Here is a 144,179-nt window from a genome sequence, read left to right on the forward strand (position 1 = left end):
AAGGATGGAAACAGAATTTCAGTTAAGCCAATACAAACACATCTACTGTAACATTCATGATACCAGTCACAACTGAGGAAGTGTGCATACATCTGACTAGAGAGCTCTATTTAAAACAAAGTTAAAAATCAACAACACCAGGTTATAGTCTAACAGGTTTAATTGGAACCACTAACTTTCAGAGCATCGCTCCTTCATCAGGTAGTCACAATCAGGACTATTACCTGGTGTTGTGTGATTTTTAACTTTGTACACCCTAGTCCAACACCGGCATCTCCAAATCATGGCTATTTAAAACAGATAGTGTTTTCTTGTTATTTTCTTTACTTGGAAGAATATGCAAAGAACTGTTTTCACTATGCAAAAATCTGTTTATCCTGTTACTGCATATGACACGGAAACCAATTTGAAAATCTTGCACTAGTTTTAATAATTTAACCTATTTGACTTCCATAACAGCAGGGAGAAAATATTTTGGAATGGGCGGGTTCAGAAAAGTTCTGTTAGGAGGAATCTTAGTCTAATACCATTGCATGTTATTCTCATAGTTGGTATTGATTTGAAAAGAAAAATTATGTTCATTTCTCATTAGCAGCCCATTCAATGTCAAAAACACATTTTTCTATTAGAGCATTTATCCTTGAATTATGTTCACCATCTTTTGGGCATTGTGCTGCTACAATTTGGCCACAGATGAGAGGATGGCTACAACAGTAGTACTTTAGATTATAGAATCCCTACAATGTGGAAGCAGGCCATTCTGCCCATTCAGTCCATACCATCCCTCTGAAGAGCATCCTATCCAAACCCACGCCCTGCATTTCCCATGGCTAACCTACCAAGCCTGCACATCCCTGGACAATTTAGCATGACCAGTCCACCTAACCTGCACATCTTTGGACTGTGGGAGGAAACCCACACAGGCACAGGCACAGGGACAATAGGCAAACATCACATAAACAGTCACCTGAGGGTGGAATTGAACCCAAGCTCCTGGTGCTCTGAGGCAGCAGTGCTAAGCAATGCTACTGTGCTGCCCTGACTTGATGATACCACCATTCTTCCCACTGCAGATTGAACAGATTACTCACTAATTTGTCCATATTTTTCCTCCTTCAAAAGTTGACAATTCCTTTCTGGAATTTTGCACACTGATAGTCTCCCTTTGACAATTCCCCAAGTGGCCATTCTTCATCTCTGCACCTTTTGTATTAGAGCATCACATCTAAAATTGAGGCTGGCCTTGCCCAATGCTTAATATAATTCCAACAGGAATCATTGTATCTCAATAAATTTCAGTGGTAAGCCTCCTATACCTGAGAGCATTTCAGTCCCATCAACATTCAATCTATCATGTATCATCTGACTCAGCTCAGAATAAGGATACAAGTTAATACCTTGCTGGTCTGCATGGCACAACAACTCCCAAGATTAGACACTGATGGTGGCAGCAGGAATGCCAATGCCAACCGTATGCTTCCTCTAAATGAGAGAAACAGTTTACTTCAGAAACTAGTTAGCCACAGCCAACGTGCTATACACATGTAAATAAGACTATAAGGCATAGGAGCAGAAATTAGGCCATTCAGCCCATTGAGTCTGCTCTGCCATTCAATCATGACTGATAAGTTTCTCAACCCCTTTCTTCTGCTTTCTCCCATAACCTTTGATCCTCTTGATATTCAAGAACCTATCCATCTCAGTCTTAAATATATGCAATGATCTGGCCTCCACAGCCTTCTGTAGCAATGAATCACATAGATTCACCACTCTCTGGCTGAAGAAGTTTCTCCTCATCTCCATTTTAAAGGGTCTTCCCTTTACTCTATGGCAATGACCTTGGGTCCTAGTCTCTCCTACCAATGGAAACAGCTTCCCAACATCTACTCTGTCCAGGCCATTCAGTATTCTGTATGTTCCAATTAGACCCCCCCTCATCCTTCTAAACTCAACTGAGTGTAAACCCAGAGTCTTCAAACATTCCTCATATGTTAAGCTTTTCATTCCTGGGACCATTCTCATGAACCTCCTCTGAACACTCAAGGGCCAGTACATCCTCAAGGGCACAGTGGTTAGCACTGCTGCCTCACAACACCAGAGGCCCGGTTCAATTCCTGCCTCAGGCAACTGACTGTGTGGAGTTTGCACTTTCTCCCCATGTCTGCGTGGGTTTCCTTCGGGTGCTCCGGTTTCCTCCCACAGTCCAAAAAGGTGCAGGTTAGGTGAATTGGCCATGCTAAATTGCCCGTAGTGTTAGGTGAAGGGGTAAACGTAGGGGAATAGGTCTGGGTGGGTTGCTGTTCGGAGGGTCAATGTGGACTTGTTGGACTGAAGGGTCTGTTTCCACACTGTAAGTAATCTCATCTAATTTAATCTAATCTAAACCTTCCTGTGATATGGGGCCCAAAACTGCGCATAATACTCCAAATGTGGTCTGACCAGACCCTCAGAAATTCACCCCTGCTTTTATATTCAAGTCCTCTCAAAATGTGCAAAATGGTTTCCAGGCAAATTACGTTAAGGCAGCTGAAAAGTACTAAGTAATCCTTCTCACTACCTGCAGTCCTGCAGCATTTTCAGGTATAAGGGGCATAATTTTACCAGAGGGACTAGACACCATAACCTTCCAAGAATTGGTTAAGGAATATTACAACCCCAAGCCTCGTCTAATTCTGAGACTCTATCGGTTTTTTCAGCTGTTGACAAGGTTACAATGAATAGCAGAGGTGTGTGATTTTGGGTTAACCCTGAACGAGATGCTGAAAAACTGTTTGGTATATGGGATTAATGATGAAACTACAAAAGTGACCACTAGCTGAAGCCCAACTGGGCTTCAAACAAGCACTACAACTGGCTTTGTCATTAGAAAATGCAGCAAGTCAAACAGAGTTAAGGAGAATCCAAAGGGTTTTTACAAATACATTAAGGACAAAAGGGTAACCAGGCAGAGAATAGGGCGCCTCAAAGATCAGCAAGGCAGCTTTTATGTGAAGCTGCAGGAGATGGGGGAGATACTAAATGAATATTTTACATCAGTGTTTATTGTGGACATGGAAGATATAGAATGGAGGGAAATAGATGGCGACATCTTTAAAAATGTACATTTTATGGAGGAGGAAATATTGGATGTCTTGATACGCATAAAAGTGGATAAATCCCAGGACCTGATCAGCTGTACCCTAGAACTCTATGGGAAGCTAAGGACGTGATTGCTGGGCCTCTTGCTAAGATATTTGTATCATCGATAGTCACAAGTGAGGTGCCGGAAGACTGGAGGTTGGCTAACATGGTGCCACAGTTTAAAAAGGGTGATAAGGACAAGCCAGGGAACTATAGACCAGTGAGCCTGACGTCAGTGATGGGCAAGTCGTTGGAGAGAATCCTGAGGGACAGGATGTACATGTATTTGGGAAGGCAAGGTCTGATTTGGGTAGTAAACCTGGCTTTGTGCATGGGAAATCATGTCTCACAAACTTGATTGAGTTTTTTGAAGAAGTAACAAAGAAGATTGATGAGGGCAGAGCAGTAGATGTGATCTATATGGACTTCAGTAAGGCGTTCAACAAGATTTGCCATGGGAGACTGGTGAGCAAGATTAGATCTCATGGAATACAGGGAGAACTAGCCATTTGGATACCGAACTGGCTCAAAAGTAGAAAACAGAGGGTGGTGATGGAGGGTTGTTATCAGACTGGAGGCCTGTGACCAGTGGAGTGTCACAAGGATCGGTGCTGGGTCCACTGCTTTTCATCATTTATAGAAATGATTTGGAGTGAGCATAAGAGGCATAGTTAGTAAATTTGCAGATGACACCAAAATTGGGATTGTAGTGGACAGCGAAGAAGGTTATCTGGGATTACAACAGGATCTTGATCAGATGAGCCAATGGGCTGACAAGTGGCTGTTGGAGTTTAATTCAGAAAAATGCAAGGTGTTACATTTTGGGAAAGCAGATCTTAGCAGGACTTATACACTTAAAGGGAAGGTCCTTGGGAGTGTTGCTAAGCAAAGAAACTTGGAGTGCTGGTTCATAGTTCCTTGAAAGTAGAGTCGTAGGTCGATAGGATAGTGAAGAAGATGTTGGTCTGCTTTCCTTTATTGTTCAGAGTATTGAGTACAGGAATTGGGAAGTCATGTTGTGGCTGTACAGGACATTGATTTAGCCACTTTTGGAATATTGCATGCAATTCTGGTCTCCTTCCTATCGGAAGGATGCTGTGAAACTTGAAAGGGTTCAGAAAAGATTTATAAGGATGTTGCCAGGGATGGAGAGTTTGAAATATGCTGTCAGAGGAAGTGGTGGAGGCAGGTACAATTGCAAAATTTAAAATGCATTTGGATGGGTATATGAATAGGAAAGATTGGAGGGATATGAACTGAGTGCTGGCAGGTGCGACTAGATTGGGTTAAGATATCTGGTCGGCATGGACAAGTTTGACTGAAGGATCTGTTTCCGTGCTTTACATCTCTATGACTCTATAACTGGAGCATGGGAACTACCTAACTGTTCCAACCCACATGCAGATGCACTTTCCTGGATACCAACCTACGAGCTTTCTTACTTTAGTCAGGCCTTGTCACTTCCATCCCAAAGGAAGTGGATGCCCTTACCTGTCCGACAGAGCTTGGGGACCATCACTTGGGGAACACAGCCCTCATGACCTGTCCTAACCATCCATTTTGCTTCCCACCTATCCACTCCACCCTCCTCTCTGACCTATCACCATTACCCCCATCTTCATCTGCCTATTGCACTCTCAGCTACCTTCCACTCCCATTTATCTCTTCACCCCCTTGGCTCACAAGCCTCATTCATGATGAAGGGCTTTTGCCCAAAATGTTGATTCTCCTGTTCCTTGGATGCTGCCTGACCTGCTGCACTTTTCCAACACCGACTCTGATCTCCAGCATCTGCAGTCCTCACTTCCTCCAACCATTTGAATGTAGGCAAACACAGAACCTCATTCAGGGCACGAATGAGCAGAGGGACTCTAGGTCAACCACAGAACCCCACAACAAAGCCAAGCCTCAGCTAAAAGCCTCAAACATTCTTCTGCACCTAGGCTGGCAATCTCTTGCAGTTGCTGCCAGTATATGGATTTGAGACAGGAAATGAGTCTTACAAGGCCTGACTTGAGTAAGAAAGCTCACAGGCCGGTACCCAGGAAAGTTCACACTCTGGAAAGCCCACCTGCACATGAATTGGAACAGTTAAGTTGCTTAACAACATCCAAATCAGAACCAATTAAAATTAATGTTCAGTTAAATGGTCATTTGATTTGGGTGGAGGTCAATACTGCCACAACTGAATCTGTGGTTGCAGAACCAGTCATGTTTTTTCTATATATATTTATTAGCAAATTTTTTTAAACTTTACACACATATAAAATTATTGAAAAATACAATCAATAACAAATATCTGTATAACAAAAAGAAAACAAAACCCAAATTACAATGCACTACTGTCTACTAACTACTAACCTACCCTACAATCCAAAACAAACACTAACACTGTGCAAAGCAACACCACAAATAAGTAAATAACTAATAGATCAAAAAATAGAAAGAAAAGCAAAAAAAAAAACACAAAATACAAAACAGCTATGCTCGGCTCAAAACTCCTAAACAAAGGAACGGGAGCATTGTATATATACCCGTATTAACTCAGGAGACCCCCTCCAGGGCCCAGGGTTTGACAAACCTAACCATCCTTGTTAAACAAACGCCCTAGTTAAGATAGCTGGCAAATCTATATCCAAATAACTCAAGTAGGGCTGCCATGTCTTATAAAAATGGTCTGTTGTGTGGTGCACCATGTTTGTAAAAAAGTCCAAGAGAATGTGCTCCATAATTAATTTCTGCCATCCCAGCAAACCCGGCAGGTTCTCAGACACGCAGTTCATCAGAATATTCTTCCGTGCACAGTATGCAAGAACATTAAACAGTTACTTCACACATGCCTGTCTAGTGATGGTAAATTCAGTAGACCTAAGAGGAGAGATATTGGGTCCACTTTGACTTCAGTCCTCAATACCCTCCCAATCTCTCCTGCCACAGCGCTCCAATAAACATGAAGCATGTCCAGAAGCAATGGGTAAGAGTACCTACACTTATTTTACATTTGGGACATACTGAAGATGCCCCTTTTTTAAACTTTTAACTGCATAGCACATGTCCTATTACAGATTGAGACCTTGCGAGCATTATCCCACATTTTCTCCCATGTTTCAGAAGAGATCTCCACCCCTTGCTCTTGCTCCCAGACCTCACATAACCAGTTAATATCCTGGCAGGCCCTGTCCCCCAGCAGGTGATAGAGGGCACTAACCAAAAGGGTGCTTGTGGAACATAGCAACAACCTCTCTGTACCGGACTTACAGGGCTTAGTGAGAAGGGTAGTCTTCTTCTGGATGAAATCCCTAACCTGAAAAAAGCGGAAAAGGTCTCTGCTGGGCAACCCGTATTCACAGCTCAGTTGCTCAAAGGACACCATAACCTCCCCCTCAAACAAGTCTCCCAAACTAGAAACTCGTCTCACTGCCCTGGTCGGAAACCTGGCATGCCAAATATAGGCATAAGTGGTGAAGTCTTGGATAAGCAACCCTCACTCTGGAACATTGTCCTCCATGCCTTGACTGCACTAATGACAATGGGGCTCCAGCAGTGGTCCATAACTGTCCTTATCTTATCCATGAGCAACAGATTAATAAGAGGGCACTTTGCCTGGGACACCTCAATATCCAGCCATATTGAGTTTGGATCATTACCTCCCAATCACAGTGAAAGGACAGCAGGGAACTCAAATGATACTTCCTGATGTCTGGGAAATCAACACTTCCTCCTCTTTGAGGCAACTGCAATTTACTAAGTTTGATGAGGGGCTGCCCATGATGCCAGACAAAGGAACCAACTCACCCCATAAGCTTCCGCAGGGTTGACCTGGGAAACATTATAGGGAGCATACGCATGGGATAAAGCAAACAAGGAAGAATATTCATCTTAATGAGAGATATTCGGCCCAGCCATGAAATTGGAAGAGCCTCCCATCTCTGGAGAGCTCCCATAATATTGTTGAGCAAGTGAGCAAAGTTAGTCCGAAATAACAGATCAAACTTGGGGGTAATAAAAATGCCTAGGTATCGGAACTCTGCCCCTGACCACTTAAAAGGGAACTTAGGGCCACCTTCAACTTCTGGCCCATCCTTAGGTTTCCCCAAAGGCATAGCCTCCGATTCTGCAAAGTTAATGTTATATCCTGAAATAGCCCCAAATGAATTGATACATTGTATCAAATGGGATACAGAGGACATCAGGTTTAATAAAAACAGAAGGACATCATCTACATACAGTGTAATCTTGTGTCCCCTCGATCCCACTTCCGGAGCGGTTATGTGGACGTCCTGACGAATGACCTCTGCCAGCGGCTCTATCACCAACATAAACAACGATGGTGAGAGGGGACAGCCTTGCCGACTAACCCTACCAATCCTAAAATTCACAGACTTCACCCCGTTGGTGATGACCGCCGCCAGAGGGTGGCGATATAAAACCTCACCCACCGAGCAAGGACCCCATCCAACCCAAACTGTTCTAAGATACGGCCATTCCACCCGGTCAAATGCTGTCTCCACATTGAAGGAAATCACCGAACCCTGAATCGATCGTTGCTGACAAATTTGGACCATATCCAGCCACCTTCTAATATTATTAGAGGACCGACGGCCCCTTATAAAGCCTGTCTGGTCCTCTTTAACAATATGTGGCAACATCTTTTCCGATCTCAATGCCATGATCTTGGACAGAATCTTGAAATCTAAATTTAATAGAGAGCTGGGCCTATATGAGGTACAATCCTCGGGAACCTTCCTTTTCTTAAGAATTAAGGAAATATTAGCTTCTCAAAAGATATTGGTCGGCATTCCTGCATATAGGAGTGATTGTACATCTCCAACATTGACTCCATATAAAACTCACCCAGGAGACCATTAGGGCCAGGTGTTTTCCAACTCTGAAATTGCCTAGCTGCCTCCTGTATTTCCTGAACTGTCAAAGGAGCATTAAGGAGAGAGGCCTGTTCCAATGTTACCCCTGGGACGTCCAGGTTCTTAAAAAGGCCTCCATTTTAGCCCTTCTGTCCTCACAATCTTCAGAGTAAAAGCTCTGAAAAGCCTCATTAATCTTTTTAGCATCGTATGTAAGGACCCTGGCACTGTCTCTGATTGCAGTAACAGATTGGGGAGCACGCTTTTTCCTAGTCAGGTACCCGGAATACTTGGTAAAAACAATGACTGCAGATGCTGGAAACCAGATTCTGGATTAGTGGTGCTGGAAGAGCACAGCAGTTCAGGCAGCATCCGAGGAGCAGTAAAATCAACGTTTCCAGCAAAAGCCCTTCATCAGGAATAAAGGCAGAGAGCCTGAAGGGTGGAGAGATAAGCTAGAGGAGGGTGGGGGTGGGGAGAAAGTAGCATAGAGTACAATAGGTGAGTGGGGGAGGGGATGAAGGTGATAGGTCAGGGAGGAAGGTGGAGTGGATAGGTGGAAAAGAAGATAGGCAGGTAGGACAAGTCATGGGGACAGTGCTGAGCTGGAAGTTTGGAACTAGGGTGAGGTGGGGGAAGGGGAAATGAGGAAACTGTCGAAGTCTACATTGATACCCTAGGGTTGAAGTGTTCCAAGGCGGAAGATGCGAGTTTGTTTCAGGACATGGTTGAAGAGCTTCAGGGCAGAGGAAATGACCTGGGAGTTGCAGTGGGAGAGGGACTCTCTGAGATTCTTATAGAGAGAGGAGGAAAACTTCTTCAAGGCAGGCATCCTTGCAAGAGGATTCGCAGTAGGGTTAAAATCAACTAGGTAAAAACAACGACTGCAGAGGCTGGAAACCAGATTCTGGATTAGTAGAATACTTCCCTGGCCTATCCTCATGTGTGAACAGCCTTTGTCTAGCAAAAGCAAGTACTTCCTTTGCATTTTATATCTGTATTGAATTCAAGGCAGCCTGGAGGGCCGTGATCCGCTGTAGCTTAGTCACCGAAGGCCCTGCAAAATGTGGCACCTCGGCGGCTTTCAATCACGTCTCAAGTAGACGCTGCTGTTCCTCCTTCTGTCGTTTCCGGCTAGCCGAGTAGGAAATAGCTAATCCCCCAGCAAAGGCCTTAATGGTCTCCCATAGCATAGATGGACTACTAGCTGTGCCTGAGTTGATCGTCAAGAATTCCTGAAACTCCTTTAAAAAGTATTCCACAAAGTTGGAATCCTGAAGGAGAAAAGGGCCCAAATGCCAGTGCCGCAAACCTAGCCCTTCACTCTTGGCCTTAATCTCCAAATATACCGCCGCGTGATCAGAGATAGCTATATTCCCAACTTTACAACCCATAATCAAATATAGAAGAGCCAAGGGAGCCAGAAAGAGGTCAATCCTCGTGTGACATTTATGTGGGTTTGAAAGAAAGGTGAAGTCCCTGACAGTTGGGTGAAGACATCTCCAAATATCCACCAGCCCCATTCCTCACATAAGTCAACCACCTGCTTGGCCTGCAAAGAAATAGTTGGGAGCCCACAAGGCATCCTATCCACTGTTGGATTCAAAAGACAATTAAAATCCCCGCTATAATAATGTGCCATGTTCCAAAAGCACTCAGCTTAGAGAAAACACTAATCAAAAATTTGAGGAGATGTGCCAGAGGACAGTAGACGTTTAAAATGCCATATTCTTGTCCATGTATCAGGTTTTTAAGTATCACAAACCACCCCTGCTCATCTTTCACCTACTCTAGTAATATGAACGGAAGATTTTTCTGGATACGTTCCGCCACTCCACTACTTTTAGTAGTAAAGGATGAAAAGAATACCCGGTCATAACCCCCTGTTGTAATTTCAGATGTTCCCATCATTAAGATGGATTTCCTGCAACTTTTTTTCTTTTAACAGGTGAATGACTTCCCTTAATGTTCCAGGTGCACCATTTAATAAGTCACTTAGCCATATCCCCTTTCAGACACCCCTGAACCCCTCGGAGGGAGAACTCTGCTCACAAAGCGCCGAGCACAAGTAATTAAAGACTCATAGCATCGAAAAGCTATATGTACAAAAACTACTCTATCATAACTATAAACAACTATTACTCCCAAAAAACTACAAAGAAAACCAACTATAAAACCTTGAATGGAAGACTCTTCCCTTTGCCCATAGGGGGCCCTCACTCTACCCATCCCCTCCTTCACAGCTCCTTCAAACCCAGACTGAGCCCCAGCCTTCGGCCAAACAAAAAACAAGGAGATGATCCTGAAATCAACAGAAAAAAAGACAAAGTCAGGATGAGCACTCCACCCATCCCGGGCTTCATGTCACCCCTACTTGTGACTAAAAGAGAAACATAACAAACAAAAAATAAGGTGAGACCACAAAAAAATCCCAACAGAAAATCCAGTTATTAAAAAAAAGAAACAACTTATTCCAAGCTTTTTCTCCCCCTTTCCAGAAATTATTAGGGAGAAAGAAAGGAATAAAAAAAGGAAGGGAAAACATGGGGAGAGAAGGAAAAGAGAACAAACATTAACCGTATTCTTCAGGCCAGTCCATCTATTTTAAAGTGTCTACAAAGCTTTTAGCTTTATCCACTGAGTCAAATGTATAAACTGAGTCCTCGTGGCTGAAATGAAGCACTGCAGGGTATCTCATGGAGGACTGGATACTCAGGTTCCTCAGCCTCTTCTGAACTTCATCGAAGGACTTTCTCTTTCAAATTAAAGCTGCCGAGAAATCCTGGAAAAATCCTAGCACGGATAGAAAATTGGCTGTCTGGCAGAAAGCAGAGAGTGTGGATAAAAGGGTCCTTCTCAAGGTGGCACCCGATGACTAGTGATGTTCCACAAGGGTCAATGTTGGAATCACAACTTTTCACTGTATATGTTAATGTTCTAGATGAAGGAACTGAGGGTGATTCTGGCTAAGTTTGCAGATAATGCAAAGATAGGTAGAGGGACGGGTAATATTGAGAAGTTAGGTAGGCTGCAGTAGGATTTGGACAGGTGAGGAGAGTGGGCAGCGAAGTGGCAGATGGAGTACAATGTGGGAAAGTGTGAGGTCATGCACCTTGGTCAGAAGAATAGGCGCATGGACTATTTTCTAAATGGGGAGAAAACTCAGAAGCCTGAAGTGCAAAGAGACTCAGGAATCCTTGTCCAGGTGTCTCTGAAGGATAACTTGCGGGTTGAGTCAGTAGTTAGAAAGGCAGCTACAGTACAATGTTGTCATTTATTTCAAGAGAACTAGAAGATAAAAGCAGAGATGAACTTCTGTGGCTTTACAAGGCTCTGGTCTGACCACATTTAGAGTACTGTGTGCAACGTTTGTGCACCATACCTCAAGAAGGATGTATTGGCCCTGGAGCGGGACTAGAGAAGGTTCATGAGAATGATCCCAGGAATTAAAGGCTTAACATATGAGGAACGTTTGAGGACTCTGGGTCTATACACGATGGAGTTTAGAATGATGAGGGGGAATCCAATTGAAACTTACAGAACACTGAAAAGCCAGGATAGAGTAGATGTTGGGAAGCTGTTTCCATTGGTAGGGGAGACTAGGACCCAAGGGCACAGCCTAAGAGCAAAGAGAAGACCCTTTAGAATGGAGATGAGAAGAAACTTCTTCAGCCAGAGAGTGGTGAATCTATGGGATTCATTGCCATTGAAGACTGTGGAGGCCAGGTCATTGAGTATATTTAAGACTGAGATAGATAGGTTCTTGGCTGTTAAGGGGATCATAGGTTATGGGGAGAAGGTGGAAGAACAGGATTGAGAATCCCATCAACCATGACTGAATGGCGAAGCAGACCTGATGGGCCAAATGGCCTAATTTCTATTCCTATATCTTATGGTTTATGGTTGGATGAACAGAGTTCATTTGGCAAACTCAGAGATTACAATTGAGAAGCTGTAAGCATCGTTTGCAATACACAGACTCCTGGAAGTATTGGTCATGGACAATGGGACATCATTTACCAGCAGGGAATTTTAACATTTCCTCAAGTCCCATAGTATTCAGCATGTTTGGATGATCCAAACCATCTATTGTCCAATGGTCTAGCCAAAGAAAGCAGCCCAAATGTCGAAGGCAGGCTTAAAAAAAAGCCTACAGCTTCACTTGATACCAAACTGTCCTGGTTCCTGCTCGATTATAGGGCACCCCTCACACAACTACAGGGATAGCTCCAGCAAGTGTTAAACCTAATATTCTCAAACCTGGGAGGGGGAGGATGAAACAGCAGCAGTAAAGCCAGTGCCTGCCTCACACTTGCTCTAAGCAAGAGAGACAGTTTACTTCAGGGACTGATTCTGAGCTGACTGGCCACAGCAGTGTACTGTGCACATGTCAATAAAGGGTGACTTGGTGAAGGGATACTGTGCATATATTTCAGATACCAATATTTTAAAAAATTAGACATTACAGTAATTACTTTAGTTGGAATAAAATTGTCATATGTAGCATTCAACAGCGTAGGGAACAGAGAAAGCGATAATCCAACAACAATTCAACTGAAAGAGGTGGATGTCCTGCACTCTACCACAACAGATACCTTCATCTTGGGTGTGTTTGCCTTTTAGATATAACAAGACGGAGTCAAGATAATATTTGTAAGAGACTCTTTAAGAGACAATAAGGACAGACGGAACAGAATGAAACAAGTTATTTGAAGGAAGTTACCTTGGAGGATATGAAGGAGTTCAGATAATGATGCAATGTTATAATTGTATTCCAGAAATAGAAAGGAATTGCTCAGGAAGCTGTCAAAGATTATGACTGATGAAGTGAACGAATAGCCTCAAAGAGATTGTCAACAAGCTGATCCCATTCAGTATTGGTAAGAACATCGAAAACATTCATCAGTCCATTTACTCTCTTCATGACATTTATGTTTAAGAAGTCAAGATGTTAAAGAAGCCCAACTTTAAACAGATGGAATGTCATGGTGAAGAAGGAAGTGGCTCTAACAAACCATCAGCTCAAGAAGCTGGGGCTAAAATGAATCAAGCTGATGGATATGAACCTCCATCCAATAAACTATCTAAATGTGTATATTTAACATCTCTCTATTGTTATTAAAGATCTTATTATTAAAGTAGCACATAGACCACTCACTTGATACTCTTGAGCATGAATCCATTGCCAGATACAGTGAGTGGGAAAGGTTTCGGGGTTAAGAGGGTACCAACACTACCACTGCACCACACAAATCCATGGACAGCTTAACTCTAGTATTTTAGATCACTCAGCTTATTTTTCCTCGGGTGGGTGTCACTATCATTTCTATTCATTTTACTCATTCATTTACATTGCATTTTCTACTTAAGCACAATCATTTCCATAGTCTCATACTTGTTCCCTATAATTGCAATGTGCAAAGGTTGTTTCTCACAATTCGCAATTAGGTGCAAGTATGACACACAAGAAAGAAACCATTTCACTGAGACCGGTTATCTGTGAACCTGGTATTTTCATTTGTCAGCCCCTGATTGGATCTTTGTCATGGTGAGCACTGAATCCAATATAAAAACCAAAACAAATTGCTGAAAAGGTTCAGCAGGTCTGGCAGCAGCTGTTAACGTCTCTGACTTGGACCTGTAACATTGATTCTGCTTTGTCTCTGCAGATGCTGCCAGAATTACTGAGCTTTTCCAGCATTTTCTGTTTTTGTTTCAGGTTTCCAGCATCCACAGTTTTTTGTTTTTAAATGTTTTTGGTGGTGAAGGAGGAATTTCCAAGAGACTTGACAGTAAATAGCATTGTGACAGTAACAATGAGAGATTTCGAACAATGAAGGAACCAAGAATTTAAAAATAATCGTACAGAAGTATGACAACTCTGAACCTCAGACCGTGCTCCAATGAAAGAAGTTCCAGCTATCCAGCCTCTCTTTATAACTCAAACCTTCCAGTCCCGGCAATATCCTGATATATCTTTTCTGAGCCCTCTCTGATTTGATAACATCCTTCCTACAACAGGGTGACCTGAACTGTACACAGTACTCCAGAAGAGGCCTCACCAACATCCTGTACAATCGCAACATGACATCCTGACTCCTGTGTTCAGTGGTCTGAGCATTAAGGCTAGCATGCCGAATGCATTCTTAACCACCCTGTCTACCTGTGACACAAGTTCTCAACTTTCCAAACCATGACCTCAGTCAGGAGTGAGGAGCACGTGGTAATGATTCCAGAATTGTGGTCTTGCAGAGGAGTAGAGTAGAGGTGCATTGGCTCTGTGCATACAACTCGTCCTATCTACTCCAAGAGCCATGGCACGCCTGCTGTTCTTGAGTTAATCACTAATCTGACACAATGGGGAGAAATTCCTGCATATGACGGTCTCACTATTAGATTCCACTGAGGAAGCTGCCTCTTGTACATCACTACAGCACATTGGACCAGTGTAGCTTGGACCGCAGCCACTCCCAGCTGCAAATAAAAGCAACAGCTTTTGAAACTCTGGATTGATTCCAAGCTAGGAAAGCATTGAGGTTGCAATGGAAGCCAGCGGTTGAGTGAAGCACAATTCAATCTATTTGATTCACTGAACAATTACCTTGAAATGGGCAAAGAGTTTACAGCTGCAGGAGTCATTGTTTCTCTGAAAGATTCATCAAAATAGAGGAATAAAGTGAAGACATGTTAGAACAACAGAGTCCCAAAGTTATGTACATAGTGCAGTCTATGTTCTGCATCAACTCACAGGTTTAAAGGGCAGTGGAATGTTTGATGATTTGTAAGACACTGTATCTGCAGAGCATCACCAAGAGAATCATAGAATTATCTGTAACATTTAAATAAATGCTGAACAGTGAGCTTGTTTTCTTCATCTTTGAGAATATTTTAAACCGTTTTAAGATATTGCCAGGCATCCACCATTGCTGTAAGATACTGGACAAACTTTATGCCAATTTAATCTCTCATGGATCATACCTTAGGGGTGGCACAGTGTCCAGTGGTTAGTACTGCCGCCTCAGAGCACTAGGACCTGGGTTCAATTCCAGCTTCAGGTGACTGCCAGTATGGAGTTTGCACATTCTCCCTGTATCTGTGTGAGTTTCCTCCCACAGTCCAAAGATGTGCAGGTTAGGTGAATTGGCCATGCTCCACAGTGTTCAGTGATGTGCAGGTTGGGTGCATTAGGGAGTTAAACGTAAATGGGTCTGGGTGGGCTACTCTTCGGAGGGTCAGTGTAGACTTAGAGTCATAAAGATGTACAGCATGGAAAACAGACCATTCAGTCCAATTTGTCCATGCCAACCAGTTATCCAACTCAATCTAATCCCACCTGCCAGCACCAGGTCATATCCCTCCAAACCCTTCCTATTCATATACCCATCCAAATGCCTTTTAAATGTTGCAATTGTACCAGCCTCCGCCACTTCCTCTGGCAGCTCATTCCATACACGTGCCACCCTCTGTGTGAAAAAGTTGCCCCTTAGATCTATTTTATACCTTTTCCCTCTCACCCTAAACCTATGTCCTCTAGTTCTGGACTCCCCACCCAAGGAAACAACTTTGCTTATTTACCCTATCCATGTCCCTCATAATTTTGTAAACCTCTATAAGGTCTCCCCTCAGCCTCCAACACTCCAGGGAAAACAGCCCCAGCCCATTCAACCTCTCCCTATAGTTCAAGTCCTCCAACCTTGGCAACATCCTTGTAAATCTTTTCTGAACCCTTTCAACTTTCACAACATCTTTCTGATAGGAAGGAGACCAGAATTCCATGCACTATTCCAAAAGTGGCCTAACCAATGTCCTGTACAGCCGCAACATGACCTCCCAACTCTTGTACTCAATACTCTGACCAATAAAGGAAAGCATACCAAACGCTTTCTTCACTAACCTATCTACCTGCGACTCCACTTTCAAGGAGCTATGAACCTGCACTCCAAGGTCTCTTTGTTCAGCAACACTCCCTCGGATCTTACCATTAAGTGTCTAAGTCCTGCTAAGATTTGCTTTCCCAAAATGCATCACCTCACATTTATCTGAATTAAATTCCATCTGCTACTTCTCAGCCCATTGGCCCATCTGATCAAGATCCTGAAGGGTCTGTTTCCACACTGCAGGAATTCTAATTCTAGTCAACTGTCTTTTTTTTTGCCTTATAGAAATTCCTGATATATTATTGGCATGTAAGCTGTATATCAGCAGGGGACACATCTTAGAAGTACGTTCCACGGAAGAGTCATATCAGATTCAAATTGTTAACTCTGTTTCTCTCTCCACAGCTAATGCCAGACCTGGTGAGTATCTCTGTGCTTGATTCCAATTTCCAGCATTGGCAATGTTTTGCTCTCATTATAGCCAGCAGCCATGCAGATGTCTATAGCAACATAGTTCATTTGGAGGCAGTGAGCGGAAAGAGAACAAGTTCAGCTGGGGCAGAGGAGGGTGATGGCGATGGAGAGAGATGAGTTGATGTCCAGACAGGGAAGAATTGGAGATTTCACACTGTCCTAGTAGACAAATGGAGGTGCAGAACAATCATATTTCAAGTCATAGATTAGAGATGAATGGGCATCTCGTCAGAACAGCTTGAAATCAGCTGAGTGCAGGAAGTTTTTTTTTAAAATTGCTAATTACAGAATTGTCAAATGTTGGAATTTACATGCAGAAAGCCAAAGAAGGGAACAAAATTGCAGAATTTTAAAATGGTTCCACAGCATCACCTTGTGGCCATAATCTGAAACTGCATACAGACGCAATGATCCCTTTTATTCTTCGTGAAAATGCCTTCTTGAATGCAAGATGCTGTGGAAGGGCTCTGGCCCGAAACGTCGAATTTCCTGTTCCTTGGATGCTGCCTGACCTGCTGTACTTTAACCAGCAACACATTTTCAGCTCATGCTGGAAATCTGAAATAAAAGAGAATATTGGAAACATATAAGAGCTCGGCATCATCTGTGATTGAGAGAGAAACAGTTCATGATCCAGGTCAGTGACTTTTCATCAGAACTGCAAAAACATTAGAGATATTTTAAGGAAATTGTGCTTGACTAATTTGCTGTAGTTTTTGAGGAGCTGACACAGGGCTTGATGTGGCTAATGATGTTGATGTGGTGTACATGGACTTGCAGAAGGTGTCTGATACAATGTCACACAACAGAGTTCTGAGGAGAGGTATAGGTCACAAAAAAGTAGGGGCTTGCCAAATGTGGATATAAAATTGGCTGAGTGATAGTGATATTTCAGACTGAAGGAATGTTTGTAATGGATTTTCCGCAGGGATTGGTATTGGAACCCTTGCTTTTCCTGATATATATTGATGATTTAGATCTTGGAATGCAGGGGACAATTTTCAAAGTTTGCAGTTGAGAAGAAACTTACAAAACTTGTCAATTGTGTAGTCAATGGCACAGAAAAGAACATTGAACTATTGATGGAATGGGCAGATAAGTAACTGCTCCCTCGACCATGACCCCACTCCCCATCACCAAACCACCATCTCCCAGACCATACAGAACCACAACACCTCAGGAGATTTCCCACCCACAGCTTCCAACCTCATAGTCCGGGAACCCCGCACTGCCCGGTTCTACCTCCATCCCAAGATCCACAAGCCTGACCATCCTGGCCGACCCATTGTCTCAGCATGCTCCTGCCCCACTGAACTCATCTCTACCTACCTCGACACTGTCCTATCCCCCCTAGTCCTGGAACTCCCCACATACGTTCGAGACACCACCCACAAGCTCCACCTCCTCCAAGACTTCCGTTTCCCCGGCCCCCAACGCCTCATCTTCACCATGGATATCCAATCCCTCTACAACTCCATCCGCCATGACCGGGGCCTCCAAGCCCTCCGTTTTTTCCTCTCCAGACGTCCCCAACAGTACCCTTCCACCAACACTCTCATTCGTTTGGCCGAACTGGTCCTCACACTTAACAATTTCTCCTTTGAATCCTCCCACTTCCTCCAGACCAAAGCGGTAGCCATGGGCACACGTATGGGCCCCAGCTATGCCTGTCTCTTTGTTGGCTACGTAGAACAGTTGATCTTCCATAATTACACCGGCACCACTCCCCACCTCTTCCTCCGCTACATTGAAGACTGCATTGGCGCCACCTCGTGCTCCCGCGAGGAGGTTGAGCAATTCACCAACACATTCCACCCTGACCTTAAATTTACCTGGACCATCTCTGACACCTCCCTCCCCTTCCTGGACCTCTCCATCTCCATTAATGACAACCGACTTGACACTGACATTTTTTACAAACCCACCGACTCCCACAGCTACCTGGATTACACCTCTTCCCACCCTATCTCTTGCAAAAATGCCATCCCATATTCCCAATTCCTCCGCCTCCGCCGTATCTGCTCCTAGGAGGACCAGTTCCACCACAGAACACACCAGATGGCCTCCTTCTTTAGAGACCGCAATTTCCCTTCCCACGTGGTTAAAGATGCCCGCCAACGCATCTCATCCACATCCCGCACCTCCGCCCTCAGACCTCACCCCGCCAATCGGAACAAGGACAAAATGCCCCTGGTGTTCACCTTCCACCTGACAAACCTTCGTATAAACCAAATCATCCGCCGACATTTCCGCCACCTCCAAAAAGACCGCACCACCAGGGATATATTTCCCTCCCCACCCCTTTCCGCCTTCCGCAAAGACCATTCCCTCTGTGACTACCTGGTCAGGTCCACGCCCCCCTACAACCCACCATCCCATCCTGGCACTTTCTCCTGCCACCGCAGGAACTGTAAAACCTGTGCCCACACCTCCTCCCTCACCTCCATCCAAGGCCCTAAAGGAGCCTTCCACATCCATCAAAGTTTTACCTGCACATCCACCAATATCATTTATTGTATCCGCTGCTCCCGATGCGGTCTCCTCTACATTGGGGAGACTGGGCGCCTCCTAGCGCTTTAGGGAACATCTCCGGGACACCCGCACCAATCAACCACACCGCCCCGTGGCCCAACATTTCAACTCCCCCTCCCACTCTGCTGAGGACATAGAGGTCCTGGGCCTCCTTCACCGCCACTCCCTCACCACCAGACGCCTGGAGGAAGAACGCCTCATCTTCCGCCTCAGAACACTTCAACCCCAGGGCATCAATGTGGACTTCAACAGTTTCCTCATTTCCCCTTCCCCCACCTCACCTAAGTTCCAAACTTCCAGCTCAGCACTGTCGCCATGACTTGTCCGGACTTGTCCTACCTGCCTATCTCCTTTCCCACCTATCCACTCCACCCTGTCCTCCCTGAGCTATCACCTTCATTCCCTCCCCCACTCACCCATTGTACTCTATACTACTTTCTCCTCACCCCCACCCTCTCCACGCTTATCTCTTCATGCTTCAGGCTCACTGCCTTTATTCCTGATGAAGGGCTTTTGCCCGAAACGTTGATTTCGCTGCACTTTGGATGCTGCCTGAACTGCTGTGCTCTTCCAGCACCACTAATCCAGATAAGTAACAGACAAGTTTTAATGCAGAGAAGTGTGAAGTAATGCATTTTGGCAGGGTAAACATTGAAAAATAATATAAAATAAGGAGTACAGGTCCAAAAGAAGTGCAGAAGTTGTAGGGCTGGTGGAGAGAGCAGTTAATAAAGCCTGCAGTATCCTGGGCTCTATTGACTGGAATGTAATGCACAAGAGCAAAGAGGTGATGTTGGACTTGTATAAGATACTTGTTAAACCTCAGCTGAAGTATTGAGTACAGTTGTAGCCACCACATTATTAGATTAAAGGGAAGCGATTTACAAGAATGGTTTCAAGGATGAGGAAGTTAAGTTATGAGGATACACGGAAGAGGTTGGGACTGTTCTCTTTAGAGAGATGAAGGCTGACATGAGGTTTGATAAAGGTTTACAATATCATGAGCAGACTCAATAGAGTGGATAGGAAGAAACTGTTCCCACTTGTAAAAGGAACAAAAATGAGAAAGCGTCTATTTAAATTGATTTTTGAAAGGTGCAAATGTGATGTGAGACAAAACATTTTGACATGGGGCAGCAGGGGTGGAGGTTCAGTGGTTAGCTACCTCACAGCGCCAGGGACCCGGGTTTGATTTCAGCCTCAGCGACTGGAAGTGTGGAGTTTGCATATTCTCCCAGTGTCTGTGCGGGCTTCCTCCGGATGCTCCGGTTTCCTCCCATAGTCCAAAGATGTGCAGGTTAGGTGGATTGGTCAGGCTAAATTGCCCATAGTGTTCAGGGATGTGTTAATTAGGGATAAATTTAGAGTAATAGTGTAGGAGAATAGGTTTGGGTGGGATACTCTTCAGAGGATCGATGAGGACTTGTTGGTCTGTTCCCACACTGTAGGGATTCTATTCTTGTAAATGATTCTATGGTGAGTAGTTAGGTTTGGAATGCACTACCTGGAATTGTGGGGGAGGCAAGAAGGGATTGGATGAAATAATAAGCCAGGGAATGGAGAAAAAGCAGGAGACTGGCGTTAGGTGATGATGCTCATTGGAAGAATTGGTGCAGACATGGTGGACTGAATGGCCTCCTCCTGCACCATATCGAATTCTAGGAATTTGTGATATGACAGATTTTAATCCAGTACAGAGGCAGAGATGGAGGCAGGAAGTGAGAGAAAAGAATGAAGTGCAAGATCTGTAAATGGACAACGGCAGGAACGAGATTATAAGAATGTTAATGGACAATGGCAGAATGAGATTATGGGAATGTTAATAGGACAAGTGAGGAATGACAGCTTAAAAAGCAACATCAAGCGAGCATGTCCAAGTTTGATGACAATGTAAAGATCCTTTATGAGAAGGAATTGTTTGACCGGAAAACAGAAGGGTCACAAGATACTTTGGATAGTTTCTCCACAGGCCAACACCAGACTTTGCTGCATCCTCCCTTCAGAGATCAGGTGGTGCAGTGGCCACATGCAGTTTGGAGGCAATTTAGTGTGACCCATGTTTTAGGCAGCAGGCTAGTTGCGTACTGACAACATGGGAGACGACCATCCAGAAATGTTTTGCCTTGAGTTGGGTGATGGGATCCCGGCCCCAACCCCACCATTACCACCAGTCTTGTATTTCACCAATTCAGGTAGTCTATCAGAATGTGTTCTCTTTGGATTTCAAAGACAGCTAAATCATTTACGTTTCATTCTGATCTTGACAGTGTTAGGCCTATCCTTTTGTTATTATGTTCCTTATTCAGTTTGCCATATTCAAGCTATGGTGGACAATTAATTGTCATTTATTGTCATTTGCATTTTACAGTGAATAAGACAGTAACGTACAGTGAAAAACTTCAACTGTCACCACAACCTGGTGCCATTTTGAATATTTAAGAATAAAAAGAGTGCAAGGATATAACTGAAAAAGAGTCTATCTTTGTTCTGCCATCCCCACCATGATCCCTGAACCATTTCACCTCCACACTTCACCACTGCCCGTGCTAGGGCCCACCCATTTAGAAGTTGCTGCTCTTTAGATGCCAATGCTAATGCCGGAGCCCGTGTTGAAACCTACAACCATCAATCTCCAGCCCCGCCACCAATGCGCCAATACAAGGAGTCCCTTTTCTGAGCCTACTGCAACTGGGAGTCCCTGCTCTGGGCCTAGTGTAACCGGGAATCCCTGCTCTGGGCCTAATGCAACCTGGAGTCCCTGCTCTGGGCCTGATGCAATTGGGAGCCGCTGCTCTGGGCCTACTGCAACTGGGAGTCCCTGGTCTGTTGCCAGGCCAGGCCACCTCTGCCGCTGACTTGCCAAGAGTCACGCTCCAGCCGCCCTCCACCGAGGTGTCACCTTGCTGCTGCTGCCTACAACCACTGGAGGAGCTTTCCTGCTGGTGCTACCCTGACCGCCAGGAGGACCTCCCTGCTACTGCTGCTGCTGCCTCCAATCGCCAGGGGGCTACTGCCCTCCGAGGATGGCCTGGTCTCACTGCCTTGCCGATCGACCCGATTAACCTGCCGCAAAAAGCTTTAAGGAAAAGAAAAACGGAAGAAGAAACCAAAGAAAAAAGAGCAGAAAAAACATAAAAGCAAGAAAGTACACAGACAGGAGCAGATGAACATGAATTCACATGCTTCATTCATGCAAATCTTTGACATGTTTAAATAATAAAAGGATCACTGTTAGTCTGAAGCTTCTTGAATGATCATACCGTCCCTGATAAAGTGCTGTATCCACTAATTGGACAATATCTGTGTCAACCAGCTTGCAGGATGGTGCCTAATATATCGAGGTTTGTTACTCATGGTAACACTCATATCTTCCGACATGCATCTTTGTAGTCCCATGGAGGTAAGCATAGAGTTCAATGCCTTTGATAGGATAGGGAGCTGAGTCTTCAACCTTCTGCCCAGCAGTAACTCTGATCATGTTGGATCATACTGGAGTTGGATGTGGAGGTTGATAATTTGCAATGCAGTGTGAAAGTCAATATTTGTCATCAAGCCTGACTGTCTGGACCCCATGCTCGGTGTTCCCATTTGATTGTGGCTGTCTTGGTGATCCTGTGATAAGATGAAATCCAGGACTGACTAGCTCAAGACTTAGTAAGAAAGTAGAGCATCATCTGAAATAATCACATCAGGGATGCTATGAGTTGCAAATACTTCCTGCCAGGTTCTGCATCAATAGCTATAACAGCATATAATCATGACTCCACCTATTATGATGGTATGTAATTTCTTCATCTCTATCCACTTTGAAAAGTATTCGTTGATGATAAAGATTTCTCTTTCAAATTGAGTAGGTCTGTGCCCTTTTGTTTCTAGTGTGGAATGTGGTAGGTGTCAGTGGCTCTCATTGCCCTGGTCTGTGAGTAGCACAGCTTTCACAACTGGCAATGGGATCCTCAATCCCCTTGGAGATCCCAGGCCTCCACATTATGGTCCTATACTTGGTGATCCTTAAATGATCCATGTATGACATCCCTGGAATATCACCCCAAAGTTAGACCAGAGCAACAAGCCATTCTTCAAAAAACAGAAAAACATCAAGACCATGAAATGCTGCCATTGTTTAATATATGTTTTCATGGCCAATGGACTGGCCTTTGGTCTGGCCAATTTTCAATACAATATGGCTGGATGGTAACACACCTCTCCTGTGGCCTCTCTTCCTATTGTATTGGTTGAACTGATTGTGGCTCATTGGCCATATTTGACTACCTGGAGGAACTGGATGGTAGGTCTTACTCCTTTGACACACTTTCGCCACTAATTTCATATGACATCATCGTAGTGGGTGGTGCTTAATGTACTCTTCAATAGTAACCCTTGACTATTGTACAACAGTGAGAGTATGGAACAGAAGCCAGAAACACTAAGGCTGGGGAGCAAAGACAGCCAGAGCCCAGTAACTACCTAATGCATGCCCCAGGATCATCCCACAGAATCAAACCACTGACTGATCAGAAATTATAGACAATGAACATAATTGTGATTATTAGAACAGATGCTTTGTAACAATCTGCTTTCTTGCCACCAGGTGGCAATATTGCACCAAGAATCTGTTCTGTCTTTATTTATCCATTTCAATGGAAATAATTAATGTCAGCCACTGCCCACATTTTGTCAACCACGCATTTCCACTTGTCCCTAGGGAATCTGTTGCTTGTTTGAAATGTGAACGTTGCAATAAAACCACACTGCTCAAAAATCCAAAAGCAATATTGTACTTGCCTTCATTCCTACCCCTCAATCGGTGGTGCACTCCACTGTCTAGCTCTTACAGAACCAGAGATTCGCAGAGTACAGAAGAGGCACTTGGGCCCATCAAGTCTGTATTGCCAAAGTTACATTAAATCTGCACTTGGCCAATAGCCTTGAATGTTACGGCCCTTCAAGTGCTCACCCAGGTACTTTTTAAAGGTTGTAAGGTTTTCTGCCTCAATTATCCTCCCCAGCAATGCATTCCAGACCCCTACCACACTCTGAGTGAAAATAAAACCTCCTCAAGTCCCTTCTAAACTTTCTGCCTTTCACTTTAAATGTGTCTCTCCCCCACCCCAGCCTCCTGTTCTCGACCCCTCACCTCAGGGGAACAGCTGCTTTCTACCAATCCTGTCCATGTCCCTTATAATCCTATAAACCTCAGCCTTCTCTGCTCTAAAAAAAAACTACCATAATTATCTTCACTTGGGCATCATTTTTCTCCTTTAGGCAGTCTCAATAATGCAGGAAAAAAACAAAGAACTGCAGATGTTGCAAGTTCGAGAAAACAGAATTTGCCAGAGAAATTCTACAGGTCTGGAAGCCTTATCTGAGAATGTTGCTATTTTTCATCCTGACCCTGCCATCAGTGTCCCAGAGATCATTATCACCCATTGTTATGCAGCCCTTCAAATCAGTTTGTGAGCAACAAAACAAGTTGTTTTCAAATCCTCTTAAAGTACATGATCCTACTCCCTTCACCAGGAAAGATACACTCAAACCAACAACGGTAAAGGATAGTGTAGGGAACTTGTGCGTGAAGTCTGGAACAGATAAGGGAAGCCCTAAATAAATTTTTTTGCTTCAGTTTTCACTAAGGACAGGGTCCTTGTGAATGAGAACTTTGAGGAGCTGGGATACAGGCTTGAACAGATCAAGATTGATTCAGTTGATGTGCTGGAAATTTTGGCGAACATTAAGATTGTTAAGTCCCCAGGGCCAGATTAGATGTATCCTAGGCTGCTCCGGGAAGTGAGAAAGGAGGTTGCTAAGCTGCTGGTGAAGGTCTTTGCTTCCTCACTCTCCACGAGAGTCGTACCGGAGGATCGGAGGGAGGCGAATGTTGTTCCTCTTTTCAAGAAGGGTAATAGGGAAATCCCTGGCAATTACAGACCAGTCAGTCTTACGTCTGTGGTCAGCAAGAAAGAATTCTGAGGGATAGGATTTATGACTGTTTGGAAAAGCATAGCATGATTAAAGGCAATCAGCATTGTTTTGTGAGGGGCGGGACACCAGAGGTAATGTTATGGGAGCAGGAAGAGAAACTTTTGCCAGAGATTCTTTGGCTATGATTAGATTGATAAGAGTGGAACTAGGTTAAGAGCAGTACCTCCCAGCTAGTCCACAGTGGAGAGGAGTCCGAGGAAGACAGTCTCGTCGATTGTTTCAATGGCTACAGACAGGTCAAGAAGGATGACCAAGGAAGATTGCCAATGTCTCAATCACATTCGATGTCATTTGTCACTTGGTAAGAGTTACTTCAGTTACAGTACAGTGAAAGGGTCAGAAATCTGACAAAAGGAATTCAAATATGAAATTCCAGAAAAGATGCAAACAAGATTTGGAAGACAACATTTTCAAGAACTTTGGAGGCGAGAGGGAGGCGAGAGGGAGGCGAGAGGGAGGCTGATGTCTTGATGGGGATGGGGGTGCATTAAAGATTGATTGTTTTGAGGAAAATGGTCATTGCAATGGATTTAGTGGAGAAGGGGACAATAGCAGCAGAGAGAGGATCAGTAACTAACTTTCCCGGGGTCACAGCAGAAGTCACAGTTGGCTGGTCAGCAGTTTAGTGAGAATAGGATCATTGGAGTAGGATCCCTGGAGTAGGAGATAGAGCACACTGACAGAATGAACTCGGAGAGTACATGAGAGGTGAAAAGAAGAGAATAACTGGAGAAAGATGTGAGTTCAGGATCTAGATGGGATGGAACATTCTGGAGCCTTTGGCCTTATGGTACATTGGGAGCTAAGGATACCGCCGAGCCTGTGAACTGGATAGTCTCAATCTTACTGACAAAGAAATCTGGACGATCCTTATACACTTACTGTTGGGAGCGGAGATGGGGAGAAAGATGCAGGAGATGGTTTAAAGCTGAGAAAATAATCCAGAGGTTATCTTTGCATTCCTGGATAGTACAAGAGGGAATGGTTTTAGTGACATGAGCAAGACCTGATAGGTGTTCACATCAGATGGGCTGGCCAATGATTGAGACAATTCTTCACCATATCATTTCTGTGTTATTAAGGGACTGGAGATGGGGTCAATGCATGTGCCAGTGGTCAGGATGAATGGATTAATGTAAGTGTGGTTGATCGGATCAGTAATTGCAGACATTTTGGATTGAGCAGAAGGCTAAAGACTCGACAGTGGGATTTGGAAATGTTGTTGCAAATTAATAGAAGTATGATTTATTGCATGGTCAGATACGGGAGATAGGGTTGGGATTTGGAAGGGAGTTATGGGTGGTGAATGGTGAATCACCAATAAACATTGACCTGATCAACAATGCCCTTATTGAATACTTTTTAAAACATCTTAAATTTTGTTTTTAAAAAGAATACTTGTTTTAAAAATATAGTTTTACCTGATCTTTGACATTAGATGTCACCAAAACAATATAAGAAAAAAATGAAGTGTTAACCTTTTAATATCATTACAAGGTCAAATATTTAAATGATTGTTGGTTTTGAACATTTGTTGTAGGGTACATAAATACTTAGCTTAAACAGTAGCATTGGTGCAGCCTGCTGTGATATCAGCTCTCATTTGCCATTGATGAAGATGTAACGCACACACAGAACAAACTCTCTGAACAATGGAGAATCCACTTCTCAGCAGGGCCATGCACCAGCATCTCAACACTCACAACTGCTCATGAATAATGGAAATCAGACTAACGGAGTCCATCAGAATTCTGTTGACTGTTAGGATTTTTTGCTCTCACTGGGCCAGAGGATCAGATGAAATTGTGGCATCATTTTAGACACAACCATGAGTATTTCTAATTTGACTTTGATTGTAATTTCATCCGCACGGTTGGCACAGGAAATCGAAAATACACCTCATCGGTACATCAAAGACTGCTTTCCTCATGTTAATACTGGGACCTGCTTTTGGGCAGAGTAGTGGGAGCCCTACTCTATCAGACCCTGGAAAGTTTGGCACTGGTGCTCGGAACCAAAAGTGAAAGAGTTCAAATTCTCCATAAGTGACATCCACCCTTCTGGCCTATCTGTGAGACCAAAAGGAAGGTAGAGCTACAATTTTGAAAATTGTTTGGATGTCCTTTATTTGAAACAGTTATACGACAGCCAGTGTGGAGTAGAAATGATGTGAGATTATTTAACCAATTCGGTCTCATAACCCCAGACATCATTTTATTTCAGCAACCTTCTGTTACATTGCTTTGCAACAAAGCTAAAATCACTTTGTCTCAATATCAACTGCATAGCTACTACATCCAGGATCAGTGGTGCTGGAAGAGCACAGCAGTTCAGGCAGCATCCAAAGTACAGCGAAATCGACGTTTCGGGCAAAAGCCCTTCATCAGGAATGCCGAAACGTCGAATTCGCTGCTCCTTGGATGCTGCCTGAACTGCTGTGCTCATCCAGCACCACTGATCCAGAATCTGGTTTCCAGCATCTGCAGTCGTTGTTTTTACCTAGTTACTACATCTAGTCAGGTTTGAAGCTTTTGTTGAGCAAAGGGTTCTTATTTCTTCAGCTTCAGCATACAGCAATTTGACATAAAATGTGGCATGATTCCACAGCCAAAATGTAGTAATCCAGTCAAGCCTGAGTTACTTGCAATGTCAGATCTATATTTACCTACAGCATCTAAAGATTAAAGCATACATTTTAAATAAGGGAATTATTTTAAAACTTGTTTTCATGACGATGTTAGCAGGGTCATATTTACTGTCTAATCATAGTTGTCCTGAAGAAGTAGTAATGTTCTGCACTTTTGTTTCTTACTATTTATTGTTACAATGAGGTCATCTGGTAGACCACCTCAAAGAACCCAGTGTTATGGCAGCATGGGACAGAGTCGATCCGATCAGACCTGACAGGCACAACAGGTTCTCCTCCCCAAACAGCGTTAATGCATCAGTTGGACTTTGACAACAATCTTTCACAGTCATTTTTCCAAGAGCACTAATGGTCATATTCTTATATTTATAGTCTTTGGATTGCTTGAATGTTGTCATAACCACAGCACTACCATGCATCACATCTTTACAGAAATGAGAAAGGTGCAGTACTGTTTTTCCCAGGCTAGTTCCGTAGTTTGGACACACATTAGTTCCAGAAAACTCTTGTTTAATGCGGTCCTGGAGCAGCGTGACCCTCTTTCTATAATCACATGACTCCCACTCCTCGATCACCTACCGCATCTGGTTTCAAAGAGCTGTGTGACTGGTTATTTAAGGATACACTTCCCCTACATGGGTCAAATTAAAGTTAATAATGAACTGAGAATTTCAAAACGAGGAGTACTCAGTGAAAAAGGGTGAGCATAAACCAATTCAAGGTGGACTGCCTTCACATTGCACAAACATCTCCGTTCTTTCAATGTCAAACCCACAATCTGCCGGCATAAATACTGTCCAGATGGATCGTTACAACATATTTATTACACAAGATAATGTGATTACAGTGCACATGTTATGTGACTCACTTTTTCCAGACAGTCCCCACTTACAGCTCTATGCACAGATTACAACTGTTCGAAGCTGGAATAGTTAACTCATCATCCTGCTCTCAAGATCATTTGTAAGATTCAGTTAAAAGATTGTGACTAGACAAATGTTGAAATGGAAAACAGACATGCAAACTGAGAAAACTACCAAAGTTGGAAGTTCAAAATAAGAAAAAGTAGTGAAAAGAACAAATAAGAAAAGTACACATGAAACAGTCAACACCTGGGAAAAAAAGAATAAAGCTTTTGGTGCATAAATATGAAGCATTTGTAATTATGTCCTCTTTATAACTTGGAGAGGTTAGGACAGTTTTCTATAGAGAAGAGAAAGCTGCGACGAGACTTGATATAGATTTTCAAAATCATGTGGGAACTGGACCAGATAAATTGGGAGATATTGATTACAGGAAAAAGTGAGGTCTGCAGATGCTGGAGATTAGAGCTGAAAATGTGTTGCTGAAAAAGTGCAGCAAGTCAGGCAGCATCCAAGGAACAGAAGATTCAACGTTTCGGGCATAAGCCATTCCTGAAGAAGGGCTTATGCCCGAAACGTCGAATCTCCTGTTCCCTGGATGCTGCCTGACCTGCTACGCTTTTTCAGCAACACATTTTCAGCTCAGATATTGATTACAATCATGAAAGGATCAAGAATGAAAGGGCACAGATTTAAAGTAAGTGCAAAGAAAGCAAAGTGAAATTAAAAAAGTTTTTCACCCAGTGAGTGGTTAGGGTTTGGAATTCACTGCTGAGGACTGTGGTGGTTCAATTTGATGCATCCATAGTCATAGAGTCAATACTTTAAGGGGAAAAATGCACAGGATTCAAAGGATTTTGCAGTAGATTGACTTTCATTGTAAGCACTCAATTGGCAGGTCAGTGAGGACATAATGGGCCAAATGGCCTCCATCTGCATTATAATACTTATGTGATTCAATGATTTAACGATGAGCATGCTGATTTGAATGTTTAGTGAAGTCACTACAAGTTTTTGTATGTGAGTATTTCTGAAAAGAGAGAGAGCCTGCCAAAGTCTTTTATCTTGAACTCAACCAAACACATGAATGTCAAAATTCTGCAGAAAATTAAACACCCTCCTCTACTCCCTATCCAAGAGCAATGCCCAAGCCCTGTCTAGCATTCCTGTTTCCAAAACAGCAATCACACAATCTCCTGGGAGGTGGAAAGTACCTTCAATCAATTTAGAAAAGAACTTCAGTTAATGAGGTTCCTGTTGACCACAATTAAGTCACTTTTCCCAATATCACCTCACATTATGGATAACATCTAGAGATTTGTCCTTTTTCAGGACAAGAAGCAATTCCACACTTATTGCAAACAGCAGCACGTTGTACTAGAGTTCAGGGACTCTCTGCGAATTGCAGTAATTTGTAACATTTAACCTAGTTCTCTGTTCACATGACCCAACTCATCACCCCTAATGCTAACCCAGCAATATGAATCAAGCCTAATCCCTTGATTGGATCTAGAAAGCGAAAATACTAAAAATAACCAGCAAGTCAGACAGCATCTGCGGAAAGAAGAACAAAGTTAACATTTTAGACTGATGACTTTTCATCAGAATTGGATAATGTTGGAACAGTTCTTAAGTACAGAGGCAGGGAAAGGAGAAGAGAGGAGAAAAAAGGGGACAATTTAAGATAATACAGACAGCAGACAAGACTAAAGAGGCAGTTCTAATGAGCAAGGGGAGGTGCACTTGAATCCTGAAAGGAGCTAAACCCCCTAAAAGTGATGTTGGGTTAGTATCCTGGCACCATCAGGTTTCACCAGGGCAAATTTGCAATCCATTTGGAGGTGTCAGATATATCATTGTGAAATGCAAATAGAGCAATAACTTCTGTTTAAATCAACAATTCTGATTTAATAGGATGACAAGCTTATTTCCTGAATAATTAGCAAAGTCATTGAAGTGAGAATACTGTTGGGAGCTGACAGGCTGCGAAGATTTTGGAGACAAAGAGAGACTGCAGAGCTCTGGCCATGGCCAAGTGAGAAGCTGCTGTTCAAAGCATTTGTCCTCAGAGAATGCTATTGTTGCTTGACGAGTAATTTTGAAATCCTTGAACGCCAATTCATCTATTGTGTACTTCAATTACATTGGAATACAGGACTTACAGAGTGAGAGGTGAGGCCTATCCTTCAATGGCAAGATTGGAGTGGTGCTGGAAAAGCACAGCAGGTCAGGCAGCATCCGAGAAGCAGGAGAATTGACGTTTCAGGCTGGATTCCTTTATCAGGAAAAAGGCAGGGAGCCTCTGGGGTGGAGAGATAAATGGGAGGGGGTGGGGCTGGGGAGAACTCTTTGTAAAGAGAGGAGGAGAACTTCTTCAAGATATGATTGGGAGATGCTGGTGTTGGACTGGGGTGTACAAAGTTAAAATCACACAACACCAGATTATAGTCCAACAGGCTTAATTGGAAGCACACTAGCTTTTGGGAGCGTCGCTCCAAAAGGTTGAAATCAATGCTATCAGCATTTCACTGTACTGTAGGAGTAGCGTAGGCAGTGAGTGAGTGCCACCTTCCAGAACTGCTGAACAGTAAGAGGAGCAATACCATTCACGTTCACAGCATGAGCAACAATTGTAGTGAAAATGGACTTTCAATATTCAACTTTCATCTTTTGATTTTAATACCTATGACTTCCATGAAATTAAACTGGTCAGCCTTGGATTAGTTACAGGGTGTATACCTAATTTCTGAGTGGTTTATTTCACATTAATGGTCATCCACTGATATCATTTCCCATGACCTACTAATTTGTCTTTCAAGATGTAATTCACTGGTGAGGTCACCCTGCTCCTTATACCTTTACCCACTGTCTCGTTGAATTTTACAGCCTAACAAACAGATAACAAAATGTTTCATTTTTTAGGGGCCATGTGTTTAAAATAGGGGTTGTATGCAGTTTTGTCCTCATGAATAATACTTGAGCTCATCATTTCCAGATTTTGCTTATTTGACACAAACGCCTCATTAAAACAAAAACCTATCAATAGCTGTCTGGTTTATAGGTCATCAGCTCAATATGTTTTTCTCTCTCAAACTGGCAGTGTTCGGAATCATTTTCTTTTAAAATAATGAATGGAGTGGCAAAGTTGCTTAAAACTTTTAGTGTCAATCTAACAATAAAAATCATAAAGTACTCAGATGAAATCAGAGAGTAGGTTACAAAGTTATACAAGTTATGCAAAGACTGTACAAAAAATAAACAATGTAAAAATGTGTCATCCTTCTATATTCAATCAATACGATTTCAATGACAAAAGTCAAGAAGAAAAACACTGCTTACCAAAACCAACCATACATTGTTACAAAAGATAAGTCTTGAAGTATTTAGCAAAAATGTGACTGTTTTTCCAAGTAAAACGCTATGAATTAAAAATATAGAATGCAGCTGTTGTCTTCCTTTCATCTGTTTGGTTCTCAATAATGACTTAACGATGTGAAAAATGTAGCTTCAACATTAACAGTTTGTCACTTTTATTCCGTTTGAAACACTGTCACTCCTCTGTCAAGTGAAACTAAGCAGCCACATTATTAAGGTCCTGCATTGGTTGTAATTTAAAGAGTCACATGATATTAAATTAATTGATCAATATACTCTGAACTAAACTAATCATGAAACATTAATTTCCTTAAGTTTTTTTTATTCTCACAGTCCAAGGAACTCTCAAGATCTGTAACTGGATTTGGCTTTACCTTCTTGTCTGGCCACCTTCTTTGTAACTCGGAGAAAGTGAGGACTACAGACGCTGGAGAGTCAGAGTCATAAAGTGTGGTGCTGGAGAAGACAGCAGGTCAGGCAGCATCCGAGGAGCAGGAGAAAAAAAAGAGTTTATGCCCAAAATGTTGACTCTCCTGCTGCCGAACCTGCTGCGTTTTTCCGGGGACCCTCTTTTTGACCTGCCCACCTTCTTTGTAAGCCAGTTGCCCGTTTTTAGTAGCGGTTTTGTTGTCATATTTGATTTTTTTCAAGGTGGGTGGAATATTCTCTTCCATCAGGCAGAAGATACTGAAGCTTAAACACACGTATCAACAGCTTTTTCCCTGTTGTTAATCGGCTGCTGAATTGACCTCTCTCATCTCAAATCTATTGTTGCTCTTGCTTTTGTGCACCTCCTGTGCAGCTGTAACCCTATATGTCTCATTCTATGATCTGTATATCTTTGCTGGCTGTAACCTGCCTGTACTGCCCACAAACCAAAACTTTTCACTGCACTTAGGTATATGTGATAACAATAAATCAAATCAAATCAACTTCATCCTCTTACTTCCAAGAAAACCTTGGAATTGGCTTGACTTCATTTTGATGTGATCAACTAAGATTACTTGAACTGTGGCAGCTGATGTTCAGAGAAAAAAATTCTTTGTCGAATATAATCCCAAAATTAGACTAGTATGACCTGCCCATGCTGGGCCCATTTCCCTCCAAGCATTTTATATTCATTTACTTATCTAAATGTCTTTTAAAATGTGTAACTGTACTCATATCCACCACTTCCTCTGGAAGTTCATTCCATACAAGAACCACTCTCTGTAAAAAAAAATTGCCTATTGTCTTTTTTAAATCTTTCTCCTCTCATCCTAAAAGTGTGCCCCTTAGTATTGAAATCCCCAACCCAAGAGAAATGACCCTAGTCATCCATCTTATCTACACCCACCATGATTTTATAAACCTCTATAAGGTCACCCCTCAACCTCCTATGCTCCAGTAAAAAAAACCAATCTAAACAGCCCCTCCTTATAATTCAAACCCTCCATTCCCAGCAAGATCCTGGTAAATCTCTCCGTAACTCTCTCCAGCTTAATAATATCATTCCTATAACATGACAACCAGAACTGGATTCCAGAAGAGGGCTCACCAATGTCTTCTACAGCCTCAACATTTGTTCCAACTGCTTTAGTCAGAGGTTTGACCAATGAAGGCAAGCATGCTAAATGCCTTCTTAGCCACCCTGTCAAATGTGATGTAAACTTCAAAGAGTTATGTACCTGAACTGTGGACTTTGTCTGGTCTCTGGGATGTGCAACATTGATATGGGGTGATGAACAGCGATTGAGTAATGCTCCAGAAAGTGATGAGCATCCTGCTTGCCTTTTAAGGTTGGAGCCTAATTGCTAAAGGCGGGGAAGGCTTTAGAACTCCCTCCCCATTAGATCCGGTGTTTATCTGGAAATGCATATACAGTGTAATAGGCTGAGGAGAATGTAATTGTGAAAAAACCCACCCACTCCCTTAGTGAAGTCCCTCATACTGATAAACTACTTCCATACTCAGTCTGAGAGGAAGTACTGCCAAATGCTTCACAGTTTAACAGTATTAGAACTGTACCAGCTGCTTTAAGCAGTCTGCGAAAAGTGCCTTCAGAGTCTGTTGTGAACTTTGGAGACAGTGCAGCTTTTCTCATATGGATGCCATCTGATAAGTTCCCAGCATTATTTAATCAGTTAGTACAATAAAGAAGCTAGTGGGAAAACATCGCCTAATGAGACATAATTTATCAGTTAGGGGAACAGGATGAGATAAAGCAGGAGCCAGTGGTCTGTGTGAAAATGAACAGATGTAGAAGAAGATACCATAACTCAATCCCATTTGTATCTGCCATTGTTTGAAGTGTAAGTCTCCAAATGAAAACCCAATTAAAGGTAAACTCACATTTGTGGACAACATCTACTGAAGGATCAGTTAACTCTTTTCACATTCTGCAATGTTTGTTCGGGGGAATTGAGTAGACTATGAATCGTTGATGCACAGAAAAGCTGTGAGAGCAAAATGTTTGTAGGAGCAAATGATGTTTGTTTAGTTTCTGCAGCAACCAAATAACTTGAGCAATTTAGATGTCAAAAATCTGAACGCTGAAACTTCAAAATTTTGTATCTAAAACCATAGAATTTTACAGCACAGAAGGACGTCATTCCACACATTATACTCCTATTGGTTCTTAGAATATTCATTCCTCTGAACTTTCTCCATTGTCCTGCAAATTTGACTTTTTAAGTTATAGTTAATTCCCTTTGGATTTTAATTTAATCTGGTCCTACTGTGTTTACAGTCAGCATATAATAGGTTGAAATATCCTGGGATATTAAAAAGACTCTCATTGCTCCACATCTTTCTTTTGTCAATTATATTATACTGTCATTTAAATCCTGAAGTAAGATTAGAGCATTTAAATCATTTTTCACATTGAAATCAAAGCAATAATATTTACCAGAATGCCTTACTCCATTTTATCTGTTCCAGCAGTATAAGAGGTGGTCACTGAGCTTCCTAACAGTAACCATAATAAAGTCATCATAGTCCCAGAGGACCATTCTCTTAGCAGACAGAAACAACTGGTAGTGGTTTAACCTGAGGGTCACCATGCCTCAGGCAAGCAGAGAGGTTGAGAAGGAGAGTACTTCATGGTAATCTCAGCCAGTTGTGGAAATTGAATCCACATTGTTGACACCATTCTATTTTGCAAATGAGCTGTCCAGCTAACCGACCCCCAACCACAATATGGAACAAAGTATAGCAGAAAGCATAGTGTGTGCTATCAAGCAAACCTATTCAGCAATAATCTGCTCACTGAAGCGTGGTTTGAGTTCTTTGAGGGTCACTTAGCTCCTGATCTCATTTCAGCCTTTGTTGAAACCTAAGTAAAATAACTGAATTCAAGGTAAAGTGAGAGCTATCAGGGCCAAATTTAACTAACTGCGGCATTAAGGAGCCCTAGCAAAACTGGAGTCAGTGGGAATCAGTGGAAAACTCCACTGATTGGATTCGTACCTGTCGAAAAGATTATGGCTGTTGGAGGTCAGTCATCTCAGCTCCAGGATATCTTGGTTGGAGTCCCTCTGGTTGGTGTCCTAGGCCCATTCATCTTCAGCTGCTTCATCAATGACCTTCTCTTCATCGTAAGGTCAGAAGTGAGGATCTTCACCGATGATTCCACAATGTTCAGCACTGTTCGTGATTCCTCAGATAGTAAAACAATTCATGTTGAAATGCTACAAGATCAAGACAATGTCTCCATTTGTGCTGCTAAATGGCAAATAACAATCATGCCACATGAGTGCCAGGCAATGACCATCTCCAACAAGAGATGTTGACATTCGACATGTGGAAATTAGTTAAAGACCTACAGATCAGAGTTCAGGAACAACATAGTCCAGTAAGGAGAAAGAACGAGAATGACAAGGTAAGGGACCCTTGGAAAATGAGGGAGGTTGTGAATTTAGTCAAAAGGAAAAAAGAAGCATATGTAACATTTAGGTAGCTAACGTCTGACAGGGCCTATGAGGGGTATAAAGAAAGCAGGAAAGAACTCAATCAGGGAATTAGGAAAGCAAGGAAAGGCCATGAAATGACCTTGGCAAGTAAAGTTAAAGAGAATCCTAAGGCATTCTATACATACATTAAAAACAAGAGGATAATTAGGCAGAAGGTAGGACCACTCAAGGATTAGGGAGGGAACTTGTGCTAGGAGGCAGATGTCGATAAGATCCTAAGTGAGTACTTTGTGTTGGTATTCACCCAGAAAAAGGATATAGAGGATAGTGAGATTTATGTGAAGCATGCTACTATGCTAGGGCATTTTGAGATCAAGAAAAAAGTGGTATTGGATCTCTTTTTTTTAAGATATTTTTATTAGAAATTTAATATTTTGACAGATTTACAAAAATAAACAGAACTTTCAAGCACAAACATTAATATAAAAATAGATCTTAAATATATAATCATCAAAATTCAAAGGAATGATACTAAAGAAGAAAGAAAAACAATGAAACTCAGTTAACTACTAATCTAATCCACAATTATCCAGAGTGTATAGTTGAGTCACTTACATCCTTCAAACAAGAGAAAATGTTCTCTAATACACTCATAACAGTATAATAAAAAGGAAACTATTTCCAAACAATAAGAACAAAAAAAATAAAACATGTTTGAATGGAGATCCTCCCCCTTGTTCTCAGGGGACCTTACTTCCTTTCTAAAGGTCCACCATATCCTCTCCCAAACAGTGTCCCACCCTTGACCCGGGCGCTCCTTAATAGGATTTAGATATAATACCGAGCTAGAGTTAACAGTGAGCGCCCCACCCCCACCCCTCCCCACCCATACCTGAGTATATCTGATAGCATCAATGCCACGTACAAACACACATAACTATAAAATTACAACTCCAACAGATTACAGTTAAGTATAATAACATAAAATAGCAAGGGAAGACAACCCTGCTCCCAGAAGCAAAAGTAAAGTAGAGTAAAGTATCCACTTCTCCCCATAGAGTGTGGAAGAGGCAAGCCAACATTAATTGTCTCTTACGATTTATTTAAACGAGTCTAAAAGTTCCTTAGCCTCTTCTGGTGATCTAAAATTATACTCGGATCCTTCGTGGTTAAAGCATAACGTTGCTGGGTAGCGTAAGGTGTATTGAATATTTAAGTTCCTTAGACATTTCTTCACCTCATCAAACGCCTTCCTCCTTCGTGCCAAAGCCGGGGAGAAGTCCTGAAATAACATAATCTTGGATCCTTCATGAATCATGGCTTTAGGATCCTTTCCAAGATTTCTGGAGGCATCCAGGAGTATCTGCCTCTCCCTATATCTCTGCAGCCGGAACAGGACCGGGCGTGGGCGCTGGTTTGGGCCAGATCCGCGTACTGCGACCCGGTAGGCCCACTCCACCCTTACCCGGTCAGTTTCAGCCCCCAGGTTTAAAAGCTGGGGCAGCCATCTCTCCAGAAATACTGCTAACTGTCCCTTCTCTTCTTGTTCAGGGAGGCCCAGAAGACGGATATTCTTTCTCCGATTTCTATTATCCAGGTCATCCATGTAGATTTCAAAGGCCCGGACTCTCTGCTCCAGAGCTCGCACCTGTTCTGCAGCTGTTTGTGCTGCAGCCTCGGAGGTCGTGGCCTTTAGCTCCGCCCCCTTCACTCGGCCCTGTAATTCCTCGAGAGCCTGGCTGTGCTTTTGTAACTTTTCTTCGAATGAGTTCCATCTCTGTCTGGATTCTGCGATGAAATTGACGAGTGTCGTTTCCAGCCTGGCAATCATCTCTTCAAGGCCTGTTTTTACATCAGCTACAGCCGGAGGAGGAGAGGAGGGTGGGGGAGGGGTCTTTGTTTTCTGAGAGCTGCGGGATCCCTTTGGTTTACTCATTATCCACTTAATATTAAACTGCTTAAATATAATAGTAAGCAGCTAATTAAGGTTAGAAAATTTTTTTGGGTGGTTTGGTAAGTGTGGGGGGGTGAGTAACTCACTTTACCCAGGTTTTGGGAAGAGCACTGTAAACTCAGACTTGCTGAGTCGCCGCCATCTTGGATCTCCGGTATTGGATCTCTTAAAGAGCATTAAAGTGCATAAGTCCCCAGGGCCCAATGGTATCCACTGCACGTTATTGAGAGAGGTAAGAAAGGAAATTCTAGGGACTTGACGAAGATCTTTGTGTCCTAGTTAGCCACAGGAGAGGTCCCAGACAAGTGGCAAGTGGCTAATGTTCCTCTGTTCATGAAGGGAATTCAGAATAATCCAGAAAACTACAGACCGATGAGTCCCACACCAATGGTTGGGAAGCTATGGGAGAGAATTCTTAGGGATAGGATTTACATGCATTTGGAAAAGCATGGCCTAATTATGGACAGTTAGCACGGCTTTGTGAGGGGCTGGATGTCTTACTAACTTGCTTGTTTTTTTGGGGGAAGTGATCATTGAGGGTAGAACTATTGTCTACATGGATTTTAGTAAAGCTTTTGACAAAATCCAGGTACGCTCATCCAGAAGACTAAGATGCACGGGATCCACAATAACCTGGCCAATTGGATTCAGTATTGGTTTGCTCACAGAAGGCAGAGGCTAGTGGTGGAAAGGTGTTTTTCTGGCTGGAGGGCCATGACTAGTGATGTTTCATAAGGATCCATACTGGGACCTCTGCTGTTTGTGATATATATAAATGACTTGGGTGTAAAGATAGATGGAGGAGAAAGTGAGGTATGCAGATGCTGGAGATCAGAGCTGAAAAGGTGTTGCTGGAAAAGTGCAGCAGGTCAGGCAGCATCCAAGGAACAGGAAATTCGATGTTTCGGGCATAAGCCCTTCTTCAGGAATCTTCCTGAAGAAGGGCTTATGACCGAAACATCGAATTTCCTGTTCCTTGGATGCTGCCTGACCTGCTGCGCTTTTCCAGCAACACATTTTCAGCTGTAAAGGTAGATGATTGTGTTAGTGCGTTTGCGAATGATACAAAGATTGGTGGAGTTGTCGATTGCATAGAAAGTTGTTAAAGGGTCCAGCAGGAAATAGATAAGTTGCAGAAATGGGCAGAGAAATGGCAGATGAAGTTTAACCTGGGTAAATGTGTGGTGCTGCACTTTAGGAGAAAATATGGTAAGGAAAAGTATACAGATAATGGCAGAATCCTGAACAGCATTGATGTATAGTAGGGTCTTGAGATTCATGTACGTAGCTCCCTGAAAGTGACTATTCAAGTAGATAGTGTGGTAAAACAGGCATATGGCATGCTTGCCTTTATTGGTTGGGGAATTGTTGCAGCTTTGTACAACTTTGGTTGGGGCTGCAGTTAGAATATTGCATTAAATTCCAGTCACCACATTACAGAAGGATACGGTGGCTTCGGAGAGGGTGCAAAAGAGGTTTATCAGGATGCTGCCTGGTCTATACAGAGAGCTTAGAAAACCTTGGCTTGTTTTCTCTGAAGGAGCTGAGACTGAGGGGAGACTTGATAGAAGTCCATAAAATTATGAGATGCATGGATAGGGTTGACAGTCAGAATCTTTCCCCAAAGTTGAAATGTGTAACACTAGGGGGCATGCTATTAAGGACCGCAGGAGAAAGTTGAAAGGAGATGTAAGAGATGGGTTTTTTACACAAAGAGGAGTAGGTGTTTGGAATGCACTGCCAGGAGGGCTGGTGGAGGCAGATCCAACCGGGGCATTTAAGGGGTTTTTAGATAAGCACACAAAAATGCAAGAAACGGAGGGATATAGACCAAGGACAGGCAGAAGAGATTAGTTTAATTTGGCATCATGTTCAGCAAAACATCGTGGGCTGAAGGGACCATTCCTGTGCTGCGCTGTTCCATGTTCTATTAGAGTATCCAACCATCGTCTCTTGACATTCAATAGCACTGAATCTGTCACTATCAAAATCCTATGGCTGTAGTAGCATTAATCAGAAATAGAACTGGACAAGCTGTAGAAATACAATGGGCGCAAAGGCAGGCCAGAAGCTAGGAAATCTGCAGTGAGCAACTCACCTCTTGACTCCTAAAAGCCTGTCCATTATTTACAATGCACAAGTCAGGAGTGTAATGGTATACTCCCCATTTGCCTGAACGAATACAACTCCAACAATATTCAAGAAGCCTGACACTGCCTAGAGTAAAGCTTTCACTCAGCTGGCATTCCAACACCTTAAAACATGCATTCACTTATTCCTAATGCATCGTGACATCAATGCATAGCATCTTCAAGATGCAGCAGCCGCTGGCTGCACCTTTCATCCCTCTACCTTTGCTATCCAGAAAGGCAAGGGTAGCAGATATATGGGAACACTACTCTCTGTCAGTTCCTCTGTGGAATTGTGTGAAACAGATGGTTGCATGATGGGAAAACTGGCCAACCCCTGGTTGTAACACAACACAAGTTGACAAAGGTCAAAGCATTGCTAACCTCAGCAGCACTTCACGTAGGCTAAATCCATATAAATTCTTTAACCTCGGTAGACCTCGTCAGGATTTGATTGGCTGGCTCCACATAAATTCTGGGATACTGACTAAACCTAAATAAGGACATTCCATAAATTCCTCTGAGCCCCCAACAAGGAAAGATTATGGGATGATGTATGTGACACAATGTTTTGGGAAGATAAACCTCAGAAATGATAACACATATCATAATTCAAATGTGCTGATCTAATGGATGACAAACCTCTGGTGATAATTATTGATAGCTATCGATAAGTTTTAAGTACAAAGATTTCTGCTTTTCTCCCTGTAAGTGTGAACTTGTGAGAGAAGCTCAGAGCTGCGATCAGCTCTCTCCCTTCCAAATTCAGCCATTCTGTATACAGCTTCCTTGTTAATAAAGACCAATTGTTTTGTCAGAACAAGGTTTTTTGAATTTTCTGTTGAGCATTGTTGATTTTAACTCTCACAGTCTTGTAGCTATTTTTAACCCATTTCTACCCCTCTCCTAGCTACTCACCATCCTGACTTGGAACTACATCACCATTCCTTCAGTATAGCTGGTCAAACTCCAGGCACTCCATCACTGGTAACACTATGGGTCCACCTACATCAAATGGACTGCAATAGTTCAGTAAGGCAGTTCACCACCACCTTCTCAGCAGTAACTAGGGTGAGCAATAAATGCTGGTTCAGCCATCATCGCCAAATCCCAAGAAGGTAAATAAATAATCATCATGGATGATTTTAGTCAAAAATGAAATAGAAAAATCACATTGCATTGATAGCTTGGGTGAGGGAGCATATTGAATTTTTTCAAGACAGTTTCTAACAGCCACACCAACCAGACAGCAGGCTCTTCCAGATATGATGCTAGGTAATGAGATGGGATTAGCTAATGGCCTCAAAGTAAAGACATCCCGAGGCAGTAACAACCACAATATGGTTAAATTTTAGATTCTGTTTGAAAAGGAGGAGAGTGGATTTAGAACTAGTATTTTAAACTTGGATAACGATAATTATGCAGGCAGAAAGCTGATCTCACTGATGCAAACTGGACTTGTAGTCTAGGAAACAAATCATTACAGCAACAGTGGCAGGCATTGAAGGTGATATTTTGAAACATTGAAAATACACCTACAATAAAGAAAAATTCTAAAGAAAGGGCCTATCATCCATATTTAATTAAAGAAGTGAAGAGAAAAGGATCAAATTACACAAACCTGTAATATAGAAGAATGGCAGAGAATGACTAAAGATTAATCAGGAAATAGAAATTTGAGTATGAAAGGAAGTTAGGAGAAAATGTGGACGGCAGATGCCGGAGCTCAGAGTCAAGAGTGTGGTGCTGGAAAACCACAGCAGGTCAGGCAGCATCCGAGAAGCAGGAGAATCAATTCCTGATGAAGGGCTTATGCCCGAAACGTCGATTCTCCTGCTCCTCAGATGCTGCCTGACCTGCTGTGGTTTTCCAGCACCACACTCTTGACTCTGAGCTCCAATTGGAAAATGCTTTTCCAATTATTAAATTGGAAAATGCTTTTCCAGCACTACACTCTTGACTAGGAAAGGAAGTTCTTTTGGAAGGTAAAAATGAATGACATGAGCATGAGATTGGGAGTTAATGGTAGACAATATGGAAATGATGGACGGAATGAACAAATATTCAGCTCATGCCTTCAGCTTAGAGAATACAAAAAAAAATCCTATAATAGTAGGTGGAAGGGAGATAATAACTTGGTGAAATTACAAACATGAGTACAGTGAAAGTAATCAAACTGTTGGAGCTTCAGACTGACAAGCCTTCAAGTCCAGATGGACTTCATCTTACATTTTTCAATGAGGTTGCCAATGTTAGAGAGGATGTGTTGTTGTCAGTTTTCCAAAAATTCACTAAGTTCTGGAAAGGTTCCATCAGTCTGGAAAGTACCAAATATAACCCTTCAGCTCAAGAAGGGAGGGCGCTAGGAGACTGGAAACTCTAGGCCAGTTAGCTTGTCATCTGTCAAGGGGAAGTTATCAGAATTAATCATTAAGGATGTCATAGCTGGGCACTGGGAAAAAATCCAAGGTAATTGGGAAGAGTCAGCATGGATTGGTGAAAGAAAAGTTGTGTTTAGCCAATTTATTGGAGTTGATGAAGAGGAACATATGGTATAGATAAAGGGCAGCCTGTACTTGGATTTCCTAAAGACATTTGACAAGGTTCCACATAAATGGCTATTGTTCAAAATAAAAGCTCATGTTATCTTATTAGCAAGGATAGAAGATTAACTGGCTAGCAGAAATCAGTGAGTGCATAGATGAGTCTTTTTCTGGAAGGAAGGATGCAAGGACTGGAATCCCGCAAGAGTTTTTCCAGCTTAAATGGAGAAATGTTTGCATCATGTGTAACTATGGATGACATGTCAGATGACTGGAGATTGGCTAATGCTGTGCCTTTATTTAAGAAGGGATGTAAGAAGATGCCTGGGAATTATAGGCCTGTGAGTCTGACTTCAGTGGGGTAGGTAAGTTATTGTCAGTGATTCTGAAAGATAGGATTTACAGCATATGAATTTGGAGAGGCAAGGAATGATTAGGGATAGTCAACATGGTTTTATCCAAGGGAAATTATGTCTCACTACTTTGATTGAGGTTTTTGAGGAAGTAATCAAGAACATTGATGAGGGTAGAGTGGTTGATGCTTAGACTTAATTAAATCCTTTGACAAGTTTTGGCATGGTAGTCTTATTAGTAAAGTTAGATCACATGGGATTCAGAGTGACCTTGTCAATTGGATACAGAGAGGGATGGTGGAGGTTGTTTCTCAGGCTAGAGGCCTATTGTGTGTTCAACAGGGATCAATGGTGGCTCCACACATATAAATGATCTAGATGAGAATATGGAAGACGGGGTTAGTAAGTTTGTGGATGACACCAATATTGGTTGTATAGTGGACAGTAAAGAAGGCTATGTAAGCTTACAAAGAGATCTTGATCAACTGGGGAGGTAATGGACTGTTAATCCAGAGACCAAGTTTATGTGCTGGGGACCTGGGTTCAAATACCGCCATGGCAAATGGTGAAATTTGAATTCAATAAATAAAATCTGGAATTAAGAGTCTAATAATGACCATGAATCCATTGCCCATTATCAGAAAAAAAGCCCATCTGGTTCACTAATGTCCTCTTGGGAAGTAAACTGTTAATCTTACCTGGTCTGGCCTGCATGTGACTCCAGACCCACAGCAGTTAGTTGACTCTTAACTGCCCTTTGGATAATAAAGGCTGGGCCTAGCCAATGATGCACTCATCCCATGAATGAATTTTTAAAAATTGGGACATTGGGCTGCAGAATGGTCGATGGAGTTTAATTTGGATAAATGTGAGGTGTTGCATTTTGGTAAAACAAACAAGGGCAGGACTTAGAGTATTAAAAGTAGGGCCTTAGGTAGCATTGTAAAACATTATTCTTTGATGTTTGTGTCACATGTAGACAGGATGGTTCAGAAGGTATTTAGCATGCTTGCCTTCATTGCTCAGATCTTTGAGTATAGGAGTTGGGATATCATGTAGAAGTTGGCCAGATCATTGGTGAGGCGTCTTCTGAAGTACTGCGTCCAATTCTGGTCACCCTGTTGTAGGAAGGATTTTATTAAATTGCAGAGGGTTCAGAAGAGATTTACCAGGATGGTACCGCGACTGGAGGGTTTGAGATATAAGGAAAGGCAGGTTAGGCTGGGACATTGTTCACGGGAGTGTTGGAAGTTAAGGGATGACCTCATAGAGGTTTATAAAATCTTGAGGGGCATAGATCAGGTGAATAGCAGCTATCGTTTCCCTGGGATGGGGGATTTCAAAACTAGGGGACATATTTTTTAAGGTGAGAGAAGAAAGATTTAGAAAAGGACTTAGGGGCAACATATTTATGCAGAGAGTGATGTTTCCTGTGTGGAATGAACTTCCAGAGAAAATGGTGGGTACGGGTGCAGTTACAACATTGGAACACATTCAGATAAGTACATGAATAAGAAATGTTTGGAAGCATGTGGACTAATCGCAGACAAGTGGGACTAATTTAGTTTGGGATTATGGTTGGCATAGACTGATTGGGCCGAAGGATTTGTTTTCATGTTGTATGATTCTATGATTATATATCAATAAGGGGTTCAAAGACCTAGCAGATGACACAAAGTTTGGAAAGTATGTTGTGAAGAGGGCATAAAAAAGTTACAGATAGATATCTGAAGTTGGGATGAACAGCAAAATATTTATCAGATGGAGTATAATATGGGAAAATGTGAAGTTGTTCTTTTTGGCAGAAAGAATAAAAAAGGAGAATATTATTTAAATAGAGAATTCCTGCAGAAATCCACATTGCAGTGGGATTGTTATCTAATGTATGAGTCACGAGATGTTAATGTGCAGATGCAGCAAGCAATTAAGACAACTATTGGAATGTTATCCCTTATTAGAAGAAAATTTGAATACAAAAGCAGGATAGAACATGCAGGAGAAACTGAGCAGGCCTGTCAGCATCGATGGAGAGAGAAGCAGAGCTTAAATTTTGAGTCCAATGACATTCCTTCAGAGATGAAAAAGGCTGGAAATGAAGGCTTTAATGCTGTTGACAGAGGCAGAGCAAGTGGAACAGATTTGAGACTGTGGTGCTGGAAAAGCACGGCGGGTCAGGCAGCATCCGAGGAGCAAGAGAATTGACGCTTAGGGCATAATCCTTTCATCAGGATTATGCCCAAAACATTGATTCTCTTGCTCCTCAGATGCTGCCTGACCTGCTGTACTTTTCCAGCACTACACTCTTGACTCTGATCTCTAGCATCTGCAGTCCTCACTTTCTTCAAGCAGAACAGATGCTGAGGGTACCAAGAACAACTGACAGAGGAATGCCTCTGGTGGTCTCCACAGTCTCCACATTCAAAGGATCATCTTCCACTACTTCAGTCAAATCCAACAGGACACCAATACCAATCATAATTTCTCCTTCCCTGCACTGTCAGCATTCTGCATGGACCATTCCCTCTGGAACACCCTGGTCCACTTCTCCATCACTCCTAACACTTCCTCACCTCTCATCACCCTCCCCCACCACCCCCCCCCTCCCCCCACCATAGCACCTTCCCATGCAATTACAGAACGTGTAATACTTTCCCATTCACCTCCTCCCTCCTCACAGTCCAAAGCCCCATACATCTTCTAGGTAAAGTAGCATTTCACTTGTGTTTCCCTCAATCTAGTTTATTATTCACTGCTCACAATCCAGTCTCCATTACATTTCTGAAACGGTACACAGACTGGGTCACCGATTTGTGGAGCACCTTTGCTCTGCTCATATGGATGACCCGACCTTCCAGTTGTTTGCTATTTCCATAAATCACCTTGCTTGATTCCTAACAGTTCCAATCTTGGTCTGCTGCAATCTTCCAATAAAGTTCAACCCAAACTTGAGAAACAGAACCTCATTCTCCACCTACAGCCTCTAGAATTCAACATTGAATTCAACAGCTTCAGAGCATAAACAGCTTCCTCCATTTTTCAAGTTTGATTGCAACTCTGATCAATTAGGAGCATTTTAGATTCGAGCAAAAAAGGACCAAGAAACTGATAGAGAGAGAGAGAGAGAGAGAGAGAGAGAAAATTGAATATGTGAGTAAAGTAGCCTTTGAAAAAGTAACTACTGACTGTAAAACTTGTACAGATACATTAAAAGAAAACAGTTTATTAGAATCTGAAAAATCTATATTAGGTGTAGAGAAATTGCGGAGAAGCAACATTAGTTCTTTGTGACTGTCTTCACTGAGGAAGATACGAGAAATTTCTTCAACCTGGACATTCAAGGAAGATTGAGGAGTTGATAAAATTAATATTAGAAAGAAGATTGTGCTGGAGAAACTAATAAACCGAAGTTTGATAGGTCCCTGGGACCTGATATTTTATAGCCAGGAGTGTTGAAGTTATGGAGATAGTGGATGCAAGGTTCCTGCAGATTAGGAGGTTGCAAATGTCACCCCACTGCAGCAGGAGATAATCAAGTGAAGGTCAAGTTTCAGATGGGCGCTGGCATGTCATGCAATATCATAACTTCACAACTGGAATTGGCATGGCAATGTGACAATTTCAAATAGAAGTGCTCAAAAATAAAGTTGTGGCTTTATGGTGGCATGTTGAGAGGACCAATTAGTCAAAGGGCACACCACAAGAACTGAAGACCTGTAATTCCAGTTTATAGACAGCAAGTAAAAACTACACATCTCAACAGAAACAAAAGGAAAACTCAGGCAAGTAACCGAAGCTATGCAAAAAGAGAATCAAAGGCCTGCATTTTCTGATGGCCAGACATTCATTGTTCCAACAGGTGGGAGGTGTGTACGGGAATTCTGCAGAGTCCCCATTGGAGCAGATTCTGAAAGAATTGTCCAGGAAATTGAAGACTTCATCTGGATGACTCATCTGTGCCTAATTAATTATGGGATCCATTCTAACTCCTAAGTATCTATTCAACAAACCTTGTACTTATCTCGTACATCCGCAGTTATCCCTCATGCACACTCCTTAAACAGTCCAACTTGGATCCAGCACCCACCCTCTCCACCCCTCCCTCCCCCCAGAACCTGAATCCCACTTCTAGTGCTCCACCCAGGCCCATATTCTCCTCCACAGACCTAACCTGATCCCTGCTTTGTGACTAGTCCAGCACTCCCTCTATCCCCATATCCTCCCCCACCCCTGCCAGACAGAACCTGACCCCCTGCCCCCAAACTAACCTGAGCCCCTGCCTTCAGACCTTAGCCATCCTTCTCCCCGAATCCACAACCTGAACTGACCCAACCCAACATTCACCCACCTTAGACCTGCCCTGACACCAATGCCACTAGACCAGAGTCCCAGAATATCTGACACTCAATTTCCCCAACAAACTCTCCAAATAGAACTGATTTCTCCCAATCACCCCAATGTCCCAATTACCTACCCATTTGGCATCCGACCCACCCGGAACCTTAACTCCTACCCAGTGTCACCCACCTCAGTCGTTACTTTACTTACATGGTACTCTACTGTCTGAACACCTTACCTATTGGATATCTATCCTCGGCACCCTAACCTCACACTTACCTTATTAACTTACATTATGACAGAGGTTATCAAACTAGTAATGTGGACCTTTAAAGGTCAGAGTAAGGCATGTGAAAGGTTGCGTGGTTTATCTTCCACTGACAGTTTGGCACTACAAAAGGATTGTGAGAATGGAAGTATGGCTCCACATTTCTGAAGGAGCTTTGACTGGAATCTCCTCTCAGAATTGTGGATCTTCCTTCTTTCATATCAGAAGTGCCTGAGTGGTAATCTGTGTGAAATTGCCCCTCCTCAGAAAATCTGGCTTATAGTGTTCCACCAGCTGCATTGACTGAAGACAAATAAACAGAGTGAGATGCAAGTTAAAGAGATGGGTAAGGTAAAAGTGTAAGTAAACAGAGTCAGCTGAGAAGACTTTTGACATTGAACCAGAGAACACATCATAGAGACCAACAGACGGTGGAGCAAAAGCTGACAACTTGTGTGCATGCAATGCATGTAAGCAGACTGACAGAAGAGGGATCAACTAAAATCACAATCAGTTTTGTTAATATATGACAGAACAATTGTTGGCATAGGAACAACTCAGTATAGATGCATGCAATTTATTTTGTTTTTGCACATAAAGTGGCATGTTTGGCATAGACATGCAAAACTGTATTAAGCTGCACCTGGGCTTGACCTAGTCATATAACCTCTTATCAAAAGTCCCCTTACTGCAGGCATCCATTTTACAGACAGTTCAGTAAAGACACTGTGTGCTCAAGACTGACATCCTGTCAGCTTCTAACAAGTGATAATACCACTGGCTCCATTTGCGAAAAGGCCTAACCTTGGCTGTCCAAAATTCCCATTAGTTTCAAGGAATCAACTTATTTAATATGGAAGTAGGGGCCCTATTACATGATACCATCATTGTTCATTTCTGTTGCAACAGCTAGGCATCTGTGCTGTATCACCTCTTTTCACCACTGTATCAAGCAGTCAATCAGCTTCTTTCATCCAAAACAAAAACAGAAATTGCTGGATAAACTCTAGTATCACGTGTGCGAACAAAGTAGAGTTAATGTTTTAAGTCTGGCGACTCTTCATCAGAACAGTTCTGTTGCCTAATAAGCAAATTAGACATCAGTATGGGTTATTGTCTTTCATTTTTGCATTAATGCTTACATGCTCAACATCATTTGCAACTGTAACAACAGGTAAGGAAATTTTGCTCCATGCATTTCATTTATTTTGATGTGAGACAGATCCAGGAGCAACTTTGCTTCTTTCCCACTATCTATGTTATGACACAGTCACAATTAGTTGCCTGTCAAAATTTCAGGCATGGTGGAGGTGACATTGTTATGGAGGAATAAATCAAACTCAAACTCAATGATCAGAAATGGCTCAGTATAACATTCATTTCACAGTAAGGTCAAGGGAAAAACAAACTCAATAACTAAATTCATCTGAATTTATTGAAATAGAGATTCTGAGTTTAGAAAATGTGTATTTGATGTAACATAAAGAATTTTTTTTTTTAAAAAAGTCTTTAAAACTTTGTGTAATTTCATCATAATAAAATGTTTGAGACTTTAACCTACATACAGTCCAGCTACGCATTCACAATTCGATCCCTTTGAAACTTTTTTTGTAACTTTTAAAATATATTTTACTTTAGACATTCAAAAGTGCAACATGTAACGTGCCTGTGGAGTACATCACAGTCAAAAATATAAACATAGGCAGTGATACAGCTAGACATAAATGTATGGCAGTAACTCAGATGACTACACTGAAATACATTATATATATATATATATATATATATATATACACACACACACGCACACACATATATATATATATACAGAAATGATGTATAACATCATTTTATATATCCCCAATGTCCTTTGTCACTTAGTAAGACCATTGGATAAAATTTTGACCACATTTTAACATTCAAGCCATTCAAAGGTAAAGTCATGTTTCCTCGGTAATGCTACATCAATTTCTTCTGCTGCATTAACCCGGTTATTTAAGATATTGTCTGAAAGCCTTCTTTAAATGGAAACATTAAACAATCCAGTCTGAAAAAATACATATTATTTTCTTTACAGTTTATCTTACATTTTATAACAAAAAGGTGTTCTCATTGTCACTTAACATATATGAGTTGTTTTTAATACTGGATATGCAGGTAAAATTTGTGATTTTCAACATTGGCCTGAGCATTAAGGGATGTGTTACATCACTAAAATTAGAATATGTGCCTTGACAACTAGAAGCAGTCGGAAAAGTAGTTTGCTATCAGTTTTCCCTTGCAATTAACTTATAATGCCATGGTTAATACAGGAAGTATAATGTGCTATGGAATGTATAGTATATTGCAGTATGTTAATATTTCAGCAGTTAAAATACATCAGTCCCACCCAATGGATTTGTCATGTATTACAATAGCAAGTTCAATTCTGATGTCAGAAAATAAACAATTAAAAACTAACAATGATGTCTTATTGACAGTCAATACACTTTAAGGCTGGAAAGGCTCATTATGCACTTTGTTCAATCAAAAATAGATGAACATCATGTAATATCTCACCAAATCAGGAACAAGTCAAATAACTGAGGGATCCCAAAGTGGAGTTTACTAATCTTCCAGATGATCTTAACGACAACATTATATGATGCCATTCCTGTGGTAAATGTGATGACTAACTTGAATTTAAATCATCAGATTAGGAAGTGGTTATTTAAGTGGACTGAACGTTTGTTAATTGATTTGAATGCTTTCTCAGGTTTGAAATTAATGATCAGTTTTGCAAGTTTTCGTGGTATCTCTGTACACATAGATGACGCATACAAAGAAATCAAAAAACTTAATGCAGATCCTGGAATAGATTATAAAGGCCTTCGCTTGCTGTGCAATAAAAGCCCTAAATATTCCTGTTATATATGGGCCTGTTGTTTGTGAAGAATATGGATGAGTTACAAATATCATTCAACACATACTGCTCTTATATGAACTTTTACCATTGAATCATTCAACACAGTAAATTCTTACAAGAAAATAATTGAATTTTGCTTTTGATTTCATATTGCATCAGACAGTCCAAGATTCACCATTAATACACTGTAAAAATGTCAGTTCATTATTTTGTAATATTTTTAATTTGCCCAGCTCCAGATTTTGGATTACTCATAGGGTTCTTCTCCTACTCCAGTGTGATTTCACATCACAACTTCAATCAACATGTTACATGCATGGAAACCAATTGATGTCCGATATATTAGTCAGTGTGATAACATTTACATTATTTACATATTCCAGGCATTGTGGTATCCTTTTAGTTGGAATGATTGTGGTCAAGAAATCTCTATGATTTTTCAACCATCATTGATAGGATTTGTTTACATTTAAAACAACAAAATCTTCTGGTGCCAAATTCCCCACTACTTCCTCACTCAAAGAGGAGGCACTTTTGCTTTCTGCTTTAGCACACATGAAAGGGAATCTTCTCCAGCAAGAATTCTCTTCATTACTCCTGAGGTGCTTTCATCATGTGCAATAGGTCAATCACATCAATTTTCCAAGCTTGGTGAATCCTTCAATTCTGTAGCAGTTGTATTAACAAACAGGTTAGTTTAGTCTAAGGCTCAATCCACTGGCTCAATGAAACCAGTAAATTCCAAAGTCATAGCTTTTCAATGTAGATGGTAGTCAGTCTGTTCCATGTTCCATGAATCACTGATTTTTCTGAATTTGTACGAACAATTGAAGCAGTTATGTGTAGAATCTTGCAATGATGCAGTGTGTTCTTTACAATGTAATAACTTCCAAAATTTGTGCTTTGCAAAAGGAACATCATAATTGATAATTAGTAGGAAGTAGGCATTGAAGAGAACACATGTTTGACGATGATGTACACTGATATCTAAGCAGAATGATAAACAACTTACTGTAACCCACCTGGGGAGCAATATTGTCATTGCCTTTCTCCTGTGACAGAGATAATGATCTGATGTAATATCAGGTACACAGATTACATTCTTAGCAATGGTTATCATTATATACGTACAAAGTAATCTGCTAAAATAATAAATGTAGTCAATTATCTGAATAAACGTACCATCTTCCCTGTAGCAAAGAGTCTTTGAAACACACAACTAACTTTGCATGGCCTTATGTTTCGTTCATGAAAATGGCAGTGTACATATGCTCTGAAGAAACAAACACCATAATAGAAAAATAATGCACAGAAAAATGCACATGATATGTATTACGATAGAAATCATATTGTTTTTCCAAAATGATGTTCCAAGTTGGGCTCTGTTATAAAATACGCCATCAAGTTCCCACCTCAAAGTTCTCTTCTTGGGGATGCCTCAAAAAAGTGGTTATAGAGAAAATCGTGTTTGTATAACTTGCAGTTTATTCTCCCATATTAAATGGAACAGGTTACAGGAAGCTGTCTTCCACTAGATCTGAGGGATCAATTGCTACATCATCCATCATTTCCATGTCTTCTATAGTTTCATCCTCGCGCTTTATAAAAGTCGAGCTGCTGGAACCTGTCTCAATTGCACTTTCTTCTGATGTCTGGGAACTGCAAAAGAAAGGGAGGGCCAGAAGAAAAAGTCAGCAGTGACTCACATATGTGAATACCTGGTGGTGTAATGAGCTAGTGGACTCTATGGTGATCAATGTGATGGCATGCTGTGAAAGCTATCTCTTGATTCACTCTCTCATGTGCTCCCAATTGTTTAAATTCAATAACAAGTAATGGAAGACTTCTTGGTCCTATTCCTTAGCAACAAATAACTATGTGGCATTTGATATGGATAGGAAACAGATTGCTTCCTGCCCTCTAGACCAGGAATGATGTATGGCATCCTAAAGGAAGAAGGTAGGGAAATTTAACAGCTGAGGAAAAATTATATTGAAATTTCATAAACATTCTTTGAGTTACCCTGAAACCTGTTTTCTTCTGAACAGCCAAACAAAACTACATAATAAAGTCTCCTCAGATATCTTTGGTAATTAAGGTTCTTTCCTCTTTAGTTCAAATTATTTTCAGTAATTACTTTGTATATACCCAACAAATGCAGAAACAATAGCATTGTTACAGTGTTTTATCAAACATTTAAACAGTGCATTTCTTTGAGTAAAATGACCATAAAACAGAACTTCTAAAATGAGTCTTACATGAATTGAAAATTGCTAATTGGAGTTCTGGTCTAGTACATAGCAATGGGCAAGCAATGTAGCCTTCAAGATTCAAACTCTTGGTCACAGAGAACCTTATTTGTTCCCCTAATTACATTGTCCTCCTTTTTACTCCCCTGGCCACTCTGTTAAGTGGCTCCAAACACCACTGTGCCATGGCTGGTTTGCTTACCCATCCTGCAGTTCCCTGCTCCCGTCCACACAAACTGAAAGGATTTCAAACCTGTTGGACATTTCCAGTGGCCATGTCTCCTCCAATGCTACCTTCTACGTCATTCACAGTGACACCCTGGTCCCTGACCTCAGCCTAAATGATGTGACTACCTTCTGAAACAAAGTGTCCAGTTAAGTTCTCCCTGATACATCACAATGGATGTAAAGTTCAGTTGTAATGCATGATAAAATTGATTGACTGGCAGGTTTAGCAAATTTATGATGAAACCACTGAGAATTTTCATCCACACTAGAATATTCTAGAACATTCCTCTCAATGTGCATGTTACTTTAATCGTACCTGTGTCGGTTTCTTGAAGAGCCAGGTTCACTGTCTGTGACTGGGTCAATATCAGGCAGTGGGATGATATATCCACTGTCAGCACTTAGCCTTTGTTCATCAAACCCACTTTCCCGATCCTTCTTTTTATCTTCATTGGTGTAGGTAACTCCGATGTAAGAATCACTCGACTCTGTCCGCATGCGAGCAACAGCAGGATGGTCACTTTTCAAAAAGTCATCATTCAACTGTTTGTAGCTCTGTTCAGTTTAAAAAAATAATGAGAGAACTTATGCCAAAGTTCATGCTTTGCACAATATGACTTTCTGACCATAGGAGGCATCTTACAAATCATTATTCAAAAAAAATGGCAATTAGGACAACCTGAATTTCTACCAATGAACAGTGTCTAGATCTGACCTACTTGATTCCCATCAAATACTCTGTCAGATCACCTATTACTGTCAGATAGTGTTCCGATTATTCAGAATATGCTACCATTATCAGACCTTTTTCACACTTCATATAGTTTAAATTAGGAGCAATTGCCTAAATTCTTGAAACATAACTTATTAGAAATAAGATGATTGATGATTTAGTCCAATAGCTGGCAGTCATGAGTTCAGCTCATGGATTAAATATTTTCAATAATGCAATAGATCACTTCATTATTCTGTGTGTAAGAGATAAAGTATTAGACTAAACAGTGTCTGAGAACATAAGCCATGACAGTAAGGCAAAGAGACAAAGTTCAAATTAGCAAAGGACAAAATTAGGACAGATATCAGGATGTGTTTTTTCACAGAAAACATGTTCAACTCATGGACTTCTGCATTCTATAAGGTAATTCAAGGCATGAAGCCTTAAAACTAACTGTTTAAGAAACAGTTCAGGTTTAGTGGGAAACTTTATGATCCTTCGGGATGGACATGTCAAAATAGGGTAAATATCATTCCCCAGTTGTATCTATCTTGTCGTGTAGTCATTTTAGGAATAGCAGTGACTAGGGCTTTTTTTACCCTCAATGATCACCATGGTTGCTGTTAAGTGTAAGCTGCAAATGTGTTGCTGGTCAAAGCACAGCAGGTCAGGCAGCATCTCAGGAATTCTCTATTCCTGAGATGCTGCCTGACCTGCTGTGCTTTGACCAGCAACACATTTGCAGCTGTGATCTCCAGCATCTGCAGACCTCATTTTTTACTGCTGTTAAGTGTAACACTTGTGTTGTACAAAAAGCAACAGAACATACCTTCTTGTAGTTCTCAGGTAGCAATCTGCCAACAATTTCAGCAAGGTGTGTAAAGGAAGGTCTCTTCTCAGGCTCACTATTCCAACACTTCACCATCAGGTCATAACTATGAGGAGGACGATGGGAACACAAATTTAATTTAAAAATTCAATATTATTTATACATGTAATTTTATTTTAGAAACTAAAATGCAACAGCGTCTCAGCTGGAAACATACACATCTGAAGAAGCATGTTCTGGTTTAGTCATCCTGTAACCACTTTTTATCTTGTTATAAAAGTTGGAGTCCACCATCATTCCTGGATATGGTGTACCACCTAAGAGAGATAAGAGAATCCAGTTAGAAACAATGAGGAGAGATTGTTTTATTTAGAGATGTAATTCACACACAACAGCAAAAAGAACAAAATGTCTACCATCATCTTTTCAACAACTACAATGGATCATGCAGAAGACTAGGCTTCTGTTAATGCTGAATTTATTCTAAGAGTCCATTATTAATATTTAAAATATAGAATTATCAAAGTTAGGAAGTGTGATATGTAAGCAACTAATATTTATATTTGAATATTACTGAATGTTAACAATTTGAGTTACTTATTACAGCTGCAAACTATTGCTAAATTAATCACAAACACTTCCACAAAATTTCTTGAAGCAAGTTGTTCATTGTTTTTAAAATTGTGAGCAGTCAATTAGTAGTGGTATCGCAGTTTGGTGAGATTATAAGGCGAGTGATTGTGGAAGGGATGGTAGACTTTACCATTAATCTGGCAGCATAGGCTATATGGATTCAGATATGGACAGTGATTGGATTTAAATTTTATTAATAAAGATCTGAAACAGAAAGTGAGTCTCAATATTGCTGACTGTGAAACTATCTTTTTTGTTGTTCAAATGGATCACTAATGCACTTTACTACTTATACCCACATTCCATAAAGGCCTAAAGTTTTCTAATTGCAGTGAGTAATTGAACAACCCATTAGAATGTAGAGTGTTAGCTTCCCTATCAAAAAAATGAGGCATCTATTCAAAGAATGAGTCAGCTGCAGAAAATACTATTAACTGATCTTCACAGACCATGATGACTCCAGTTCCAAATACTAATCTATTCTGCGTTACCTGCTCTCAGTCAGAATAGTTGTACAGGCACGACAATTGCATTCAGCTAGGAGCTAGAAAGACAGCTAATGATTCTTGGGTCTTCATGACTTTTGTTGAGAGATGAGGATATTAGGTGAGCAACTGAGCAGGGTCCACTGTGATCTCTCTCTTGATTAATTTAGCAATTCTAACTCTCAGAAACATGGATCATACATCAAACATAATTCCATTGAACAACTGCTCATGTATAATCACTTGTTAGAAAACAAAAAACTTAACATTATCACTCAGTTTGCACCTACCCAAAGAGAATATTTCCCATAAAAGAATACCATAAGACCAGACATCACTTAGTGAAGTGTACAGGTTGTCAAATATGCTCTCAGGCGCCATCCATTTCACTGGTAAGAATGTCTGAAAATATAAAATTGAAAAAATTAAAATTAACTCTGGAAGTAACAGTATAACCATTTAAAAGTGCTATTATTAACAAGATACTAAACAAGGATTATAAAAGAGGTTGTAAATTATTATTTACTTCCAGGATTAAAACCTCACAATCAAATGTATCTTTACTTTTGCACTAACTACAAAAACACAAAGTGAAGAAATTACAACTGATAATCTCAGATACAGTCATGCTTAAATACCCCTTTTAATATGTTTTCTTCTCAGGTTGTAGAATTCCTTATGAAAATATTTTCAGCTTTGAGCCGATTTTGAGCTGATACTCACACTGCCTTTAGAAACGTAGTTGGAATCATGCATGATATCTCGTGCCAGACCAAAGTCACAGATCTTGACAACCTTTCCCTGTGCAAGGAGAACATTACGAGCTGCCAGATCACGATGCACACACTGTGACAAAGCAAAGAGCAAAAGTTCCAATTTTACTGCATTATAAATACAAATCAAAATAATTGAGAGCATTTGTGGATCTGTATAAATAAGTCTTTGCATCAAACAAGCATGCATACATACATTTTTAGAAGCCAGAAACTCCATTCCTTGAGCAACTTGAAAGGTGAAGCTGATTAGATCCATGAATGAGAGTCCATCTGAGTTGTCATCTAAGAGAGGGTTCCAAGCTTGAGTTGTCTCTGTGGAGTAAATGTTAATTATTAGCTGAAGGACATGACCAAAATTGGCTTTACTTATATAATAATGGCCAGTCAACAATCTAAAGCAAGAGATTTGATGAAAACAAGCCAAAATGGAGAATTGGATGGTGTTATGACTTAAAATTCTGGCCTTTCACTTCTGGGATCTGGCAGTAAGTGAAATGATTTTATCCAATTACTACTGAACATGAACTCATAACATCAAGCAACATTTGTCAGAGGAAAACTATCAAGAGAATTGTATGAACGTCTTTTTCATGATGACTTTGTTTGCAAGTCAAGAAATGATATATTTCAAGCCAAATTATTTTGTCATATCTCTTATTTATTAACAAAAATGGAAATAAAATGTGAAACCTTTTCCATGTAGTCCATACCACTTCAAATTATTGGTAAGTGCATTATGTTGTATATTTTAGACGTCCCTTTGTAAAAAGCTGCCACACAAACTTAAGCATATTCAAAATTCAGCTGCTTACATTCTTGATTGCACCAAGTTCCTTTCACTCATTATCCCTGTGCTCCAAGTTCAGCAAATCCTTGACTTTATAATCTTAGCCTTTTTGTTCAATTATTCCATGATCTCACCCCTTTGCAAACTCTGCCAGCCCTCAACCCTCAGAAAACTCTGCACTTCTCCATTTTAGCCTCTTGCACATCCAAAGATTTAAAACTTCTCACTCTCTCAGAACCTCCTCGTTGTTTAAGATGTTCCTTTGAAGCTGCCCTTTAACCAAGCTTTTGGTCATTACCCTAACATTCCTATGACACAGCAAGGGATATTTTGTGTTGTTAAAGTTGGTTTATAAATTCTGAAGTTGTCAATGTAGTGCTTAAAGGCAATTGCAAAAATGAGGTTTACAAGATTTTGCTGCATCAAAATGTCATCTCACTATGCTTGGAGTGAAGTTAATTTCTATAAGATGGTCAATGTTGATTAAAACATCATTTGCACTCATTCAGTTGTGGTCTTCGCATTTCTTCATCAGTCAGATGTTCTCACAGATCTACCTGCTTTGAGTATCACTGAATAGAAACAAATAAGAGAATGGCTAGCTCTTACCTGTCAATGATTTATTTTTCTGTGATGGTGGGTGATCGTACATGTATTGCTGTACATCGGTGTATTTGGAACTGCCTTTCCTTTCCAACATTGGTACATACTGGGTATTTTCAGCCTGCTTCATGTCCATGTAGTCGCCATTGTTTTCAAAGGACAAAATCACATAACTACAGAAACAATAGAACAGGGTTAAACATCAAGCAAATTTTCATATTACACAGCTTGTTCTGGAAATCACAGTGCAAAACTTAAGAATTTTGGATTAGCTAGTACAGAATTCTTTCCTCCAAACATTTGGTTAATGATCCTATCTATGTTAGCTGTCAATCTGAACATAAAAGTAAGTTTCATAGAACATAGAACATAGAAAAATACAGTGCAGTACAGGCCCTTCGGCCCTCGATGTTGCGCCGATCCAAGCCCACCTAACCTACACTAGCCCACTATATGTCTATCCAATGCCCGTTAAAATGCCCATAAAAAGGGAGAGTCCACCACTGCTACTGGCAGGGCATTCCATGAACTCACGACTCACTGAGTAAAGAATCTATCCCTAACATCTGTCCTATACCTACCACCCCTTAATTTAAAGCTATGCCCCCTTGTAATAGCTGACTCCATATGTGGAGTTTTGTTTCATCAGTTGCGCAAAATACAATCAAAATGCATTGGCTAAAAAGAAAAATTATTATGATATAAAAGATTTCCACCTTAATATGAGTACATTTTGAATTGCTGTCAAAGACTAATCTTACTCTCTAAATGTTATTGTGTCCTTGATTTAATTTTATAAAGATGTATGCAGCATCACATCAGGTCTTTCACAAATGTGTTACATTTGAAATACTTTGAAATAGATCAATGCTACAGTCACTTTATGAACAGTAGGATCCCAGAAGCAACAATGAGAAGAATGATCAGCTTAATGTTGTTTTCGTTGAAGAAGAATTTTTACCATGGTATGAGAAGAATTTGTCACTCTTCTCTGAATAATAAAGTGGTATCAGATGCATCCATTTGAATGGTTGGAACAAGCTTTGGTTAACATCTTATTCAACTAGCACATCTGGCAGCACAGTACTTCTTCAAAATCAGAGTCTCATCTACATTATATTCACAAGTCCTCAAAAAGTTTCCAAGACCATAACCATAGCCTTTTGTTTCAGATGTGGAGGTGCTATTAACTGAGTCAAGCTACTAATTAAGTGTTTTGAAGATTGTTTCAGTGTTAGAAAAGATGATTAATTTTTTAAATTAATAATGATATTGAATTTAATAACTGTTAAACAAAAAATGTTAAATCCATCAATCATTTAGTTTTCATGCTTTTTTTTAATAGCTTCAACAAAGCCACTCAACCTAAGATAAAAGCTGGCATCAATGATAACAAGATCATTGGCATTAATCTCTTAAACAAGAATGATGTCTGCCAGGCTTTATGATTTATGTGTTCTTGGATGACTTAACTGAACAGTTTTGGGGCAATGGGTCTTTGGGCAGGGAGGACAGGAGTTGTCCTCACAACGGAGCTTCCCAACCCAGAGTTCTCTCTCTTATTCTGTTTCAGTCACTTCTCCAAACCAGGCTTCATCTGGTCAGTGTCCAACTGTACAGCAGTTTGTTAGATAAGACATTGTCACATGGTATGATTACTATCAAGTTCTTCCCATGCACCAATCCTCATTTGTCAAATATTCAAGCAGGCCTTCAGAACTTCCATGAAACCTTTTCTCTGTCCCTCATAAGATCAAGTGTCAGCCTTGGATCGTGAAAGATAATCTGCTTTAAAAGCTGATTCTTTGGTTTGTAATCACAAACTCACTCACAACCCAATCACAATTCCATGCTCTTGGATGCGTTCCATGCCTAAGCTGAGATAAATAGTGGAGAGTTGGCAGAATCACACAGCCTTGATACGAAAGGGCTCTTCCTTCAATCTATTACAAAGCACACTCACTATCATACAGTCCGGCAAAAGTTACAAAGTATTGACAATTTATTCTGGACATCCAAGTCTCTGGAGGGCTTTCCAAACAACGTCATGATTCATGAAGTCAAAGATCTTTCACAGATAACTGCACATCCTTTGCTTTGCTCCAGATACTTTCCTTGGATTTGTTAAGAAATAAAAGTCATGTGCTCTTCTAGATGGCAGAAAACCACAGTGAAGTATGTCTTATGTGTAGGAGGTGAACTTTTGTGAAAACCCTCCCACAGATGACTGTAGGGATAGGTCTCTATAGTATCCACACAATGATTTATTGCCCTTCTATAAAAGTCACACAATGTTGATATTGTGCAACTCAGACATAATAACACCTCCTCCCAGAGTTTTGTAAAAAGATCTGAAAGTTTGAACAAGAGATTATATAACCACTAAGTTTAGAGATTTCAGCAGGAATTTTGGCTGTGACATGTCTTCTGATTCTTCATTTATTCATTTTACTTTATTTAATATCATCAAAAATTAATCCAGGATATGACAAAAGCAATTCTACAATGACACGTTTTCACTAGATCTCCCACATTACTATTTTCATACATGCAAAGTAATAAAGTTATATCATCATTCAATTAAAGTGAGTTCTTTGTTCAGATGATACATTGATTTAGTTAATCTCATTTCAATCTTATTAAACAATTATTGTGACAGACTGCTATCCTGTTTAGCCATCGAACTCACCTTCTTGTGCTTTCATCAGCAGGGTTTATACCAAAAATATCCACTTCCTTTTTTCCCTTTTCAGAGTATCGACTTATAAAGCTGTCTCGGTTCTTATGTAGGTAATTTACCAAATCCCCATGGAAACAGTACTCAGTGATAATATAGATAGGACCTATTGTATAGAAAAAAATAACTTAGTACTGTGCACTTCAGAGAAAAACAAATTTTCCTCAATGTTGTGTTGAGTGTTACAAGGATGGGTTGGTTGTAAAGGAAAATTTGAATCTCAACTTGACATCAGAGTGATATTTGCAGTTCCTATCCCTAATATTCGACACATATTGCATTGAAAAGAAAGGACAAACACCTTGGAAAAGAAATACCTTGAAAAAAGCAAAGCCCACCTGCTTTGGTACAAGCTCCTAGCAAGTTGACAATGTTCAAATGTGGGCCTAGATGTGTCATTATCTTCAGTTCTGACATCAGGGCTTGCTTCTCACTGGATCGGGCTGTAGCTGTGAAAACATTTGAAATGCAAGTCAGCTATGAACTGCTAATTGAAAAATTATACTTTTTAATAATATTTCAAAATTTCTAAGATACATATATATTGAAACAAAATCACAAATTTGACAAAGAAATGTAAATTGTTTCAAAATGCATATTTAGATCACATTTAATGATTTTTAAAATATCATTTCTTCCCTTTTGTCAGTGTCCCTTTACTGACCCTTATACCATAGCTGTTCCTAAAGTCTCTATTAATCACATAACAAGATATATTACATTAAATAGCTCTGCCTATAACCTTCACTTCCCACACATGAAGAGGTATGTGTTTTCCATTTGCCTATTTCACCATGATGTAGCAGTACTTTCCCCCTATTTTAAGGACACTTAAAGAAGACGGTTTCATAATTGTGAGCCATTTTAACAATGAATATCTATTTTAAGGATAAATACCCAGTTTAAAGCCTCTAATAACTGACTACAATATGTAGCAATCTTCTATGAAATAGTTACGTTTATAAACTGGCAACTCCCATAAAACAAAATTCATTTCACAAATAACAAGAAAGCCATATAAAAATATATTGAAATAATTGATATGATTTCCTCAGAATAACTTGATGTCACATCAACAGGTGCTGTGCAATGCATAAAATAGGATGACTTACGTTTCAACATTTTTACAGCAACTTTCATAACAGGCTGTGAGCGACTTAAACCATAAGCAGTTCCTTCAACTACCTTTCCGAAGGCCCCAGAGCCAAGTATTCGTCCTTAAAAAAGCACAAGATATATAATAATTAATGTGACTGGAAGAATTTTATCAGCAGAGTTATAGACGGTAAGGTAAACTATCATAGAGGACAGAACAAATACAAATCAGAATGGTCAAATTCCATTCCAGATTGTGAATTAAACTTGCAAAATTATTCAAAAAATGTGTGCGATGGTGTACATTGTATTCTAACTTTCTATCATGAACAGTTATTTTCATCCACCTAGAAAAAATAAATTACATTTGCTTGGAGATAAGTTAAAGTAAATTAGAGTATCTGCTGCAGTTTCCTACCATTTTTACTTTGAGGTAATTTGAGGAAGATTATATGTTACCAGTGGCAGAAGTCCTGCACAAAATCATCTTCCATCAGTGCAAAAATGAGGCAGCAAAGTTTTGCACAAAACAACACACAAACAGCAGTGAGGTGATGATCAGATAATCTGTTTCAATCATGTTTCGAATTGGTTAGGAGATGAGGGTTCCCCTGTTCATCAATGAAGAGCACTCTGAGATCAATTCAGTTCACTTCAGTATAATGCTCATCAGAAAGACGACTGTCAATAATGTCCATCTTGTATTTTGTGTTGAAATCTCTGAAGTGGACTTGAATCCCTGACTTGCTATCATTGACCCATCACTGAAAGGACTGAAATGGGGATAATTTAAAAGGGCTGGATAGTTCAAATGTCTTGATATCTCACTTTTGAGCACCTGCAGTTAGTGGCTAATACGACACATGCTTAAAACAGATAAAGACTTACCTAGGACAAGTCCATCCCGGGGAAATTCCCATCTGGTATCATAGGGAAGTTGCATGGGATCAACATAAATGTATTCATGCCCATCTGGACTTATTGATTCAATAACTCGCCATCTTATTTCATATCTTGGTTTCTGTGCAAAACAATAAATAATGGCTTACAATATTGGTACCACAGGATCCTTTTTTTCCTTCTGTCTTAATCAGAAAATATATCCACATTGCAACATTAAGTTATAATTATATTAATATTACCAATATCTCAGAATTGGAACAAATTACCTGTAAACAACAAAAGCCAGTAAAATATAACTACACACTTTGAGACTATGTATTATTTAGGATGCAATTCAATTGCTATAGAAACTATTCAAAAGAATCCCAAAACATAAATTGCAGGGCAGAATGGCTTCACATGAGTATTGAGACCTAACTACTTCTGATCTCTGACACTGATGCTGCCACATCTGTGAAGTCAATGCCTTGAATGATTTTAGAGCATTCCTCTTGCCTGGGAAATCTAACCGAAGATGCACGTATTAGGGGAAAGGTGGGTTCACTCCTTCTAAAAATGTTTTGTTGTCACACCTGCAATCTACATGGTAATGAGAGGGCAGTGATTCATTTTCTTTTAAAAAGTGATTTCTCAGGATTTCAGGTCATGTTTGTAGATGAGATCCTCAAGTGGATCATGCATCTTCTCCTTGTTTGTCTAGTCCATGTGATCTCATCAGATTTTCCCGTACTAATCATGTGCTAGTTCCCATAGAAGACCAGGAGTATAAGAATGCTTATTCTTGAATTGCCACCCCTAATGCCACTCTCTTACATTTGATACCCTTGCTAGGGAGGACCAAGGACTCCATCCCCAACAGCCAGGCTGGAACTTTTAGTGCAAGTTCAATGCCCTGCAGTTTGAAGTTTGAACTGAATTCCAATAAAATTATACCAGGCAATTCACCAGAAGAGTGGCATATTCCTAGTTCAATAAGGAGTGTTCGCAAGATGCAGGCTGGCCCAAAATAACCTATTTACTGACCCTAAAAAAATCTTGTTTTTTTTGGAAGTTGCTTCCATAGCATTCTTTATTCTTTCATGGGATCTGGATATCACTGGGAAAGTCAGTGTTTATTGGCCATTCTTAACTTACAAGAGCCGAGTAGCTTCCTTGACTAATTCAAAGGCAGTTAAGAATCAATCACATTAAAATGGAGTCACATGTTGGCCAGCTAAGAGTGATAGACTTCCTATCCCAATAGACTTCCTATTCCTATTGGTGGACCAGATGAGGTTTTACAACAATGGTTTTGTGGTTATCATTAGATTAGCATTTTGTTTTTTACATTCAGAATTATTAACTGCATTTAGATTCCACCAACTCCCATTATGGGTTTTGAACCCATGTCCCAGAACATCAGCCTGGATCTCTGGATTACTAGTCCACCGTCATTACACAACAGAACTCCCATTGAAACTGAAATGGTTAACAGGCCTATGCCTCAAGCCTTTGCCTTCTGATTGGAGGTCATCTTATTGAATCAGTTTATCTTTCACCTTTAAAAAACCAATGGCAACCTTTTGTAAAAGGTGCACTTTTCTGACAGAGAATACACTTCATTGCATTTTAGCATTAATGGACTTGTAACATTTATTTACCTGTTTCCAAACTACAACAAGCACGATTAGAGAAATGATTACAATAACCAACAACACCAAGACAGCAGCAGCCACTGTCAGCTCAGAATGGAGATCTGTAAACAAATATTAAAGGCTGTTAGTCCAAGAAATATATCTTTTGTTCATGTTTTTTGTTAAAACACTTTCAGATGTAAATTAAAAAGGCCAGCATTTTAGACATGGGGGAGTTTCCCAGTGTACCACGAGATAAGTCAACAGTGAATGTGTTAACTGGCAGAGAGGGGAACCTGCACCCACCTCACAGAACTGCCAGCCAATCTGAATGACTAGGATACAGAGCTCATGGTGAGCACTGAAAACAATGGCTTCTGGTTTCCCTGTGCCTAATTGGAGGACGTTTCTACTCATCCAGGTTGTCAACCAAACAGCCTAGTACCTCACTAACAGTGACAAAGTCAAGAGCAGTTGTATTAAATTAGAGTTAGCTCCTACTGATTGACTCCTCATGCAGCTCTTCAAAGTTAGAGAGAGACTCATTGAGAATAATCTACTGGCTGCCACGCAATCCCCACTGCCTTGTTGTATTCACAATTGAAGTGGACTTTATTTTTAGATTTAGCAAGTACTAAACTGATTTTTGACAAATGCAGCAAATTCATTAGGGATTTCAAAACATAAAAGCGAATTTATCAGTTGCTTATGCTATACAATGACTGACTACACAGAAATTGATGGTGATGCACAATGCATACGACGGTTCCGACCCTAATTGTGGATTTGGTCAGTGCATCAGGACTGGGGGAGGGGAGGAGGCTGACCAATCACAGCCACCTCCTACCCGCATCCACCTATTGCCATCCCATCCACCTTTCCGCCCAGCCTCCTCCCTCATTTATTTCACAGCCAACTTTCCCTTCCCCAGTTCTAACTGGAATTTAGTGCAAGTTGAATACAAATAGTCAAGTTTGAGTTTGCTAAAGTTTCATAATTTGTCCAATTGATAGAATGCATCTCTGCATTATTTTAAAACATTCAAAAAATCCCTTCAAATCAATGTTTTGCTAGATTTTTGAAAAGTCACAATCTACAAGATGCACTGCAGAAATTCATCAAGGCTCCTTAGACAGCACCTTCCAAAACCCATGATCCCTGCCATTGTAGCAAGAAGGACAAGCACAGCAGATACATGGGAACATTATCATCTGCAAGTTCCCCTCTAAGCCACTTACCATCCTGACCTGGAAATATATCGCTATTGCTTCACTACCACTTTCTCCCTAAGGGCACTGTGAGTCTTCATACACCAATGGACTGCAGTTCAAGAAAGCAGCTCACCACCACTTTCTCAAGGACAACTAGAGATGGGCAATAGAAGCTGGACCAGCCAGCAAAGCCACATCCCATGAATTTTTAAAAAATCATTAAACCATCATAATAAAAGCCCTGAAGCTAATGCCAACTCATGGTGGCTCAGTGGCGAGCACTGCTACCTTACAGTGCCAGGGACCCAGGTTCAATACACTCCTTGGACGACTTGTGTATGTGCAGGTTTTCTCTGGCTGCTCTGGCTTCCTCCCACAATCCAAAGATGTGCAGGTCAAGTGAATTTTTAATGCTAAATTGCCCATAGTGTTAGGTATATTAGTCAGGGGTAAATATAGGCTAGGGGAATAAGTCTGGGTAGGTCACCCTTCAGAGGGTTGGTGTGGACTTGTTGGGCCAAATGGTCTGTTTCCATACTGTACGAAATCTAATCTACTGGTGAATATTTCACCAGTAGACAGTTTCTATATGGGGCTGTGAAAGCAGACTGCAAAAGTAGATACATATTTTCGATATAGTCAAAATAAAACCTTTTTACAAAGTGTGACTTTGTTTCATGTTAAATTATCTCAGCTCTTGCAACTCAACACTTTTGCAGCAGACTCAAGACAAAATCCTAGTCTAAAAATGTTTCATGAACTATAGCCTTGGGTTCTTTCCCCCATGCAGTTTGCCTGAGCACACAACTTTACATGGTACTTATATCCTGAAACTACTTCCAAAGAAAAGAAGCATGCTAAAATGAACTTTAATGAAAGGTATTATGCCACACACTGGACTATCTACCATTGGTTGGGATGGAATAGAAATCTTTACTTACTGTGAGCCACCAGTTTGACTTCACGTGCAACGGCTGCAAGCTCATTCTTTGCAATGCATCTCACAGCGACCGTGTTATCAACTTTCTGAAAGGTCAGCTTGCTCTCTATAGTATTTTTCTTGGTCTGATGGGTCTCAATGCTAATATCACTGGAATTGTTGTGGAGAACATTCCAGAGCAATGAGTCATTTGCACACCTATAGTAAGATATAAAGAATTTTTAGTCAGATTTTCATTCCATTACTCATTGGAAATTTATAATATTTGAAAACAATTAAAATGCCATTTACTTAGAGGCAATGAGGGAAATACTTTTCTCTACTGGAAAGTTTCTTTTTTTCTCAAATGACTGATAATTAAGGGAACTACATTTTATTTATTCAAAGAAGCTTTTTTTCCTCACTTAGTATGCTGCGTGATTGAGTGATTAAGTCCTCACTTTTTTAGATCTGTACATATCAGCCATTCAACTTCTGGGCTTGGTGTCCCATCTGCCGAACATGAAACTATCTGGCCACTCGCAGAACCATGGTGGACATCAACAAGATTGATGATTTTTGCAGGCACTGTAAAAGAAAAATAAAATGACATGAAAAGGTTTGATCTGTACTTGTCTACCCAAGTACAATCTGATCCACAGCATTTTACTCTTCACTAACATCATTAAGGATATACGTGACACAGGGAACTACCAAGAATTGCTCACAGTTCGTAAGGGTCACTTACACAGAATCTTTACAATATCAGCCATCTCACACAGAGATCAATAAGGCAAAATGTCAAAGATCCTGGATCATGAATGAAATAAGACTCCAGTCACATTTTGTTCTTTAATTAACAGAGTTTACTTGAACATGACACACAACCTGTTAAAATAGCTAAGAAAATAAAAAAATTCATATTCTCAATTGTCAGAACAAAGCAGTGAACCCACTCTTGGCAGAAACCTGGTAAGTTTGTAATTAAAATTGTGCTGGTCGGTTACCTTCCTGACAGTCACTCCTTTCCTGTCACCCTAATATATAGGATTATGTAGACACAGGATTCTCAAATTCATATTTAACAAAGATAGGACCTTGTAGTTACATTTAACCCAGATCCAAGTGGGGAAGGGCTACTTGCACACTGGCTAAAAGTGCATCAGCAGTTTTCGAAAAGACAGGGAGAAGGTCCAAAGTTAAAATATAATCCTTCCTACATGTGACCTGGAGAAGTAGGAATGATCTTTCAACTCCCACACGAAAGTTACTACCTCCACTTTCTCACATCTTCCCATCCTTCTGTAATCCCTTGGAACTCCCTGAGAATCCTTTCCAACAACCTGCCTATGTGATGACAATTTTTCCTTTAATTCTGGCTGTTTCAGACAAGGGCAGCTGATCAGTGGCATGAAGATGAGGCCTCAAAATTAGACCAGCAAAAGCATTTTGCACATGCCCCTGCTTGAAACTCATTGATAGTTCAAACCAATCTGACCTTTTGTGAAGATTACTTTGTAACTGACACATTTCTTTTTAGAGATTGGTGGACCTGCTAACATGTTTCAAGTGTTTGAGTATTTTAAGATTATCAGCATTATGCATCTTTGTGCTTTATCTTCTAAATTTGGAACTATCACATTAATATTGCCTAGCATTAAAACAGGTACTACAAATATTGACTAGTTAAAATATGTATTGGAGTTTGTTCATGTACCTTTAACTTGTAAGTAAAATGTATGACTGGTACTATTATCTTCATTTTTAACAACAATGGTGTAAGCCCCACTGTCTTGTTTCTTCGCACGAATCAAGGTCAGGTTACTTTGATACCTGTATAAAATAAGAATCAAGTAGCAAATAAGGAAATAGTAAACTGAGATAGCACTAAATTTCATTTTCATAGTGGAGGCATGTAGCTTAGAGTGGGTTCAGAATATTGGCACTGCTCCAAAAACAGAAAGCAAGGCAGACTGTTTTCACACAAAGTCCCACTCAAAGTCAAATAAAGATAAATACTCTGATAATCTGGATTTACTTGAGGGGTAAATGGCAAGAAGAAGAGATTTCCTGTTTCAAAACAGTACTTTTAGTAATAGAAATCTCATGGCCCACCTGAGAGGGCAAATGAATCCTTGGTGTAACATCCAAATTGAAACACCGCACCCCTGACAGTATAGCATGCCCTCAGTACTGATTGAACTAGATTTTCTGCTGACTTATCTGAAGTAGAGCTTGGAATTCTTAACCTTAAAGAGCTGTAGATGTTCAGGCGATGAATACATGATAAACAAAAATCAATGTTATGTACTAAGGGAATCCAGGGATATGGGGATAGTGTGAGAAATAGAGCTGAAGTGGATGGTCAGTCATGCTCTTAGTGAATGTTATTGAGCAGTCAAAGGGCTAAATGGCTTAGTCCTGTTCCTGTTTCTCATGTTTTTATGACACAGTCCCAAAGAATTATCAGTGATGTAAAAGATAAAGAACTTGCATGGATTTCTTCCAGAAAATTTACTATGTGTTTGACTGATACTGTGGTTTGACTTCTGATTTACCTAATCTCCTGGGTTTTTACTGTGTTGATCATCACCTCGTTGTTATCTTCTTGCAAGGTGACATTGTCTTTCAGCCATGACACCATGGGTTCAGGGTAAGCTTCAATGTTCACCACAAACTGTTTGACTTCATGTAGGTCTGCAAATTCTTCTGTTCCATAGCTGGGATCCAAATTAATAAATCCTTTGTCTAGGAATGAAGAACATGGGAAGCAAATAAATCACATCAGTCCAGAAAACTTGCTGTAGTTCTCTGTAATATCAGATTTTTTAAAAAACTGGCGATTTGGCTCCATTAGCTCCCATTTTAGGGGAAAGTCAAGTAGGACTTGCCATTAAATACTTTGAATAGTCACTGCCTCTTTCAGAAATCCCTACATCCACCATTGCATTAAAACACATTTGTTTTTTCTCTACACTCTCGACATTCATCAGGATTGCATCTCAATCTCATTTCACAGTGTATTTCATTGAAATAACAAATTGCATTTTTAGAGTGGCTTGCACTATCTCAAGTTGTCCAAAAGCACCTTACAGTCAATTAAATGTTTTGGAAGACACTGTTTGAATGTAGAGGCATAAAAGTCTAAGGGACTTACAGCATGGAAGCATGCCATTTGGCCCAACTTGTCCATGCTGCCTAGTTTTCTCAATTAATCTCATCCCATTGGCCTGCATTTGGTTCATATCCTTCCATACCTATCCCATCCATGTACCTGTCCAAACATTTCTTAAATTACAAAATTGTACTCACTTCCACCATTACCTCTGGAAGTCTATTCCTGCCACTCACCATCCTCTCTATGAAAAGGTTGCCCCTCTGGATCCTTTTATATCTCTCCAAGAAAGAAAGATTGCAGCAAATTTGCACACTACGAGCTCCCATAGACAAATCATGGCCTGATACTAGGTTTTGGTGCTGTTCATTGAGAGATAAATATGGCCAGATCATTGCAATCAGTGTGATAGGATCTTTTACATCAGTTAAGAAGTGCCCTGATTTAGCATCTTATCTGAAATACAGTGCAATACTATCTCAGCACTGTGCTGAAGTATCCATCTAGGTGACATGCTCAACACTCTGGAGTGGAACTTGAATTCACAAATTTCAAATTAAAAACTGAGAGTGTTAACCAGACAACTATGGCTGACACCTGATATTGGAACTACTCTTCTTCATGCCATAGGTTTTCCCTTCTTCACAGAGTTATAGTGTCTTCAAAACAAATTCGGAATATCATCTAAAAACATGGGCAAAGATGCTGAAATCCTGTGTTAAACTGCAGCATTTTACAAAATATTATGTTGTTAGAGAATGTGTCGATGGTGTTTGGATTTTCAAACTTATTTGGAGCATACCCCCACATTCCCATTCAATGGTGTATGCCCACAATAGTGTGTATCTCAACTCATGAATCTGGATGGGGAGAGGGGATGACCATGCGATTTTTTGATCCTAGCAATAGCTCAATTCCATTGCATTTGGTCGGATTTTAAGTCGAAATGCAAAATCTTTCATCATGTCTGAAAATTGCATCAAAAAAGTGACATAATAATATATTATAAAACTTTTCAAGGAACACCTGTTGTAAATGTGTGGCTATTTGCACATGGACATGCATTAGAACACATAATATAGAGAAATAAAATAAGAGATTCCATACTAATTTATACTCACCACTAACAAGGATGTTAACCTGCTTTAATCGCTTGGTATCTCGAGTTGCATGTAACACAGAACATTCATAGAGTCCAGCATCTTCCAGAGTGGCTTTCTCAATTTGCAAAGTCTTCATTATTTTTAAGCTTGGTTGTCTTATTTCCTTAAGAACTTGGTGCGCCTCAGATCCTTTCTGTAGTGAAACAAGATATCCGTATGAATGATTATGATTTATTTTACTTTTATTCTTCAGAATTTATTTTTAAAAATTTGCAACAAAATGCTCTTTTTTAGCAACAGAGCTAACTTGAAAATTCTCAGGATACACTGTACCAATAATAGTGTTAAAGTGAAATGTTTTAGCTGCCCCACAGTGCTAAAGTTGAAGCACTAACAGGAATTTTCCCAAATGATTCCTCTATAGATCAGACTAGAGCAGCAAATTCCATGTGTGGTATTACTAAAACCATATGGAATTGCAATTAGATGTGATTACACTTATACTCCAATAGCTAACATACTATTTGTTTTGCTAATTCCTGTACCTACATGCAAACTTTCTGCAATTTGTGAGCAAGGACCCATGAGATCCCTTTGAATGCAAATATTTACTCATCTTTCACAATTTAAAAATGTTCTGTTTTTTCAACTAACTTGGACAACTTCACATTTCTGCACATGAAATTTCCGCTGCCATGTATTTCTCCATTCACTTAGCCCATCTATACCCTTCTGTAATCTCTCTGTTTCTTAGAGCTTTCTTGCCCAGCTAGCTTTGTATAGACAGCAAACTTGTAATATTACACATCCCATCATCCAAGTTATCGACATAGATTGTAAACGCTTTAGGTCCAAGCACTGAAATGTATGGTATCCCACTAGTTAAAACCTGTCATTTGAAAAATGATTAATTTGTTCTTATTGTCTGATTTATGATCTTTAACCAATCCTCAATTTCTGCTAATTTATTGTCTATTTCCAAAGCTCCAATTTTAATGTAACAACACGTTGGAAGGCATCTTATGAAAAACATTTTCAAAATTCAAATAACTACATTCATTTGGTTCACTCACTTATACTAGTTCATTCATTCCTTTATCTTCGTTACATCCTCAACAAACTGGATTAGGCAAGCTTGACTTGCTTTTGATAAATCCATGCTGATTCTGCACAATAATGTCTTGTTATCAACATAGTAATAATAGGTTTTACTATGTTCCCTGTTCACTGACATATAATTCCTTATTTTCTTTGTCCTTCCTTTCTTCAGTACAGGGGCTAGGTCTCCTATTTTCCATGGAAACTGTTTCAGAACTTGAAGAGATCTGTGGGATCAAAAATAATCTGTCCACTGCCTCTGCAACTGTTCCTTTTCAAATGAATAAACAGGCTTTTGAATTCAATGGATATTAATCTCATTAATTAGCCCTATTGTATTCCTTTACTAATGTTCCTCACTTATGTTCCTCAGTTTTACTAAACTTTTAGTTACCCACTACTTCTCGAATGTTTTTGGGTCTTTTCCTGAGCACACAGAAAATATATAATTAATGGCCCTGCCATTACAACTTCTCCAAACTCTGCCTCTAAGAGACTCGCATACACTGGCTCTAATCTCTTCCTTCCGACACACCTACTAAGGCTGTTACAATTTATTTTTATGTCTCTCACTAACTTACTGTCAAATCCAATTTGCTGTTATCACTTGTCTGGTCTCCTTAGCTCATTTCTAGAATTCTCCCTATCACCAAATTTAACACTTTTTTTGGTAATGTCAGAACGCCTTTCTTTAATTTAATTTTACGTTTGAACTTATCTCATTAACCACAGATTTCCCATGGGGTTTTGATTCTTTTAAGGGATTGCAAATTATTACGAATCATGAATTATAGTAATAATCTAAATTTTTGCCTTTGTTTATCCATCATCCTATTTACTAATGTTGTATTCCAATTAACCTTGGCCAACAAGGCTTTCATACTTGCTCAAATTACTCTGTTCAAATTTGAGATCTGAGATTCCAGGTTCCAACTCTCCAACACAATATAAAATTCCACCAAATTATAATCACTCTTCCCAATATTGATAAATTACTGATGAATCTTGTTGCATTGCATAATAACATTTCAAAGATTTTAAATTTCCAAATTGGTTTCTTGATATACTGCTTTGGAAGATTATCATGAACAGTGGTTACTAAATCTCAAAATATACTGAACCTTCGACAGAGACTGCTACCTTCAGGTCTATATCATCTTATACTGTTAAAACATTATTTAGACTATGAAAATATTACACCTCCATTATTTTCAGCAATCAAATATTGTTCTCCCAAAACTTGATTTCACTTGAGGAAGCAAAGTAATCCAAGAAAAAAACAATTTTATTTACATTTTTTCCTGGATAATTCCAGTCTATGTTCACCACTTCATTATCCATTACTAGACAAGTCACTAAGATTGGTTCACCCACTTTCACTACGGTTTTCTCAGCTTCTATTTCAACATAAAGATCATCAGCCACTAGAAAATAAAATACAAGAAGTTATTATTAAAACACATTTCAGTGAGAACAGACATAATGGTGCTTTTAATTTATCAATAATAACTGACTGTTCAAAAATAATAAAGATATAATTTACACTTCTTAAAAATATGTTGTGTACTTGTAACAAAATTGTAGAATACCCTTATAATTTTATTACAAATGACAAAAGAAGAACACTCCCTTCCTCCCTCCTTAGTGCTGAGGATGAGTAAAGGAACTCTTATTTTTACAGTGAAAAGAAATTCAGAAGTAGATGATAGTATCCCAATTAAGTAGCACTATTTAGTGGGTAATAATTACAAGGTCTTTATTTGATCATAAATGCTGATTAAGTCATTATCCTAATATACAAAGCAAAGTGTGTTGTGTATCATTTAATATCTAGATGTAAAATTATCTTTCAATTTAAATTTCCTTGATCTTTCAGAAGTCATAAAATTAAAAATTCATCTTTAAACTGTAATTAACTACTTCTAAGTGTCTTTATGTTTCATACAAGTTATCATGTTACTACACAAAGGTTTATGATAGGGTCCATCTACCACAATGTGTTTACACCATATAACCAAGGTTTGAAATGAATCCGTTCCAGTTGATTGAAATCTCTTCTATTTTTTATTATTGAGAACTAATGTGAAATTGTGTTTTTGCAACGTCCACTTATTTCCTAACTCGTCTGGAAACTACCTCTCAAAACAATAACATAAACAAAGAGCTGTGGTTGCTGAAAATCTGAAACAAAAACAGAAAGTGCTGGAACGTGAAAACTCAGCAGATCTGGCAGCATCTGTGGAGAGAAAAACAGAGTTAATGTTTCGAGTCCAGTGACTCTTCAGCAATACCCTAACTTCTCACAATTTAACAATCTCACTCAGAGAGGTTAAAATAAAAAAAGACAAAGAAAGATTAGCATTTTGGATGGCATGGTGCCCCAGTGGTTAGCACTGTACAGCATCAGGGATCTGAGTTCAATTCCAGCCTTGGGTGACTGTGCTTGTTAAGACTGCACATTCTTCCCCAGTCTGTGTGGGTTTCCTCGTGGTTCTCTGGTTTCTCCCACAGTCCAAAGATATGCAGGGTATGTGAATTGGCCATGCTAAATTGCCCATAGTGTCCATGGATATGCAAGTTGGGTGGGATAGCCCTGGTAAATACATGGATAGATTAGGGTTTGGGCGTGATGTTTGTTAGAGAGTTGAATGTGGACTCGATGGGCCAAATGGCTTCTTTACGCACTGTAGGGATTCAGTGCTATGAATTATATGGCACACCTCACAATTTTAGGATATCCCTAAGTGCTTTCCAACCAAATAAACATTTCATGAAGTGCAGTTGCTGTTATAATATGGGAAATTAAGTGGCCAATTTATACCCCCAAGGTCCCACAAACAGCAATGTGATTATGACCATTTAATCTGCTTTTACATTGTTGACTGAGAGAATAACATTGGCAAGGAATAACTCCCCTTCTTTTCTTTGAAATAGTGCCATGGGGTTGTTTATATCAGCCTGTGCTGTAGGAATAGTGTTGCACACAGAAGAAATCACCTCTGAAAGTAAAGTACTCCACTGGAGTGGTAGCCTAGGTATTTGTAGTGAGGCTGCAACCTTCAGACATAGCAGTAAGTGTGCAGCCACAGCTGAGTAAGCAACAGAGATGGGGAGGAAGGGAATTGACACTAATACACTCCTGAGGCTGAATGGACCCATAACATTATGGAATACAAGGAGATCATGTTGTGTCTGTCTGCACTACATGTGACTGAGGTGTTCCATTCCTCAAAACTACATTATCCAAATGTTCAATAATATTTCTCTACTCTGACGTTTGAATTAATTGATGTTTAACTGCTGATAAATAAACTTAGGAATTTATAAATAAATAAATGTTGTTCAATACATTTCAACTAGTATTGCTCTAATGAAAGATATTAAATTCAAAAATTGCTTCACCTTTAAATCTATTAACAATGTATTCTTCTGATCTGTGCTCTACACCATTGATTGTTGTGATACAGGTATATGTCCCCTCTTTGAAGAGGCCACTGAATCCTTCTTTATTATGATAGGTTGTAGGAATCATGGTGTTAGTATCGACATTGAGCAGGGTGACATAGACATCTGGATCAGATACACGACATGGAATTTCTGCAACTTCACCCTCTGCTGCCATTACTATATTTTCAAAGTAGGCTTGTGGGATGAAAGGATAGTCAGGATCTGGAAAAAGACCAATGGATTTAATAATTAACTGCTTTGGCAATGTTTGAAAGAAATAAAACTTAAAATGAATGGACTAAAATGTCTAAACATACTTATGATAGATTTTGCAAAACATCATTAAGCATCTCAATAGATAACATCAAAATACTGTAGAGTTGAGAGTGTGGTGCTGGAAAGCACATGAATGAAAGGCTTATGCCTGAAACGTTGATTCTCCTACTCCTCAAACACTGCCTGACCTGCTGTGCTTTTCCAGCACCACACTCTCGACTCTGATCTCCAGCATTTGCAGTCCTCACTTTCTCAAAATACCTTATCGAAAAGCATGTGAAAATTGAGAGAATTTTTATTTCATACAAGTATCTTGCACTATTTGCACTCTGACAGTCACTGATACATTAGGACATTACTTCTTTTGGAACAAGAATTTAAATGTAAAACTAGCTGTTTTTTTCACTGAGAACTGTTATCTTGTGCCTTGTTTCCACTACAAAGTTTTTCATGAAAGGGATCCAGCAATACCTGGAATGAACTCTGAGTACAAACTGTTGTACTGGTGCCATATCACAATAAGAAGACACCTCAGGGATTTTAGTTAGAGCAATGGTTACACAAAGCCATCTAATTCAAACTGCTAAGTGTTTGGCAACTAAAATTTGTGACATCAACTAATTTATTTTTTGGTTTGAATGACTTTCAGCTGCTCATAGTCAATTTGCCAAAGGGAGTTTCAGCTTAGAGCAAAGGAAAAACTGATGTCATCCAACTTGTCACTCATATTCTAACTTCTACCAGCTAAGCACAGAGCATCCTGGAAAGTCTCCAATTCAAGCTGTCAGATGGAGAAATCATAGTATTTGCATAAACTAGCTGTGAAGAATGCAATAAACTAATTAGAAGAATTTCTGCTTTTATAAGAAATTCTTTGAGATAAACAAGAACACTTCAGACCCTTCTGTCCTTCTGAAGCTACTGTTGGAACTTTGAAATAAAACCCACTATTCTTAAGAAGTAGTCTTTTAATAATATGTTGGCACTCAATTAATACATTAAATTTTAAAACAGCCTTACCATTAAAACCTGACTCACCTGGCAGGAAATGAGGGTGATCAGTTTAATTGTTTTTTGGTTGGGCTTTTTGTAGTAAAGTCAGCAGAGATTCACAATTCATTTCAGAGGGCACGTAATAGGATGGGGAGCAGATTTTGTAGCCAGAGGGAAAATAATTAGAGCAGCTCTGATACCTTTAATGGTGGGAGCTGGGAAAGATTAAAGGCAAGGTGGGAGTCTGAAGTGGACAGCCAAGAAGAACTGAGGTTGGATGGTCAGGCATGGGGTAAGTGGAAAAGGTTGGCACGGTTGGTTAAACAAGGGAGTTGAGAGTGTGCCGTTGGAAAAGCACAGCAAGTCAGGCAGCTTCTGAGGAGCAGGAGAATAGTCATTTCGGGCAAGAGTGCCTCATCAGGAATGAATAAAAGGGTTACAGGCTTTGAGAGGGATGGCATGGAGCAACAAGCAATCATCATTATTCATGGCTTAGCAAGGCCCAGTGAGAGAAGATAGGAGTATTGAGATACGGGCAGTGAGGCTTGTGGATGACTGTTGGTAAAATATATATATGATATTCCAGAAGTATTCAGCCTTGTCAATAATGTTAGAGGTGGTGTTGGAGGGAAACCATGGAATGGGTAAACCACCAATTCTGATGTCCTACATTGCAGTTCTCAGACTTCTCTGCAAATAAAATTTGCTTTACAACCCATGCTATGAAATCTTGAAAGGTTCAAATGTCAGAAACCTTGGTTTCAATGTTGACTCTCCTTATCAATTTTAGTGACATCTGTCCTGGAGTATATTTGGCAGATGTTTATATCGTCTTTAGCTTCTCTCCCCTGTTGACTAGCCTGTTAATACTCATCAGTGACGTTCACACATTAGGTGAGACAATAGCATCTGTTAATCTGTATCTCAAAGAAGAAGATAACACCATGACAAGAGAAAGGGGAGAGACATTTGCCCAGAAATAGAAACATTTGTTGTGGCAGAGTCAGTAGGACAAGCACAAATTTCCAAGTTAAACTTTTAGGGCTGTGAATTCAAATTTGAAAGAAGCAATTCCAGCAATTCCAAATTCGAAGGTGCGCAGCAGTAGCTGCTTTGACATTTTCATTGGTAAATGCAATGCGAAGTGTGGAATTGAGCTATGCAAAATCTTTGGAAGTGCCAGATCCAACCTCCAGTCTCAGCCGAATTGCTATAATCGGTGTCTATGCTCATCCTACAGAGGAAGAAAAGTAAATTAACCAAAGTGCCCTTTTGATGATTGCTATCCAATGAAGATTGTTGGAAAGAGTGAGCTTTTGAAATGCGGTCACGCTGGGGATCAGTTACAACCTGTGCAAGGATTAATAAACTGTCAACACTGACTATATTGACTCACACTTGGCTCACAAGAGTGGCTACATGGCTGAGGTGTGAAATGGGTGGTACCCCCCAGTAGTTTCCCCCAGCAGAACTGGACATTCAGAAGAAACAGGGTGAAAAATAGTTTGAAAGGGATGTGAAGAAAAGACAGCTAATAAAACCATTGACAATGAAACCTAAAGTTTTCCTGTGTACAAGCTTGAATTGTTCCCTTCAATTTGCACAGACCTGGAACAAAAACGTAGATATCTCGTCCCTCAAACTCGTCATCAAGCTGGAGTGCTGGGTAATAGCAGGTATACCTGCCAGTATAAATTCCTGTTGCATTATGGACCTCTAGTGATTTCACAAAGTTTCCACTGTTGTTGTTTTCATCTTTTGTACTGACATTCTCCTCAAAAGATTCGTAAACTGGCAACTCCCAATCCACTTCATTCTCCCCGGAGCACTTCAAGCTGAATGACGTATGGAGAGCAACTCTTATTTCAACTGTGCTGGGGTAAACATCTGGTATTGTCTGGCTTTCAGCCAGCTGGGGCCCTGAAAGTAAGCAAAAGAAGTATGATCATCATTCATAGAACTAAACGAATAGTCTGCTGTGCTCAATTATCTTCTGTCAGAGCCAATTGCTTCAATGTCACCACAAACATAATGAAGTGCAGTTCAAAAATCGGATTGCTCATAATCATTTACAGTGCTCCCAAATACATGGTTGTTTCCCTCCTTCAGCACAGTACCATTCACCACGAGAGGACAGACAACTACTCTGGCACCAGACCTCTACCAATCAATCACTGTAATACCCAGCTAGATGGTTCAGGGTACCATTACCAAAAGGTTTCCCCCAACTGTGGCAAGTAGCTTACATCTGCTTAGGGTCTGCCTTGATGAGCTGGCAGAAATTGGAGAATCATTAGTCCTTATAGTGAAAACCTTCTATACTGAATCTGTGATGGAGTCTAGATAAGGGGGTATCTGATTGAAACTTGCAGAATACCGAGACACCTGGACCGAGTGGACGTAGAGAAAGGTGTTTCCACTAATAGTAGAGACAGGGACCTGAGGGCACACCCTCAAAATGAAGGTATAACCCTTCAGCATGGAGATGAGGAGGAATTTCTTCAGCCAGAATCTGTGGAACTCATTGCCACAGTAGGCTGTGAAGGCTAAGTCATTGAGTATATTCAAGACTGAGATATATAGGCCCTTGATTAGTAAGGGTTACGGGGAGAAAATAAGATAATGAGGTTGAGAAACATATGAAGCAGACTAGGTTGGCTCAACTTTGCTTCTATACCCCATGTCTTATAACACAGTGTATAAGAATGTCAATACTTCTAAGTCACCAGATCACACTCTTAATTAAAATCTGAGTAAAGAAAATCAGGCTTGAGTATGTTGTCTTCAAATATTTTTAAGTGCATTAAAAATACATTGTTGGAAATAATGCAGGCAATGAAAACACATGACGGACCAGTTTCCAAATGAATACATCAAGGGTGACATCTTGCTGACCAGAAACATGGATCAGTACATTTTTTCAACACATTTCCTCCAAATGGTCAGAAAGTCAAATGAAGCATTGTATCTGTTTCTTTACATCTAGTCTTGGCTGTTAAAGCTCCTAAATGATTTGGGCGGCACAGTGGCTCAGTGGTTAGCACTACTAACTCACAGTTTGATTCCTGCCTCGGGCGACTGTCTGTGTGGAGTTTGCACATTCTCCCCGTGTCTGTGTGGATTTCCTCCAGGTGCTCCGGTTTCCTCCCACAGTCCAAAGATGTGCAGATGAATTGGCCATGCTTATTTGCCCATCGTGTTAGATACATGTAGGGTGGGGTAGGGGAATGGGTCTGGGGATTACTCTTCAGAGGGTTGGTGTTGGTTTGTTGGGACAAATGGCCTGTTTCCATACTGTGGGGAATCTAATCTAATCATTGCATGCATTCCAAAAATTGAATTATTTGTTGTCATTATCGCATGAATTGTTCTATTAAGAGATGAGTAACAATCAATATCTGGAAACATCAGAAAAATTCAACCACTCTATGTACAAAGATACTTTTATTATCTTCAGTGCTCCACACTATCCCTTCTTTAGTTCCTCATGGTTCCTTTCCATTGGCTGCCACACATAGGCAACTTGCCCCAGCTGACCAACAAAATTCAATACAAGCAATACAATGGCCATTGTAGCCATTGATAAGTACAAGACAAATAAATTTAGGTGGAACATCTGACAGAAAAACCAAGACAATTTAATGGCAGTCTCCTGCGTGAGGCAGGAAAAGAGAAGTTTGGAAAATAAGAAGAACAGGCACAGCATTTGTTTGACATTGTTGTCCTTAAAATCCTTAAATCTGATTATAAAATCCTCAAAACCACACACCAAACAAGGAACGACAAGGAGACAAAATGCAATACAAATCTGCACCAGACCATCTCCTTTCCTTCAAAGGAAGACAAGCTCACCCTCAGAGATTTCAATTCCTGACTCGGCTGAGACCACAACAAACAGACGAAGGAAAACATTTTTCTGTTTCAGATTAAGATTTAAAGTCGGTTTAATATTTTCAATTGTACTACACAGCCAAAGTTGCATTTTTCAAAATAATTTTCACTTAGAACACATACTGAGATGGTTACCTTTGAAGACTTCCATGAAGAGGCAATCCAGTATCAGGAATATCTTCCAGAATATGTCCATCTTTGTGGAAAATTACTGAAGGGAAAGAAAAGAGAGACAGACTGCACATGATTCCAGAAACATTGGAAAGGTTCTCTATAGTTTATTTTTATTTGCAAGGTATGTATTTTCCTGCTACACTCAAACAGTGAGAGCTTGTATAACTCACTCGATACCAGGTCACTACTATTTGTGATACAGCTATTAGGCTGGCTTCTCTTCTGACTTTCAGAAAATGATTGATAAGTAGAATTGAGTATGCAGGAGTATATTTTGAGCAGTAGATTAATTTTTATTTAGTTTAATTAGTATTTTGATTTTTAAATCGGCATATTCAGTAAATACCTTAATTGAAAGGGTATCTATTATTTAGTCATTTTACTTTATCACTCTTTATAAAATGCTCTACTGTAAATTTGTTTTTTTGTTCAGCAGATCCTTTGTTACAGAAGCCCATATGCGATGGTTCAGTTATCTGTCACTAAGCCACCCTGTTAACAAATGAAGCCCTACCCTCAATCACTTGACCTAAGCTAACCCTTTGCCACCTCAGTCATGGATGTACCAGAGCCAGTCACCCAACTAGGAACCATGGCTCTTTATCAGTTCAGCTAACTTGAGTTTGGACTTCCTTGAGAAAATCGCTATTTTACAAGAAATCCAAACATTGAACCAAACTAAACTGAACCTAGCCAGATCTGATCGAACTGCTTCAACTGAGATCAGCTTATCAAGAGATTGTACTGCTTATGGAAGTCACAATTTACTTTAGCCTCACTGGATTCAGTTTTTCTTCCATTTGCTATATATAAAGAAACAGCTTGACATTTCCACAGTTATTATGCTAATCTCTAAATTTAATGGGCTTTGAATTTCTGGGAAAATAGCAATTAGTTCATTAGTACAAAAACAGAATTTGCTGGAGAAACTCAGCAGATCTGGCAGCATCTGTGGACAGAAAGCCAAGTAAACATTTCATGTCCAAAGACCCTTCATCGCCAGACTCGCTGAGTTTCTCTGGCGCTTTCTATTTTCGTTTCAGATTTCTAGCATCCGCAACCTTGGTCTTAATTAGTTCATGTGTCTGCCATTACTAGTGAGGATAGAGAAATGGTAGCTGGTGGTAAAGAAGAGATATACCAGAAATTCTATTTTTCCACACAATTGCCAAAAAAAAACCATTCGCCCCATTGCACAGTGAACCTGAACAAAACCAAAAATGAATCTTGTCATGAGATTTATGGATAAATTTTGTTTGTAGGAATAACTCTCACCACAGACATTTTGGACTGCCATAAGGATGGCATAAGGATGTGATTCATGAGGCCAACACGCCAACAAGCTTCCAGGTCTAAAAACTCTGGAGTCTCACTCCCACAGCAAGCAAATTATTTCTGAAGTTTTTCTGAATTGTAGTTTATTTATTGTTTCTCCTTTCTCTTTTCACTCTCTCTAATTTAACAATTTATTTTCTTATTATTATTTCTCTTTCTGTATCTGAGGTGACTTGCATTTACCTCATTTCCTGCTCTTTTATTTGTTCTGTCTCTCTCTATCTATTTGTTCATTGGATAAGGAGATAAAACATTGAACCCAATATTTATGAGGCCTCAGAGGTCCCATTGGCTTTTTGCGCCATTATCAACATGCATAATCTAAGTCTTAACACTGGGAAACCAATACAATCTGAAGGCTAAAATAAAAATCCAATTCATAGAATATGTCATAAGATGTACCATTTCAGCAATTCATGGACTAATCCTTCTCAAGCATTCTGAATTTACTACTATAGCATCTAGACCCGAACGACTTGTGAATTTATGGAAATTTAAACTTGAAGTACCACCCAGTGTTTACAGGAACTACTTGTCCTTTGAAGTACTTTCTTTGATTACTGCCTTGCCATCATCAGGCATTATTTGGTCATGTCTCAATTGGACCTCTCCTTTTTTGGGACTGGAATGCAACAGCCTGGTTTTGATGCTGTTAGCAGCACAGCCAAAAAAATCGGATGGAAATCTGTTTATTCCAAGCACATGGGAGATGCGCTGTGAGGATTTTGAACATTACAGCTGGCATAGGATGTATACCTTTCAAAACCACAGTTTGAAAATTAAATAAATTCAGATTTGCTCACTGATCATTTCACAAAGCGTAGCATTCTTTTTCTCACACCCACAATCCCTGCCTTTATTGCCAAGAACACCCACATTCTTACTGGACGCCAGTGCAATATTTCAGACTTGGTCTGTTATTCTTTAACATTCCACAGGGCATCACCCGCCTCATCTAATTACATTTTACTCTACCAGGTAGTTTACACATTTTCTCAATGTACCTCATCAGTCTCTCTATTCCTGTATGTGTGTCTCTGTATCCATGTCCTGGGCAGAACATCAACAGCTCAATTCTGTGCTATTTGTTTGGCATTTCCAATAACAAAGTGCAGCACATTCAAACACATGACAATACAAAGTTGCTTTCACAGAATGGCCTTCTTTTCTTTGAGTTTTTTACTTCTTCCTGCAACCACAAGTCTCCAACCATTTGCAGACTGTGATGTCAATGTTGGCTGGAACCAGCTGGTTGAAAGCCCACTGCAGGGATATAGAGGGCATGGTCAGTTTTTCCATTGGTGCACATCTATCCATCTGAGAATTGCTATGTGCAGAAATGCACATCCTGTAAGCTGAGTATGAGCTCTGGTCTCCACAGATTTCCAGCACTCTAGAGGGAAATGAAACTATGTGGGCAGAGAATTGCAAGACTATTGTAGATGTAAAAAGAAAATCCATGGAGTTTGGAAACATACAGTGAATAGCTTTGTCAGGGTCCCATTCAGAGATGCAGCTTTAATGCACATTTTTGTTCTGATTCTGTTAGTTATAATCAAGTCTGTTGGGGGCTATTGGTCTTATTAGTGTTGATCTCAGAATTTCCAGACTCTTGGGTAATCATGAAGAATTAAAAACCCTCATTACATATTGATATTCGGTCAAGGATTTTTCTTAATTCCTCTAATGATCATTGGCTCCTAGTGTCATGAAAACATAGAGAACTAAATAGGGAATTCAGATTAAACCTTTGGTTTGGTAATCATAAAGGCATTGTTTTGAAGCAACAAGATTAAGGCAAATGTAAATAATTGGTTGAGAATTAGCTGCTGAATAGTCTAAATCTCTCATCTAATGAGCACAATGAGAACCTAAACTTGCAATACCATTCCAATTCACCTGTTGTTGATGAGTCTGTTTGGATGGGGAAATAGGACCTAACCCCTATCAGTCCAAATAACTTAGTTGACTACAGTTTGGGATAAAGAGTGCAATTTCAAAGACTCCTGACCATATCAGGCATTATAATACAGTAAATAGTGAGGAAGGTATCAGTTGACTTCAACAGAATATCAGTTGATGAGATGGTATATGACAGATGCAAGCGACTGAGGATAAAGTTGAGGTTCTTACACTTTAGGAGGAACAACACGGAGAGATGGGGCAATCTGAATTGTGCAATTTTAAAGGATGTGAGAAAACAGAGGCTTCTGAGGCACACGTACACAAATATTCGAAAGTGGCAGAAAAATTGATACAGGAATAAAGAAAATATATGCGTTACTTGTTTTTAACTAAGACCATTGAATGCAAAAACAAGGAAACAATGCTAAATCTTTACAATTTTTTAATAACGTGGTGCAGATTTCTGCGTACCACACTTCAACTGAGTCAGGATCTGGAGGTTGTAGATTTTAAATAATTGCCAAATGAGCTAGAAGTGGACAAGTGAATTTTGTTTCTACATACTGTAGATGGTTGTTCAAATGCATGACCTGCGAGAGTTGTGAAAGCAAGGTCTCAGAACACTGAAGGGCAGTACAAACTGTCAGTTAAAATGGCACAAATTAATTAAGACAGTCAACACAGATTTGTTGAGGGAAGGTCATTGTTGACTAGCAAGCCTTTTGATTCCCGGAATCCAAGGACAAATAGCAAGTAGCATGTAAAATTGGTTCAGCTGGAGGGAGGAGTGGGCATGGGGAGTGACTGTGTTTTTGCAAATCGAAGGCTGATACCAGTGGGTTTCAGCCAATCTCAAGACTGGGTCTTTGCCTTTCATTTTATTGCTTTATCAGTAATTTAGGCTTAAATACAGCAGCATGACTGAAATGTTTACAAGATGATATAAACGTTTGCTATGAGATTATTGGTGAGTATGAAAGCGAAAAATGACTGGAAGACATCAAAGATCTGATCAGATGGATAGAAAGATGATTAATCCAGAGAATTGTGAGTTTGTTTGAGAAAGTCAAACAAGTCAAGGGAATACATCATATAGAGTAGGATGCTGAGAAATATGTAGGAACAGACAGCCATTGGACTACACATTTGCAGCTTCCCTGAAGATGGATATGATGGTAAGGTAGCATGTGGGATGCTTTCCCTTAAAAATCAAAGTGATGAGTAGAAGTGCTGGCAAGTTATGCTAGAATCATCTAAAACACTAGTGGGGCCACAACTAGATTATTATATCCTGTTCTGGTCCCTGAACTGCAGAAAGGATACAATCCTGCTTGAGAGGACACAGTAAAGATTTACAAAAATATTGCCAAGAATGGAGAATGTTAGCGATGGGAGAAGTTTGGATGGATGGATTGTTTTCTTTAGAACAGAGGAAACTGAGGTAAGATTTAATTTGTATATGCAAAATTGTGAAGGGTCTATTTCCCTTGACAGCAATCACTATAGCTAGGTAAACTAATAAGTGAAACTATTCAAGGGTAGTTCAAAAGAATTGTCACCCAGAAGGCAGTCAGGGTCTTAAAATCAGTGGCTGAAAGTGTGATAGAGGAAGAAACTCTCACTGGGTTTTAAACCATTCTTAGGCATGCACATGAGATGCCTCTACCTAAAGGGCTAAAGATAGGAACTAGAAAGTGGAGGCTTCCATCTCCAGGGACTAATTTGCTATTTCAGTCCAGGTCAGATTCTGATTCTAAATTTAAACTGGAAATTCAGCACAGTATGTCCAAATGTAAAACAGTCCTTCTTTAAGAAGTTCTACTTCAATGTCCCAGTTAATAGGGTGTTAATTTACATTTAGCTGGATTTTCACAGCAATATTGTTTGGTGCTGGTCACACAGTCAAATCTGCACTATTTAGGGTGGTGTCTCCTCCTCCTTAACCTTTCATATCATTGTGACTCTTCCATTACCTCATCATATCCTCTCAGCAATTCTCCCAAGAACCAAAGAGACAGCAAGCTAGAGGGTCAGAGAGTGCAGGAGAGATGGTAAATAGAGGGTCAGAGAGTGGGAAAGGTGGTGAAGAGGAAGGTCAGAGTAGGAGAGATGGTGAGGAGGAGGGTTAGAATGGGGAAGATGGTGAGGAGGAGAGTCAGCGAGTGAGAGGGATGGTGAGGAAGAGGGTCAGAGTGGGAGGGATGGTGAGGAGGAGGGTCAGAGTGAGGGAGATAGTGATGAGGAGGTTCAGAGTGGGGGAGATGGTGAGGAGGAGGGTCAGAGTGGGGGAGAGATGGTGAGGAGGAGGGTCAGAGAGTGGGAAAGATGGTGAGGAGGAGGGTCTGAGTAGGGGGGATGGTGAGGAGGAGGGTCAGAGTGGGGGAGATGGTGAGGAGAAGGGTCAGAGTGGGGGAGATGGTGAGGAGAAGGGTTGGGGTAGGAGAGATGGTGAAGAGGAGAGTCAGAGGAGGAGGGATGGTGAGGAGGAGAGTCTGTGTGGGGGAGATGGTGAGGAGAAGGATCTGAGTAGGAGAGATGGTGAGGAGGAGGGTCAGAGTGGGAGAGATGGTGAGGAGGATGGTCAGAGTGGGAGAGATGGTGAGGAGGAGGGTCAGAGTGGGGGGGGATAGTGAGGAGGAGGGTCAGAGTGGGAGGGATGGTGAGGAGGAGGGTCAGACGTAGGAGAAATGGTGAAGAGGAGGGTCAGAAAGTGGGAGGGATGGTGAGGAGGAGGGTCAGACAGTGGGAGGATGGTGAGCCAAGCATTCAGGCAGTGGGAGAGAGATAACAAGTTGGAGTAGCAGTGAGCTGTGGTAAGTCAGAAGAATTAGAATATTTCCTTTTATAATTTTACAAAATGCAGGAATTTTGTTAACTATTTCAATTTACAGAATATAGTATTTTAATTGTTTTCTGACGAGAAAGATCCTACAGGACCGAACTACATTTTACATTGATTTTAATGGGAAAATCAAATCCACTTAAAAATTGTTTATTTTACAGGTACATATTTCTGAAAGACAACATTAAGCAAGAACTAACTGTATCAGTGTGAAATGGCTCAACAGATTAGGTGCATTTAACTGCATATTTATTGATCAGCACTATTAAAATGCAGGTCAAATACAAAAGACCTGGAAGCTGGCAAATGCTGCTATTTGGTTTGACAGCAGAGTTTTGTGACGAGTAGCTTTGACAGAGCTGGCTGGAATATTTAAGATTAAAGCGTACCAGCCAGTTTTTGACCTGGTCATTCTGGCATCTAGCTTCAAGAAACCCAATCATTTTACTCTGGATTTACTGCCAATTCTTGCTGCATTGGACACCCTTGAATGGGCAATCAGCAACATGAAAACCCCAGGAAGTGTTGTGTAAATGCAGAAAGTGAGTATGTGGGCATACACTGACGAAGAGATGTTACAATGACCACGCAGTTGGAAGAGATTTGTATAACGTACCAACTTGCGCATACAATGAATTCTAAAAGAAAATTCCCATATTGGGTCATCACATAATCAAGACACTCCACTCAGGGGAAAAGATCCTCCCTGCAACAAGTCTATTCAGCCCTGTTAGAATTGCATACGTTTGACAAGGCTGGGCAGGCTGAAATCAGAGAGGATGTTTTCCCGAGATTGGGATTCTAGAACCAGAGAACACAGACTCAGGATACAGGGTAGACCATCTTATGACTGAAATGAGGGAAAAGTTCTTCACTCAAAGGGTAGTGAACTTGTCGAACTCTCTATCACAGAATGCTATGGATGCCAAGCCACCGAATATATTCAAGAACGAGATAGATAATTGTTTACATTTTAAAGATATCAAGGGATATGGAGAGAAAGCAGGGATATGACATTGTAATGGAGTCACAATCAGACTGAATGGTGAAGCAGGCTTGAAGCACTGAGTGGCCTACTCCTGCTTTTATGGTTCCTCTCACTTCTTCTACTCTTCATACAAATTCAATTATCAAAGCTTACAACGTAATCAACTGGAAAAAGACACTTGCACAGTTCTTATCTCTGTGTAGTGATATCCGATATGAGTTTAATATATTCCTTGCTTTGAAGAATGGTGACCCAATTATTGTCTTAATGTGAAAAGGGAATATAAGGACTGAAGAGGAAACTGTGCTTGATAAATATGGAGAGTACAGGAATTGACAATCATTGCAGTCCTTAAGCAAATAGGTGACTATAAAGATTTGTTATTTTGTTATACTGGCTAATTGTTGCAGTCATTTAGTTAAAACTTCATTAGTTTATAAATATGAGTTCACATTCCTTGTTAAAAGAAAATATCACATTACTGGATAGGAGCATTAAAAAAAATTGACTATCTGGAACTACTTTCCAGATCAGCACTCCTGCTTTGGCATTTTACAGTTCTATATATAAACTATATTAATGATAGCAAACTAAGAACATTAAAATTGTGTTTGATTGATAGCCTGATGTATCTGACAGTTCTAGTTAGGCAATAGCTCTTAGTTATACTTAGACCAGACAAACAACCTCCTCAACTAGTTATGACACATTGCTGTATAATGTGCTGCAAATGCTGATAGAGAAACAAGGAGCTCAGAGCAAAAGGAAACAATATGAATTGCATTTATAAAGTGCAGATACCAGGCTTGACTTCCTTTCCTGCAGAGGGCATGTTTTCCCAGGCACAGCCAGATAGTTTTCAGGAGAGACAGGCCCTGATGTTAAGAAGAATGGCCGCAACGCAACCTTACTCCCACAACTCCCAAATGCCCACCTCTACTGGATCGAGAGGAGTATAGTGATGATTACATCTGTGATCATTACTGCAGCCGGAAGTATTACAGGCAATAAATAAATGCAGCAAAACTTGCTGAGCACTGAGTCATCCTGTAATTCTCAGAGCCTTGCAATTCTTATCCTTTGCCACAATTTTTTAAGCTCTGTAACCATGCAACCTTGTTCCCACCTTCTCCACATACCTTTTGACTCCTTTAGTCCTAAGAAATACATCTAAATCATTCTTGAAAACATTCGATGGTTTGGCCTCAGTCACTTTCTGTGGCAGAGAATTCCACAGGCTCACCACTTTCTGGCTGGAGTAACTGCTCTTCACCTCAATCCTAAATGGCCTAGCCCATATCCTTAGGTATGTTGTGAGTAATTTATTCATACAAAATCTATATATATTTTAATTTATTAAATGTAGAAATGTCCTCACATAGTAAGGGTCTGATAACAATCAAGCTTGCCATTGGGGAGGTGGGCTCTACCACTCCACAGCCCTATAGTTAGGTAATATATAATTCCTGTAATTGGTTGATTTCATAATAAAACAGTGTGTATGATTGGAAGAGATGAAAGACATAAGGGTAGAAATTCAAATTCATGATAATAGTATTATGTTGTGTTTATTGAAGTTTATTCAAATAACATAACACGAATCAACAGCAACTCCCATTTACCTCAATTTTAGCCTGCTTAGACACCACAAAGAGCTTCATGGGAGCATTATCAAACAGAATTTGACAACAAGATGCAAGGAAATGTTAGGAATTTCTCATAAAATCTTAAGCTTTTATGATATGTTACATTTCACTTAGAAACACTGGCAAATGTGCCTGTACTAATGGGGTGTGAATTTTGTCTCATCCTCTCTCCTGATTACCTGCTTTAACTCACGATTACAGCAAAAATACAAAATCATAACCATCCCCTCCACCCACAAAGTCCCCACCCCAACTACAATTCTACACCTTGCTGTATAAATCGTGCTTGACATAATTTAATCTGTAATTATTCTACAGATTATCAGCAAAGAAAGGAAAGTCTGTCTCACTATAAACCTGGCAAGCAATACATTGACTCTCAGGGAGAATACTTATAAGGTCCCTGAACCCTGAGTGTGCAGCATCCATAACACAACATCCTTTCTCAGTTAAACCTTCGAGCACCATTAGAACACAGGACCAAAAATCTCAGCTGGATTGCAGCACCTAGCAGTTAAATGCATACAACTACCAAACTTGGGAAAACTCTGAAACAAAATTAGAAACTGCTGAAGAAACTCAGCAGGTTTGGCAGCTTTTGTGGAGAGAAAACAGAGTTAACATTTCAAGTCCAGTGACCCTTCTCTGAACTGGCAATATTGTGTTATCCTTATATGCCATTCTGGTGTTTTTAAATGTCAGAATTGTAGATCTGTGTTTGGGGGGTTTCAAAGGGCTAGTGATTTCAGAAGTTTCGGTGGCATTGAATTATTCTACATATAAGCATGTGCAATATCAGAAGGAATAGGTTATTCACCCTCTCATGTCTGCTCTGCCATTCAATAGATCATAGTTGCTCTAATTGTAGCCTCAACTCCACATTCCTGACTCCTCCCAACAACCTCTGACTTGCTGAATCCATCTGCCTCTGCCTGACAATTATTCAATGGCACTCTTTCCATCAATCTCTGGGGAAGAGAGTTCCACAGGGTCAACCTTCTGGGAGAAGTTTTATTTTCCTCATCTCCATTTTAAATATGAAACCCATTAGTTTTAAATGGTGCCCTCCAGTTCTAGTCTGTCCCACAAGGCGAAACATCCTTTCTGCATCCATCCTGTCAGGTCCTCTCAGGATCTCAATAAGATCCCTTCCTCATGTTTTGAAATTCCAATGAATGCAGGCCCAGTCTACCAAACCTTTCCTCATACGGTGGCCACATCCAGTTGCCCACACTCCAATCCTAGGTAAATTTAGATAATTTCTTAACTTCTACCATCTGTGTTTTCAGACAAATTGTTGTAAATTGTTGCAGATTGTAAATTAGCTCAATTACATATAGAGTCACAATCTATTTCTGAAAGCACACTGATACTCAAACCCCACTGTTCCCAAGATCATTACAAAGGTAAAGATTTCAAATCCCTCAAAGTCCCAAATTTGCCTGTTTTGCAAACTTGGGATAGCAGAAAACACTTAGCTTCTGTACTTAACAAGAAATTACTATTTATTACAATAAACCAATTCTAATCACAAGTAAATAAAATATGATTTATCAGTTTATAACACCTTCTTAAATTCCTGTACACACCATCAGACATACCTAGACAAATAAAACATTGAGAAAAGCAAAAGGGATTGGAATTCTGAAATAAAAATAAAAATTCCTGGTGGAGAAAATCAAGTCGAGCACCATCTATGGAGAAATAAATAGAGTTTCCATTTTGTGTGTGAAATAACTCATCCACCAGATCTGTTGAGTTTGTCCAGCAGTTTTCTGTTTTTTTTAATTAAATGAAAGTTACAAGTGAGGGAAAAAAAGGGTTCACTGTTCAGTAGCACAAGTCCTCAGGATTCATTGAGGAGCCATTTTGCTTCTTTTAAGTCCTTTTAACCTCCGGTCTTCTCTTTTCCAAGTTCCTTAGTGCAGACACAGGGTAGTTGACATGCTAATTGTTCAGTCTTTCAGTCACTCTGTTTCAAGCTGCAGCTTACATGCAAAAGGTGAGTAAAAATAGCTAGCTATTTTCAACTTCTTTGTTAGCTTTCTGCAAAGTAGTAGGTGATGTTGTCCTTTCAGACACTGGAGGCTTTCTGCCATTGTATTGTTCACACATAAACTGTCTGCCTGCCCATGGAGCCAGTCAGAGAACTGCTGTCATGCTGAGCACTCCTGATTGATACAATGGGACCCAGTGAAAAACCAATCAACAACGATTGTCTCTCAGCAAATCTGCCCTGAACACACTCCCATTGTGCTGATGGACTTAGCAATCCTCCCCTATTACTGGAACAAGACGACAGGGTAAATACAATTCTTAATGAGCTCTAGTAACTGCAACCTTTCTATCCAATGTTTCCACAGGCTATAGCAATGGATGAATGGGCACCACACAATAATCACCAGGCAGGGGTGTTCCTTCCCAGTTGGGGAACACTTCAGTGGTCTGGGACATTCGACTTCAGACCTTTGGGTGACCATCCTCCATGGCGGACTTCGGGACAAGCAATAATGCAAAGTGGCTGAGCAGAGGCTGATAGCCAAGTTTGGTACCCATGGGGATGGCCTTAACTGGGACCTTGGGTTCATGTCACACAACAGGTAGCCCCACTACACTATATACACACGTGCGTGCATGCACACACACACACACTCCTACAGACCCATACACTCACACAGACCCTCTCTCATACACAAGGTGTCTCTCATACGCTCACACATACACACACCCCACACTCACACCCACAAACACACACTTTCACAGACTTTACACTCACACACATACATATACACACACTCTCACAAACACTCACACCTGCCCCTCACCCCCAACCCCCAAACACATGCACACACCCACACATATAAGTTTGTGGGGTGAATTTGTACTTGCAGAATTGCATATCATTTTGTTCAAAAACTGCATGATTCCATGTAAGATTCTGTAAATCCCTTTTTTTTCGAAATAGAGTCAACCTAAACATTGGGACACAGACAGACAGACTTTAACTCACACCTTCAGTGCATTATCTGAGCTGACATGGCATCTATTGTTAACATTCACTTGAGAATGTAACTTTAAAAAAAGTTCTGTGATTTACACTTGAAGGAACCGAAACAAACATACTCATTCTAAAAGATGAGAAACTTAAACAATCCAGGTCCTTTTCAATATATCATTTCAGCTGCATCATACTGTAAATTCTTGTTATAAATTCTGTGTCTTAAATCTTATACTCCTCAACCATCTGATGAAGGAGCAGCGTTTCAAATAAACTTGATTTTGAGATGTGGGTGTTGGACGAGAGTGTACAAAGTTAAAACTCACACAACGTCAGGTTATAGTCCAACAGGGTAATTTCGAAGCACTAGCTTTCTGAGCGCTGCTCCATCATCAGTTAATTGTGGAGTAAAAAATCGTATCTAAGAGTATAAAGGGATGAGTTGTCCTGTATGATGTTATACTGCGGGATTGTCGGCAGGGGGCACTGTGTCTCCACTGACCAGTGGCCTGCAGCAGGGTGTTGTCTGAACAATTCAGGTCCAAACTCACTCCCACCCTATCATTTAGAAAGGCAGTAGACGCACAAAACTCCTCTACACATACACAACATCAACTCTAACTGTATATTTTGCTGTATATATTTACTTTCAACACTGTAATTTTGTGCATTTTTTTCCAAACGTGGAATGCTACTGTTTGCAGTTTATAATAACCTTTGCCTCTGTGAAAGGAAGCAACTCTTCAACATGTTACATTGTTATCCAAACTCCCATCCAAAAACAAACCCCAAAGCAAAATCATCACACTAAGATCACATTAAGGGCAGCATACTAACAATAGCCTGTTCAATAAATAAAATATATTTTCTTTGAACGATTTCGAATTAATCTGGTTATTAATTTCTTGAAATATTTAGCACATCAGATTTCCAGATAAAACAAACAGGAAAAACGCAAGTTTTCATCCTTACTCTCCGTATTAGATGATGGATAACGGAAAACGATTGCACAAGAGAGCAAAACAAAAACACGAATATTTCTTGGGAATTCGATTTCACAAGAAAAGGGCTTTCCAAATCTAGAGGTTATTTACGCAGAGCAATAACTTTTCCATAATGTTAGTCCTGAAATTAAAGTTTGAATAAATGGAAGCATTTCCCCACTTTAAAACATAGCCTTGGAGAGGAAGTGTGTGTGGCTATTTTAGTTTAAAGTACTCTGTCCTTTAAATAAAGGTTAACTAAAGTACTAAGTATATAATAAGCAGGGTTGTTTACAAACATCAACCGCTCTCAGAGACCCTGGCGCTATGGGATTACCATGAAATTATTGCATTCTTCCTTCGAGCCAAAGCGTGGCTCTCCAATACAACCAAGATCCTGAAAGTAGGATTCTCACTCAAACAAAGCCCAACGAAACACGCCAGATTTTTAGAATTTTCAGTATGGTTTAAACTATTTGTGTTTCGATATACTGAATGGAATATACAGGTCTGCACTGAGCATACGTCCAGACCAACAAATTGGTGCTGCAGCACTAGAGAGGCAATTTCAGTCATCCCATTGTCAACATCGTTCTGTTAATGACTTAACATTGCAGTTTTGTTCTTGTTTGGCTTTGTTGGAACTGGCCAGAGCATTGAGGGCACCGTATCCGGAGATTCTGCCAGGGTCCACTTTCAGAATGAGAAGCCCCTGGGTGTATCGCTGCTCCGTACGAGACAAGAGTTAACAATCTCATTGTGGGATCACACAGACAACAATGAGTGGAACCAATCCTTGTCAATTCAAATCTCCCCCTGGGAATGTTACTTCCTGAAATCTAGTTATTACCATTTATTGGCAGTCAGCGGGAAACAAGAAGAGCGTAAATGATTTATTTTCGTACAATCCTATCTGCATTTCTCCTCTGGTCTACAGGGGGTGCTAGATGCACACGTGGGCTTGTATTTACATACATGTAAACCTACTGGTGTAGGTAAGGGCGCTGCTGAGAGAGCTATATGTCGGTGTACTTTTTTTTAACGAATACACACGCGCGTCCCCGAAGTAGGGTCTAGTAGTGGAAAAGGTACAGCACATACACCCCAGTTTTGTCACCTGCGGGAGGCCATCCCGATGTGAAGACACTATTAATGCTTGCCAAGTTGAGAGAGGCAACAGCAAGATGTACATCCAGCATTTACATTCAGCGTTCAGTGTTCCTCATCCCAAGCGACGTTTGAAGATAAAAGAGGGGGAAAAAATGATGACTTGAGTTGCCTCCGAGCTACAGGAGGCAGGGACCTGGGTGATCGGCTGCAGTAATACCCACTGCTTGGCTGCAGCGCAGGAACTTTCCCTGAATAACGTTGTTTTTTTTCGCGCAGAATGTGCTTTTGGGACGTCGCAGCTCGTTCAAAAGCCTGAGGTTATTTATCAGATTCCGCAAAGCGCCCTCAAAGTGTAACTCCCCGAGTGCAGCCAAACGGGGAGCAGGAGACAGCTCCAAACCAGCGCCAGGTTTCGCCATCAAATCCCTGGGAAGCCCGGGAGAAGTTATTGGGCAAAGCGCATCCTCTCTCCTGCCCCATCAAACCCCTGCAGGGCTCCCTGGGAGCTGGCAATGTGAATAAAGTTGCCTCTGCAAGGCGAACATCTCGAAATCTTTGGGAGACCCACCCGCTCCCCCACCCCGGGCTAAATCCGTGCGAAAATCTCACCTCAGCAACAGCTCCGCTCATGAGAAAAAAACACCGAGCCGCGGGCAGAACTGAGAATTACAGGGAACCATTACAAAAGTCTCTCTCACCTTTAGTTACATAAAAGGATTAGAGAGGGAAACAGAAAGGAATTCACCGCGACAGGGGTGTGTTTTTTATATAGAAGATAGTCTTACAGAAGGCCCATTGTTACAGACTTTCCAAAACTCAGTCAGAATTGTGACTAATTAAAGTGCCAGCTACCTAGCCTTGCTCTCTCTCTCTGCGCTCCTCTAAACCAGTTCAGTGCCACCCAGCAGGGGCTACAGTCCTCCCACTGCCCTTTGGCACTTCTGATGAAGAGCTTCGGGCCAACTGGTTGCTGACCCGCCCGTCCGTCTGCCCCTTCACAATCTCCGGAGCAAGCCCCCGGCGACAGGCGGGAAGTGGGGTGGGTGGTGGGGAGCGGGGGCAGAGACACTGCAAGGGAGAGTTCCTGGGCGACAGATAGCAGGGGGCACACCGAGCTGGGCAAAGAGCAGATCAGATGCATGTCTGCTTTGAGAAAAATCCAGCACCAGCAGGTCAGGAAAGTTGCTAATAGAGTACAGCTGTAAGACCCGGGGTGCGGGGGTGCGGGGGGACGAGAGAGAGAATAGAGGACACGGAGTTGGGGGTGGGTGGGGGTAAAGAGGGCAAACGCTGAGAGAGCGAGTGGGAAAAGACAGCTCCAGCGAGATTTGGAGAAAAGTCCTAAGTTTTACAGTTCAGTCTCTTCCAGAACTGAAGAAGGTTTAATAGAGGAAATGATTAAAATGATCAATTTTCCCGAGAGTGAGTCTAACTACTGCGAGGTGATGTAGAATGTAACAATTTGTTTTAAAATAAACGAAGGCTGGGAGATATTGCTGAAATAACATATTGATTCCTACCTCGCTTGCCCTGCTGCTACTTTCCCCTCTCGCAAGTTTCGTGAAAACCTCCCGAAATTGCTTCGCTCACGGATTGTTGGCACACTTCTTCCAGTTTACGCGATTCATCCGCACGCCAGAACTCCACTACCGTCCCCAAATCTCTCCCTCCGCCACCCTGGATCCCAGGATAGCGGTGTATTCCCAGGAAAAGAGAGAGAGAGGGGAAAAAAAGCCTCTACTTCGTTTGAAATTCCTTAAATCCCTGACGCAAGTTGCCGGTGGCTCCCACATCCAGCGCCAATGTGTTTGTCATTATGGGCTTTACGCAATGGAGTCATCAGTCTGCGGCCAGTTGGCCAAGGGAACTTGCAGCGGGTCCGGCTCTGGTGAGCGGAGACCGTGCAGAGAGCCGCTCCGCTCCCTCACTCTATCACCGGTCCCCGCTCTCACATTGTCAAACACTCGAATAAACTCCAACACCCACTCCAGTCAATGAAAAGCACCCCTTTCGCATACAATCCCTTGCCAAAGCCAACAACCTTGTGAGAACAATCGACGATATGAACACGGACTCGCACAGAATAAAGTACCAGCAGTTCTCCAGCTCTCTAAGATGCTGTGCCCCTTTTAGACCAGGGGCGAACCTGCAGAAGCGGACCTGGGTACAATCTGCATTGTCGTCTGGGACGCCAGAGCTCTTTACTGACGGGTTTTACACAAGGAGATAAAACGGGGCCCCCACCCTACTTAAACACCCCCTCCCCACCCACCCACACACACACACACACACCCCACAACCCGCCTTTAATAACCCGACTGGTTTGCCGCTTACCTTGTGTGAAGTGGTAAATCCACCAGTTTCTATTCCAAACCTGGGCAGCATGTACGTTTCACTCCGGAGCTGGGCTCAGATTGTATAATGGCTCAGAGAACGGCGACTTGTAATTGATTCAATGTTGCAGTCCATCCTTCCAAAAAAACTAATCATCTGCTTTAAGTAAATAACTGTCAGGAAATGAAGCCCCTGTAGTCGCTTCAGAATAAGAGTCCGGAGCAGGCGGGCGGCTCTTGGTGCGCTGCTGGTTTCAGACGGTGGAGACTAGCCTTTCCAAACTCTTATCCACGCAGGGCAAGTCACACCAGGGCTGTCTTGTTCAGAAAATTGCCATATGTGCTTTTTGAAGAAAGTTTTATATGGACGAAATTTTTTTTTCTCTCTGTCTCTCTCTCTCCCTCTCCCCCCAGTTGCACCCCCTCCGTCCGTGCTGAGAATATGCTCACAGAAGGATGGCTGGTCTTTATGAATGAACTCCCAATGCGTGTTAAAGGCGGCTGAATTGTTCGCGATCTGTGCGCGGTACCAATGCAATGGGACACTTACGTTAGGAGTGCAATTGTCACTCAAATGGAAATGGGTTGAGATTTGGGGATAATTGGCCAGAGGTTTATTTGGGGAGGTTGTGGGGGGTGGAGGGGATGAGCAGAGATAGTTTTTTTTAAAAAATATCTTACTGAACGTTATCAACCACAATAAATCTGCAAAGTGTTTTGTTTTAGGATTATAGAAAACGGGAGATATTCCCAAACACTGGATAAAATGAAATAATTATGTTGCAAACGGATCGTTTCGTGTAATGACCAATTTCGTGCAATGTTGACCAGTGAAGGCAGGAGGCGCCCTTGGTCTGTTCCTTGGGGTGATCGCCTGCTCTCTTTGCATTTCAAAACCCAAACTGGTCGCATGAGCAGGTCGGTTTGACATGTTTGTTTGTCTAACGGGCTCAGTCCCCTCTCCTTCTTCACGAGGGTCAATCAGCTGGGACTAAGAAAGTAGAGGGGTGGAGGGGGAGTAAACATTGAAGGAAGCGTGGCAGGGTGAGAAACAATTGTGCAAAGTATGTGCCAACAGTAAGTGTCCGCTGCAAAGAGCGGGTTTGATGGTCCCCCTGTTATTTGTTGTTGTTGTAGCTCGCTGCTGTTTCCCATCTTGCCTCCAGCCGCTAGCTGCAGTAATATATCTTCAGTGCTGGGAGTGAACAGGCCAAATATTACTTCCATATGTGCTTCAGGAAATCATTGGAGGCAACAGCGAGGCCAAAGGGAGCCTCTTGTTTCTGGATGCTCCGACATACCGTATTATCCCGAAAGAACTAGTCTCCTATCCATCTGAGATAATATTTAAATGTGTTTGATGAAAATAAGAGCGTGTCTATAAACTATTAGTGACGGTATATGCACTGATCGATAGACTGGCCTTTCAAAAGGGAAAAAGATCGAGCTCTTTGTATTTTGTACTTTTACAGCCCCTCTCCCTTTCTAATCCCTTTTTCTTGTTTCCTGCGCGTTTGTCGCTCCTTTCAGACATCTTTTCACCCTTATGTTGGTGACACGCTTAGCTATTTTTCCAACTAAGAAATTACCTGAGTTTATTGTTTCACCACCAACTGCGTTAGCTTGTAAGTAATCAAATACCTATCAGAAGCCACTCTGGTCAGTTATATCACATTTACACGTCTGAGCCTGAGATTGTAAGGGTTTGGGTGTACATCAGCAGGCTGACCGAGTAATAGTTTGAGTCAATTGTTTGCAACTTGGAAACCATTGCTGGCTCTTGCAAACATCCAGATAATTGATTTTGTCAGGAATGATGAATACATGGATGGAGGTCAAGCGCAGATTAGACTTGATGCAAAGTGAAGGTGAGCCGTCTGTTGCTGAATGACTCCAAAGCAGTGTTTCAACACAAGGGTCACCCCCTTCCGCGCACTGACCTGGAGGGAGGGAGGGGGTTATGGGGAGCAGGGCAGCTCAGAGCGAGTAGCTGAGTTGGCGGTGAGTCCGGCTCCATGCACACCAGTCCGAATCGCCAGGCAGCGGTGGAGAATGCACTTTCAGCTTCTCCGACCGAGAGGCACCCCATCAACCCCCCGCCCGCTCGTCCCCAAGCAGATGTCCACGGGCTGTTGGGCTGGTTGGAGGTAGAGGTTGGCAAGATTGCAAGTTTGGCTGGGGAAGTTGTCTGACCCCAGGAGCTGAGGTTGCTCTCGGGGCCAGTGTAGAAGACCCCTCGTCTGGGCGCCAGTAACGCAGTGGAACCACTTCCTGTGGGTGTTAGAATAATGCCCACCAAACCCAGGGCAAGATTTGCGGTTTTGAACGGGAGATTTCCAACCCTATGTGCAGATATATTGGCGAAGCATTCGCCTGGATTGGGAGGGGTTTTTTTCCGAAATAAGACGGAAAGATAGACGGCGTGTCGACGATATTGCACATGGATCAATCCAGCTGCGGACAGATGTGTCATAGTGAGATCACAACCTCGTTATCATGGGAAGTTTTGTGTCCACACAACTCCAATTGGCCTAATCTAAACATGCTCTTTGTCCGGGTTTATTCTAAACCCTAACCCAACAGTCTGGGTGGGGGTGAATCCATGAAGACCTTTCCGTTCCATGACATAACATGCACTCTGCTTCAGTAACCCGCTGTCCTGGAGAAGACAGGGGCAACATCTGTAGAGCCGAGGCTAGGATATATGTTGGTAACACAGGGCATCCTCAGTGTCTGTCACTCAGCAATGCGCGTCGCTGCTGTTATCTATCTAACTCCCGTTCCCAGACTCAAAACAGGATCTGCAGTCATTTGCTCCTTCATTCCCAAAACCTTCGCTTTGCGCTCCTTAACGAACACTTAGTAAATACCGATTTCCTGCTGAAAGAGGTTATTTGCATGTTTTGGAGTTTGGCCAAAGGATTTTGTGCCTAAAAGGCAATTATCACTCTCATTGTAACGAACCTGCTAATTGGATTCAATGAGAGACCAAATGTCTTGCCTTTATGGGGGGACGGTGTAAGTGTAAATGACACCAACTGAGACCGAGAAAACCATTTGACCAGACTTACTATTGAAAGCAATCCTTATCTTGTCCTCCCTCACTGTTTTTGAGGGGGGGGGGGGGGATGGGTATGGGGAGGATAGGGTGTAGATCAGTCAGAGCAGCTGGATTCCATTGCTCCTACTGGGGGGTGAATCACACTGGGGAAAGGCAATTAACCTAGCGAGCACGGCGGACTCTGTGTGGTCCTAATGGGTACGGCGGAGGTGGGGTATGGGAGGAGGGTAAGAAAATGTCTCCCAAAGTGACAGGTCTGTTTGTTTATTTGTCTCTTATCAGGCTCTCCTCTAGTGGAAAGCGTTCAAATGCACACCATATGTGCCCGTGGATGGCTCACTGACTGTGCCATCTCCCCTCACGGTATGTCACCAAGGGACCTCTCGCAATGATAACAGACCGTTATCAAGGTCCTATCTGTGGGCCAGTCTATCAGCTGCTGGCTTGTGTTTGTTCAGCGTGCTCTATGAAATTGAGTACCCCACGACCCCCAGCTGGGAGTGTCGTTCACGGGAGATATTTTCCTCGGTATGGAGTTGCCGAGGAGGTGCGGGGTTTATTTTTGGTGTAGCCTGACGATTTGGGACTGAGCTGTGAGCGGAGTCTTTGATGTCGCGAAGTGCTCCGTGAGCCGAGACTTCAGCTGGTTTTCATCCCGACGTTCAAACTAGGGCTTTCACAAACTGCTGCTGGACGTTTACAGCAATTAGTCCCAGTGTGTGAGTTTTGTTTTATGACCACACTCGGTCCGGTTCAGTCTTAGTGACCGGTCGGATTGGTACCTTCACTTGAGTGTGTTGTTTGACTTGTACCTGGCCGTTCTAAGGCTCCTCCTCAACATAAAAGTTCCCTTCATTTGCAATGGCAGTGACCTGATTTCTCTCTCTCGCTGGCACATTCCCCGACTTAACTGTGTCGTTCATGAACATGTCACTGCAGGTGAACAACATAAGCGAACACATGATCTTTCGGACCTTCGGTCATGGACCAGTTTTGCATTGCAGCTTTCAAATCGTGCCTTCTTCCGAAACCCAGGCGACCAGCCACTTGCTCTCATCAATCCCTTGGGTACTGCACAGTCACCAAGTCAATCTTTTAAAAAGCGGGAGCTTTTCATGTCATTCCGGGTTAGAACACACGCTGGAATGGGATATGAGAAAAGGTCATCTTCCACTCTGTCCATCGGACTCATCCTACTGTCTCCCTGCTCCCTGCTCTTCAGTGTAAACTGCTTTATCACTCATTAATACTATTTTTTCTTCAACCATTTGTGTTTCCATTGATTCATATTTATTGAACGCACTCGTAAAGTTATCTCTTTTTTAAAAAAATCTACAATAAGTCTGAAGTCCTGGGATGTGTGATAAAATTACCAGAGAGCTGGTAATCAATTCTCAACCCAGCGTGAAGCCAAACGGAGCGCAACTTGGTGTGTAAATGTGAAAGGGCTTTCTCTGGGTCTGTAGACTGCGGTAGAACCCTGTACCGATGGCTCTCCATGCGGCCAGCTCACACCTCCAGCCCAGCTTTGATGGAGAACAGCTTGCGTTGCCTATCTCGCCTGGAAGCTCAGGTTAAAAACCCGAGCCCTGCCCAACTCCTTGCCACTCCAGGCGGACTGGAGGATTTACTTGAGCTGAGCAGAAGGCCACAACTGGTGTAAAATGCAGCATTCCCTGAATTACTTTTCATATGGAAAAGCAGCAGGGGGAATTCAATTCACAGGGAATTGGTGATGAAACCGAAGTCACAAGGAACGTGGTGATAGGAGGATGGAGGCAGCGAGCGCCAGACACAGACAAGAGAGATCGACAACATTGTGTCTGACAGGTAGCTGGGAGAAATATCCCAGAGTCGAGGAGCTACATGTCATTGTGACTATCAAAAACTCACAGAACTATTTTTATTCAGCCACGGGATGTGGCCTCCCCTGATTAACCAAACACTGTAGCCCAAACCAAAGCGGTACCTGTGTCATAAAATTAATATGGAACCCGCTAGACAAATCATGTTTCGTTACAATGAGTTGCCTAATAATTACAATGACTTCTTTTTCAATTTGAAAGATATTTTACACTGCATCGCTAGTTGTACTTTGATATTAATAGAAATAAGCTCAGCGCAGTAACCAGAGCCACAACCCAGGGTTTCTAACAGCCCAGGGCCTGTTTAACAGAGCAGCAAAATCGAGAGTTTGAGTGAGCAATGTCAAGACAATGGCATTGCTGAGCTTGCCACATTTCTGGGTGACTAACATGGTTGCCTCCGAGAACCACAGCGTTCTGACCTGCCAGCAGCGCATTGTTTAGTCTGTTATTCCCTAGTAGAAAAATTCCAGCCCCCGACTCATCCTAGCGCTAAGTCCCCGCGCCATCACAAAATCCGAGAAAACTCTGGGTTAATTGCATAACTTTGGCAATGAACCATTGTCCGTTCGCAGTGATTTTTATGCGAATTGATGTAATTAATCTGCTTTTACAATGGGTGAATCCATTTAGAAATTGTGTTTACCCGAGTTCTTTGCAAAATCCAATCCAACAAAAGAAGGAGACGAGACAACAGACAACTGATAAGGAGCCAAGCGGACTCCCCGCTTTGTGGTTTCTTGTCTATTGGAATGTGTCCTCAGCGGACTGCCATTTCGATTTGAAACATGTTTTATGCCACAGCGGTGACTTTGTTTCATATCAAGATGCAGACGCAACTGCAAATTGCAACTTTATATCGTGAAATTGATTGTACAAGAAATAGTTCATTAAAACAGGCTGAAAGACGGACACATGCATAATTAAATGTATGGTTTACATCCTTATGCCTTCGTCGACAAATTCAGTTAGACATTGCTTATCTTCATTCAGTTTCATCCGTTTTCTCAATCCTAAAAGGCATTGTCTTTCGCGGAGCCGAAACTAATGGCATGCCCACGCAGAGTGTTTCGCTGTTATTGTTCAGCAGAAAATGAACAGAGACAGTTGTATTGAGTAAGCCCAAGGCGAGGCCGCCCAAAGTCCAGTAAAGCCCAGCTCTAGCGGCGATTGCGGGCACTCTTCAATGTAGTCAGATTAGAACCAGCAGAGGGCGCATGAGTCCGGCAGAGACATGGACGTCGGAAGATAAGAACACTTAATGAGCGGCAGGAATAGGCCATTCGGTCTTTCGAGCCTGCTACCATTCAATAAGCTCATAATTGATGTGGCTGCAATGAGAACTCCACGTTTCTGTATACCCCCATCCCATAATCCTTGATTCGCTTCTTTTTCTCCTCCTCCTCCCCCCACCACCCTTCCAACCCCGTGTATCAAAAATATATCAAACCCAGCATTTGAATAAATTCAATGGCCTAGTCTCTAGGGAAGAGAATTTCATTGTCTAATGACATCTGAGAGAAAACATTTCTTCTCTTTGCTGCCTTAAAAAGGAAGAGGTCATGTTCTTAAAGGGTTCTAATGTCATCAATAAGAGGAAGTATCGCCGTATCCATTTTAACTAGTCATCTCAGGACCTTATTGGAAGAGTTGCTGTGGTGTGTAATCTGGAGGGGCTAACAGTCAGCAATCCTGTGTCTGAAAAGGCAGATGGAAACCTTCATTGACACTTCTTATCAAGTAAATAGCTGTTCCATATTAAAGAAAATTTAGCAGTTACAACCAATTCTAAAACAAGGGTGGCATACTCTAGAGCTGGTAATCGCTACCTTTGTAAACTCAATATCGTTTTAAGTTATTAAAGGGGACCATTAAAAATGAAATGGATATTTTTGTGTTAATGGCTTGGACTCGAATACCAAGGAGATGTACTTCACTACAATGTATATTGTAACAAGTTTGTGGATGAGGTAGAGAGAGGAATAGTGACTGCACAAGGAGTATCAGACACATAGAACAGAGGTCTTCCGGAGTGTAACTCACTGTCTAGCCTGTATTCTGATCTGAATAAAGTTGATATTTCATTTGGGAAATGCGGCCAGGAATAAGTCCATGGCACTATGTTTGGCTTAGTTACATACAGGGGCAACAGGTGCATTGGAAGATTAATTGAAATAGGAGTTTCAATAGTGAGGTGAAAAGAAAGGTGCCTCCGTGACCAAAGAGATACATCCAGAATGGTCAGTTGACTTCCTCATTCCAGGATGAGGGATGCCATAAATGGCTGCAGAGCATGTTGAGTGAGGAAGGTGAACAGCCAACGATAATGATCCACATTAATATCAACAGCATCTGCAGTCAGAATTTAGGGAACCATTTAGAAAGCAGGGCTCACATATTAATGTCAGGATAACTCCCAGTATCATATACAAGCAAATATAGAAACAGAAAGATAGATCTGATGAATGTTTGGCAAGTGAGATGGTGCAGGATGTGGGGGGTTTTGATTCTGTGGACCTTGGGGTCATTGTGGTATAGATGTAGCTTATATAGGCCACATACACTGTACCAAGTAGCTGGGTCCAATTTTATTGTGAGGCAATTTGCTAGTGCTATTGAGGAAAATTGGCAGGGATTAATAACTGTGAGGTAAAATTAGACAAGGTTAGCGAAGTGCAATTAATATGGGGAAAAGACAAATTGTACTAGAATAGGAAAGAATAAGGTATGAGGTGGTTTTAGTCGAAGAGAGAAAGTAAAACTGTCTAAATTAGACTTCCACTGCTGGCACGTGAATGCACATTATGTAGTAAGCAGCACTAGTAACGAGAGAAAGGGTTAGTCCACTAAAGGATAAGGAAGGAATGTTGTGTGTCGAACCTGAGAAAATGGGTGAGATTCTCAATGATTACTTTGCATTAGTGTTCACTGAGGAGAGGGACATGATGGAAGTTGAGATTAGAGATAGAAGTTTGTTTACTCTGGATCATGTTGACACAGGGAGGGAAGATGTGTTGGGTAGGTTAAAGGATATTAAGGTGGACAAATACCCAGGACCGGATGGGATCCATCCCAAGTTGGTGAGGGAGGCAAGAGAGGAAATGACTGGGGCCCTGACAGATATCTTTGTAGCATCTTTAAATACAGGTGAGGTGCCAGAGCACTGGAGGTTTGCTCATATTGTCTCTTCCCCCCTCTTGCAAAAAGGGTAGTAGGGAATAAATAACTACAGACCAGTGAGTTTGATGTCAGTGGTGGGAAAGTTGCTGGAGAAGATACTGAGGGATAAAATCTATTTATATCTGGAAAAGAATGGGTTTATCAGTAATAGGCAACATGATTTTGTGTGGGGGAAAATCGTGCCTTATCAACTTCTTTGAGGAAGTGACCAAGTTGATAACTGAAGGAAGGGCTGTAGATGTCATATTTATGGACTTTAGTAAGGCATTTGATAAGGTTCCTCATGGTAAACTAATGGAGAAAGTGAAGTCACATGGTGTGCAGGGTGTTGTAGCTAGGTGGATAAAGAACTGATTGAGCAACAGGAGACAGGGAATAGTAGTTGAAGGGAGTTTCTTGAAATGGAGAAAGGTGACCAGTGGTGTTCCACAGGGATCAGTGCTGAGGCCACTTTTGCTTGTGATATACATAAATGATCTAGAAGAGGGAATTTTTGATCTGATCGTTAAGTTTGCAGATGACACCAAGATTAGTGGAGTAGCAGAAAGCATCAGGGACTGTCGAAGATCACAGGAGAGTATTGATAGACTGGAGAGTTGGGAGGAGAAGTGGCAGATGGAGTTCAATCTGGGCAAATGTTAGGTGATGATTTTGGGAAGTCTAACTCTAGAGCAAACTACACTGTAAATGGAAGAGCCTTGGGAAAAGTTGATGAGCAGAGAGATCTGGAAGTTCAGATCCATTGTACCCTGAAGGTGGCTGTACAGGTGGATAGAGTGGTCAAGAAGGCATACGGTATGTTTGCCTTTATTGGACGGGGTATTGAGTTTAACAGCTAGCAGGTCATGGTAAAATTGTACAAGCCTTTGATTCGTCTGCATTTAGAAAACTGTGTACAGTTCTGGTCGCCACATTACCAAAAGGATGTGGATGCTTTGGAGAGGGTGCAGAGAAGGTTTGCGAGGATGTTGTCTGGTATGGAAGATGGCTAGCTATGAAGAGAGGTTGAGTAGGTTAGGATTGTTTTCATTAGAAAAAAAGAGATTGGAGGGGGACCTGATTGATGGCTACAAAATCATGAAGGATATAGACAGGGTAGATAGAGATAAGCTTTGTCCCAGGGTGAGGGATTCAATAACGAGAGATCACGCATTCAAGGTGAAATGTTTAAGGGGGATACTTTTCACAGAGGGTGGTAGGTGCCTGGAACACATTGCCAGCAGAAGTAGTAGAGGCAGACACGATAGATTCATTTAAGGTCTGTCTGGACAGATGCATGAGTGGGTGGGAAGCAGAGGGATACAGATCCTTAGGAATTGGGCAGTAGGTTTAGACAATGGATTTGGATCAGCTCAGGCTTGAAGGGCTGAAAGGCCTGTTCCTGGGCTGTAAATTTTCTTCGTTCTTCTTTGGTAAGTTCAAATGCAGATAAACATGTAGAAAAGTAATTTTGTGACAGTAGCAGAGACCAATCTCAAAGAAAGGCAGATGTGGTTATTGAAGATTCCTGGATACAAGGTGCACCAGAAAGACAGGAAAGGAGGGAAAGGACGAGGAGTGGTGGTATTGATTAAGAATATTACACGACCAGAGAGACAGGCTGTCCCAACTGGGTCAGTCTATTTCACTAGGGCTACGGAACAAATGCAGTGCAATTTCATTCCTTTGTGTACAGTTTGGACCAACAACTACTGGGGGAAATGTAGATGGAAACATTTGCAAAGTAATTATAATAAAGTGTAAGAATACAGAGCCTTTATAATGCAGAATTTTAATTATATGAATATGATTTTGAAAAATAGTCGTGTAAATGGCAGAGAGGGGCAAGAATCCAACAGTACGCTCAGTGGAATTTTCAACAGCTGTGTATTTCCAGTCCAATGAGAAAGGAAGCATTGCTGGATCTGGTCCTTGAGAATGCAGTGAGCCAAGTTGATCAGGAGTCTGGAGAATATTTAGGTGACAGTCATTATTGTATGAAATGGTTTAGGTTGGCTGTGAAAAAGGATGAGGATAAATCCAGAGCTAAAATAATTAACTGAGGTACAATTACTTCAATGGAATAACGTAAAAACAAATACTGTGAATAATATAGGCTCTGAAATGAAAACAAAAAATGCTGGAGAAACATGACGGGTCTAGCAGCATCTGTGAATCGAGAAAGAGAGTTACCATTTTGAGTCTGTCATAACTTTTATTCATAGCTAAAGTCATAGTGCGTTTGAAATATTAACTCTGTTTCTCTTTCCACTGATGCTGCCAGACCTGCTGAGTTTCTCCAGCAGTTCCTGTTTTTATTTCATTGGGATAAAAATGGATCTGGCACAGATAAATTTGAATCAAAGATTAGCAGGAATGTCTGTAACTGATCCATGGGCTGCTCTTTAAAAATACATAATTCATATCGAGCCAAGATATATTCCTTTACAGGAGAAAGGTAGAGCAAAATAAAATCCAGACCTCCATGAATGATGAAAGCAATATGAATTAAAATGAAGCAGAAATAGTGTGCTTGTAACTGGGGAGTTGTGTGATGTGTTGGCAGCATCAGTGGCACTAGCATTGGCAAGGTCCATTGGGGACTCAAAGGGGCATGGCTGTCAGTGGAGGTGATATAGTGTCAAAGTGTAACAACTTTCATTCCAGCATTGCCGGCGTGGCAAAGGGCATTACTACGTGGCCACCAAGTCCACGGCCCATGGCAAGCGCTTAACAAGAAGCTCTGCAAAGCTACACATGTGTTCTTTATTTCTTTATTTTTCTGCCTTTTTATTCAATGTTTTGGTTTATATTTCTGTTTTTTTTTAAAATGTCCCTGGAGGGTGGCAGCATTCTACAACACTTTTCAGCTATTTTGTAATGAAATACACGTGACAATAAATCAGGTCAAATAAAATAAATGTAAATTGTGTGATTTTTTAAAAATATATTATTTATTGTAAGTTTGGATTACTGTTTTGTTCAAATTGGTAACCAGTAGATTTTCAGCACTAACTAACCTGTAAGTATTTCTGTAGCCATGGTGATGTCTTTAAAAACAGTTTTTTGAGGCCTAACTTTGGAGTAGGTTGTAATGTGCCACTAATGAATTTTTGCTTTTCTTAGATTACTTGGCAGCCAATAAGATAAATCATGGAGCCTCCAAGTTTGTCAGAGATTTCTAGAACATAGTTTCTTCAAGTTTATGGGAAACACTATAGCTTAAGAAGGGATAGGTTTGGTTTATGGAGTGAATTTATATTGGCAAAATTACACTTTATTTTGTTCAAAAACTGCATAAATTCATGTGATATTCTGTGAGTCCACATTAGAAATAGAGCCAGTCTGACTCAACACTGGGACACATACAGACTTTAACCTCACACATTTAATGCATTGTCTGAGCTGAGATGACATCTGCTGTTAGAAAAGCTGAAGCTATCTTTGGAAAGTATCTTAAAAGGAGTTCTGGGATTTACATATTAAAAAATCACAACTAGCGTATCCCATTCTAAAAGATGAAAGACTTAATCTAAATTCATTTAATATATCATTGCAGCTTAATGACACTGTAACCCTTTTGCTATAAATTCTGTGTCTTATGGTCCTGTTCCACACCACCTGATGAAGAGGCAGTGCCTGGAAAGCTAGTGTTTCCAAATAAACCTATTGGACTACAACCTTGTGTAGTGTGATTTTTAACTTTGTCCACCCCAGTCCAACACAGAAAACTCCACATCATACATTAATCTAGTCCTATTTGCCAGCATTTGGCTCATATCCCTCTAAGGCCTTCCTTTTCCCAAATCTATCCAGATGCCTTTTAAATGTTGTAATGGTGCCAGCCTCTACCATTCCCTCTGGCAGTTTATTACATACAAATACCACCCTCTGCGTGAAAAAGCTGCCCCTTATGTCCCTTTTAAATTTTTCCCCTTTCACATTAAACCTATGCCCCCCCCCTCCCATCACCCCCCAGTTTTGGACTCCTTTACCTAATGGAAAAGACCTTGACGAAGGCATTCACTCTACCCATGCCCCTCATAATTTTATAAACTCATATAAGATCACCCCACAACCTCTGACACTCTGGGGAAAATAGCCCCAACCTATCCAGCCTCTCTATCTAGCCTATAGCCTAAACCCTCCAATCCTTGTAAATCTTTTCTGAACACTTTCAAGTTTCACAACATCCTTCCCACAGTAGGAAGACCAGAACTGAATGCAGTATTCCAAAAGTGGCCTAACCAATGTCCTGCACAGCCACAACATGTCTTTCAAACTCCTGTACTCAATGCACTGATCAATGAAGGAAAACATACCAAACACTTTCTTCAATATCCTGTCAACCCGCGATTCCACTTCCAAGGAACTCCAAGGTTTCTTTGTTCAGTAACATTCCCCAGGACCTTACCATTAAGTGCATAAGTCCTCCTTTATTTACCCTACCAAAATGTAGCACCTCATATTTATCTACATTAAACTCCATGTGCCACTCCTCGCCCATTGGCCCTTCTGATCAAAGTCCTGTTGTACTCAGAGGTAACCTTCTTCACTTTCCACTACACCTCCAATTTTTGTGTCATCTGCAAACTTACTAACCATACCTACTATATTCACATCTAAATTAATTAATTATATAAATGACGAAAAGCAGTGGAACCAGCACCGGTCCTTGTGACACATCAGTGATGACAGGCCTCCACTCTGAGAAACAAAACACCATGACCAATTTCAGTCTCCTATCTGTGCGCCACTTTTATCCAAATGGCTAGTTTTCCCTGTATTCCATGTGATCTAACCTTGTTAACCAGTCAGCCATGCAGAATCTTGTCAAACGTCTCATTGAAGTCCATAAGGACAACGTCCACTGCTCTGCCTTCATCAGTCTTCTTCATCATTGCTTCAAACATTCACTGCTTCTCATCCAAATTAATGAGACACTATTTCCCACACACAAAGCCATGTTAGCTATCTCCAATCAGTACTTGCCTTTCCAAATACATGTAAATCTTGTCCCTCAGAATCTCCTCCAACAACTTGCCCACCACTGACTTTAGGTTCACTGGTCTATAGTTCCCTGGCTTTTCCTTACCACCTTTTTAAAATAATGGCACCATATTAACCAACCTCCAGTCTCCAGTACCTCACCCAGGATCATCAACAATACAAATATCTCAGCAAGTAGGCGAAAGTGGGTACTGCAAATGCTGGAGATTTTATTGTCAAGATTAGAGTGGTATTGGAAAGGGACAGCAGGTCAGGCAGCATTCGAAGAGCAGGAAAATCGACATTTTGGGTAAAAGCCCTTCATCAGGAATGAGACTGGGAGCTTCGGGGGTGGAGAGATAAATGGGAAGCGGTGGGGCTGGGGGGAAGGTAGCTGAGAGTGCAATTGGTGGATGGAATTGGGGATGAAGGCCTTTTGCCCAAACATCGATTTTCCTGCTCTTTGGATGCTGCCTGACCTGCTGCGCCTTTTCAGCATCGCTCTAATCTTATCTCAGTAAGTAGCCTAGCAATCACTTCCCTAACTTCCCACAGAGCTCTGGGATAGACCTATTATGGTCCTGGGGATTTATTTACCTTTATGTGTTTTAAGACATCCAGCACCTCCTGCTCTATAATATGGACATTTTACAATAATTAGTAACATTGTAAGCACCAAACAAGTGAGTTTGTATTCTTATGTTCAGTGTCTGAGTAGTATCATTTCCTAGTTGTCCTACCAAAGAGCATGTTTCAAGCAAACATAGAACATAGAACATGCAATGTTACAGCGCAGTACGGGCCCTTTGGCCCTCTATGATGCACCAAGTTGCAAAAATAATCTGATGCCCATCTAACCTGCAGCATTCCATTATTATCCATGTGCCATATTCCATTATTGTCCAATGCCCATCTAAATGCCCTTAACGTCAGTGAGTCTCCTACTGTTGCAGGCAGGCTGTTCCACGTCCCTACTATTCACTGAGTGAAGAAACCACCCCTAATATTTTGATTAGATTAGATTAGATTACTTACAGTGTGGAAACAGGCCCTTCGGCCCAACAAGTCCACACCGACCCGCCGAAGCGCAACCCACCCATAGCCCTACATTTACCCCTTACCTAACACTACGGGCAATTTATCATGGCCAATTCACCTGACCCGCACATCTTTGGACTGTGGGAGGAAACCGGAGCACCCGGAGGAAACCCACGCAGACAACGTGCAAACTCCACACAGTCAGTCGCCTGAGTCGGGAATTGAACCCGGGTCTCAGGCGCTGTGAGGCAGCAGTGCTAACCACTGTGCCACTGTGCCGCCCACATATCTATCCTCAATCTATATCCAATTTTTGTGTTGGTAAATATATTTATTAGCAATTTTTTTTAAGTTTACAAACATTTAAAATTATTGAAAAATACAATCAATAACAAATATCAGATAAAAACAAAGAAAAAAACTCAAATTACAACACAACTATTGTCTACTAACCATTAACCTATCAACAATACAAAACAAACCCTAACACTGTACAAAACAACACCAAAAAAAAAGCAAAAAAACCCACAAAATATAGAACAGCTATGCTCGGCACAAAGCTCCCAAACAAAGGAACGGGAGCATTGTATATATACCCGTATTAACTCAAGAGACCCCCTCCAGGGCCAAGGGCTTGACAAATCTAACCATCCTTGTTAAACAAACGCCCTCGTTAAGATAACTGACAAATCTATATCCAAATAACTCAAGTAGGGCTGCTATGTTTTATAAAAATGGTCTGTTGTGTGACGTACCATGTTTGTAAAAAAGTCCAAGAGAATGTGCTCCATAATTAATTTCTGCCATCCCAGCAAACCCGGCAGGTTCTCACACACCCAGTTCATCAGAATATTCTTCCGTGCACAGTATGCAAGAATATTAAACAGTTTCTTCCCATGTCCGTCTAAAGATGGTAAATTGGGTAGACCTAAGAGGAGAGATATCGGGTCGACTTTGAATTCAGTCCTCAATACCCTCCCAATCTCTCCCACCACAGCACTCCAATAAACATGGAGCCTGTGGCATGTCCAGAAGCAATGGGTAAGAGTACCTACACTTATTTTACATTTGGGGCACACTGAAGATGTCCCTTTTTCAAACTTTGCCAGACAGCCTGGTGCCAGATGAGCCCTGTGCAGAACTTTTAACTGTGTAGCGCATGTCCTATTATAGATAGAGATCTTTCAAGCATTTTCCCATATGTTCTCCCATGTTTCTGAAGAGATCTCCACTCCTAGCTCTTGCTAATTAATATCCTGGCAGGCCCTGCCACCCAGCAGGCGAGAGAGGGCACTAACCAAAAGGATGCTTGTGGAACATAGCAACAACCTGTATCAGGTTGTATCAGGCTCATCTGTATCTGTATCTGTATCGGGCTTACAGGGCTTAGTGAGAAGCATAGTTTTCTTCTAGATGAAACCCCTAACCTGAAAAAAGCGGAAAAGATCTCTGCTGGGAAACCCATATTTGCGGCTCAGTTGCTCAAAAGAATAATAACGTCTCCCACAAACAAGTCTCCCAAACTAGAAACTCCTCTCACTGTCCATAGTTTGAATCCTGGGTCCATCATCTCTGGTCAGAACCCTGGCATGCCAACTATAGGTGTAAGTGGCCAAGTCTTGGATAAACAACCCTCACTCTGATGCATCGCCCTTCAAGCCCTGACTGTACTAATGACAATGGGGTTCCGGCAATGGTCCATAACTGTCCTCATCTTATCCATGAACAGCAGGTTAGTAAGAGGACACCTTGCCTGGGACACCTCAATATCCAGCCATATTGAGTTTGGATTGTTACCTACCCAATTGCAGACAAAGGACAGCAGGGAACTCAATTGGTACCTCCTGATGTCTGGGAATCAACTCCTCCTCCTCGAAGCAACTGCAATTTAGTAAGTTTAATGAGGAGCCGCCCACGATGCCAGACAAAGGAACCAAACCACCCCATAAGCTTCTGCAGCGTTGACTTGGGAAACATTATAGGGAGCATACGTGTGGGATAAAGCAAACGAGGAAGAACATTCATCTTAATGAGAGATATTCGGCCCAGCCATGAAATTGGAAGAACCTCCCATCTCGGGAGATCTCACCTAATATTGTCGAGCAAGTGAGCAAAGTCAGTCTGAAATAACAGATCAAACTTGGGGGTAATAAAAATGCCTAGGCATCAGAACTCTGCCCGTGACCACTTAAAAGGGAGTTTAGGGCCACCTTCAACTTCTGGCACATCCTTAAGCTTCCGCAAAGGCATAGCCTCCGATCTTGCAAAGCCAATCTTATATCCTGAAATAGCCCCAAGTGAATTGATACATTGTATCAAACGGGGTATGGAGGTCATTGGGTTCAATAAAACCAGAAGGACATCATCTACATACAGTGTAATCTTGTGTCCCCTCGATCTCACTTCCAGAGCGGTTATGTGGACATTCTGACGAATGGCCTCTGCCTGCGCCTCTATCACCAACATAAACAACAACGGTGAGAGGGGACAGCCTTGCTGACTAACCCTACCAATCTTAAAATTCCCAGACTTCACCTGGTGGTGATGACCGCGCCCAGAGGGTGGCAATATAAAACCTCACCCACTTAGCAAAGACCCCGTCCAACCCAAACTGTTCTAAGATATAAAAAAGACATGGCCATTCCACCCGGTCAAATGCTGTCTCCACGTCAAAGGAAATCACCGAACCCTGAATCGATCATTGCTGACAAACTTGGACCATATTCAGCCAGCTTCTAATATTATTAGAGGACTGATGGCCCCTTATAAAGCCTGTCTGGTCCTCTTTAATAATATGGGGCAACATCCATTCCAATCTCAGTGCCAGGATCTTGGACAGAATATTGAAATCTGAATTTAATAAAGCAATGGGCCTGTATGAGGCACAATCCTTAGGAACCTCCCCTTTCTTAAGAATTAAGAAAATAATCACTTCTCTCAAATATGTTGGTCAGCATTCATGCAAAAAGGAGTGATTGTACATCTCCAACATCGACCCTGACAGAATCCCTATAAACTCCATATAAAACTCACCCAGGAGACCATCAGGGCCAGGTGCTTTTCCACTCTGAAGTTGCCTAGCTGCCTCCTGTATTTCCTGAACTGTCAAGGGGGCATTAAGGAGAGAGGCCTGTTCCAATGTTACCTCTGGGAGGTCCAGGTTCTTAAAAATGGCCTCCATTTTAGCCCTCCTGTTCTCACAACTGTCAGACTGATACAATTCAGAGTAAAAGCTCCGAAAAGCGTCATTAATCTTTTTAGAGTCGTATGTAAAGACCCAGGCGCTGTCTCTGATTGCAGTAATGGATTGGGGAGCACGCCTTTTCCTAGTCAGGTACGTTAAATGCTTCCCTGGCCTATCCCCATATTCAAACAGCCTTTGCCTAACAAAAGCAAGTTCTTTCCTTTGCGTTTTATGTCAGGATTGAATTCAAGGCAGCCTGGAGGGCTGTGATCCGCTGTAGCTTAGTCACCGAAGGCCCCGCAAAATGTGGCGCCTCGGCGGCTTTCAACCACGTCTCAAGTAGACACTGCTGTTACTCCTTCTGTCGTTTCCGGCTAGCCGGGTAGGAAATAGCTAATCCCCTAACAAAGGCCTTACTGGTCTCCCATAGCATAGACGGACTACTAGCCATGCCTGAGTTGATAGTCAAGAATTCCTGAAACTCCTTCAAAATTATTCCACAAATTTGGAATCCTTAAGGAGAAAAGGATCCAAATGCCAGTGCTGTAAACCTAACCCTTCACTCTTGGCCTTACCCTCCAAATATACTGCCGCGTGATCAGAGATAGCTATATTCCCAACTTTACAACCCATAATCGAATCCAGAAGAGCCAAGGGAGCCAGAAAGAGGTCAATCCTCATGTGACATTTATGTGGGTTTGAAAAAAAAGGTGAAGTCCCTGCTGGTAGGGACTTCAAACATCTCCAAACATTCACCAGCCCCAACTCCTCGCATAAGTCAGCCATCTGCTGGCCTGTGAAGAAATAGTTGGGGGCCCACAAAGCATCCTGCCCCCTGTCGGATCCAAAAGATAATTCAAATCCCCCCTATAATAATGTGCCGTGTTCCAGTCAGTTCCCGACTCAGGCGACTGACTGTGTGGAGTTTGCACATTCTCCCCGTGTCTGCGTGGGTTTCCTCCAGGTGCTCCGGTTTCCTCCCACAGTCCAAAGATGTGCGGGTCAGGTGAATTGGCCATGCTAAATTGCCCGTAGTGTTAGGTAAGGGGTAAATGTAGGGGTACGGGTGGGTTGCGCTTCGGCGGGTCGGTGTGGACTTGTTGGGCCGAAGGGCCTGTTTCCACACTGTAAGTAATCTAATCTAATCTAATCAAAATATTAGGGGTGGTTTCTTCACTCAGTGAATAGTAGGGACGTGGAACAGCCTGCCTGCAACAGTAGGAGACTCACTGACATTAAGGGCATTTAAATGGGCATTGGACAATAATGGAATTTGGCACATGGATAATAATGGAATGCTGCAGGTTAGATGGGCATCAGATTATTTTTGCAGCTTGGTGCATCATAGAGGGCCAAAGGGCCCGTACTGCGCTGTAACATTGCATGTTCTATGTTCTATGTTTGCTTGAAACATGCTTTTTGGTAGGACAACTAGGAAATGATACTACTCAGACACTGAACATAAGAATACAAACTCACTTGTTTGGTGCTTACAATGTTACTAATTATTGAAAAATGTCCATATTATAGAGCAGGAGGTGCTGGATGTCTTAAAACACATAAAGGTGAATAAATCCCCAGGACCATAATAGGTCTATCCCAGAGCTCTGTGGGAAGTTAGGGAAGTGATTGCTAGGCTACTTACTGAGATAAGATTAGAGCGATGCTGAAAAGGCGCAGCAGGTCAGGCAGCATCCAAAGAGCAGGAAAATCGATGTTTGGGCAAAAGGCCTTCATCCCCAACTCTATCCACCAATTGCACTCTCAGCTACCTTCCCCCCAGCCTCACCGCTTCCCATTTATCTCTCCACCCCCGAAGCTCCCAGCCTCATTCCTGATGAAGGGCTTTTACCCAAATGTCGATTTTCCTGCTCTTCGGATTCTGCCTGACCTGCTGTCCCTTTCCAATACCACTCTAATCTTGACAATAAAATCTCCAGCATTTGCAGTACCCACTTTCGCCTACTTGCTGAGATATTTGTATTATTGATGATCCTGGGTGAGGTACTGGAGACTGGAGGTTGGGTAATATGGTGCCATTATTTTAAAAAGGTGGTAAGGAAAAGCCAGGGAACTATAGACCAGTGAACCTAAAGTCAGTAGTGGGCAAGTTGTTGGAGGAGATTCTGAGGGACAAGATTTACATGTATTTGGAAAGGCAAGTACTGATTGGAGATAGCTAACATGGCTTTGTGTGTGGGAAATAGTGTCTCATTAATTTGGATGAGAAGCAGTGAATGTTTGAAGCAATGATGAAGAAGACTGATGAAGGCAGAGCAGTGGACGTTGTCCTTATGGACTTCAATAAGACGTTTGTCAAGATTCTGCATGGCTGACTGGTTAACAAGGTTAGATCACATGGAATACAGGGAAAACTAGTCATTTGGATAAAAGTGGCGCACAGATAGGAGACTGAAATTGGTCATGGTGTTTTGTTTCTCAGAGTGGAGGCGTGTCACCACTGATGTGTCACAAGGAATGGTGCTGGTTCCACTGCTTTTCGTCATTTATATAATTAATTAATTTAGATGTGAATATAGTAGGTATGGTTAGTAAGTTTGCAGATGACACAAAAATTGGAGGTGTAGTGGAAAGTGAAGAAGGTTACCTCTGAGTACAACAGGACTTTGATCAGAAGGGCCAATGGGCGGAGGAGTGGCACATGGAGTTTAATGTAGATAAATATGAGGTGCTACATTTTGGTAGGGTAAATAAAGGAGGACTTATGCACTTAATGGTAAGGTCCTGGGGAATGTTACTGACCAAAGAAACCTTGGAGTTCCTTGAAAGTGGAATCGCGGGTTGACAGGATATTGAAGAAGGTGTTTGGTATGTTTTCCTTCATTGATCAGTGCATTGAGTACAGGAGTTTGAAAGACATGTTGTGGCTGTGCAGGACATTGGTTAGGCCACTTTTGGAATACTGCATTCAGTTCTGGTCTTCCTACTGTGGGAAGGATGTTGTGAAACTTGAAAGTGTTCAGAAAAGATTTACAAGGATTGGAGGGTTTAGGCTATAGGCTAGATAGAGAGGCTGGATAGGTTGGGGCTATTTTCCCCAGAGTGTCAGAGGCTGTGGGGTGATCTTACATGAGTTTATAAAATTATGAGGGGCATGGGTAGAGTGAATGCCTTCGTCATTAGGTAAAGGAGTCCAAAACTGGGGGGTGATGGGGGTGGGGGGCATAGGTTTAATGTGAAAGGGGAAAAATTTAAAAGGGACATAAGGGGCAACTTTTTCACGCAGAGGGTGGTATTTGTATGTGATAAGCTGCCAGAGGGAATGGCAGAGGCTGGCACCATTACAACATTTAAAAGGCATCTGGATAGATTTGGGAAAAGGAAGGCCTTAGAGGGATATGAGCCAAATGCTGGCAAATAGGACTAGATCAATTTATGATGTGGAGTTGCCGGTGTTGGACTGGGGTGAACAAAGTTAAAAATCACACTACACAAGTGGTATGGGTGGGTTGCGCTTTGGCGGGTCGGTGTGGACTTGTTGGGCCGAATGGCCTGTTTCCACACTGTAAGTAATCTAATCAAAAGCACTCAGCTTAGAGAAAGCACTAATCAAAATGTGAGGCGATGCACTGGAGGACAGTAGAAATTTAAAATGGCATATTCCTGCCCATGTATCAGGGCTTTAAGTATCACAAACAGTCCCTGCTCATCTTTTACCTGCTCTAATAATGTGAATGCAAGATTTCTCTGGATAAGTACCGCTACTCCCCTACATTTAATAGTAAAGGATAAAAAGAATACCCGGTCATAACCACCCCCTCCCCCACCCCGTTGTACTTTCAGGTGTTCCCCATCATCAAGATGGGTTTCCTGCAATAAAGTGATATCAAACCTTTCCCTCTTAAGGCTAGAAAGCACTTTTTTCCTTTTAACAGGTGAATGACTTCCCTTAATGTTCTAGGTGCACCATTTAATAGGACACTTAGCCATATCCTGTTTCAGAGACCCTTGAACCCCTGGGAGGGAGAACCCTGCTTACAAAGCGCTGAGCATAAGTAAATAGAGTCATAGAGTCAAAGAACTATATATACAAAAATTACTCTATCATAACTATAAACAACTATTGCTACCAAAAACATTACAAAGAAAACCGACTATAAATCCTTGAATGGAAGACACTTCTCCCTGCCCATAGGGGCCCTCACTCTACCGATCCCCGCCTTCACAGCCTCTTCAAACCCAGACTGTGCCCCAGCCTTAGGCCAGAAAAAAAAGACGATCTTTAAATCAACAGAAAAAAGACAAAGTCAAGATGAGCACTCCACCAATCCCTGGCTTCATGTCCCCCCTACTTGTGACTGAAAGAGAAACAGAACAAACAAAACAAAGGGGGAGAGACAACAAAGAACATCCACAAAATTTCCCATCAGAAAGTCCAGTTATTAAAAGAAAAGGAACAACTTATTCCAAGGTCTTTTACCCCTTTCCCAGAAAGGAAATTAGTAGGGAGAAAGAAAGGAATAAAAAAAGGAAGAGAAAACATGGGAAAAGATAGCAACGACAATAAACATTAACCGTATTCTTCAGGCCAGTCCATCTATTTTAAAGTGACTACAAAGCTTTTAACTTTATCCACTGAGTCAAATGTATAAACTGAGTCCTCATGGCTGAAATGAAGCGCTGCAGGGTATCTCATGGAGTACTGGATACTCAGGTTCCTCAGCCTCTTTTTAACTTCATCAAAGGACTTCCCCTTTTGAATTACAGCTGCAGAGAAATCCTGGAAAAACAGCATTTTTTACCCTTGTTACAGCAGTGCCTGCAGATCATTTCCCAGTAATCTAGAAGCGTCTGTGACTTTTTATTTGCCCTAACATGAGTGGAAGTGCACTAGGACCAAGCGGGGGCATTGCACCGGCCCTGACCTGTGCATTGTAACCCAATAAGCCCTTTCAATCTGCAGCCTGCTGGACTCGATGTGAAGGCCCAAAACATTTGACAGCCAGCTTTCAAAGAAGCTGACTGACTGCTCACCTTCCTCACCTTCAGGGAGCCCGACAATTCTGAGATTTATCTCCAACCTCGATTTTCGAGGTCGTCAATATGGTCTCACAAGGTCCGCACCCCTCGCTCCTGCACGTAAATGTGACTGGATGAGGACTCCATTGCAGCTTCCGAGGCCTTCATTCGACCCTCCACCTCCTCCAACCGCTCCCCGAGGCCCTGGATCTCCTGCTCACGCTTCTGCACAATGGACACATTAGGTTGGACCTGGGCACGAACCTCTCCATGGATCACCTCAATCGCAGCCCCCCCCTTTCAAGGTAAGTCTCTCCATCGCCGCAGCCAATTCCTGTGAATCTGTCAGTTCCCGGGGGGTCTAGGAGAGGCTGCTGATGCTGCTGTCTCTGGTGTGATAGGTGCTGCAGGGAAGTGTCCTCCCTGCTGCTGTTTACTCAATCTTTTTCCCTTTGGCATCCTTCCCACTCCCAAATATTAGCAAATATGTGTTCTGTAAGGTTTTAAACTAATAATTCCACCACATAAGTTGGCCAGGGATTGCAAAAGACATTAGTATGCCTTGGCTGTTAGGCAGAGCTGTCCACAGCAGTTCTACAGAATCGCCACCATCTTGCTGATTCTTCCTATCACCCAATTTAAAACTATGCCCCCTCATGTTAGAATTCACTATCCGAGGAAAAAGGCTCACTGTCCACCCTATCAAACCCTCTGATTATCTTACACGTCTCGATTAAGTCACCTCTCAACCTTCTTTTCTCCAACGAAAACAACCTCAGTTCCCTCAGCCTTTCCTCGTAAGACCTTCCTTCCATACCAGGCAACATCCTGGTAAATCTCCTTTGGAACCTTTCCAAAGCTTTCACTTTCTTCCTCTTATGGAGTGACCAGAACTGTCTGCAATACTTCAGGTGGGCCTTACCAGTGTCTTGTACAGCTGCAGCATTATCCTGTGGCTCTGAAACTCAAGCTCCCTACCAATAATCGCCATCGCACCATATGCCTTCTTAACAACCCTATCAACCTGAGTGGCAACTTTCAGGGATTTATGCACCTGGACACCGAGATCTCTCTGTTCATCTACTATTTTACCATTAGCCCAATACTCTGCATTCCTGTTACATCTTCCGAAGTGAACTACCTCACACTTTTCTGCATTAAACTCCAAGGTTCGACATATCATTTAATAAGGAGTAGGTTGTGAATAGTAAATATATTGACTGCTTTGAATAGAGGCCTAAATTAGGGATTTATCAATAGATTAAGGTCTTCCATGCACACCATAAAGTCCCTCACAAGAGGTAAAAGTTGACAAGACAATTGAAGTGCAAGGAATTGAAGGCATATTCATGACCTGGTTAGGAAAACGGCCGAATGACAGGAGACACAGAGTAAGGATAACAGGCAGATGCTCCACCGAGCAGAATGCAACAAGTGAAATCTCACAAGCATTTGTATTTGTCACATCTGTTGACAATTTACATGATGAGATTGAACGTGACATATCCAAATTGCCAAAGACACATAAACAGGTGGAATTGTAGACTGAAGCATAAAGTTTCAAAGAGTGGTGAATATTCGGTGAATGGACAAAACTGTGTTTCAATGTAGGTAAGTATAAGGTCATCCACTTTGGACTTAGAGAGAATAGAATACAATATTTTACAAATGTTGTATATCTGGAAATGGTGGAGATCCAAAGAGAATCTGATATCTGGTTATATAAATCATTGCTATATTTTTCAATAGGTACAGACAAATATCAAAAGGTTTAAGAAATGCTGGCTTTTACATCTCCAAGACTAGTCTATAAGGTAATAGAAGTCATACCCCAGCTATACAAGGACCTGATTAAACCACACAGAGAGGTCCGAGAGTGGTTGTTGTTATTAAACCTTGGAAAGAAACATTGACCTTAGAGGGACTGCAGTGTGGTATATCAAAACAATATATGGACTCCACAGGTTAAAACATAAAGAACTTATACACAAATTCAAGTAGTACAATAATCTCAGCAATTTAGAAAATTATGGGGTGATTTGGTTGGTGTATTCAAGATATTGATAGGAGTTCACATGTGCAATGACCTTCCTCAGGAAGTGGTGGATGCAGGTCCACTTACAACATTTAAAAAAACATTACAAGGTTTAGAGGGATATGGGACAGAAGCAAGTGGGGGGGACTAGTTTAATTTGGGATTATGTTCAGCATGGACTGGTTGGACCGGAGGGTCTGTTTCCATGCTGTATGACTCTTTGACTCCATAATAAATGGAGTATACAGAAATAAACCTGTCAATCATCATTAACACAGTCATTCTTAATGACAATGCCTCTCTCAATCCAAATTCAGTTGCTAACTATTCAGCAGTCTCCTCTCAAAAATATAAATGTATGTTTTACCCTTACATTGTTCATCTCAACTGTCCCAATGAGTACAAGATCAAATGCTTTGACAAAATGTATCTTTTTTCACCAACTTTCTAGTAATCTAATGGTATATAGTGGACACCTGAATTTCTATACGAGCTACATGAGTTTCTTCCTTTGATGGAAATGTAGAAATAAATAAATGAGGATGAGTCCAATAAAATCACATTAGGTAATATGCGACAAATGAAAATTACAACAGTGCTAAATTTTACCCTGTAATCTGTCACCAGAAACCATGAAAATAATTGATCAGACTAGATTCCCTACAGTGTGGAAACAGGCCCTTCAACACAACCTTTCCACACTGACCCTCCAAAGAGTAACCCACCCAGACTCATTTCCCTCTGACCAATACGCCTAACACTATGGGCAATTTAACATAGCCAATTCACCTGATCTGCACATCTTTGGACTGTGGGAGGAAACCGGAGCACCCGGAGGAAAGCCACATAGACACGGGAAGAATGTGCAAACGCCACACAGTCACCCGAGGCTGAACTCAAACCTGGGACCCTGGTCTGTGAGGCAGCAGTGCTAACTACTGAGCCACCATGCCACTCTGTGATTCCTTTGGCTGCCATAACTTTAATGGAAGTTTGGATGACCACCATTTCCATTCTGTAAGTGGAATCACACCATTTAACGCAATGGGCTTAAATTTTGATCCTAATGTCCTTAACATTTTCATAAGTAAATGTAAAAGCTAACATCAATGCTTCTATGAATTAACATATCTCTCCAAATCCTTTCATCAAGAATGGAATGTAAAACAAAGAAATGAGGACGCTGGAGATTCAAAATAAACACCACCTTTTCCAAGCTGCTATCAGTTCTGAAGAAGTGTCACCAGATTCGAAACACTAACACTGTTTTCTCTTCACAGAGGCTGTCAGATCTGCTGGGTATCTGCAATTTCTGTTTTCGCTTGTTTTAGTAGAACAGTCTGTGCTGATCCAATCAAACAGTAAAACATTCCTTATGTATATAATAGTCACTATTTTGGTTTTGCAGAATGATTCTGGATCTGATCTCTGATGAAAGATCAGCGTTCCAAAAGCTAATGCTTCCAAATAAACCTGTTGGACTATAACCTGGTGTAGTGTGATTTTTAACTTTGTACACTCCAGTCCAACACTGGCATCTCCAAATCATGAGATAGTTAATGCACTGGTTATGGCATTCTAAACTGCCTGGGTTTCATAGGAACATAAGATTTAGAAGCAAGAGTAGGTGATTCAACCCTTCTGGTTTGCTCCACCATTTGATAAGATGATTGTAGTTTTGTTTTCCCTCCATCACCATTAGCTCCTTTGTCTATCGAAAATCCTGAGTTTTGTATATATTCAATGATTCCGCCCCCACTAGCTTTTGAGGAAGAGAATTCCACAGACTAACTCTCTGAATGGAAAAAAGTCTTCTCACTCCCAAATTAAAAGAGAGACTTTTTAATTTTACATCTGTCTCATAGCTCTATTCTCCTTCATAAGAAGAAATATCCTTGCTGTACCTACCCTATTAGGTCTGTTCAGAATCCTACCTGTTGGACTGGCGATAGCCGAAAAGTAGTATCATTGGGCTGTTCAGTCAGATTATCCAGGTAATATTCTGGAGCCTTGAGTTTAAATCCTGACCATATCTGATGGTGGAATTTGAATTCAATAAAAACAATCTGATGACCACAAATCAATTGTTGGAAAAACCCAACCGATTTACTAAGGTCCTTTCAGGAGGGAACCTGTTATCCTGGCCTGTATGTGATTGACTCATAACTGTTCTCTGGGCAGTAAATGTCAACCCAGCCAACGATGCCTGCATCCTGTGAATGCAGCTTTTAAAAATCACATCACATTTTTTGAACTCCAATAGATATTGGACAAAGTGTTCAACTTCCTTCATAGAATAGGTTCTCCATCCCAGGAATCAGTGGAGGGAAATTTCCATGAATAGTTTCCAATATATTTGTATTCTTTTTCAAACAAGGCAGCCAAGATGTACACAGTATTCCTGTTGAGGTCTCACTAAGGCCCCTGTAGACATTTTTTATTCATGCGCAGTTAAGAGTCAACCACATTGGCCAGCCCAGGTAAGGGCAGCAAGTTCTGTCCCCTAAAGGATGGAAAGGACATTAATGAACCAGATTGGTTTTTCTTGACAATGATTCATAGTCATCATTGGACTCTTAATTCCAGATGCTTATTGAAATCAAATTTCATCATTTACCAAGGTGGGATTCAAACTCAAGTCCCGGGATATTACCTGGGACTCTGGGTTAACATTCCAGTGACAATACCACTCAGCTATTGTCTCCCCAGAGCTGCAGTAAATCAATTCTTTTCTTTATTCCACTTGGAATAAATGTAAAAATTCCATCAGCTCCAGAGAAATGTTAGAGCAAACTCAAAGCACCAACCCTGTTTCTCTCTTCATAGATGCTTCCAGTCCTGCTCAGTTTCTCCAGCATTTCCTTCAATTCCAAAATTGCATTTGGCTTCCCAATCATTTGCGGCACTAACATATTGTAATTCATGCACTAGGATACTCATCTCCCTTGGTACCACTGAATTCTGCAATCTCTCTCCATTTATGTAGTGTACTGTACTGCTTTTCTGTTCTTCCTGCTAAATCACATAAGTTCACAGTTTTCCACATTATACCACATCTGCCAAAACACCTAACCTATTCACATCCCTTTTCAGACTCCTCATAACCTCTTTCACAACTTACTTTCCTTCCTATGTTTGTACCATCAGCAAATTTAACAACCAGCCGTTCGGTTGCACATTGAAATCATTGGAATAAAAATGGAAAGACTGGAGAGACTCAACAGATTTGGCAGCATCCGTACAGAGGTAAACAAAACTAACATTTTGAGTCAATGTGATGCTTCTTAGAAACTGGATTCCATGACAAAATAATTCTTGTCACAGCATCAAATGAGACAATATATTAAATGGAAATGGGGACCAGGACAGCTTTGAGATAACGTGAGGCTGTGCTGATAGGGAGTCAGATTGTACTTATGATAGTGCATGCCATTGAATGTAGATGTCAGGATGTGCTGTTCAATGAGTGTTGTATGTCTTGGAGGTTCTTATAATACTGGCTGGATTCAAAACATGAAGAATAGAATTTCAGCCTGAATTTCCATGGAGTACGTTGGAGTAGGAGGAGGAAGGAGTATTGGTAAGAACATTATCAAGCACAAACAAAGGAAATAGAAAGCAATGAGGATGAGCAAGCTGAAAGGTTAAAACCAAAATCCTGTTAGATAGACAAGTTGAGCCTTTATGGCGGGCATATTTGGAAGAGAAGCAGCAGAGAATTAAACACTCAAATAAAAGCAAAGTACTGTGATTTCTGGAGATTTGAAATAAAAACAGAAAGTGATAAGGAAACTTAACAGTTCTGGCGGGATCTTTGGAGAGAGAAAAGGAATTTGCATTTTGAATTTAATATAATTCTTCTTCAGAACTACTTCCATTCCTAAGGTAAAGTGTATTTGCTTTGGAAAGGTTCACAAATTAAATGAAAGCCTGGTTTTGTGATGAGGATCTGTGCAAACTGAAATTGGAATTTTGGAATTTAGAAGAATGAGAGCTGATCACATTGAAATGTACTCAACATGTTAACAGGAAATCTAGAAAATGTGACCTGGGATGAGAAGACATTTCTTCACTCAAAAGAGCTATGAATCTTAGAATTCTCCACAACCAATGATTGTGGAAGTATCATTGAATATATCCAAGGCTGAGATAGATCTTTGGCCTTTTAGAAATGAAGGTATATGAGAGCCAAGCATGAAAATGGAGTGAAGATTGAGAATTAACTATGATCTTACTGCAATGCAGAGGAGACGTCAGGATCGGCTCCTATTTCTAATGTTCATAAGTTAATGGAAGTATTCTTATGATTTATTACTTCAAGTTCATTTTAAAAACCCATGACAAAACTGGCAAGAAAGATAAAAGTTACTCAATATAATTTGTAAAAATATGTTTATTTATGTGGTTCTGTATTTGATTATGTTTTAGTGCCATATAGCGAAACTCTGTGGGATTGAAGATTCATTGGCTTTGAATCCAGCAATGACCTTACTGCTGCCATTCAGTGCCTCTAGAGTGTGTAGGTCAGTAAGAGAGCAAATCATTTGGATAGGGTAAGAAAGCAGCCTTAGAATGCTAACCAGTTTCATGATGATGTTAATTCATGCATCCAACTATTATCTGGAGTACTGGCTGCACCCCATAACATCCCTGACACCTATAGGAGAAAACTTGTTGGCTTCTTTCTTGCTCCTCCAGTGATAGTTTTGTTTTAAATTTTGCCGCCTTCTTCAGATTCAAGCTTAATTTATTGGTCAAAGTCAATACAGTGGGGCAGACTTTATTGTGAAAGATGATATATCTCATTCCACAAATTGCTACAACTTGTAGAATGATTTTAACATATTTAAACATCTGAAGATTTCTCACAGAGACGTTATCAAACAAAATTTTACACTAGGCATGTTTTAAACAACATCGTAATTGTAGATGTAGAACAGTGGAGAGTTGTTGTGTAGGAAATTTAAAAGCCAACAGCCTAGGCATCTGAAGGTATAGTCATAATGATGAAGCTGTTAATGATGGGAATGCACACAAGTCCAGATTTAGCGAATCACAAATATTTCCAAAGGGCTGTTAGGCAAGAGGAGATGACAAAAATAGGAAGGAATGAATGTCAGGAATGTCATTGACAGATTTTACGACAAAGATAAGAATTCAAAATCTGGATGCTGCAAGACAGGGAAGTATTATAGCTTAGGAAGCACAGGAGATATGGCTGAAGCACAGGAGATATGGCTGAAACACGTTAAAGTTAGGATATGGTGTTATAATAGTGGTAAAAATGGGCTACCAATTTTCAACTTCCATAAACTGATTTTCAACACCTGAAGCTTCTTATGGACTTTAATGATTTAAGAAAAAGAACTGACTGAAATGTGTACTGTGTCAGAGAATCAGACAAAGCCAAACTCACGAAACCATCAATAAACAAAACTCAATCTGAAATGAAATTAGCATGTCATATAACAGGGCACTTGCCTCTAGCTTGGTAATAACAATGAAGCCAGACACAGGGAAACACTTACAAATAGCATTTCAGTTGGCAGCTTTCATAGCAGAGTAGAAATGAAAAAAGTAGATTTCTAACAGCAGATCAGGAAGATTCTCTCGTAATGTGTTTTCTTAGTCTCTCTTGAAAACAATGCTTGGTGATAAAGCAATTGGAAAGATGTTGAGCCAAGAAGAACTCAAAGAGTTTGCTACAAACTTTGCTACTGCAAGGACATAAGTTATCAATTTAACAACCGTGATCTCAGGGTAAACTTATCACCTCAGGGACTCAAAAGACTCTTGAACCACATATTCTTGATCTTTCTTCTATGAACTGTACACTTCCCACTTTTAAAATGTCTCTGTGTATGTGTGCTTGAGGCCATGTTTTATTATTTTTCTGAGGGATAGTAAGTAATAAAATCTTTCTTTCTTTCTTTCACTCAAGAAAATGCTGTAATTGATTTTCTGTCTGATTATGGACAACCAGTGAATTGGAATTTTGATGGAATCCCATATAAGTGCATGCTAAAAAGAATCAAAAATGTCTTATATGGCCAATTGAGCAGGTTAACAAAAGGAGAGATGATCCTTTCTTTTTAACAATGGACACTCAAGTTCAGGATTACTTTAGGTCTATGAAAGGAAGAAAGTGGAAGACCAGTTCGGAGACCTTTGGTATAGGAGAGATTAATGGCAGCAGTGATGACAAATTTCACAGCAGGTATTCTGTACCAAAGCTAGAATCAAACAATATGAAGAAGGTTAGTGTAGGTGGCCTTGATGATGAAGGAATTATATGGGCAGAAACTCATCTTGTGATCAAGTTCAACACCAAAGTTGTGAACAGTCTGATTCAACTTTTGAACAGTTATCTGGGAGGGGGATGTCATCAGTGTGCATCTTGAATCTGATATTGTACTAATGTTTGTAAGGAGATTCACATAGGTTTAAAGTATAGGGGATCCTTCAGAGGTGCTTCGGTGAATTTTGCGATGCCAGAATGGAAATAGTTGAGTGCATTCTCACTAAGTTTAGTGATGAAGGAGCACTTTTTTAAGATGCTATACTTAGCTGAAATAAAGACCGGAGACCAACCAAGAAGGGTGAGGAGAGATAGTTTGCCTTTCCCACAGTAAGTGTCAGGGCGCCCATTCATAAAATGGATCATTTGTGGGATTCAAAAGTAGGAATATCCAGAAAAGGGTTCTGTTCCCCTTGCACAGTCCTCTTTTTTTTAATATCAGGTCTGGATAAATTATTCTACATTTTAGTCCAACTACCTTGCCTACCAGGAACAAAACACAAGAAATTTCAGTCATAAATTGGACATGCCTTTCCAATTGTCCAAATTAATTCTTTGATTATAACCTCAGCTCATATAGGTGCATCACATGATCAAATTTCTTTGCCAGGGAAGAGAAAAAGTCAGAAAATTGCCACTGATGTGTTTTCTAGGAAACCAGTCCAAGAGTGCTTGATTTAACATAATGGGGCAAATATCTAATAAGTTTCTTTCTGAAACCTTTCTCTGGAGATATACACTGCTCCCTAACTTCTACATTTCAGTATTCCACCTGTATAATAATGATATTTCCATGCAAAGTATCTAGCACTCATTTAAGGACTCATTGAAGATATTCCTTCAAAATAATTTACAGGTCAAATTGTGAGCTAATTTATTTACTGATTTGACATACATGCAACTTTGCGATTCATGATACAATAATATCTTCTTAAAATCATTTTAATCAACTATTTTGTTTCATATGCTGCACGTATGTTGTTAGGAAATAATGTGTCTGTTGCTCATACTTACATTTATGAGGGAAAGTGGCATTGCTGAATGCATTCAGAAAGCGTTCTCCTGGAAGACAAGGAATTATGCTTATTCAACAGTCTCAAGAGTTCTCAAACCAATCTCACACTTTAAAGCCTTAATCCACCTTAATATGGTAATCAAATTAAACCATTCATTTCCTTACAGGTGCTTTGGTGTTATTGAGCAGTACTGTGTGAAACTGAATACTTAACATCTATCTTTAGCAGCACTCTGTTAGCTTTTCTGTTTACATAAGATATGGGGGCAAAAGTCAGCCTTGTTCTGTAACTTCTGTTTGGCAACAGCTTTCAGCCATTGGACAAGTTGGTACCGATATGCATTGTATTTTATACATAGTAAGCCTTAACTGAAAACATACAAGGGGTTTATCCATGTTTCACAATCATATCTCTGACTTACACGTAAAACATTATCTCTTAACTACGTTGTCAATAATTGTTCAATAAAGTTAGAAATATCCTGTTTAACTAATTCCACCATTTCTCACAAAGTGGTGTCAAACCTGTTTCACATTGACATAAATTTTGTGAGGACAAATATAGCCTTGAGTATTGCTGCATAAAAGCAAGTTATACTCAAGGTTTGTTTTTGTTTGTCATGTGCCATCAGAGTACTGTATAATTATCATTTAATGTCATTAGTGCAACAACACTTCAAATTCTGGAATGGGATATGACAGCAGTACAAGAAAGTCACCTCATTTGTATTCACATCATGGAACAACTTGTAAGGAACTTACATAGCCAGTGAGCAAAGGAGAGTTTTATTCCATCAACCTAGGTCAGACCTAAATCTCAGATCTAGATGTGTAAAACTCAGCAAATAGCCCACTAAGAGTAAAATCCGTTAGATCATAGAAGTATTTGGTTTAGTTTTGGTGTTATAATAATGTGACAGGCCACCATTGGCATTAAAAATGTCATCAGTTGTCAGATACTGTTAACTGCACCTACGTATGTTTGATTATGTCCTTATGAGCTGAGGTATGGTTGGCACGGATATAATGTGAAAGTGAAAATTGCCATAGTTCCAGTGGCTCATAAGCTGCTCTCTGATTGGAGACAGATGACTGATGATGAGTTTAATAAGAGACATTATGAACCAGCAAAAGGGGAGGTTGAGAAAGTAGGGCCTGCTTTGTGATCTGAGCTGGTATAGGAATTGAACCCATGATGCTGATATTACCCTGCATATCAAACTAGTTGGCCAATCAACTGAGCTGCTAGAGTGTTGCAGTATAACTTGCTGTTGCCAGGTCCAACTGCATAAAATACAAATACACATCAAAACTACCAGTAGAGACTGATGAAATGAATGTAACAGTCTTCTAACACAGTGATGACATTAGAGCAGAAATTTGTGCAATTGAAAGAGAACTCCACATCAGAAACTAAGATATAGATTGTCCATGATATTCCATCCATGAAAACTCTTGTTTTTTGTCTTTCAATGCATCAAACTCTCTATCGCTTCAGCAACATTGAATAGAAATGAGATAGGTTTCAGTAACTATAATGAATTAAGCAAATATATTTTGCCTTATATGCAATTAGGATTGATGGCTTTATACTACAGACTTTGCTAACTATGAGGTAAAACCAGAATCCTCTTACATTACATGGATAGTAAATATGTCAAATGGCATTGAACTAAACCGAATAAGTTGGTACACTGGTCAGTGTTCAGGTGGCTGCTTTCAACAAAAAGCCCTCAAGTGCTCTCAACAAGGAAAGATAAATAAAGGGTGCAGTTCTAAAGGAAAAGAGCCTGGATTCATTTTTGCACAAAGTGGAGAGGACAGGTTAAGAAAGTTATTAATAAAGCATTCAGAATCCTGTGCTGTATAAATAGGACAACAGAGAATGAAAAGAAACAATTTATGATTAATCTTTATAAAACACAGATTCTGCTTCACTTGGAGAATTGTGTCCAACTCTAAGCACCTCAGTTCGGGAAGATGCAGAAGACATTAGGGAGAGGGCGCAAAAAAGACTCACAATATAGATCCAGATTTTGAAACTTCAGTTATGTGTATAGATTGGAGAAGCTGGGATTTCTTTTAGGAGAAGATTAAGAGGAGATTTGTTAACAGTTCAAAATCATGTTGAGCTTAGACAGAGTAGATGAAAAGAAGTGGTTCATGTTATTGAAAGTTTTGTAAGCCAGAGAGTCTTGATTTCAGATGATTGGCAAAAAAATGCAATGTGACATGAATAAAATTTTTTTCAAAGTGAATGGTTAGGATTTGGAATGTGGTAGAGGTGGGGATAATCAAGGCCTTCAAATGAGAATTGCTTTAATTTGATTTATTAATGTCACATGCACCTAGATACAGTGAAAAGTTTGTTTTGCATGCCGAACAGGCAGACCATAACATGCATAGTATATTAGGGTAATAGAACAGAGGGAAGAATACAATGTTACAACTGCAGAGAGTTGGATAGTTATCTGAAGAAAAGGAAAGTGCAAATGCATTTGACTGGGTGTGTTGCTTTTCTAGGGAGCCAACAATTAAAAGACTGACTGCTTTATTTAATTCTATGATTCTGATTCTATGCAGTCTCGTGGAGAACGTTGTACTGAAATTCTCAATCTTGATGATAATTTGTTAATGATTTATGGAAGTGTTTATATGAAGGGGACATGGGAGCACTGGATTCACTTGATGCTTATGATGAAATATAGATCCAACAGAGTACATAAATATGTATATAATTAAACAATAGTCAATTGCATCTGCAAGAACAAAGAAGATTGAAATTAAAATGTTAGAGGATACAAAGATGGAATCCAAATATGTGCATGTTATCTCATTTGGAATCATAAAGGGATCCCATGGATTCTGTGGGCTAGGGGTACAATTGTATTCTTTCAGATGTATGATGTCCCATGGCTTAGTCTAGAGTGCACCGCACTGCTAAAGGATATGAATAATTTTGTATAGCAGATCACCTTATCCTGTCTCTCAATGCTGCACCAGAAGGAAGGAAACAACAGCTAGATTTATTTTTACTCCTTCCAGATGGAAATACTGCAGCCTAATGTCTCACCTCAGAACATCCCAAAAATCAACTGCACTATATTTTCCATCAAATCCAATTGCTTGTTACTAGCTGCATGTGGCAACAACACTGTTGGAAAAGGAAACAAAAGACGTAATGTGTAATGAACTCAAAAACAGCACCAGCAACATGCAGAACATAGCAATCCTGGTCATTTCAAGATCACAGACCTCAAGAAAATATTAAAGGGCCTGAAATGTTGCAAAACATTGCACCAAAATTTGTGAAAGAACTTGGCACCTATACTCCTACCTGCATGATTCTGTTCTACACAAGGATCATCAGCTTAACCTCATTCTTGAAAGTTTGCAATATGATAAACATCGTTGCTATTCCAAAACCTGGAAAGGATTGTGCACTAGTGGCCAGCTGTTGACCAACTTCAATACTTTATGTGTGTCTTAAGATCACTGAGCAACTGGTCCTAAGACACATATCTCTGATGTAAAGACCATGCTTAAGGTTGACCAATCCCTGTTAACTATAAAGGACACAACACGTGCTCAAGTTTTGGCACTCCCTACTGCATTTAAAATGACTTCTGAAATATCCTGAAAACAAGCTCACCACTACTGGACCTAATAAAACAGTGTGTAACAATAGCCTGCTCTGAACTCTGTTGGCAGTGCTTTCCAGCTGGAGCATGACAGTTGCTGAAACACACCTTTTGCAGCAAATGAATTAGAAACCAATTTGGACAAAGAAAAAGTGTACATAGCACATAAGCTGAAGGACAACCATAGGCTCAATGCTTGCCCCAATGCTGTTCAATATCTATACATGTAACCAAATCTCACAATTTAATTATGTTGATGACATCTGTTGCACTGCCCAAATTCCCATTCTTCTGAACATTAACCAGAATATTCACAAAGATGTTACAAAGCAAACAGAATATTGCATCTCATATTGAATACATCTAAAATCATATCCAGAGTTTTCCACCTCCACATTGACAGTGCCAAAAAAGACTTGGTCTCTGTGTGGAGGTGGAAGTCCTGTCCTTGCAAATTTCATTCCTTAGCCATCCGCCAACTGACAACAGCCCACAAGCTCATCGAAATCATCATGCTCCATTCAATAATGACCTCCTCAATCCAGCCACTTTCCACTTTCTCTCTTGGCACTTATTATGTGCAACCTTCTTGAGGAAGATCTGCCAGTGGACATCCTTTGGATTGGAAAATGCAGCAAGTTACTAACAGACTAACAAACCCCATCTGAATGGCAGGCCTTGAACTACCACAGCAAGGGTGTTTCTTGTTAAACAGGTTAAACTAAGTCAGCCCCCTTGCAGTCAACATTCCCCATTGGAATCTCAGTACAAACCCCTTTTTTACTTCCTGAGGGAATCAGTCTGCATATTATTGAGGAGTATCACCTCCACAAACTAAATAGACCACCAAATTCAGTAAATGAGGAGTCTAGTGCATGACTTTAGAGGTTTTAATACACTAAGTTAAAACATTATATAAATATTAAAAAGCTTGCCCATGTACATGTCCACAGAATGGTAAGCCAGGGCTCTCCATGTTTAAGATTGGAAATGTGTTTAGCTTCTTGCTGCGATGAAAGGGATGTTTTGTTAAGTAGGTGATGATTATTTGTAGGAGACTTGATTGAACTTTTTAAAAATTTGGCTTGTGATTTCAAATCATTTTACACGTTAAATCGAAAATGATTACCTTTTGCTTTTTTTTCCCCACAGACCTATCCGTGATTTCTGCTAAATTGGGAGATCTCAACTGGAGGGCGTGCAGGTAGGTTCCGATTAACCTTGCCCTGGGGTCAATCTGATTCGATGAGGAGTGTGTGCAGAGCATTCTGAATTGTCTGTAACTCTGTCGAGGTTTCCATGCGCCCAGAGCGGGTGGAAAAAGAAATTAATGTCTACGGAGTAGGGAACGGGCGACTAAGGAAACGAGTCAAGAATGTGGAAAATATGATGCCGAGATCCCTGATGTTAAAATCAACCCCAACATTTACTCAAGTGTTTTAAGTGCTAACCAGCTGTAAGTCAGGAAAGAAGTGTCTACAGGTCCGAATTAGCCTTCATTTCCACGTGGGGTGAAAATGTTCTTTATTGATATCATCACTGATATGTCAGTAAAATTAATCACTGCGCAATAGTAACAGATTGAAACCGAGTGTCTGAAATCCTAAAGATGAGGAACCAGCGTTGAGGGACATGGTGGCTCTGGGATTAGTGGAATCAACCTTTCGGGCAAGAGCCCTTCATCAGGAATTCCTGATTGAGGGTTTTTGCCCGAAACGTTGATTCTCCTGCTCCTCGGATGCTGCCTGACCTGCTGTGCTTTTCCAGCACCACAGTCTCCACTCTGATTTCCAGCATCTGCAGTCCTCACTTTCTCCTGGCTCCGGGATCACCCTGGTTTCAATAACATGGTAATGACCAAGTATTAAGTTCGATTGCATGAAATTTAATTATCACTTCAGTGTCTCATGAGACAGCTGATGTTCACACTCTCGTGGTTATTTTACCGGGTTGAGTTTTGCAGAATTTTTATTTTTATCTATTTATTTAAGTAGTTGCAGTCCTCGCTCTCAGCGTTTCAAGGGCTTGCCTCGCCCACACAGTGATTGGGGGTGACTCACTGCAGCAAAGTGCGTTACTTGGTCCGTGCTGTTGTGGAGCCCGTTAACATTAGATGAGTGGTTCAGAGCTAATCAGAAATTGAGCAGGTCATTTATGACGGGGTTACGGCATCCATCATTTGTTTCTCCTTCCTTCACTTCCGAACGCCAGTGTTGACATTAACAGGACGGTTGTAATTTACAGACACGGTTTATTGGATGAACTCTGATTGGGAATACACTATCAGACTTCCAGTCTTTGAGTGTAAATTCTCTGATCCCGGTTGTTGTCCCTGGTTCCCCCATGGGAACCCCTTACTTCCCAGGAACCATGTCTACGCGTCTAATGTTATATTTCTATCGTACAGGGATTCTAAGATTTATGATTTTAAAGAGACCTCCAGACATGATTCAAATCTTATTTCAGGAGAATGCCATGCAAGATAATCCACCAACTGCAAGCACTCATCATCAATGTCCTCCTTCACATTTCTCCTGCGATCAGTTTAAATCTTGTTTGAATAATTATATTCAGTGGGCATATTCCTTCAGGACAGATTCTATGACTTTGTTTTGAACTACACAATGCGGAATGTTGTAAGCAGCCCATCGTTATCGATATTTTTTATCCTCGTATTACTTTCACGGTTCCAAATAATTAAAGCGCAAATTTGAATTGAGCTCAATAATAGAGGCATTTTCCAGTACGAATGCGTTGATTTCAGTGCATTAAATTTGCTCTGTGCATTCCTTATGTGCTGGAATCTCGATATGAGAATGTTAAATTCCCCTTTTATAATGACTTAATAAACGGAAATAAAATAAGTCTTTGCCTGCCCTGAGTATTGTGGAAGTTGAACCTGATCTGATTTCTGCTACTGCTTATAAATAGCATCAGCCAGCATATTGTCAAACCAAAAACAGGACCAGCAGTTTTGCTTCCCCCTTCTACAAAGTTATGCCATCACTGACATACAATAATCGTTTCACAAGGAATATTGCTTTCATTCGCCTTATAAACCTTTTGCATTCTTTGCTCTCACCGTGAAGCAACTGGAAATTAAATATGTCATGAACAATGTATTTGTCACTTTTACAATCAATAATAACCTGTACAGACCGCCATTGGAGGTTCTGCAGGAATACGAGTAAATAAAAGGGCGTAACACAGCGATGTCTGACCTGAGATGGACACCCACGATTAACCATTTAAAACTTTTAATTCATTTTTGCAACTGACCTGCGCTAACCAGCATGCTATTAAATTACAGTTCTCAGTTCGGACAATTAGATTAATTCGCTGTCTTTGTACTCAGTTGCTTCTGTTCACCTCAACCACCATTTGGTTCCAGGATCCAGGCTAAACAAAAAACTAGTATCAGAGGCAGCTTTGGTCAGCAGCAAAAACTTTGTTACAGTTGCAAAAACATGTGAGGATTCCCTCCGTGTCCTGTTGTTTGTTCGAACACGGTGTGAACTGGAGAGAAAAGCAAAATCAACGTCTAGGGATTATTAACAATTTATTCCTGATCGTGTACATAGACTAATATTATTGCTGGCGCTTGTCTTTAAAGCCTGTCGTATTGAGGCAGTAATAATCTCTGCTGTTAGATATTTAAATAAATCGCATTCTGTGATCAAACAACTAGTTCAATTTTTAACAATATATTAAATATTTAAATGGTTTACATGCGGCCTTGTTTCATAGATTATAAAATATGCTACAATATTTCCCAGCCTCAGATGATTCGGGATGGGCGATAAATCCTTTACAGCCTGTGAATGATTAAAAACTTATCAGTTGACACATTTCTAAGGGAACATGTTAGCTTCACATTCTATGTGATTAGTAGATGTTCAACATCGCTATTGACCCTAGTCAGAGAAAAATCATTGTCCTTGATGAAGGAAGCCCCCGAGTGATTCCCTGCCCTGGCATCTCCCGAAGACTTATCGCGCAGCGCCGCTTCTGCTTTGCTCAAGTTGGTCTTGATCTGTCTTTTCGCCTCTTCCTTCTTCCATTTCATCCTTCTGTTTTGGAACCAGATTTTGATGTGCCTCTCGGTGAGGTTCAGCATTGCCGCGAGTTCAATGCGCCGGGGTCTGGAGATGTACTTGTTAAAATGGAACTCCTTCTCCAGCTCCAGAAGCTGGCCTCTGGTGTAGGCCGTTCGGGTCCGCTTGCATTCCTCGGCGTCCAGCGGAAAGTTGTTTCCTACCAGAAAACCAGATGGTGAAAAAGAATCACTAATAATACAAATAACTCTAGTGAGATGGGCAGGCCGAGGGTCCTGTGGATTTAGTCCCGCAGGCCAGGACCTTTTGTTGATGTGAAATCGAAAAAGATGCACCTTAATTTGTTTCATATTGACCGCCCCCCTCCTCTTTACTGTTACCGGACAATACTTTGCTCAGTGTTTCAGGGTGGTCTCAAGGGTTGACACTCTGTGTGGGAATCTGGGACAAGTTGCTAGCAAATTTTCATTTATTACAAAACAATAGGATGGATATCATGAAAAACCTGGGACCTTCATGGTTTTACCTACATCTGAAACTTCCAGGTCCCATGCACTTCTCAAAGTAATTATTCATTTTCGAGACTGGTTAGGTCGGGCAACATATCCCTTGCTACAGTTTAAACCACATTGGTACAGAGAGAAGCTTAACAATCTGCTGGCATCTGGAGTGAACACATCCCAGTAGATTTTGTTTTTCAGCAATACTCGCTTTAGCATTCCCCCTTTGAATAATTAAATTCTGTAATTGATACACAATTAACTCTCAACATAATCAGATCAGATAGTTAATATGTTGGCTAACGTACCAGTAACTTCTGTGTGTTTAAGTATTAATGACTAAAATGCTTTGTTCTGTAAAGGCTCTTTTAAATAAGCCACTTTCTCCCTTGGTCAAGTATCACCGTCCCAGTAAAATAATTTCATCTCAATCAGAATTATCAAGCTAATTGTAGAATCATGTATTCCATAAATACTTACGTCTGTGCCTGTAATTAACAGTTATTAAGAATTACGTAGTACATATTGGTACAGGAACTCTTTGGTTCTCGCTCCTATATTTGCATGTGTCTTTGGGAACTTTTCTCATGGCGATGCGTGGAAACGGCGGGGAGTATTCAGAATACAGATTAAGGGGAAATTAATTTCCCCCATCTGTATTTCTAACTTTTTGGAATGCTGTGATCTTTCGTTTGGAAACAGTCGTTAATGTTCCGTCATGTACATTATAAAGTTCTTCGAGTTAGGCTACACCAACAAAAATGTAACAACTCAAAATCTTGAGGAAAACTGAATGTTATCGCTAAAAGAATTTCTTGCAAACTTCATTTTAATGACTCATAATTTAACTATGAAATTTGTTTGTATAAAAAGTGTTATCGCATTCATTATGGGAACGGAGCCTATTATCGTAAGTGCAAAGACTTTCTCCAATTGCTCTTGGGTCGGCTAAATTAATATGGACAAACACAGACAGTCTATTTCAACCGAACGTGTGCCTGTTAAATGTGGGCCTCTATTTATATAATATTATTAGTTTCAACTAAAACTATCCTTTTTCTAACTGTTATAAAAACCTGCAGTTTTAATATTTGAAGAATCCATTTTCAATCCGCAAAATCTGCAATCCACACTTCCAGAATGAACCCAAGCCTTTCTTATAAATTCAATTGCCAGCGTGCCACTGCTACAGCAGAGGTTCTGATGTGTTTTATTATTCACTAAATATTAGTATCTGTCGGAAACAAATGGCGCAAACCTCGGTTATTCGGTGCTTAGCAAATATACATATTTGTATAAAGCTAAAGATCAGGCAAATCGATTACCCTTAGAGATATATCGAGAACAAACATTTCGACAATTGCCCAGGGGGCAAGAGCACCTCCAAAGGCACGGGAATACTTATTAGAATTGCACCAATTATTTAACGTGGTGCTCAGATCATCACCAAAAGTACCCGCGAAAGAATATGGAAGAGACCGAGTTCGGGCCCATCACGCCTCATTGGCACAGATCCATTATAATGGCCAACACTGTGGATTCTCTCTACCTACCTGAAGGAAGGTGATGATCATTTTTAAATAAAGAAGGCAAAGTAATGGCTTCATTTCAGTCCAATCAATTATCCCCCTGCCCTGCTTCCTTCGTGCTATTTGCATAAACTCAACAGGGTAAGCAAGTCAAATACTTGACATACGCAGTTAATGTGAATCGAGTGACCAAGGCGCGTGGTGTCGGTTTAATTCTCCTTCAGCTGTTTTACATCGCGAGTTAAGTTTGGTATTATCAATCCGAGTAAAGGAAAGAAAAATCCGGCCATGATTTGTAAAGGATTTGAATTTCTTAATTTCCAGTTATACGTTATGCTTCAGGTAAAATCTAATCTGGGCTCCTACTTACACGACTACATACCCTATAATATACGTGCTCATACTTAGAAGCACCTGGGTGTACACACACCTCTATATATTTTCTTACACCGTAAATACTTTGTGTCTGAAGCGTATCGGATGGAGATTGTTTGTTCATTCGATTTCCTATTTATTATTAAACTCAAGCGAAGGCTGAATTTAATAATCGATTAACTCGTCACCATACCTCCCCATTGATTTCTCCAAGTATAAGTATGTGATTTGGTGTTCTTCATCCAGGGGAACGGGTAGTGGCCCTGAAGCTGGAGATTATCCCCATACCCGGCGTCGAAGTAGTTAGGCTGTGGAATATAGTCACAGCTGGGATTTGTCGAACCCTGGTAAGGGTAAGGACTGAAATCCGTGTCATCCTGTTCCTTTAAATCACCGCAGCACGACCTGAGAACAGGAGTCGGCGGAGTCCGGAAGTACACACAGGCAGGTGGATTTGGAGCGTATTCCGAACACTGATATTGACACGCACTCTCGAAATAGTCCAGGTCTCCCTCCATAGCTGTCTTGGCATCTAACATCAACAGCGATCCTATGACAAGGTCTCGAGAATTCCTACGGGGCACATGGAGTGAACTCTAACACCTGAACCGAGTCTCCTCACCTACAGCTTTGTCATGTGCTTACAGCAGAGTCGCTGATTGGTAGACAGCAAACGGGCGTTTTATTTTTTAAAAAAAAATCCAAATTCTTTCACTGCATCACATTGTAAAATCACAGTTTTAAAAAGGAAATGTCCAGTGTGTGATGCGAGAAATGCAGTTAAACTGAGATCAACTCCATTCGATTGGAGTGAAGCATAACATCCCAATCATAGAAAGTGTCGTGATGACAGGTTACAAAGAACAGCAAGTTCCAACAGACGGTGTTACGCAAGTAAAGGTTTGGAAAAGTGATTACGTCGTTTCTATGAACTATGGACTAATTTATTGATCGCCTTATTACGAAAATTAATAAGATGCAATACAAATATATGAATATACTTTGGTAAAATGATGCTTGGTGGCATTTTGTAAACCTGCCAATATATATATTCAATATGTGTAAAATTTAACATACACCGCATAGATTCGTAGAGTATCCACACTCAGAGAGACACACATTGACTCACACACACAGACACATATACACACAGTCAGATATGTGCACAGACACATGCACATACACACGCAGAAACATACTCAAACATGACTTTCATTAACAAGGGGATCCAGTTTAAGAGCCGCGTGGTTTTGCTGCAGCCCTGGTGAGACCACACTTATTCTGTCCAGTTCTGGTCGCCCTAGTATAGGCAAGATACAGGGGCTTTGGAGAGGGTTTACCAGGATGCTGCGTGGACTGGAGGGCTCTCCTTATGAAGAAAGGTTGACTAAGCTCGGACTTTTCTTCCTGGAGAGAAGGAGGAAGCGAGGAGACCTGATCCAGGTGTACAAAATAATGAGAGGAGTAGATAGAGTCAGTAGCCAGAGACTTCTCCCCAGGGCAGGATTGACTGGTACGAGGAGTCATAGTTTGAAGATATTAGGAGGAAGGTAAAGGAGACGTCAGAGGTAGGTTCTTTACACAGAGATTTGTGAATGCATGGAGTGCGTTGCCAGCTGTGGTGCTGGAAGCAGAGTCATTGGGGACATTAAAGCGACTGCTAGATATGCACATGGATAGCAGTGAGTTGAGGGGTGCGTAGGTTACTATATTTTATATAGGATTAAATCTCGGCACAACACCGTGGGCCCTCGGGCCTGTTCTGTGCTGTACTTTTCTATGTTCTATGTTATCTACACAGACACAAACACCTCTGCTTCTGTGTATTGCAGATGTATTTTTGTACAACCAAATTAAAGCGTTAGAAAAGCCATGCGCTGACTGTAAAAAAAATGTCTGGAATAGATTTGGTGGTAAATAATTTGATATTCAATATTCAAATCCAAATTGGGGTATAATGTATCAACTGCTTCATCCAATCGTTCGGCATGGTCAGTGTTATGACAATTCGGATTAACTTTGTTTTTGTGCATTCAAACCTGGATGGTTCCATGTAACCTAAGCAGGTTATTTCAAATCAGAGTAAATATGTGACATGCCTTTGGTAAAGTATCATTCAAACTAAAGAAACCTTTAAAAAAACTGCTGGTATGGGATGAATGGGTAAAGAATATGTAGGACAAGTTATTGCGATGCGTTGTCGTTTTCCCATATTTTTGGATTTGGAGAGTAGCTGCTTATCCTGTCAATAGGTCCCAACGGCTGCTGCTGCATTAGATTTTGCAAAGTCGCAGTAGCTCATTACAAGAGCGCTGACAAAGGACTTGAATCACGTTTACAACATTAGTCTGGTGCCAGCTGTTAATTCACAGCAGAGAGTTTTTGGTGATAGGTGTTCATGTCTTGATTCCATAAGATTGTGTAGTAGCAATCTTAATCAAGCTGTGGTTTCTGGCGTCATTCACTGCCAGCTAAAGAACAACGATCTTGTTGATGTAAAACTGGGTCTAAAGTATTCTGCCTCCGCGGTGAGGATATTGATTTTTCCCTTGTTTAATATGTAGCCTGTGTACACAGTAGAAATAAATGACCTTTTCACCTGGTATCAGGTAGCAAACTACAGGTTGACTTGGAGACCAAAGTATGGGAAGTTAGTCTTGAACAAAGCGAATCGATATTCAAGTCTGCTGCTTTTATATCACCATTCATCTTTGAATACTGTGTTATTTCAATTTTTCTATTTCTCATCTTGCTTTATAAGCCCTGTAGAGTTTTGTAAAAAAAAGACTGTTTCAAGTGAAACTGTAGGTAAGTTGAATCTCCAAGGTTCGGCAGCTCCTCACGGATATATAACGCAACAAGACATAGCTGACAAATGACGACTGATAGTTCGAGTTATTTGATTTATTATGAAAAACGTCTTAACAAAAATTCCAAAAACACTTCATATATCGGTGAAATGTAGAGCAAACCTATGTTCATACAAACAGATTTTCTCGGGTGTACATGCAATGAGCAAAATTCTCAGAAAAAAATATTGCTTTCCTTTGAAAATGTACTTTCTAAACGCACCTAAAATGCAGCATTTAAAAATAATATGGAAACAAAGCAAATGATTGAAACAATAACTGAAGCGGACACACCCGGATTTTTCGAACTGATAAATACATATCGTCTGCTTTATTTGTTCGTGCGATATCGACATTACTGTGAGACCAGTATTTATTGCCCATCCTTAATTACTCTATAGAGCTTGGTGGTGAGCTGCCCTGTGAAATTACTGCAACCCTGGATTTGGAGCATAGCGGGGACACCTGCAGTACGTTAGGGTGGGAGCCCCAGGAATTTGTCTCAGTGACACTGAACGAACAACGATTCATTTCCAAATCTCCAAATCGATGACTGGCTTGGAGGGAAACGTGCAGTTGGAGTGTTCCCATCTCTCGGCTCCCCTTGTCCTTAAAGGTGGTCGAGATCGCAGGTTCGGGAGATGCGGAAGCTATACTAAGTTGCACGATACACATTTCTGTGACTGTGCATTGGTGGTGGAGGGACGGAATGCTGCAAATAGTAGATATGGTCCCAATCAAGCAATGTGCTTTGTCCTGGATGGTCTGAAGATTCCACTCTCGTCCAGCTAAGTGGGGAGTATTCGATCACACCCCTGACTTAGAGTCGTAGAGATCCAGAGCTAGAGGGCATAGGTTTATGGTGAGAAGGGGAAAAAAATTAGAAGGGACCTAAGGGGCAACATTTTCACGCAGAGGGCGGTGCCTGCATGGAATGAGCTGCCAGAGGAAGTGGCAGAGGCTGGTACAACTACAACATTTAAAAGGCATCTGGATGGTTATTTGAATAGGAAGGGTTCAGAGGAAAATGGGCCGGGTGCTGGCAAATGGGACTAGATCAGGTTAAGATACCTGATTGGCATGGATGAGTTGGACCGGAAGGTCTGTTTCCGTGCTGCATTCTAAATGGTGGACAGGATTTGGAGAGACTGCAAAAATTGCACTGTCCCTAGCCATTGCTCTCCTCTTGTAGCCACATCATTTATATCGCTGTTCAGCTCAGTTTCTGATCAATGAAATCGCCCAGGATGTTGCTAGCCGGGCACTCGGTATTGGTAATGCCTTTTTAACATCAAGGAGCAATGGTCAGAGATGCTCAGTGACTTGTTCCTGCTACTAGTTTATATAGTCTGTAAATCAAGCTCATCAATCCTGGGGTGGCTGAGGAGACTCATCCAAAAGCTAGAGGGAAGTCCACTGATCCAAACTGGGGAAGCCGACACATTGTATTTGCTTAATCGCAGGTCAACGCTTCAGCTAACCAATTGGTAACCCCGGGAGGAACACAGAATATAAATGCAAAAAAAGCATGCTTACAAAATGTGATGGTCAAATTTCAGCATGCTGAATTAATACCTTTATTGAATGTTAACTAAAAATCCGAATGAATCCTTACTAAACACTGCTGTATGGCAAGTTACTACAATGTTCAAACCGTTAAAGAGCGTTCCCCAGTGGTTAGCACTGCTGCCTCACAGCGCCAGGGTCCTGGGTTCAATTTCAGCCTTGGGCGACTGTGTGGAGTTTGCACATTCTCGCTGTGTCTGCGTGGGTTTCCTCCGGGTGTTCCGGGTTCCTTCCACAGTCCAAAGATGCGCAGGTCAGGTGAATTGGCCATGCTAAATTGCCCATAGTGTTAGGTGCATTAGTCAGAGGGGGAAAGGGTCTGGGTGGGTTACCCCTTCGGAGGGTCGGTGTGGACTTGTTGGGCCGAAGGGCCTGTTTCCACACTGTAGGGAATCTAATCTAATCTAAGAACTCAGTGCCCTTAATTTGGGAGGCAAAAAAAGGGCTCCGGTCTCTAATCCAGATCTTTGGCCAAGAAGTCCTATTGGGAGTGTACATGCATCCCATGGCAGCCGAGCCTGGCTACTTTGTCTTCAGTAATGAGTAAGGACAGAAATGTTCAGAATGATGTACAGCCCGTCTCTGAGGTTGAACGTTATGAAACTTGGGTCAATTCGATGCAAGCGGAGCTGCTCACAAAGGAAAGTGGACATGTTTTCTACCTCTCACGAAAGGCCACTGGACTCGAATCGTGAACTCATTCTTTTCTGCCCATAGATTCTGCCAGCCCTGCTGAGTTTCTCAACGTTGTTTCAAGATTTGCACATCCGCAGTTCTTTATTTATATTATCGATGCACCTCAACACACTTGGTACAATGCAGTGTGCAAATACAACCAGTAGTGAACATAACTCATTTCTAAAGTCGAAGATTTTTCAGATATGTTGGTTTCACCTGTGAAATGGTTCTGCATAAATACGTTTTTGATCCATTGTTTTATTTCAATGTGGTGCAATTCAGATTGTAATTCAATTTGGGATAGCGAGTTTAAAACTCTGATAGAACAACGTAGATTTGAAGAAATATGTGAGTTCTGAAAGGTGGTCGATCAACGACTGATATATTGAGTAACAGCATACAGATGTCTCGCTATAAATGTTGCGTGTAGCAAGATTATATATTGTAATCAGCACTTTCGGGCTTTATTTATTTACTTTAAAGTTATTGGTTTCATTTTGAAGGATGGTGAAAGAACAAACTGTTTTTTATATAAATGAAATTCCAAATCCAATTGTACCAAACTCTTAACGGAGCAGTCCCATGTCCCAAACAAACTGGGTCCTCTGGAATCCTGGTTGCAAGATTCAGCAAATTATACATTCTATATGTCTCACTCCTTGTTATTGTATGGTGTGCACTGCCAAGCCAGAAGGAAGACTGACTGCTGCCATGAGGAATTCATTGATGAAGAACGCTGTCGGCTATTTGACTGAAAGATAGTTCCGATTTTCTCCACTATCAAGTGCAAACATCTGCACAAAGTGTTGCATTACTTTCCGCTTTGGTTTAATGGAAAATAATATATTTGTTTAAAAATAGTAAAAATGTAATATTGTATTTCCCGGTATCAAAGTGAAAAAAAAGTGAATAAAGTAGTCCCCAGAATATAATCTACCGCCTTTAGAGGGTTACACACGAGATGCATTGCACTCTCTACTTGTCAAATTATTTCATGGCACGTCAAGCCGGTTCGATGCCACGGGTTGGCTGAAAATTATTAAAAGATCTGAATGTTTTAGCAACTTGTTTTGCGCAAAGAGGAGATTTCTGACAGCAGAGTTGTCAATTTCTCCAGAGGAGCCAAATGGGAGGTCAGTTTGGAGTCAAGATGAAACATTGCACCCACGCCTCCCACACAAAAGCAAGGATGCGGTGACACTGGGGCGGGAAACAGAGGAGATTCTCCAGGAC

General features: G+C 40.9%; 2 protein-coding genes across 3 annotated transcripts; both read right to left on the bottom strand.

Annotated features, from left to right (window-relative positions):
* Positions 1 to 48,621: 48,621 nt before the first annotated feature.
* On the bottom strand, positions 48,622 to 96,558 carry pdgfra (platelet-derived growth factor receptor, alpha polypeptide). 2 transcript variants are annotated; one of them, XM_060824163.1, is made up of 23 exons: positions 96,131 to 96,558; positions 79,951 to 80,026; positions 77,533 to 77,844; positions 74,611 to 74,877; positions 72,502 to 72,632; positions 70,129 to 70,303; positions 68,451 to 68,640; positions 67,610 to 67,725; positions 66,354 to 66,480; positions 65,915 to 66,111; positions 63,790 to 63,884; positions 62,135 to 62,267; positions 61,264 to 61,368; positions 60,490 to 60,600; positions 60,104 to 60,257; positions 57,421 to 57,587; positions 56,218 to 56,336; positions 55,972 to 56,094; positions 55,539 to 55,650; positions 54,348 to 54,447; positions 54,131 to 54,236; positions 52,903 to 53,141; positions 48,622 to 51,768 (listed from the first exon to the last, which is right to left on the bottom strand). In XM_060824163.1, the coding sequence occupies exons 2-23, from the start codon at positions 80,009 to 80,011 to the stop codon at positions 51,621 to 51,623; spliced, it is 3,288 nt and encodes a 1,095-aa protein (XP_060680146.1). In that variant the 5' UTR covers positions 80,012 to 80,026; positions 96,131 to 96,558; the 3' UTR covers positions 48,622 to 51,620. The 2 variants fall into 2 exon arrangements, with proteins under 2 accessions (XP_060680146.1, XP_060680153.1); XM_060824170.1 differs by lacking the exon at positions 96,131 to 96,558 and adding an exon at positions 95,317 to 95,942.
* Positions 96,559 to 135,035: 38,477 nt separating this feature from the next.
* LOC132819321 (pancreas/duodenum homeobox protein 1-like) lies at positions 135,036 to 138,448 on the bottom strand. The gene is made up of 2 exons (XM_060830780.1): positions 138,047 to 138,448; positions 135,036 to 135,648 (listed from the first exon to the last, which is right to left on the bottom strand). Exons 1-2 carry the CDS (start codon positions 138,390 to 138,392, stop codon positions 135,272 to 135,274), a joined length of 723 nt encoding a protein of 240 aa, XP_060686763.1. The 5' UTR covers positions 138,393 to 138,448; the 3' UTR covers positions 135,036 to 135,271.
* Positions 138,449 to 144,179: the final 5,731 nt, after the last annotated feature.

Source organism: Hemiscyllium ocellatum, chromosome 1 (assembly GCF_020745735.1).
Source record: "Hemiscyllium ocellatum isolate sHemOce1 chromosome 1, sHemOce1.pat.X.cur, whole genome shotgun sequence".
Classification (NCBI taxonomy): Eukaryota; Metazoa; Chordata; class Chondrichthyes; order Orectolobiformes; family Hemiscylliidae; genus Hemiscyllium; species Hemiscyllium ocellatum.

Excerpts from the sequence above, each read along its gene's own strand:
- pdgfra (XM_060824163.1), bottom strand. The coding sequence starts at position 80,011 with ATGGACATATTCTGGAAGATATTCCTGATACTGGATTGCCTCTTCATG. Across the intron at positions 66,481-67,609 it reads ATTTTACTTACAAGTTAAAG|TGCCTGCAAAAATCATCAAT; the intron begins GTACATGAACAA and ends TTTCTTTTACAG. Across the intron at positions 54,448-55,538 it reads ATGGGAAATATTCTCTTTGG|GTGGTACACCATATCCAGGA; the intron begins GTAGGTGCAAAC and ends TATCTCTCTTAG.
- LOC132819321 (XM_060830780.1), bottom strand. The coding sequence starts at position 138,392 with ATGTTAGATGCCAAGACAGCTATGGAGGGAGACCTGGACTATTTCGAG. Across the intron at positions 135,649-138,046 it reads TTGGAGAAATCAATGGGGAG|GAAACAACTTTCCGCTGGAC; the intron begins GTATGGTGACGA and ends GTTTTCTGGTAG.